The sequence below is a fragment of the Micropterus salmoides genome, unplaced genomic scaffold (genome assembly GCF_014851395.1).
Source record: "Micropterus salmoides isolate LMB-PRFRI ecotype aquatic unplaced genomic scaffold, ASM1485139v1 Ms_hic_scaffold_11, whole genome shotgun sequence".
Classification (NCBI taxonomy): domain Eukaryota; kingdom Metazoa; phylum Chordata; class Actinopteri; order Centrarchiformes; family Centrarchidae; genus Micropterus; species Micropterus salmoides.
Genome location: NW_024040152.1, coordinates 9546758 through 9690936, shown reverse-complemented (window position 1 = coordinate 9690936; position 144179 = coordinate 9546758). Strand labels below are relative to the sequence as shown.

Here is a 144179-nt window from a genome sequence, read left to right as displayed (position 1 = left end):
ACCTCGTACTCATGTGATACTCCGTTTGAAAGCTAAACTCCTCCCAATTTGACCAATGCAAACCATTTCAAGATACAATCGCCACAGCGGGTACAATCAGCGCTTCTGTCAGACCAACCAGTACAAGCAAAATTGACGCGACTCACTTATGAAGCCTCATAGTAATCCACCGATCCATTATATTAAAACAAAAACGGTCTTGTTACTTTATCAAAGGTCAGACAATCCAATCCATTAAAAATATTTAGTCCAAAACACATTATTCCATCAAAAAATCCCCAGGGACTGCTGCAGCATCGTTACATATTTGCCAGCAGACGTGGCTCGCATGTCATTAGGTCATTATACCCATAATAACGCTGATTTGAAAGTAAACCACTACGATAGCTTTATTCAAATTAGCCGCTGAACTCCGACCTTTCGAGTGACACCAAATCCGACCCAATAGGCGCTCACATGCCCCTTTAACAGCCTTCAGTAGCCAACGAGAGCCCGCGCTGTAAGAAAGGCCCAACCCCTATTATTTGGTGGGTAGGCTGAGCCAATTGCAAGCACTTGTGCCGATGACTGGCACTTTGTGTAGCCAATAAAATTTGGAAAATAACTAGATCCAGCTATAAGTAGGAAGTTCACGATCTACCAGCAAAAAAACGCACCTGCGTCTGTTTTAGAAAAAATACGCTAAGACGTACACTTAGAAAAACCTGTGTAAAATAGTCATTTTTCATGGTATTGGTATGAAATTTAAACAAGGACTAGGTAATTCTTTATACTGTACAAAAAAAACTACTCAATTACAGTAACTTGAGCAATTCATTATTTCCACCTCTTTTTTTCAGTTTCCCATTTGGTTTATGCTGCCTTAGATTTATTTCACTTTTATTATATTTGTCCCAATAAAACATCAGTGTAAAGCCCTGTGTAATGTAAAGTAATAATGAAGAGCCCCAGTAATTGATTACTATGTTCTTTTGTTAGTATGCAACATTCAGCTTTAGAAAGAGAAAACAAATTTTAAGGTTCAGTGATGTTGCAAATTGCAACCAATTTTCCAGTCTACCACAGCCCCTACCCTTTCAAAGAGTGTAGGATCACTATAGACAAAAGCTGCCACAGAACAAAAGGTGTCATCTTCTGAGACAGCAGAGAGAAAGAAATTAGGTTTCTTTAGGTAGATTAGTATTATTATAGTATTAGTATTAGTATTAAGAACTTAAATTTACTTAATTATTCAGTACCATATGTTACTGTGACTTGGCCACTGACAGATAACATGGAAAATATAAGCCAAGAGTGTGAAACATTGTTACTGTTTTTGCACCACAGCATTATAAACCACACATCAGATAAAGTTTATACAGACATTGAAAAGGGAAAAGGGAAAGGGGAGGAATGTGGATCAAAAAACAAACACAAACACTGCAGCACATGCTGTAATGTGAGAAACGCTGCATAATCCATTTTTTGAAGAGAGAAAAAAAATTGTCCCTATGTGGGATCAAACATGCAACATTCTAGGTTAGAGCCCTGCACTTTATCTGAGCTAACCACACACCATAGGACTGGGCTCTAATATTATTCCGTATATTCTCACCCACCATCTAAAATTAACAGTAGTAGTGCTGTTTGTCCGATTTCTACTGTACTTGCTACTGTAGAAACATGACGGCGTAACGTGGTAACGTCCATGAAAGGGAGGGCTCGCGGTCATGTAGATATAAATAGTTAATTCTAATGTAATAAAAACATAATGGTTTATTATGTAAGGTCTTTATACACTACTGAAAACATAGTTATAGATATTATATTGCATTTCTGTCACTAGATCTTTAGAAATATTATACACTGGATCTTTAAGTGTAGACATAAAGAAAAAGACTATACAAATTCTCCCGCTTTATTTTCATGTTTATACATCTAGAGCAGTTCAGTTTTAGCAAAAAGTAAATGTTAAAAATAAGAATTTAACAATTAAGTCACACTGCCAAATTAATGTAAAACAGCAGAAATAAACATGAAAATACAGTATATTATGCACTTATGCACAAAACAACATTCTTCAACAATAAATCTGTCAAGGTCTTAAAAATCCTGTGGCCTTGAAAACAAAAACGTGCTTCTGTTGATCTAAATATCTGTGATATAGCTGGATTAAAAGCAACAACAAAAAAGAAGATAAACAAACAAGAGAGCAAGATATTCTGAAAATAAATTCCCAAATAAAGCTGTGATCTAATTGTGCATAGCGCTCGTTTTAAAATATAACCAGGGTATATTCACATTCCACTTCCTTCTTCCCATTTCTAGGCTCCACTTTATCTATCGAAGGTGCCAACCAGCAGCTGGGTTCAGCATCTTGCTCAAAGACACTTCAACACTCTCTCAGGAGGAGCCGTTGATTGAAGCAGGAACCTTCAGATTACCAGACGACTGCTCTACTTCAAGATATCAGCAGTGTTGACATAAATGTCCTCCTCTGTTGCTTTTGGTACCTGCAATTAAAGGAAAAAACATCTGTAGTAAAGATACTCTGCTAAGCCGGTTTAATTACTTAAAGTAGAAAACTGCCTGGCTCTAAGTGAAAGTACCTCTTTTCCCTCTCCATTTGTTACGCCTAGGTTCATAGCAACTTTGCTCTTAAGGAGGCAATGGCGAGTCTTCTGAGCCCTGAAAAAAAAAACAATAGTACATTTAATGCACATGGGTATATATGAATCATCTTTGTTTTTCCTCTGCTCATTTATTAATCAATAGGATGAAACGCAAAGTAAGAAAAATAACACCATGGGACCTCATGGGAATGGACTCTGGATTCTCTTGTAACTTTCATAACAAAACATTTTAACAAATGTGAATCAGATTAATTGATTGTCAGTTAACATCAATAACAGAGATCTTTCAATCAGCATTTTTAAGTTACATAAAGCAACAGATAGAGCTTTCAAGAGGCCAAGTCATATTTGCTCTAGTTGCATGTGAATTGGTAAAATTTAAAAGACAATCCTCTAAATCTGATTGACATGAAACCACAATATTGCCCACCAGCGTTGGCAGTGGTGACTTACCTAATACAAAGGAAAAGTTCATTTTATACGACAGTGTCTATACACAACAAATTGTCAGTGTTAATAAAAGTAGATTTTTGCAGTAGCATTTTCATTAAAGATTTAAATTTAAAAAAGTTGCTTTTAGACAGGACCTGGTCCACTCATAGAACCAATATAGCTCAAAAATGTGAAGTGTAGCAGTTTTCCTGATGGACGAGGAGCCAAGCAAACACTGTATATTGTCAGTATTTGCACAGTAACGGTCATGTAGTGGGGATTTCGGCACATTTTTGTCTCAAGGTGTTGCCCTACCTGATAACTAACAGCAGCGCGCACACTACTACCAGTAGTGCAACAACAATTGTGATGAAGACTGCCAACGTCATTAAGTCTGAAACATACAAGGGACAATGGCAGATTAGGATAAAGAAGTTATTCAGACAAGAGATACTTATTCTGGTAGACGTTTTGACAGACTGTTTAAAAAATTCAGCTTGGTGAGTTGTTACTTCAGGTCATATTAACCACACTATAAAGTCGTAGTGGTCTTTTTTTTATCACTACTAACTCATTAATACCCCTTTCTTTTATCACGAAAAAATAAAATCTAAATAAAATCCCAGGTAGTTACACACACTCGAGCTAACACACAGTATAGAGTTTTCACAGATTTTGCAAATTTGTGTACGTATGTCCCTCTCCTGGCTTGTTTCCCAATTAAAAAGTACTTCTGTAGTGAATAAACTTTCCCCAAGTCTTTTATTTGATGTGGATGTGATTAGAATTATTTTAACCGATTGTCTTCATCAGGTAAAGGCAAAGAAGCAAACTTGTATTTATTTGTGATGAAATGACAAGTTATCATCTCCTGACTAGATAACCTGCCCCATATACACCAGGACAATATTCCCAGCTCTCAAGTAAGATCACAAAATACTACATTAATATTATTATAGTCTGTTAAGTATGTCAATAAGTAAAGATTGTTTAAAAATATACATTATTACATTATTGTCTTCAATAATAAATTATTATTTGACAAACAAATCAATTTAGGAGATAAGTCTGTGATGTTTCATAATTTATTGCCTATTAAATACTGATGTGTTCTCTTCTTCACTTTTACCTGAGGAAGATCATCTGTGGTTGAAACATTATATCAGGCACATCCACATGAAATAAAACTAGTCTGTCTTCTTTTGTGTGTGCATAATTTGGTAACTCTTCATCAGGCTACACCAATGAGCAGTTAAATGCACACTGCTCCTACAGTTAAGTTGACTGTTAACATTATGGCAGAAATCAGGATTAGTTTTGAAACATGATATACTGTGTGTAGCTATTTATCTTTAAACATTTTAGCATTAACACAGCTGCCAGCCTAGTGTCAGTATGCTTCTCTGATGTAATGTTTCTGACTTCTCAACTGAAATCTGCTGCACCAACATGGTTTAATCACAGGCCATCAAATCCAGACGCTTTGAGAAAGCCTGACAAAGTGCGGTATTGGACGCCCTGGGATGAAACCAGGCCGGCTGCACGGTGCGCAAAATTTTCTTCTGTAAATATTAGCTGGTAGCATTATTTGAAAGCTATACTACAGTGTTGTGGCTTAAGCTATTATTCTGCTCTTAAAGAAGTCATGTGTGCTGCGTGACTGCATTAGGAAAACAAAGCACCAGCAGACTTGGTACAATTTAAGTTACTTGAGTACCTGTAACAGAGTAAATGTAACTCACCTACCTCTTGGCAGTAGATAGATTTGTTTAAATAAATACACAATAAATATTTCATGTATTTTTCAAGAAGTCTTGATAGTTTCCAACTAGGGGTGTGACAAGATCTTGTGCCATGAGATGTCACCAGATTAAATTGTGACAATATTTCTATTCAGGTAAAAAGCTGTCTTGCGAGAAGCTGTCAAGTCACACATTAATTTCCACACGAAGTGAAATATAAATGTATAACTGATAAGATAGACTCGCGAGCGAATCAACCCCGCCCAGCTGATTGACACCGGCGTAACCACTCGCGCTGTGAGTGCGTTGTGACGAGTGGAAATGTAGCTGATAGAGTCTTGCAACACAAACATCTAAAAACTGAAGCCAGCCTTTCTCTGTTTGGGACTGTGAGCTGCACTTTATCTGAGCTGCTGAAGTTAACATGTGGATTTGTGGTGACATTTCTGCCTGATCAAAAATGTATTTTACTTTCGATTTCACATGCAACATGCAGTCCCAAACTGCGTTGGTCAAACGGTCTGAAGGAGATGTTACTACCTGTGAATAAATAATGTAATGTACAACAGAGTATAGGGCAGGTACACTTCTCATTAAATGATGACGTTAGTCTGTTAAAATTCATGGACATGTCAGAAAACACAATATGTGGGAGAGATTTTAAATGTGCAGAACTTTTTGAACATGTGCAGAAAAGATGCTGAAACACTGGAGCTATTAAAGTCCAGGAGTTTATAACTAAATTAAAATGTAATAATTTATCATTGAGGGGACTAAGCAGGGATGATATTACATGAGAAAAGTTGATCTACAGGAGACAGATCTGATAGCAGCACAGAATGACTGAGAACTGCATTGCATTATATTCTCTTGTAGTTAGGTTATAGAGTTTTAATTGCACCTGCCACCTGAATTTTGTGTTTTTCGTTATATAAATAAAACATTTTTCCATAAACTGGTGCAGGAAATTCATCATAATGCAGGAAATAAAGTGTTTAATTCTCAAAATTTTCATATAATTCAGCATTTAAGATTTCTTTTTAAACAGTGTTAAAATCTCCTCTTGTCTCGATCTCCTGAACCCAATCTCGAATCTCGTCTCGTGGGTTAAGTGTCTCGTCACACCCCATTCCCAACTAATCAATAAATATTGTGTTGAGCACAAAGACAAACCATATCTTTCTGCAGATGTTTGAGGCTGAAAAATGTAGGCATAAAATCGTGCAGATCCCAGAGAGTTGGAGCTCTGGCAGAGCAAGGGGGAAAAATCCCTCCACTGTGGTCGACTCCAAGTGATGAAGCTCTTCAGACCAGTGTCGTTTAGAGTCTCACTGCTGATTGCAAACTTGTCAGAGTTATTGACTGGAAACCCATCCAAATGCCACTGTAAAGTGGGAGAGGGGTTTCCCATACTCTCACAGGAACAGTTAAGATGGCCTGTAGTGTTGGTGCAATCAGTTGAGGGCAGGATCTGTGGAGCAACTGTAATGAATGTAGAGAGGACAGACAAGTTAAGAGTCAAGTGAAGTCATATTTGATTAAGTTTGCGAAAATGAAAGACGACATGTACTGATAAAAAGTGAAATGTTGTTTCCTCAGAGTCAATTATTTTCTATAACATGCTGGTGGGGGGGGTTATTGTGTTTACCACTACCACAGGAATAAGTGATTTGTTTGTAGCTATTTAACACAGGGTTAGGTTAGTTTTACCGTTACGGTAACTAAAATATTTATTTATCTGTCTGTGTATTTATATAATTGTGTCACATAATGTCTTCTATTAAGATGAGGACATGTGGTAACTAAGTACTAATGACAGATATAATCGTCGTGGATTTTCCCAGATGGAATACTCTAATGTGGGACAAACGTTTTCATGGCGGCGCCGAAGTTGCCTGTTTTCTGCTGGACAGGTAATTAAGGTAGTACAACTTTAGCTATGTAAATGAAAACTGTTGTTTGATAGCTTTAGCTAGAAACTGGCCATAATCACCTAGAGAAGTAACTTGTTCCCTTGTCAGTGTTTTGAAATATGTAACGTTAGTTGGAATGTAATTTCGTGTAACATTATTCTCCAGCGCTGTGTTCTGGTTTTGGTGGACAGAAATGTGTTGGTTACGTTGGTGAGACAATCAGCTGATTAATTGGAAATAAATCTGTACAGCATGGAAGTTCAGATCAGACTGCTTAACTTCACATTTTACTGCCCTGGTGGAAAAAACTTATTTATTAAAAGCAATAATGATAACTAGACCGCATGCCCCGTGTGCCTATCAAGTGACCAATAGGCCTAATGCTTATACTTTCAGAAGGGTATACATTCAGAAAGGTGTATTTTGATAATTCACATTGTAAATGCCCATTAAAAATGTTGTACTGTTGTATCTCAAGCTAAAATGATAGCTATTAGTACTAATTTGTGCTTCTATTGTATTTTAAACAATTTATAAATTGTCATGCTTGCACTAGATGTGATGTTTTTGAGATGTTCTTCATTGAGGTTAGTCCAGATGAGCCAACCCTCCCAAGCTGTAACAAAATGTATAATTACAGTACAGTAAAATAATGTATTACAGGAGTATATCCCCCATCATGTAGCACTTCATTTATTGATGTTATTTGTTTGATGAATAATTAACAATAATATTCGCAATACCGCTTGGTTTTACTGGGCAAGTGGGGCCAGTGCCCCGGGGACTCGGACTGCCAGGGGGCCTCCAAGCCTCAGACTTCCTAAGGAAGTTGAATGCCAGGGCCCTCAGTGCGCACAGCACAAGCCATTAATTATTTGACTTCCCGTTATTAGCTATTATTTTTGCTAGCTGCCCATCGGAGCCTGCCCTGACTTTGCTTGTGTCTTAGGTAAGATTTTTAATTGGCTGTGATGTATTAATGTGTGTCTGTATGTGTCACTATGCAGTACAGTTAAGTTCAAGAGGACACAGACTAGTACTAAAAAAGTACAAAAAAAAAAAGCTCAACTTTAGTCCACCAATGAGAAAAGAGAACCAAGTCCTTGATCTTTACTCAGCTAATAAACATTGCCTAGGTAATCAGCATTACAGCAATTTGAAAAACTGCTTTCTTCTTCTTCCAGGAGGCTCGAGGATAATTTATTATAGGAGCTTATATAACTCTGATTTTAGGAAATATGGTTCATCAATTGAACTGCCCATTGTTGTATGTAGAAAAGTATATAAAATGCCCATCAGTTTGCCAGAGGCTACGTCTTCAAATAGCCTGTTGTCCAACAAACAGTCTTAAAAACACAGACATTCAATTTACAATGGTCTTTAAGAGAAAAACAGCAAATCCTCGTATTTTGAGAACAGGACAATCATCGAAATAATTTTTCTGTTGATCAACTAATGAATGAGTAAAATAATGGTTTCAGCCATAATTCAAACTAAGTCAAGAAAACTAGGGAAGATGAATTTCAGTAGAGGACACGTTAACTCACATAAAATATCAGCTGTTAATCTTGTGGTAACAGATGACTCAGTGCTGCCATCTTGTTTGTTGTATACAGCGGTACAGGAGATTTCTTGTCTGTGATGGAGGTGAGAGGCAGTGAAGGTCAGAACAGAGGTCTTGAATTTAGTTTTGTCCTGATTCTCCTGCAGTGTCTCATGAATGTCACCAAGGCTGGGGGTCCATGTCAGAGCTGGAGGATGAGACAGACAGGGAGCTGGAGCAGAACACGTCAATTTCACTGAGGTTCCCTCCTTCACCTTCAGTGTGGACGGAGTCAGAGTCGGTCTGGGAGGACCATCTGGTGGGAAGGTACATTTCATCAATCCTCTCTGTTTTCATACTGTTTGCTAAATGCAAAACAAGGTCAAAGCAATTGTACAAGGGAAAGTGTGAGTATCTACCTTTGACAGAAATTTCCAATTTTTGGTCAGGAAAATTATGTTTCAGGGCGTTGTTGCATTGCACTCTGAAGAAATATTTCTTGCTGTGTTCAGGTTGCATGTTATTCAGAGTTGTGGTGCAGTCTTTTTTTGTCAAGTCTCCTGTCATTCTCCTTTTATTTTATTTTGTTGTGGAGTACTGCTATCAAACACAACAGTTTCTAGTGTAATTTTCCATAATGCTTTACATGTGTTATCCAAGTTTGATTCATAGTTGTTCTCTACATCAAAAGAGCAGGGGATGGTCACACAGGATCCTCTCAGAACCTCTATAGTCTGCGGCACAGTGACCTCAAACTGTCCACACAAGGCACCTGAAACACAAGACACACATCTTTGAATAAGAACAAGTGAATACTACTTTACAATGAGCTTTTTACTGTTTGGTTGCCTTGGTTGTAGATAGTTTTTATAGTCGTTGATCCAAATGTGACTGAAGATCAACTCACGTTGTAGCGGCCAGCCAATGAGAAGCAGAGTCAGAGCTGCAGTCATCTTTGTGTGTCAGTAGGAGTGAGAACTGTGGACACAATACAGAAGATGCAGATGGAAAAAGTTTTGCTGACCCCATATTTCTTTTTCGATCTTAAAAAAAGGTTTCAGGGATCTGCTGAACCTCAACCGAATACCAACACAATGACATTCTTTCAGATATGTTAGTATCTCATAAGGGCAGAGTGCACAAGTATTTACTCATTTAAGTAGTAAAGTGGACATATTATTGCTTTTAATCAATTCTTTAAAAAAAAACATAATAAACATGCTGCTTTTATTAGACAAGACATAGAAAATGAAATGATGATAAAATGGAAAAACATGAAGCAATGTGTTGAATAAAAGTGACAAATATATGGTGTCTTTAATATATCATTTTTTACTATAATATTATTTGTTTAGGAAACTAATATAGTAACAATGCCCCAAACCGCTATCGAATAAAAGATTAAAGTTTTAAATAGAAATGTTGCCACCTTTCACAAAGTTCCGGTGTCTTTTTTCTTCTTTGAAATTGTTCCATGATCTCAAGTTATTAAATGTTTAGGCCTATGTCTTAAGAACTTTGTATTATATTGTTGATGATTTAAGATGTTTCATAAAGAAGTTATGATGACTTACATTTTCTTCAAGTCTTTCGAGCAGATGATGTATAGAGAAGTGAAGTTCCTTTAAAGTTGTGCTGCTTTTTTAAACAGCCTGCAAGAACTGACTTGAAAATGAGGAAGTCACAAATGTGCACATGCATGTGACAATGTAATGTACCTTTTATCAAAAATGGTTTTAAACACTCACTCATCAGTCTCTCATCTGTCCATCTGTCCTGATCCTAGTTTTTCTTCATGCTTCATGTAAAAGTTGTAGCTGCCTGCTTTGTAACAGTGTACATAAATATTATAGTAAAAATACATACACACACACACACACACATATATATATATATATATATTATATTTAATTACGTGCACATGAAGAATTTTCACAACATGGTTATATATTCCGAGCTGCAGTTGCCCGTCGGCGTTGGCGTACTTGGTTGCAACCAAGTCCAGTTGCCTTTGATTTTAACCTTCGTTGGATAACTATGACCTGGATGACTGAGAATCTTCATAGACATCTAGGATCATGCCATTTAGGCGATATGGGGGTGCTCAATGTCTGATTTCACATAGAACTACCAGTTTTCGGATAATAAGTTAATATAGAGCCTATTACAATAAACATTTCAACATTTATTCTGTAAATAAACATAAAAACTTTCAATCCATCCATCTTCACTGGTGAAATTTTTTTTTGAAAAAATAAAACAAAACAATAATAAGCCTCAGTTTAGCTTCAGCTAGTAATCACCGTACATAAAAACACACATGATTCGAATATCAGTCGACTATAGGCAGGACTTGATGATTCTGATTCGACTATGTGAATCCTTAGTCAGAGCCAGCCTTATATATCAGGGGTGTAACGATTCAATTCATACCTCGCCCCCCTCCATTATGCATTATGGAGCGACAGTGAATGCACCACTGCAAATATCCCTCAGTAAAGTTGAGTTTATTAAACACGAGGACTTTATGAAACGTACTGCTGATGGAGAAAGTCAGCATACACACATATAGGGAAAGAGGCGGAACAAGACGGCATGTTTGCTGTGAGAGACCAGAGGTGTAGGCTAGGTGTGTGTCTGTGCCTGTGTGTGAGAGAGTGTGGGGAGAAGAGCAGGGGAGAGGAGCAGATTCAAGTAGTAAAGTAAAGCTGCAAGCAGCTTTGGGCGGGCCCTCACACTGAGCTCTACCGGTAAGGCTGTGAACTTGCCACGCGCTTTAGAAGCTGCACAAATGTGTTAATCATCACTTCCTGTGTCCCCTTAGGCGCTACATTGCACTTGGTGCTATGACCATAACTAAATATTGGCATGTAGATGTGTTCGGGGTGGGACTGTTATCAAGCACGTAAAGTTTGGTGCAGATGTGAGCATGTACACTGAAGTTACAACATCTTCCTCTTTCATGGTGAATCATTGATTTTTGGATGCCACGCCACGGGCGCGCCGTTCCACGAAAACTGTTTGTACAACTTTCAATCATCAATGGGTTTAGAGTAGACAGCGACAACCTGAAGTCAGTCAGACTAATTCTCTAGGAGGAGTTTTTAAAAGTGCAGAGCCTGTAAATCATCCAAAAATGACCATAAAATTCAAAATGGTCGACTTCCTGTTGGGTTTAGGGCATTGCTTCAAGAGGCTTTTTGGTACGTCTGGACATGATACATGTGCCACAGAAATTTAATACATGTTCGTGAAATGTGCCATGGGGGGCTGCTTCGTTAAACGTCATATCCTGTTGCCAGCAAGTGGCCCTATGACTGTGGGTGAATGTCGGCATGGACATGTGTTCAGGGCAGAACTCAATTTAAATGTGTAAAATTTGGTACAGATCTGAGCTTGTACAGTTAGGTTACAACAACTTCCTGTGTCATGGCGAAGCATGGGAATTCGTCGCCATGCCACTGCCACACCATTAACCGAAAACTCATGGCCAACAACATGGCCTCATCAATGTGTCAAGGTTTTTCTGGGACAGTTTGAAGTTGATACATCCAACTTGCTAGGAGTAGTACATTACAGCGTAAAGCGTGTCATTTCCTGTTGCCAGCAGGTGACGCTATGACATTGAGTGAATATTGTCATATGGATGTGTTCAGAGTAGGACTTTTGTTATACTATAAAATTTGGTGCAGATGTGAAGTAATGACATCTTCCTGTTTCATGGTGAATCAAAAAAAATCCCTTCAGTTTCAATAGGGACTTGCACAGTTCGGGCGCTAATAAACAATAAAATTAAGCTTAATGAGAGCTCAACTGTCCAATGAGCGCGTGTGACTTTTGTGTACACACACACACACAGATATAGTGTGTGTATATATATATATATAGCATTCCAGCAAGAAACATCCATGGGACCAGTCCAGACAGGATGCGGTGGCACTCCTCATACATAATTTTAAAACATGAGAGTGAAGTAAGTTATGGACTAATGCAAGATGGGAAGCACATTGAATATTAAAATGTTGATTAGCTGGACAGACTGGGCAATATGGATGCACATCTCAGTAAATAATAAGCATCACATATTCAGCCAAGTAATTTTATATTTGAAAATGTATTGAAGGAAACCTAGAGGACCATGTTTGAATGGGCCTGATAGTTTTGGTTTGTGCCTCCTTGTCTCATCTTAACATACCCAAAGTCCCAAATGGGGCTCTGTGTCTCTCAGATGGTCTGAGGGGGATACTACCATACCAGCAAAGCAATAACGCAGACTTATCCTCCCCACTTATAGGAAAGATCCATGTCCTCTTGTGATACAGTACACACACACATATATATATATATATATATATATATGGCATATGTATATACATATGTATATGTATATATATAGCGAGTTGGAAAGGAGAATATGTCTTTTAGTGAATCTAAAAACAGAATTGCCCTTTGTACCCTTCCATAGATGCAGGTAGTAATAATTATTCAGTGTCCTTCGCACCCAGACTGAAAACTTAAGTAGCATTCACAGACACCAGTCATAAAGTACTTAACAGTCAAATAAATAAATCAAATAAAGAAAACAAAGATAAAACACAAGACAAAATATTTGAAGGAAACAGACATAAGACACAAGTTAAAACTTAAAATACCACATTCTACCTAAATATCTGTTTGACAAATTTCATGTTTTTAAATGTATACTAAAATTAACGGGAAGCCAGTGCTGATACTTTAAAATAGATGTAATATGTGACCAGTTGTTGGATATTGTTAAGAGCCTAGCAGCAGCATTTTGTATGGTTTTAAATGGTCTAACGAAGATTTAAGGCAGGTAAAAAGAGAAATATAGTAGTCCAAATGTGATGACTAAGGCTACGTTCAGACTGCAGGCCTTAATGCTCAATTCCGATTTTTTCCCCCAGATCAGATATTTTTGTTTGACAGTTCACATCGCTTAAATGTGGCCCATATCAGACTTCAGTGTAAACTGTCCACGGCCTGAGAGTGACCCGCATACGCAGAACAATAACACGACGTCACGTATAGCATGCTGTTGTGAACAGGGCCACAGAGGTTAGCTGCGGTTAGCTCTGGTTAGCTCATACTTGCTAACCCTCCCAGTTTTCCCAGGAGACTCCCATATTTCTAGTGTAAGAAAGGGAATTTGTGAGCAGATGATAACAAGATACAGATGAAGAGGGCCACATGTTTATGATGGCTTTTGGTGGAGCTTTGTCGTTTGTAGCGGCTCCATCTACAGCAGAACTGTGAGCACAGCTCCTCTAGAGTAACAACAAAGTCGCAATTCCGACTGTCCTGACCAGGCCACTTTTAGAGAGATCCGATCTGTGTCAGATTTGGACCACATGTGGAAGTGGCCCAAATCCGAACTGGAAAAGATCAGATTTCATGTGACTTGGCCTGTTCACACTGTAAAAAGATCAGATCTGAGTCACATTTGAGCAAAAAAAATTGGATGTGGGCCCCATTGGCCTGCAGTCTGAACGCAGCCATAAACACATGAAAGAAACATGATCAAGTTAAGATTGGTCATAAATCACACATCAGTTCTTGAAGTGGGCTGCTATACATTTTACTCTTTGGCATACCGGGACTTTTTCCTTGTGCTGGGGTCATGTCAGAATGTCCCCATTACTTTATAAAGCAGTTGTTAAAAATAGCTTGCAAAGAGAAATGTTAAATAACAAATGAATATGGGTTTATTTGCACAAGAAAACATGAATGCAATTTAAATATAAAAGAAGAATTGTCCTAAACAATATAAATACATTTACAAAATACATTGGTGAAGAAAATGGATCCAGAATGCAGTAATTTAAGAGATTAATGCTCAAAATCTTCTGGGGGAGGACCTCCACACCCCCTGCTTGTATCTTTCACCATCAAACTTTTCTGACCCCGAGTGTATCGTCACACCCCTAAGGTTACCACCACTTTTCTACACAAAGTGACAACCTTGTTAACAGCAATCAGCAAACATTTGAATTTTTGTACTACTGGTAAGCTATACAGTCCCCTCCAAAAGTATTGGAACAGTAAGGCAAATTCCTTTGTTTTTTGGGTTTAAGATCAAAGATGAGTAGGAGACAAGAGTTCAGAATTTCAGCTTTTATTTCCTGGAAGTCACCTCTAGATGTATTAAACAACTTAGGACATATCACCGTTTGTATTAGACCACAGCATTCTTAGGTGAGCAAAAGTAATGGAACAAATAATCTTAAAGTAGATAACATTTAATATTTGGTGGCATAATCCTTGCTTGCAATAACTGCCTCAAGCCTGCGACCCATCGACATCACCAAACTGTTGCACTCTTCATTTGTGTTGTTATCCCAGGCTTTTACCGCAGCTTCTTTCAGTTCTCGTTTGTTTCAGGGGGTGTTTCTCCCTTCAGTCTCCCCTTAAGGTGATGCTCTATTGGGTTAAGGTCAGGTGATTGACTTGGGCAGTCTAAAATCTTCCACTTCTCCCCCTGATGAAGTCCTTTGTTTTGTTGGCAGTGTGCTTTGGGTCATTGTCCTGCTGCATGATAAACTTCCTCCAGATTAGTTTCAATGCATTTCTCCGTAAATTGGCAGACAAAATGTTTCTGTAGTTGTTGTATGTTATGTAGTTTCTTTCTTTTTCGGGACATTCCAAATTGTTGTGCTTGCTATGCCCAATGTTTGTCCAATAGCTCTGGTCGGTTTTCCTTCTCTTCTCAGCTTGACAATGGCTTGCTTTTCTGCCATAGACGGCTCTCTGGTCTCCATGTTGGTTTATCCTCTTTAACAGGAACTTAGACTTGTCATGCAGAGCAATTTAATGTTTGGACAATCAACCTAAAAGGCAACACCTGGGCAACAAGAAACATCTTTCAGTCACATGTTCCAATAGTTTTGCTCACTTGAAAAATAGGTGGGTTCAAACAAAGGTTGGTGTGTCCTGAGTTGTTTAACATATCTACATGTGAATACCAGGAAATGAGAGCTGAAATTCTGAACTCTTGTCTCATACTCATCTTTTGATCTTAAACCCAAATGTCTTCAGTGAACAACAAAAACAAAGGAATTTGCCTTACTGTTCCAATACTTTTGGAGGGGACAGCATAATAGACTAGTCTATACTATTATCTGAAATTACAATGAATACACTAACATTAGCCCTAATCAAACCGTAACCACAAGGGTGTAATATCAGAAAACACCCTGGACAGGTCGCCAGTCCATCGCAGGGCCACACATAGACAGACAACCACTCACGCTCACACTCACACCTAAGGACAATTTTAGGGTAACCAATCAACCTAGCCTGCATGTCTTTGGATGGTGGGAGGAAGGCGGAGCACCTGGAGAGAACCCACGCAGCAATAAAGTTTTTTTAGACAGTTTTCAACATGATATTTTAATGTATTTTGTTTTAATATCCTCAACATCAAGTTTGCTTGATAGTTTAACAAAGCAATGGGATAATAAATCAGTCATTATTTTCAATCAAGTATCCTTTAATTCTGAGTGATAAAGGTGTTTCTTGACAGCAGAAAGAAATTTAATTGGTTTAAAGTGTGGATGGTTTTCTTAGCCTATGTCTCTACAAATTGCCATATTTATCTTCAGCCCGCCATTAGGAACAGATCAGTAGATGTTCAGATTGGTGATTTTATTTATGCGCAGTGTACCTTGGGAGTAGTAGCTGCTACCTAATCATCTCTGTTATGCCGTTGGCACTGGACAAATCTAACTACACAGTAGCCTATGTACATGGACCCTCTGACATGATTGACAGGTCGCCAGAGTAGCGACTTTTCAATCACAAGATAGCCACGCCTATACCCCGCTTTCTTGTCTATTTTCCCCTGAATCGGACAATTACTTTGTAAATGAACATCATGCTGTATCAAAGAAGACTTTAAACTAACGATTGAGACCACAAACTTATGAGGAAAGTGTTAAATGAGGTAAGAAATATTATTTCTGAATGAAGTGGACTTTGCAACAAATAAACTCGCCCCCTGCTGGCCGCTGGAAAGAATGCAGGTAAAAGGCACCTCCTGAGTTTTCAGACATGGAGGTTCCTGCTTGATTTGTATGAGGGATCAAAAATGACTTAACAATAAATAAATAAATAAATGCAGAAATAAATAATTAAATACATAAATCAATTCAAATTAAATATATTTTTGTAATAAAAAAAAGGCTGTTTCTGTATTTATTTCTGTATTTATTTATGCATTTCTACATGTACATATTTTTGTATTTCTACATTTATTTATCTATACATTTATTTATGCCTGTATTTCCACATTTCCACATTTATTTTTCCTTGCTCCTGTATGCTAATTGAGTGGGTGGTGCCAACATCACTCTGAAGCAGGACTGGTTATAGCGATGTGATCAGATCTACTACTACTGCCTTGACTTCACTGGAGAGTGGGTTTTAGCGTCACACGGACGGTCGCTGCCACTAGGGGCGCTAAAGATAGTGGTCGGGCCAGGTCAGTCAACATGAGAAAGGTAAAACTACTTTAAACATGCAGTGGTGAACCTCTGTGATTGTGCATCTTTGGGAAAAATGTATTGGAATTGTAAGTAAAAGTCATTTGGCTAATTGGAAATCAGGCAAGATTGGATTCAACCATCAAGATGTCATCAATCAACACACTTTCCTTCACAGGCGATAACACTGGCTCTTGTATGCATTAACCAAAGATAGAGAGATTAATACTGTAGATGTAACCACACAAACTGCATTATAGTGCAACAATAAGAATATAGGTATAATCGTAATTGTAAAAAAATATATAGGTCATTTAATAGATGAAGGATTGTGATCTCTAACATGTGGGCACAGCCAGGAAACCTCAACAAACCCTCCACCTACGACTGACCTTTCTCGACTGCTATCTTTAGAGCCGCTAGTGGCAGCGACGAGTGACCTGTGTGGCAGCGACCAGACCACTGACTTGGCTACAACCCCTGCTGCTTCACTGAAGCTTAGCTTTTTCCTCCACCCCGGCAATTCTCACAAGCTGCAGGTCTTTCTGCCCTCGCCATATCAGGATCTCTGGGCGATTCATATGGCCCTAAATAATTTGCATTACCCACGAGGCACTATGTGACTCTCACTTGCTCCCGTTCTTGTCTTCCAACTAATCTCTATCAACAGATACAGAGAAGGGAGAAGATCAGATACCTTGTACTTACACATTCTTTTCATGAAGTCGTAAACTGACCAATCACACTGTGGACGGGGGGAGAGTAAGAAAAAGTTTCTGTTTGAATGGTTATGATTATTGACAGTATTTATTCGCAAATTAAGGATTAACCACCATGTAGACAATTTTTGGAGGTGAGCTAAAAAGTATATACATTATTTTGAACACCTAATCAAACTTTAGCCGCAGTAGTGTAATGTGATCATAAATGCTTTTATTTGTTAAAGTAGACAGAATTATTTAATCTCAACTAATAAGCTGTTGAAATGTTACAAATTCTATAAACTATCTGTAGGCAGACTATCCAAATAAAGTGTAACCTAAAATATATTACCAGTATACTTTAATGGTTTAATGGTATAACATTGTACTAATACACAAATTTATTCTAGTTACTCCTTCAGGTTGTGCCTCTGCAGTGTAGCGTCAGTATGCCACTGTGCTAATATGTGGTCCTTCAAGCTTCAGGCCAGCCTCTTCCTTGTGTATGCCTCCCTCTCGAGGCCACTGTGTGAATTAACTGTCTCTATCATACTACAAGGTTAAAGTCAGCAGTAAGTCTGAACATTTAGAGTGTACATTTAATATTTAACACTTATTTAACACTACACCACACTGAGAAGTGCTACACACTAGAAATAACACCACTGTTATTCATAATTTACTCTTCATTAGTGTTAAACCTTTTCATTGACTCCTGCAAGTGGTAAAATTTGTTAATATTTAAGTGTTATTCTTACCAAACACCTTGAAATAAAAATCTAAATAACTACTTTCTAGTGTTTGTCCAGCTTACACTTAAAACAAGTAAAACTTTTAATGTTTGCAGGGGGGGAAACAACAACCACCATAACAACCATGTAATCCATACAATTTATTAAAAATAAACACATTTACCCTCAATGCTTAGTTTATACACTGCTCAAAAAATAAAGGGAACAATTAAACAACACAATGTAACTCCAAGTCAATCACACTCCTGTGAAATCAAACTGTCCACTTAGGAAGCAACACTGATTGACAATCAATTTCACATGCTGTTGTGCAAATTGAACAGACAACAGGTGGAAATTATAGGCAATTAGCAAGACACCCCCAATAAAGGAGTGGTTCTGCAGGTGGTGACCACAGACCACTTCTCAGTTCCTATGCTTCCTGGCTGATGTTTTGGTCACTTTTGAATGCTGGCGGTGCTTCCACTCTAGTGGTAGCATGAGACGGAGTCTACAACCCACACAAGTGGCTCAGGTAGTGCAGCTCATCCAGGATGGCACATCAATGAGAGCTGTGGCAAGAAGGTTTGCTGTGTCTGTCAGCGAAGTGTCCAGAGCATGGAGGCGCTATCAGGAGACAGGCCAGTACATCAGGAGACGTGGAGGAGGCCGTAGGAGGGCAACAACCCAGCAGCAGGACCGCTACCTCCGACTTTGTGCAAGGAGGAGCAGGAGGAGCACTGCCAGAGCCCTGCAAAATGACCTCCAGCAGGCCACAAAAGTGCATGTGTCTGCTCAAACGGTCAGAAACAGACTCCATGAGGGTGGTACGAGGGCCGACGTGCACAGGTGGGGGTTGTGTTTACAGCCCAACACCGTGCAGGACGTTTGGCATTTGCCAGAGAACACCAAGATTGGCAAATTCACCACTGGCAGAAGATGAAAGCAGGTTCACACTGAGCACATGTGACAGACGTGACAGAGTCTGGAGACGCCGTGGAGAACGTTCTGCTGCCTGCAACATCCTCCAGCATGACCGGTTTGGCGGTGTGTCAGTAATGGTGTGGGGTGGCATTACTTTGGGGGGCCGCACAGCCCTCCATGTGTTTGCCAGAGGTAGCCTGACTGCCATTAGGTACCGAGATGAGATCCTCAGACCCCTTGTGAGACCATATGCTGGTGCGGTTGGCCCTGGGTTCCTCCTAATGCAAGACAATGCTAGACCTCATGTGGCTGGAGTGTGTCAGCAGTTCCTGCAAGAGGAAGGCATTGATGCTATGGACTGGCCCGCCCGTTCCCCAGACCTGAATCCAATTGAGCACGTCTGGGACATCATGTCTCGCTCCATCCGCCAACTCCTGGACAGTCTGTGGTGCAACGTGGCGTTGGTGGATGGAGCGAGACGTGATGTCCGGGATGCTTTAGTCCAGGTCTGGGAGGAGATCCCTCAGGAGACCATCCGCCACCTCATCAGGAGCATGCCCAGGCGTTGTAGGGAGGTCATACAGGCACGTGGAGGCCACACACACTACTGAGCCTCATTTTGACTTGTTTTAAGGACATTACATCAAAGTTGGATCGGCCTGTAGTGTGGTTTTCCACTTTGATTTTGAGTGACTCCAAATCCAGACCTCCATGGGTTGATAAATTTGATTTCCATTGATAATTTATGTGATTTTGTTGTCTGCACATTCAACTATGTAAAGAAAGGATCATTTAATGAGATTATTTCATTCATTCATATCTAGGATGTGTTATTTTAGTGTTCCCTTTATTTTTTTGAGCAGTGTAGTTCTGTTTAAGTGTGACAGCTCGCTATTAAACTGCACATTCATTTTAAAAGCTGAAAATATTGTTGTTAAAAGACATGGTCTCTCTAAACACAGAAAATGTGTGTTTAAAGTGCAATACAGGGGAGAATTGTAGCCCCGAACAAACATCAATATTGTGCTATCATTTTGAATCAACTATAACTAAAATCTACCAAATAAGCCCCTGAGAGAGTTGTGATGCCAGAGTGTGCCTGCTGTGTGTCTTTAGGGTGAGAATTTCAGTGAGACTTCAGTTTCCTGTTAAAAAACAAAGAGTGTCACCGGGAAGCCATCTACTGCACTGATTAAAAGTTTTCTGTACCTACAAGTCATTTCATCACCAACATATGTGTAAATGGGGTCCAGGTTTAAAAATACTGAGACCATCTGTTGTTGTGAGGATTCAACCAACAGTGAAAGGACAGAGTAGAAGACAATTAAGATTTTACTCATGGATAGGGACATTAGGCTATTGTATGAATGAGCACTTTAGAGATATAATGATAGTAATTATAAATACATAAATAGCTGGTCTGGTTGCATACTCAGAAAAGATTTTGAAAATGTACGGATTTAGTTGTGGCGATTGCGTATTGACAACATATTTCTCCGATTTTTACATGGTTTGAATTTGTTTATGGCCCCATGGGGCTTTATAGAACGATGATAGAGAAAGATCAAAAGGTGAATTTGTGTATTACACTTTGTCAAATAAAGCAAACCAGGTGTTTGAGAACTCTGCTGTGTTGTGCCGCAATAACCACCCTAGTTCAAATGAAGGAAATGACTCAAAAATAGATTAGTTCATTTTAATGAACGAGATTTGAAGATTCAAGTCTCTTTTACCATCACTAGGGTAGTTTAGAGCTCCCTTCACAACACTGTCTCCACCACGGCCTCGCCATCTGCTGGCCTCTGTGTTTGTGTGTGCAGGAGCCGACACAGAGCAGGCAGTTTTCATAATTCTGATTTAACAAGAGATTGGCCTACCAGTTAATTATATAATTATCACAGTTGTCAATATTTTTAATGTCATTAAGGGTTAGAAGGTTTGTTTTTCGGTTGCCAGACGGGCCAGAAAATACAGGTGGTTTGGGCTGCATAAACAGAGATGTTGCAATTATTTTGACATTTGGCTTTTCATGTTCAATGAAAAATTATATCTTTAGACTTTAGAGCTGTAATGTTTAAAACATGTCCAGTACCAGTTAAAGTCTTCTTGTCTCCATCAGCTCTGTACCCATCAAACAACCACAGTAGTCGGTGAGATGCGGTAAGTTACTTTCTGTGGATGTACTGCATGGCTAATGTTAAGGGTGATAAGCAGGTCTCTGTAAAGATGTGGAAACAACAGTCTCTGATTTGCCTTTCTTGTCCAGACCAGACCTTTAGGAGCAGCCTTAATGGTGTGTTCACAAAAACATGCAAATTTTTTGCCTCGCATTACTCACATGAGTTTGAATGATGGTAACGTAGACTAACCATGTTCCCTTCCAACGATATTCCGTACAGATGACCTTTTCCCGCCGATCGCTGAATAAATACTTCCAGGTTATACATAAACTATATATGTGTGTAATCATAATTTCCCCCTCTTTTGTTCCTGACCAAAAAAAAAGAGACCCCCCCCCGCTTGTTTCAGTGTGATTTCAGTAAGTTTGCTAGGTGCACCCACTGCGCTTGAAAATGGAAGGTGGGCAAGCTACTGTCCAAAAAGCAGCTTGGGTGGGGAGACTACTACAGCAGCAAAAATGTACATTTAGTTTGAATTAATGATTCTCACAGTACTACAGTCTTTATGAAATGATTATTATTTTATCACAAATCATTAAATATATTACATTTTGTTGAATAAATTCTTTGAAATAGGATTTTTTAAACGTCAATTCTGGGCAATGACCGCTTGGCGCCACTCTCACACTGAGACAGGCAGCAAAGACGCAGCACGTCTGTCCAATTAGTCCCATATTAGTGTGAACTGGCCATGACCTGCAGGTGACTCACATGCGCAGAAAATAATAAGATGTGACACGCTGTTGCACAGAAGTAAACACAGGAGGTCACTAAGGCTAGCTCCGGTTAGCTCATCCTTGCTAACCCTCCTGATTTTCAAGGGAGACTACTGTTTGTCATTGCCCTCTCCTGGTTTCCTTCCGGTATCACATTTCACCCGACCTGCGAAAAATGTTCACAACTTTCTGCCCTATTCATTGCATTCATTACTGATTCTGACACTGTACAATGCATATGCCCTACAACTTTTTCCCCCTTTTCTCTTATTTCTGCTCGAACAGGTAGCATGCACGGGACTCAGAAGGGAACTGGCAACCTGGTGGATTTCACGTGGGGAAAAAAAGGAATCTGTGAGCAAATGATAGCGAGGACGAAGAGTCAGAGAGCCACTGAGCAAAAGCCAATGGCTTTTGTGGAGCTTTTTCATTCACCACTGCTCTGTCTAGCGCAGAATTGCCGATATAGAGTGACGTCAAAGTCGCATAAATTCTGACAGTCCAGACTGAGGTTGCATTTCAAAAAATCCAACCCGTATCGTATTTGGACCACATATGGAAGTGGCCCACATCCGAACTGGAAAAGATCAGATTCCATGTGACTTGGGCTGTTCGCACTTTGGCCTGCAGCCTAAAAGACTGCACCGAGGAAGCACTCCCACCCCGTAAATTTATTTGTCAGCTGGCTGCTTTGGTTCCTGAACTGAACTACTTGTCCTTCATTGGAGATTTCTTCCTACAATGTAAAGGAACATTGATGGCTTCTACATTTACGCAGAATAAGCTAATTTATATGTTTTAAACAGTTATGTTTTTAACACTAACAGAAACCCCTTTCTTCATAAAGTCCTCAAATGGTTTAGATGTCTAGATGATATCTTTTGCATGACCATTTCCTGGTATTGCAGATAAAAACTATGCGAGTGGTTTTAGAAAGAAACAATAATAACCTACTTTTCTTTGTACCTTCATGTTTTATCTAATTGGGTAAACACTTACACTCAGGTAAATGGCTTTAATAAGAATTTTCAGGATGGCCTAGCATTTTGGCACAGTAGTGTACATCTGCTGTCAAGAAAGTAAAACCAAATTACTATCTGACTTAATTACAAGTTCTCATTCTAATCCTGAAAGTCTTTGGAAGGCTGTAAATTCTATCAAAATGTGCCTAATCTCTAAACGAAAGAGGTCTATTAAGGTTTTAACAAGCCCCATTATCAGTGATAATGTGCCACCTTGCTGGTCATAGCCGCAAATTAAATTAAAACTCTGAAAATAAAGTTCATGTTGTTTTCCAAAGACAGACGTTCATTATGTTACAGGCCCCAGGCACAGGGCATGTGGACAGATAATAAAACCTGTAACACAGGAGAAATGAACAACACTGGAAACTTGCTGCCGTTGGTCTTGAAGGTCTTATTTAATCAATACAGTCATTTAAGTCAATAAATAAAGTCTATTTTGGCATGACTCATTTTCAACTAAGTTACTAAATTACATAAAGTTAACAATGTATCTATCAAAAAAAACACAGATTCATACACAAATATGATAATCCACCCACTCATTATACCTCATTCGACTCTTTAGAAGGGAGTGTGAACCTATCACATATTAAGAGGGAAAATAAACCTTTCCTATATTATCAGGGAATGTAAACCTTTCACATACTGACAGGGAATGTAAACCATTTTTTATATTAACAGGTTAAATAAACCATTTATCACAATTTACCAATGGTTTAGAAGGTTCTAGGCAAACTAATGACATTTAATTGATATGGATGAATAGTGTTAAATTGAGAAAGTCCATTAGTGTGTTTTTTTACCAAAAGGAGACAATTTTATCTTGACAATAATTTATAATTTATCTTAAGTCATGAAACTGCAACCAAGATTTTTATAGGCAACAAAAATGGAAGAAAAGGACAAAGATATAAGAGGATCCTTACCATGTGAAATAGTGGTAGGAAAAACCATCAAGCTTACAGAAATGGTGAAACCCTACTGCTCACTCACCCGTTCAAACTGGATGTTCAGAGTGGCCAAATGGCTCAGAATCACATGAAATAAACGTGTTAATCTGTTAACATGTGAAAAATGAGCACGTTGACAACATGTAGACAACACTTTAACAACATGCAACATGTTGTCAACATGTTAGAAATGTGTATTTTAACCGGATGTCTTTCCATACAAGAAAGAGACATGCCTGATGTGTGTCTTCTCCTGCTTTATATTGTAGAAATGCTTGCTATATTAACGCTGTCGCTGGTCATGTTGACAATTAGCAGCAGGCCAAAAAAAAAATCCCTCAGGCCACTGGGAAATCTCCCGGTGCTGATGACAGACAGTCCACTAGTGTGGTCTCCACAACGTCTTCTTGTTTGTAGTTTTGTTGGTCACTAACGCACAATTCAATAGGCTTCATGAATGGACCAATGAGAAAACACGTTGTACACCCCAAACTAGTTCAGAATTGACCAATCAGTGATTAAATAAGTGGGCAACAACACTACAAGCTGTGCAAAATAAAACCTCCAATTTGTACAAAATAGACATAAAAAGGGATAAAACAAGGCTGAAGCTAAGAAAGTTAAAAGGTCAGTTCAAATGGGGGAAACTCAGGGTCAGTTCGTGGCTGGGTGTGCTCAACTTCGTTTTCCTGCATGGGGCGGAGCCAAACACGTCAGGAACGGGTCTGCTGTTGGTCACAGGCTAGTCGGTTGTAGCCTCCTCACTGCTTGGGGCCTATAATAACTCCACTAAGTAGTGGTGGCTCTGCGCTGCCGGCTCCCCAGACTACGACCCAGCCGTGTGCCACACTCTTTCAGATATCAGCAGCCTCAGCACACCCACACACTGCACCCAGGAGACAAGCAGAAGACTCTTTAGACAACAGCAATTTATAAAACATTCCACCTAACAGACACTGCCAAAAGCCCACATAATTATATATACACCCAGGGAAGAAGACATTCAAAATCACAACCTGCACCCAGGGGACCAGCAGAAGACTCACTGAGCATAGTGTGTGGCTGGTTAAATAGCTTGCAGATGGAGGTCACGCCCAAGCACACCTGTCTGCCATCAGCCCATCCCCATGCAATTAACCCATGTGAAAAACCACACCCACCAAATGCACACTCACTCTAGGTGCTCACCCATCACACTACCACTGCACTCAAAATAGGCTAATACAGGTCTACCCCGTTACGTACTCATGGGAGCTGTAATGTCGTAGTGACACATGGCAGTTTGTTTATTATTTCAGATGCCTTTTGACAAGAATACAATTTTTCAACTTGGCCAGCCTTTGGCGGGTTGACATGTGTTGATGTCAAGCCCTGCACCAAAGTATTTTCAGAAATCAAACTTGCTTAGCCAGTCAGCTAGCCGAGCTAGCAGTGAAGAAAATCAGCGTCAAGCATATGATGTGGGCCATCACCTCTACAGCGTTTTGCTCAGTCCCTCTCCGTGAGTTTTTACTCCAGCTGATGCTGGGATTAGGACAAAATGGGCATAGCTGACATTTTGGCTCATGCAGCCTAACTCACTTCTGTGGTTTATCGGTGAAGTGTGTGGATTTGCAGACTGAAGTTTCATAGATTGAAATTATGCTCTTCTCCTATGAAACGTCTGTCTCCTTACGACAATGCATTATTAGGGGTCCAAGCCCGAAGTGGGCTGGGAACCCGCAAATGCAAGGCATCGCGGTGCCCAGTACCGCGATGCGGCTGGGAACCCTATTGGAATCGTTCTTGTTTTTATTATTAGGGGTCCGAGCCCGAGTGGTTCCCAGTACCAGCGGAGTCAGTCAGTTGTCAGGAAAGAAAGCAAAAGGTATACACAAATAGTTATTTAAAAGCGGCAGGCGAGCTAATGCTGAATGTAGCTAAATGCAGTCAATGTAGAGTTATTATGCAACCATGCATGAATTAGTTCAACCTCAAGCTGATAAAAAATACTACTGTAACGTTGCAGTGGGAGTTTCCAGCACTTTTTTTGAAACTCATGAGCGGATTTTGCACACTCAAGAGCAGGCATACGAGCACATACCAGGTTGCTATTTAAAAATGTAATCTTTATTTTAAGCTTGATTATTTGATTTGCAGTAAATCAGTTTACCTTTGACCAAAATACTCACTAGCTCTTTGAAACTAAATTTCAAGTTCTTACATTCCAGTCTGAAGTAATATTCATTTCTGTCATTAGGGCCAATGTTATTCAGGGTTGTTGTGCAGTCTTTTGCAGTCAGATTTCCTGTCAATTCTCCATTTATACAAGTTTGTTCAGTACTATCAAACACAATGCCATTTTTATTTTTCCATGTTGCTTTACATGTGTTATCTAAACAGTCTATGTTCTCTATCTTAAAAGAGCAGGGGATTGACATACAGGATCCATTCAGAACCTCTACTGACTGAGGATTAATCACCTCAAACACCTGTCACAGGGTGCCTGCAACATGAAAAACACATCTTGAAGAAGATAGTTTACAGTAGCGTAGCCATTTTACTGCCTTTTACACAATAAAATACATTAATATATATATAAATAAATTTTAATTAACCAAAATGATGACTGGAAGAATAACGAGTCACTGGGTATTTAAATGATCATGTTTTCTTTTGTACTTTTTGTTATTTTTATGTTCATTGGCTTCATTTATAAATAAAGTCCAAACTCACCTTGCAGCAGACAGACAATGAAAACAAGATTCAGAGCTGCAGCCATCTTTGTTTGTCAGGAGAGGCAGAAACTCAAGTTTAAAACAATCCGGAGATTACAGATGGAAAAGTTGACATGTTTGTTATTGATGTTAAGTCGCTAAAAGGTTCAAGTAAATCTCCTACAAATAAAAATGTATTGGTACCATACCACGACAGCTCTTGAAGACTGACGTGATGCACATCTAACTTGAAGGAGGAGGAGTGTATATGTTTTTTATTAGATTACAATAGATTTGATTTAACATTATTGCCATTGTACAGAGTATAGGTAAAAGCCAATGAAATGAAGTTAGCATCTAACCAGAAATGCAAAAAGATAGTAGTATTTGCAGAAATTTGCTTGTAAAAGTTAGCATGACAGTATATCTTACAGTATGTACAGTGTTATTGACAGTATGTGTAGTACTTATATATGTATAATATATCAGATATATCATACATGGAGGTTATAATGACTTACGTTTTCATCAGGTCTGTTGTGCAAATAGAAGATGCAAAGAGAAGTCAAGAAGTGCAGTTGCATTTTCAGAGAGTTCTTGAAATTATTTTGATACTGAGGAACTTGCACAAGTACAAGTAAGTCATTAATCTTTGTAGTAGATTTTCCACTGCTGGGCCAAGAATTTTTATTTAACATTTAACATGTAAAAACTTGTATTCACCTAGCAAGTTATGAAAACAACATATCAAACAGTAACTTTGCAATTTAACATCAAATCTCTTAATTGAGAAAAGAGAGAACATTTAAAAACTTGTAGACTGACACAATTAGTTCTTCTCATTTTTGTGTTATTTTTATTCAGAACAAGCTATTCTTTCACAAACACCCAAATGGAAGTCAAAATTCAGAACAGTCTTGCTGTTGAATGACTGCTGATGACGGTCTCTCTTGGTGTATCATATCACAAAACAGGCTGGGCATCTTTAAATCAAGTGGTGGCAAAACTTACTTCATTTCAAGTAGTCCAGTTTGCATTTGGCTTTACTTGCTCATTGTTTGCTGTCTAACAGACCCCACTGCTGTATGTATAAAAAAGTCAACAACTTAATTTCCTTATTATTTAAACACATTTGGAGTGGTAAGCACTTTCATTGCCACAAACTGGGCTTGCATATTTGTAAAAAGTGACAAAATAATAGGCATTATTATATGGGCTGTATGTATATTGTTATATGGGCTTTGTATGAGCAAATATATATTACATTTGTTTGGGGTTAATTAAACACCAGGTGGATCTAAATCATTAATGAGAAGTCAGTACTAAAAAAGGTGTAGTGCTACTCAAAACCAATCACAGATATTGAGAATATAAAATCTATTATATTTACACATGTTTTACAGCTGAGGTCTCAGTGAGCAGAACTGATGTATCATTTTCTGTATGCGTCATTATCTTCAGTGTTCTGTAGCTCCAAATCCCTACTTCAGATGGAGCGCTAACCTTTCTTATCTTCCTCCAATCAGATCTGTAGACTTCAGCAACTTCACAATCTTTGTCTGGAGCTCCATGGCTTTCTCTGTTTTCTCTCCTTTCTCCACATGTTCTCCTGCCACCTGGAGCCCCTTCAGCACAGACTGCAGGGCGTCTACATTCTTCACAGAGTCCATCTGGTCTCTGTCTACCTGGATCTCATCCACCCAGTCCAGGTAGGCCTGAAGTAATCCAAGGTCATCTACAAAATTTGCAATAATCCGCAGTCCCGGTCGACGTTGCTCCAGCTCCCTCAGCCTCCTCCTCCCCACCTCTCCAATATCATTCCCGACAATACTGATGAAGGAAAAAATAGTTATTACTTTGTATTGTGACATTAACTCCCACTAGATGGCAGCACTTGTATTTAATATGACATTGTGAAGACAGACAGTGGGTTTAATTCTTACGTCAGTGTCTTCAGAGATGTGTTTTTGCTGAGGCAGTTGACAATGTTTTCTGTTCCTCGCTCTGTGATGCCAGTGATGTCCAAATAGAGTTCCTCCACAGTGGTGTTGTGCTCCAGAGCGTTCCAGAGCTCCAAAACCCCCTCTGGACCCAGGTTATTGCCACACATACTGTACGCATGAGTTGAACAATTGTGTTGCAGTAAAATACATATGGTATAGTATCTAATGACTCATATCAAGGGCTTGCAGCCAAAGGGGTCAGGGCATGAGAATGACTATTGAATATGTCCACTCAAGCACTTTTATTTGGTAATGTATGCATTTTATGACCGTCTCACCCTTTTAGCTCTAAACCCTTACAGTATGTTTTGAAAGTGGTGTTGTGAGAGTTGTAATAAACAATCTTGCATGACTTACAACAGCTTTTTCACTTGGCACTCATTTGATTTCAGAACTGCAGATTCTAAAATAGCTGCTTGCCTATCCAGGCAGTTGTATCTCAAACTGAAAAAGAACAGGAAAACATTGGGGTGATCATGCTCAGCTCGTATGGGGGCTATAGTCTATTTCAGCATGCATTAGGTGTGAGGTGGAGCACACCCTGGAGAGGTTGTCTATCACAGAGTTAACATTCAGACAGACAAGCATGCAGACACAGGGAGAAGATGCATACTCGACAAAGATAAGCATTGGCCAGACAGAAAATCCAACCCAGCTTGTTTTATTGCCTAGTGTTCAAATGCCAATTCTTATCTATGACAGGTTAATGTAAAATGTATTACTTACTAGAGAGTTTCACAGCGATGTAGGATTGGCCCCAGTCTATTTAGTCCTCTGTTTCCAATGTTGGAGTAGCCTAAGTTGAGCTCTTTCAGATTGTGTGGAGAGAACTGCAGAACATAATGCATGGCTGCACAGTCCACAACACTCAGCTTCATTTTAAACAGGTTGAGTTTCTTGATCTCTGGTGCTGCCATGCTGGTGGCTTCCATCATGTGGAACTCCATCAGGCAGTGGAGAAGATTGAGGGCTGCCTGGTTCTCGAGCTTCCTGCCCTTAAACTGGTCTTGGAACCACAAGCCCAGCCTGGTGGGGATGCCATCCCCTTGCTCTGTGGGGGAAAAAACAAGGCCATCCAACTGACCTGCCAGCCGAGCTCGGAGCATTCCCATGAAAAAGCGTGTGAACATCTGGAGGCTCTCCAGCTTGTCCGTGTTGAGGGCTGTGTTTTGCAGGGGTGCAGCTGTGGAGGATGGTGGACATAACCCAAAGCACCAGAGGTCCAGAGCTTGGATTATGTCCTCCTGGCTGAAGAGGTTGATTGCACAGTAGAGGGCAGCCATATGCTCTTGAACAGTCAAGTGGAAGAAGGAAAACATCTCCACTGTTTCCTCTTTGAGAGGCTGGAGGATGTGACTGAGAAAGGTGCTCTGAAGATCAGCAGGTGCAACGCCGTAGTTCTCCAAATCTGCCCTGTCGAACATGATCTTTTTCTGTAGAAGGTTTTCATAAGCCAGTTTTCCCAAGTTTGTCAGTTGTTGCTTTGCTAGCGAGAGAACCTTAGCTCTAGGGGTGCTTCTCTCTGCACTCCCCTTTAGCGCATGGTGCTTGACTGCTGTAAACAGGTAACAGAAGTAAACCTCGCTGACAGTTCTGGGCGGGTTGAGCTCCAGAGACTTTGAGTCACCAACATCTTGATTCCCTGTAGAGAAGAACTCAGCCATAGCGGTACAGATGATGTAGCAATAAAGAGGGATGAACGACAGCACAAAAAGGTTGTCATTGTTCAAGATGTAATCATAGACTTTTTCAGCAACTTTACAATCTTTGTAGAACTTGGTGGTGTATTCCTTCACCTGGGCCTCCTCAAAGCCCAGCACCACACAACATCTCTGGAAGAAACCCTTGGGAGCTTCAGTAGAGGGTCTTGTTGTGAGAATGACTGATGCCTCTGGGAGAAGGCTTCCCTTGATTAAAGCCACCATCAGCTCTGACACTGGCACCTCCGAACCAATGTCAAGGTTTTTGTCAGGACTGTTCCAGTCCAAAGGGAATTTGAACTCATCTAATCCATCTAAGATGAAGAGCAAGGAACTTGGTGAGGTGAAAATATCAGGTAGAGCTGCCTTCAGGTACCGGAACCGTTCTCCAAGCAGCTCCAATAAGCTCAGCGGTGCTTCAATCAGATTAAGCTCTCTGAATCGCAAGTCAAAAATGCAGGTGAATTCACGCATGTTCTTCCCAATCGCCCACTCATAGACTAGTCTCTGTACTGCCACGCTCTTTCCGATACCAGCAATACCCTTCACTTTTATCCTTTTGGGGGGCTGTCCTGATGCTCCTCTGGGGCTCAATAGATGGCACGGCTGGATGCGCTGGCAAGCCTGATGGACATAGATGCGAGCTCGTCTACTTGCCAGGTCAAAGTACTCATGTTGGCTGGTGTCAACTAAGTCATCGTCTTCTGTCACAAATAGGTCAGTGTAGCGGATCTCAATGTGAGAAGCTGAGTTTGAAGCCACTCCCTCGCCCTCTGAGTAACACTTTAACTGCTCTGTGCGTTTCAGTAGGGTTGTTTTATGGGCAGAAATTGGAACTGCAATGGAAGACGGTAAGATTTAAGATATAGTCAACAAATTTGACTTAAATTGCTCTTTTTACTTAGTTTTGAAGATGAATATTTTAACTTATATTGTTCAGTTCACCTAAAATGTTGCCATACCTCGGATGTTGGCCAGCTTAACACTCCTGCTGGGTTTCAGCTCTTGTGTAGCTGCCAAATGAAGATCACATGAATACATTTTCAAACCATGTGATCAAGTAATATGAACAATTCAAGGAATTTTTATATCAAGAATGAAAACAAATCAGGAATAATTTTTTATGCTATAATATTCTAAAATCTTGTTTTATTTTTGATAAAATGATGAATCCATACCGTTAATGTCAGCAGTCAGGGTAAATCCCTTACTCTTTCCTTTGAACAGTTTGGCAAAGGGGCTTTAGGCTTCTTCTCTGTGGTAATCAAAGATTTCTATAGTAAATAACACATTTTATATACTAAATAGGCCATTACATGGTGTAATTTCAAGTTTATACATGTGCTTGAACAAATTTAGTTTCATGTGTTTTTTCTAACATAAGTAAAAACAAGACTACAACCATGCTACAGTACAGTATAGTGTTTACATCAGCATGTTAACATGCTCACAATGACAATACCAACATGCTTAGGAAGTATAATGTTTGCCATGTTGACCATCGTATCATTGTAACATGCTAAAATATGTTAATTAGGCTCTTGTCGTTCATTTTGCAGACATTTGGTTTGGTTACATTTTAAACAAACATTTTAACATTTTGACCAGATGTTGGTGCTAGATGAAAAGTCAGGGGTTTCATCAAAGTTGTTACAACAGCATTACACAGGGATCTATCCAACAATTGTTGTGACATTTCACTCAAAACAACAAATGTCAACCTGCTGTTGAGGCCAGAGAAAAAGGGGCTGGGATTGGGATTGCCAAAGTCAGTAAGATTCATCCCCTGATCAGTGGGTAAACTATAAGTTAAGCTGTCTTATACTTGCTGAGATATTTCAGTCTGAACCAACATCACAGTTAATTGTACCTGTTAATAATCTTCTCATCCATTGTTATGCAGTAAAACCTTATGTCTATAGTTCCAGTCCTTCAAGGTTTTAATAAAGAATATTATGTACTTTTCCTTTAACTTTAAATGCACCTGTGTATATAAATATTTACAGTACACAGTCATCAACAGTTTATTAAAGCAATATCACCTTTCACAGGTGTAGGCACTGGCGTACTGACAGCATCGTTCTTGCAGTGTGTCTCCACCCAGACCTGCAAATCCTTGCAGTAATAATCCTGCACGTCTCTCAGCACCTGCAGGAATTTTTGGCTTCTCTCCTCAGTGGCACACACGGTCTCTAGAGCCTGGGCCACGGCATTGGAAGGGGACCTCTCCAGCAGAGACAGGTATTGGGCAGATGAAAGCACCTCAGTATCACGCAGCCAACGCAGCAACGGTGCTGGGTGCTCACGGGTCCAGTTCAGCAGCAAGTCTCTCTGAGACCGTAGTAATTGCTGAGCTGAGTTCATGGCTTTAGAAAATACTCTTGGGAGGAATGCTGTAAATTAATGATTATTACTTATGAGCACAAATAGGTGTACCTTTGAACTCTGTGGGTTTTACACTTACATTCAGAAAACTACAGTATGAAAAAATGACTGGAATTCTGCACAAATACTACTATGCTCATTAATTGAAATTCATACCTTAAAGAAGTATTATATTGTTATGTTCCGAGTCACCTTCCCTCTCATCTGGTGCCATTGCAGTCATGAGTGTTAGCAGGAAAGCTGTTTGTGTTCTGTTAAGGTGCAGCAATTCAAACAACTTTTCAAAGGGTCCATAGTTCAAAGAGTTTGACTCTTTGTCTCCGCCTCTGATTTATCGGTTTTGTTTAATCATGCATTCCAATCCCCTCCAATGACATTGAAGAAAAATATCAAACAGTTATGTTTGTTCATTACAAATCATGATTTCAAAATTCAGTGCAAAGCTGAAAAATGAAGCTGACAATGATAACAGTCTTATCTTTTTATATATGTATATAAAGAGATTGACTAGCTGTCTGAACAGTTTCCTGTTGAAGTACCAAAGTTGTAGCATTCGCTTTTGCTTCCAACCTTTTACATTACTGTGATGACCTACATACATTGATGGACATGTATTGTCAACAGAACAGCTATTAATCAGTGTCAGGCCGAAAAGTTAATCATTAATCTGTTTTATTCAACTTTCCTTGGAACTCTTACCGCTATCATTTATATTTTGTCACACTGTTAGAGATTTGGTGAGGATTGCTTGTGTAGACAAAGGGAATCAGAAATGAACACATGAGGTGTTGGAGCCTTTGAGGAAATGGCCAACAGCATGAGAGTGACTCACCCGTTGTCATGTGTTGTCTCACAAATACTTGCTGAGGTCTTTCTTTCCCTAGCAAACAATTCCTAGTTCCACCACGTGGATGAGTATTTGAGTCTTTTGACATGTTTAAATAATTGTATAGTGGTACCATCACTGATTGTTAAATTACACTTTGAGCCATTAGTTCAATAGTGTGTTATGAGTGAAGGCAATAAGCATAAGATAATATTGAAGATACTAGAAGAGTAAGAGGAGGCATCGGCATCAAAGTGAAGTCATAGTACCAGGAGAACAATGAAACTCTAACTTCCCCCTCTTTGCTCCTCTGTTCATCCTTCCTTCTGTCTGTGCCGGCAGAGCAGGGTTGCCATCATGCATGTGGACACTGTCTTTCTTGTCTGTCCTCTGTTTTTTGGTGAGTAATTTAATCATTTATCATTTGTGAAAAATGCTTGCATGGATTGCAAGGTAATAACCTTGAAATCCATGCAAGAATCTGAAACTAAAGCTTTTTTCATTATTCAGTCATGAAACCTCATTAAATTCATTAAAAAGACTTATCTGATATCACAAGTTATTACCATATGACATTAATGTAAATTGTGATTATTTATCTGTGAATGTCTCCTACACAATATACTGTACTGGTAGATTACACTCAGAAAAGGATGATTTCTATTGCTTTAACAATGATGTGCTTATTTATTTTCTTTATAGAATTGATGACAATGTGACATAAGGTTTCCTGCTATAATCAAGATAATTTTGATTTTGATATTTACAACATAATATCTGAGTAAAAAAACGAAGTGTAGTAGACTTTCCAGAGCCAAAAGTGCAGTTGCCCTCTTCCCTTTTCTAAATATACAACTGTTGCGAAATGTTTCTGGGTCAAATAATGTATTTGCAGACAGTTCAGTGGAATATAGCGGTCCTAACTAACCTCATATTAGTTCCAATGTATTCTTTATGATGAACTTTCTAGAAGATCTCAGGGAATTAACTCCGCTCCCTCTGTGATTGGATGTGAGAGCTTTGTGTATGGAACGGAAACTTTTTGATTGGCCATGGAAATTGTCTTTGACTTCATAGAGGTCAAGTTAAAAACTGAATAGATCAAGCAAATAAAACATGAACATCACAATTTATGTGGCTGGATAGGCTGATTAAAAAAATTAACAAAAGTGCTTTCTCCCATGACTTAAACCTGAAGCTAGAGTTACATCAGATCCGCTGTATTGGTTAATGATTTTCTGTTCCCTATCACAGCAGCAGCCTTGTGGAGGGGAGTCCAGACTGTCTCTCCTGTGCCCTCAGTCCCTGAGCGTGTCCAAGCACTCGTGGGCTCCTGTGTGGTGATTCCCTGCTCTTTCACTCCTCTATCTCCTCGTCCTCCCAAGGGGAGGAAGGAGAAGGTCGATGTCCGGCTGAGGTTCAGAGGTGGTGGCCGCTTCTTCCCTCTCCACAGCACCGCTTTTAACAGCGAGGACAGAGATCAAGTGAGCAGGGATTTCCAAGGCCGGACATCCCTCTTTGGGCGAATTGCAGATGGAGACTGCTCAGTGAAGATCGAAAGGATCAGCCAGGATGACTCACAGGTGTTTGAGATCGCTCTAAAGAGAGGTGATGACTTACTTTGGGGGAGGCCAAGGAGCTTCAATCTGGATGTTGTGGGTGAGTCACTGTACTGCCTCTTCCTTCTCATATAAAAGGATTTGTTATTTTGCTTATTTAACAACCAGATAATGTAAGTGTATCCAAAAAATCATTATTATGTAAAAATACATGATCATATATGCAGAAAATACAGTATATTTATGTAAACATACAGAGGAGAATCTCTGACACATGACAAATTGCAATCAAAAGCCTAAAACCCTAAAAGCTCAGATTCCTGTGAGTCATTTGTATTGCATAATGAAGTGCAAAGTGCAGAAATATATGATGTGTAGAATATTTCTGCCCTTTAAAGAATGAGAATAAAAAGAATAAAAAACTCATTTGAAGAAACAGTCAATAATCACTACGCAATGTGGAATCATCCACCTTAAATAAACCACTTTAAATACTATGACACATGGGCTAATCAATTAAATAGTTCCTATACTTGTTTAAGTATGGAAATCTGAGACACATAATCCACAGTATTGGCCTTTGTAGGAGATTCTGCACTGTGCATTTGCCTTAAACGAAATACACAGCAGTAATAAAACACACTGGTGATTGAGTTTCTCCTCACTGACAGACACTCCCGAGGCTCCTGTCATCAGCGGCATGTTGTCAGCCACAGAGGGACAGCTGGTCACCCTGAACTGCTCCGTCAGCTATCACTGTCCCTCCAGACCTCCTGACCTGCGGTGGAGCTGGGTTAGAGGACCCAAGCTGAACAGCACTGAGCCTGGGGAGGTTCAGACACTCCACCCAGGCTCCACAAGTGGATGTTACTGGCCCCTCTGTCCTTTACTGTGTCGCACAAGGTGAAACCTAGACTCAGGTGTGAAGTTAGCTACCCAGGAGCCAAAAAACTGGCCACTTCAAAGGATCTGCATGTGACATGTAAGCATAGTTTTGAATACTATATTTATGTTTCTTGGTTCGGTTTACACTATAGCCTTTTATCTTTTTTTCTTTTTCCATACTTTATAGTTCCACCAAAAGATGTAATGGTTCAGGTCCAGTCCTTGACAGTGCATGAGGGGGGCACTGCCTTGTTGGTCTGTTCATGTAAAGCTGACCCGCCGGCGTCTGAGTACCGCTGGTCCTACAGTCAACATGGCCGCACAGTGCACCTCCACCAGCGCACACACACAGTCCGGGTGTTCAACGTGACACGAGACATGAAGGTCCGCTGCTCAGCACATAACCTGATTGGTCGAGGAGAGTCCAGGCCCACGCTGCTGAACATACAATGTAATCCTACTTACTGTAGGACACAGATGTGACAACAAGCCATAACTGTAAATGTTTGGTTTTCAAGGATGTACAAGAGCAACAGTAACACCAGGCTAAAAAGCAGAGTTCCGCTGTTTTTTTTCTAGCTGGTCGGGTGTGCTCAGAAGTGTTCTCTGCTGCACCTGTAACCACACCCAACAGTGATGCCACAGTGTACTGGCCACACTCTGGAGTACACTTTGACATACCCGCTGCAAGGTGTGAGAGGTGAAATCATTAGAGGTTAGCTGGTGATGAGTTGTCTTTTAAGATGTTACAAGGGAGTAAAATGTTTCCAGATTTTCAATTTGAATGTAGCTAAAAGTCACTGGAGAAGGGCTTCAAAAGAAATGTTTGATTTGACAAAAATAATGGGCATTGTAAAGATTGGAAAAGATTAATGTGATTATAATATCAAAATGAAAGGTTTGACATTTTGGGAAATACACTTATTCACTTTCTTGCCGAGATTAGATGAGAAGATTGATACCACTCTCGTGTCTGTATGGTAACCTTTTGTTAATTTTGGACTGAGCCAAGCTAGCTGTTTTGCACTGTTTCAAGCCTTTGGCGTAATATTTAGCTGAAAGACATAAGAGTGGCATCGATCCTTTCATCCTACTCTCAGCAAGAAAGGGAATAAGCATTTTTCCCAAAATGTCAAACTTTTACACGTATCATATAAAAATAATCTTTTTTTGCACATTACTCTCTCAAAGGGCTTTACAATCTATATAATATTAAACACTTTTTATTGTTAGACTCTGAATTTTGTACATTTTAAATCTCCATATACAAAAAAACTAGTACTGAGTAAACACAATATTGTGGAATAAAGTAACAACATTACATAAATAAATGGAAATGTGAAAAGAACATGAAGAATATCAAGTAAACATTAAGTGCAATAAGTTCAATTAGCTTTTTCTGTCTTACAGATAAACCAGTCATCCTCCGGCTCTCCTCCACCTGTGTTACGGAGGATTTGGAGGTGTTGTGTCACTGTTCAGTCGACTCCAACCCCAAACCAGCAGTCACCTGGAGTGTGAATGGGACTGTTCCACCTCATGATTACAACGTGTCGGTAACAGCCGAGTCTGACAAGCTAACAGCTACTCTGAGCGGTCACATGGACAAACCACAGACTGTGATCTGCTTTGCTTTCAATGCACTGGGAAATGACTCCCTGATGTTGCTGCAAGGAGGAAAAGGTGTGTTCAAAGCACTGTTTTTCCACATTAAAAAAACAGTAGGGCTGGCGCTGAAACATCTGTGCAACACGCCTGCAGCTTGAAAACATAAGTAGAAGGGAATAAGCTGAAGAATGAATTAGGAAATGATGCAAATAAAACCTTATGTTGTTGTACCCTTACTATGAGTACATCTTTTTCATTGTTGCAGTCCAACCCAATTTCTTCATATTGCAATATGTTATATTTTAAAAAGCTTTTACAGAGCTTATTATGGAATATCTATGTGAAGCCTATACATCCAGCTTGAGTGACAAACAATGGAAGGCAAAGAGTTCAACTGTAATGCATATTATTCCACCTGTACCAGGGATTACATTATAGTTTTACATAATATTCTGATCCATTGCTGTTCTTTTTGTCCAAAATACAGAGACAGCACCTGTGTTGTGGTTGGTGATACCCACTGTGGCCATCTGCCTGGTGATATTCCTTATATCGCTTTTTTTCTACTGCTGCCGAAAGAGAGCTGGAAAGTATGTGAAACAAATCAGCCCTTTAAGCGTTCACTTATATCTGTCACACTTGCTTATTATGAGGTTCACGCACCTGTTCTGCTCTTCTCAGACATGTCCTGAGTAGACGCCCAGCTGTGTACCCTGAAGGATTGGGAATTTATCAGGACCAGATGCCCCTCTACATTAACTGCACAGAAGTGACACATATCTACACCAACGGCAGCTACCAACTTGTATACCAGAACTGCACACCTCTCTTTGTCCATACTAAGCAGGTATTTATGGTATATATTATGTCTTTGGCAACAGAGGGCATTGCATAGACAAAAATCTCTAAATGTCAAATGTCCCTAATTCCCAATTTTGAGAATTAGCTACATCTGTCTCTTTTTTTAGATCCGTCCAATGGGCAGAAGAGGTGGGGAGAGAAGAAGAGGAGGAGAAGGTGGCGGTAGAGACAGACGAGTGGGTTTGGGAGTCAGAGGCACAACAGAGGTGCAGGGTACTGCTGTAGCTGACGCAGAGACGGCCATCTACTTGGAGATCCTCTGAGCTCACTGTGGAGAAGTCACATGATTCTTCTGCTCCGTTAAACGCACATTAAACTTCAGATTGATTCTCATACCAATGTTAATGCACAGCTTATGTAGCTTTCAGTGATTGTATATATTGTAAATAAATATGTGTATGTGATCTCTTGAATAGTCACTGGTGCTCTGTCTCTCTCATAATCTGAACAATTTTAACAATTTATTTCTCTTTGAGTGTTGACCTGTGACCTACAACTGTGCTCTTTTTCTGAAAAAAAGATGAAAAGGTTTTATAAAAGAGGTTTTTCATCATTTAATCTTGTGTGTATTCCACAACGCACACAAGCGCAGACTCTCAGATTTGATTTGGTCGTACCAGTCAGCTGCTCCAATTGCATTTGTAAAAGCGGCTGCTGCATGCCTAATACAAGTGATCCTCAGGCAGTGTTTAAGGTTCCTCTGGAGGGAGAAAGATTTCAGCTCAAACCATGATGCAATTTGCAAAGTTTTACACAGTGCTCATGAGAGAATAAATCTTGTTATAGCGGGCAGGTCATTGCAGGAAGAGCACAGGTGTGATTGATAACATTAATTAATTGATAACATTCTGTTCCATTAAGCATTCCAGTACATTTTGTCAGTGTCAAGGTATCACAAAAGGGCTCTGAAACTGTAACACCATTAACACAGAATTAAAAAATAATAATGAGAACAAAAAAGAAAAGAAATACAGCGCATCCACCCAAAAATAGTTAAATAGTTGTCTTTTTAATGTTGAGGAAAGTAGACGTTTGGAAGAAGTCAGTTTTGTGTGCACATACAGTATCACATCAAAGCACATGGAGCACTTTTTATGTACACTGGCCGAGGGTTTCTATACAGCTTTCTTATTTGGCTTATTGCAATAATGCCTGAACCAAAACTGAAAACAAATAAGAGTAATGACTTTTTTATTTACAATTCTGGTAATCCATTTTAACCATGTCTTTAAACGCCTTGGTATTCCAATTGATTTTCTATTATAAAACAAATAGGTCTCACGTCCAGGATTGACAGTATACCTCCTGAAGGATTGGTGGCGATACAACTCTAGTGATGCGGTTATTTAATTGCAGAAGAAGACAAGAAAGCTTTCATTGGATGGAAACGTGCTTAGTCGGAAATTGCGTCATAGCACGACACACGTCAGGCTTTTGGTGGGAATATGAGTTCGCTTCTACGCACATTTAACTTAAAATTAAAAGCTTAATTATGTGTTATGTGATATTTCATGCAATATCAAATTAAGCGGCTATGTGTCAAGTATATAACAGTTTCAAAGATTCATGCGTAACAGCCGTTAAGGTGTATTAAAATTACCAGGCTAATCAGGAAAAGTTCATACTGCCTATTGTTTGCTAGCATGCTATCACGTTAGCCAGCAGTCTGTCTGACGCTGACTAACAACAAAGTAGATTTACTTTACTTTTCGAGGCTGAATTTACTGCTACCATAAGGACACTTTGTGTAGTTTATGTTTTATTAATCGGCTACGGTAGCGCATAGTGGCAAGGCAAGCGCCCGGATGGTTTATTTTCTTCACACTGGCTAATTAATCTGACTTTAACCTGTGAAAATCAACAACAACATGCCAGAAATCAAGCTCAAGCACGTCGTGTCTTGCAGCACCGAGGACACTGTAAGTTCATTTGTCACTTTGCATTTGTAAAATGTTTATAAAGTCATGTTCTCCTCTCCTTCATCTCTTGACAGCATGCAAGATGTCAGATGTAGATGTATATTTTTCAAGCATTTAGCCAAATGTGAACCTTCCTTCTAATCACTTGCTGTCGTAATGCAAACAGACTCACAAGGCAGACAACCTGCTGAGCTCTGACACCTACAGAAAATGGAAAGCAGCAAGACCCGGGGAGAAGCAGACATCAGTCATTCTGCAGGTAGGCAGGTGCCCCCCGCACCCCCGGTTTAATCTGTTGTTGTTATCCAAATGATTCAGTCATGCCTTCTTTTCCTTGAGAATTAATTTGCAAACATAACGTATTTTTGTGGTTTACCAACAATTTCAAATGTTGACTTCCACTCCCACTTCTCTTTGTTGATATATTTGTGTCCTTGTGGGAAACCCCTCAGTCTGCATACCTTCCTCATCTTACATAGAAATCTGGCTATGATTCCTTTTTTTGACCACAGATTATCTTGGAAACCGTTGCAGTTCTCTTTATTGTTTAGGGATTTGGCAGACGTCAGTTGCCCGTCTCCGGCTCATTCAAAATGGTATTACTGCAAGGCTTTTAATGAAGTCTGTGAGACAACAACATCTAAGATTTTACAGAATATGCTTAAGGCACTTTAGAATAGTTTGTTGGTTACATTTTAGATGTTAGACCTCTGTCTGATGGTCGTTTGTATAACCAACTCATTTCTGCTCTTCAGCTTTTAAAGAATACAAAAGCAATATCACTCTAAATCTTAATTTAAAAACTATTCTACACAGGATTTGCAACTTCACTACATTGTATTTTATCCTTTTATCCTAACTGTAAAGCAAGAGAGTTTATATTGCTAAGTATTGTATCAGTAAGGAGCAGTTATTCTGTGCCTATGTGTATTTCCTTGGCATAAACATGTTAAAACGAGACTTGTAAAATACTATTACTTATTTTGACTTTGGTGTTTCTTGTGAAAGCTCTGTTAACCTGTGCTGGTTTACTTTTCTCTCAGTTTGAGAAGGAGGAGCAGGTGCACAGCATTGATATTGGAAATGAAGGGTCAGCTTTCATTGAGGTGTTGGTGGGGAACTCTTCAGCTGTCAGAGACCAGGACTATGAGGTATTCTCACAAACCAAACCAAGTTTAAAGTATTTTAAGACCTAGTTATCGTAATTGGTAATTAAATCATAAATATTGGGGTTCATATTTTTTCACGTCAATCTTTCTCTCCCGGCTTTAGGTTCTTTTGGTTACGTCTTCCTTCATGTCCCCCACGGAGAGCCGTAACGGCACCAACATGAGCCGGGTGCGTTTCTTTGGGCCCCACCAGCTGCAGAAGAGCACAGCACAGGAGAAGTGGGACAGAGTGAAAATTGTGTGTAGCCAACCATACAGCAAGGTAAGGGTCCAGTCATGTAAAATAGAAAACACTGCACATGTTGTGCAATCTAATATATCCATCTCACTCTTCAGTCGACAGAATCCAAAAGTAAAACATGTGCGTGTAGAAATATTTTCACACACTGTCACCATATAGTAGCAGCAGGATTTGCTTTACACACATGGCACAATAAGGATCTACTTGTACTGAAGCTGCAACAGTAGATGCTGATGTTGTGTTTAGTAAATTAACAGACAGCATATATATTTATTGCCACTTGTGAAATAAAATGTAAGGTGATTTTGTGTGTTTACTTTGTAGAACATAGCATACGGACTGGCCTTTGTTAAGTTTCATTCCCCGCCTGACAAAAATGATCCTCCTTCAGCAACCCCTCCAGTAAGTGCCATGTCTTGTTCTCAGAACTGTACGGTGCCTATATATTTTGTTTGTCTTTAAATCTTTTCACTTGAGGCCATGAGAACCAGGTGTTTCTGGCTCTGGAGCTGAGGAGTTGGATCTGTGGTTGCGAGTCACCTGTTCCTGCTCGACACCCTCTGCTGCAATTATTGTTACTAGTCCTATCGTTATTATTGTTATTAGTATCATTAACATTACACTTATTGTCATAAACAGTACTATAAATATCTGTACTAGTATTAATTAAGTCTATAGCAACATTACCTTTACTGTCTGTACCTCTGTGTGTATATTGTGTAGGCTGCTTCCCTCCCCTCTCTCACCTCCCCCCTCCCTCTCTCTGTCCCCCAACCGGTCAAGGCAGATGGCCGCCCACCCTGAGCCATTAAGATAAAATGAACTTCACTCAGTCCCATCATGTTCTCATTTGGCATTAAACTTCTCTTTCTTCTCTCCTCTCAGAAACTGACAAAGCTGGGACAGTTCAAGGTGAAGGAGGAGTCTCCTTCATCCGGGCCCAGCCTTCAGCCCGGCAGTCTCTTCTTCAATCGGGACAATGCAACAAAGTCCAGTACTCACTCAAGGGTAGATTCATTAATTCAAATTTACCAGCTACTGAAGACCAATTATATTATTTCATGTTGTTGTAATATGTTTATGTACAGCTACTTTGTTCTCTCACCAGCCATCTGCACTTTTCTCTTTTTAGTGTCTCCTCAGAGTCAGAAGCTAAGTTATGCTGCTGCTGCCCTGCAGGCTGGTGGCAGCTCCCACTCGACAGGCCAAGCTTCCTCCGCCAGCTCTGCCTCACCTCAGGTATTAAACATCGTCATCATTTTCTTCTTTGAAGGATAGCCATCAAACCGCTTTTCCTCTATGAGCATTTGTTTTGGGCTTTGCTGAGACAACAGGAAAGCTGAGAGGTCCGTAGAGAAGAGGAAACTGAGGCAATAAAGCTTGTTGTAGTATGGGATCTATAAGGAGTTTTAACTACCACATCATGTCTGGGAAATTTATTTAATTTGATTTAGAACCAAATAGTATTTGACCTAATAAATGTAGTCAAATCAGATCAGAAAATAAACTTTAATAAAGTTGTTTGTTTTTGTCTTTACTCCCCTTTCTTCACATTAGCATCACAGTTTTTGACATCAGCTCAATTGAAACTTTCAAATAATAGTCTCACTATCAGTATTTACTTCTGTAATTGTTTCTAGAGTAATGGATTTCTTTTAGTAAACCAATTGTGTGACATATTGAACAGCTCTTTTGCCCAAAACAGTCAGTTGTTGCACACAGTGTTTTACACAGGTTGAAAATAGATTTGTTTATACATTTTCATGAAGGGTTTTCTGTACTCACTTCACCACAAACTAAAAATCCCAGGATCTATATGAAAAATGCATTTATACATGTCTGCATAAAAAAGGGTCATTGAATGGAAATGTTACATATGCAGTGGCTCAATTGGAGCTTTCATCAACTTGACAGCTTGAAATGTTACATTGCCTGGTTCAGATAAAAATGCGTCACTGCACTTCTGCTCACATGGGGGGAATAACAATATTAGCCGCGAGTCGCTTAGACTTTGGAAAGAAATACATTAACATGAAAATATCTGTTTGGGTGTGCTGCACAAATACATGTCGTCTAGTAGTTTAAAAAGATATCCCAATGATTGCAGTTCTAGTTCCAATTTTCTGCTGTAATTGTTTCTCAACCTTTTTCTAATGTCAATAACCTACATATTTGCAGAATCATAGTTTTTGCATTCTGAAAGGACATTTTAATCCAGGTGGCTCAACCCTAACAAATAGAAAATATTGCTTGTTACACTTGAGTAAGATTGATTATATGTGCAATTTGTTTTGTGAAATTACCTTCTGTCATTAAATGAAATGCGCCTGACATACAGGGGCACATTTTTTTTTTTTATTCTGAGAAGTTTTAATAATTACTTACATGAATTGTTTCCCATTAGCCACCAGCGAAAAGAAAATTTGAGTTTAGCAAAGAGCGACAGTCTGCCTCTGGCCCCCCACCCTCCAAGAAATTAAGCCCAGCCGTCTCACCTGAGAACAAAGCTGCCACTCCGAAACACAAGCCCAGCACAGCAAGTCCCAGCACTGCAAGAGGTAACACTTTGTCGGAAGCTTGGCATTCCAATTTTTTTTTTTAACATGGAAAACTTCCTTGACTTTATCAATTGTCTCCTCAGCTTCCCCAGCACAGAAGTCTGTTGACAAGAAGCGGGAGAGCCAGTCCAAACCCGAACCTAAACCCAAACATCAGAAAGCTAAATCCCAGAGCATGCAGCAGGTCCCATTGAACCGGATCATGGAGGGGGTGGTGTTTGTCCTCAGCGGCTTCCAAAACCCGTTCAGAGGGGAGCTTAGGGAAAAGGCTCTGGACATGGGAGCCAAATACCGACCAGACTGGACACCTGACTGCACACACCTCATGTAAGTATCAAGCAGGAGGCAGTGAGTAGTATAAGTATGTGAAAATAGTGCACTAAAGCTGTGTTTAGTGCGTGACAGCATAAATTGTATATTTTCAATTATAACATATATTTCAAATGAACAGTAGAGTTTGTTTAAAATACCTGTAGTAGTTAAGAAGTCCACACACCATAGTCTGATGGACTTGATTGTGTTTAGATGCATGTAAAAAATTTAATTTTATTGACAGTGTTGTTGATTCTGTGTACTTCATTCTTTATTTTGTTTTTTGACGTTTTTCCCAGAAAAACACATCAACTTCAGCAAAATGTGATTTTTATATGTCCCACCTAATAGAAATGTATTTGCTGTGAAGGACAATGCAGTTTACAATAAGTCATCTGGTGGCAAGGACAACTCAGAAATATGCCTCCATAAAGGGAAAGTGAAGAGATAAATGGGGAGCAAATGCAAAAGAGATGCAGATAAGCCAAAAGATCAAAACATGGAGAATTTGCAGAATGTTGGCAGACGATAAGATTAAAGACAGATTAACAGAATGTGAATGATATCATAGTAGATTAAACTGATTCCTTCTCAGTTGTACGTAACATAACATAAAACATAATCCCAAATTTCCTTGCTGAAATTTGCCCATTGTGGTAACATGGCTGAAGTATAATGGAGTTTAAGTTGTGGGACCTCTATATAATATAGATGATAATAGAAAATCATTTTTATAAATGGCTAAATCAGCTTTCTTTCATATAGTGCAAAATTGCTTTTCAAGTGATGCTCTCTTAATTGCATCACTTTTTTAAAAATCTGTGGTTAATTTTTCTAAACAGATTACAGGATTGTGTAACAGCCCTGTGCACTCTCAGTAATTCAGTTTGATTGCATCTTGTTTTCTCCTGTCAGAGCAGACTATTACCCTTGTCAGCTTCTCTTTAATGACCATATTTGTGTCTATTTGCGTCTCTTTTGGCCCATCAATCTCCAGCTGTGCCTTCGCTAATACCCCCAAGTACAGCCAGGTGAAATCAGCGGGGGGCATCATCGTACGTAAGGAATGGGTAATGGACTGTCATAAGAGGAAACAGAAGATCTCCTATAAACGGTAAGAGAGACTGAACTATAAAACAAGCAAGTAAAAACAGATGGTTTTATACTGATAATGGAAAGGTCAAACTGTAATGCTGTGTGTGGAAATTCAGGCCTGTAGAAAGGCCTGGGCTCAAGCTTGGCCTCAGGAACAGCTGGATGGGATTCAGTGTAAAGGACACTTACGCAGGGTAACAGCCTGGGTTTAGTGTGGAGCATGTGTCCAGTGTATTAATCCACATCTGATTAAATACTTTCTCTTAAGCCACATCTGTACCTCTATATAGTAAAGTACGGGACCAGCGCTCACCTTGAAGTATCCAGAAATACACCCCTCACAGCAGTGATGCCCACGCGCTACAAAGAACATTGCAACCTTGAGCAGCTGATCCCTGCTGTGATCACAAATTCAACCCAGCCAGTTTCGCAGCTCTCTAATTATATGCTTCATTACAGGGGGAGCTTTTGCAACATCAAGGTCTTCTGTCATCGCTCCACATGAATCTGTGCCTACTGAATAATGTAGAGCAGAATACTCATCTTGTGCAAAGGAAGGTCCAGATTTACTGGAATAGTACTAAACTTGTTTCCAAACAGGCTACCACACTGCTAGATTGTCCAAGGTTACTGCACTCGTAAGTCTCAGGCTTCTGCTGTGTTCAGACAATGTAAATGTAGGGTCAGCAATAGGTAGTAGAACTCACATTATCTGTCAAAATATGAAAGTTGCCCGTCGCGGTTTTGTAGTGCCCAAAGTGACATCATTAGATTTGCTATAATGCCAAGAAAAACAACATATTCTCACATTTGAGAAAATGGTTCCATCAAATGGCATTTTAGCTAGAAAAAACGACTTGCAGGATTAATCGATTAGCAAAATACATGCTGATTAATGCTCTTTCAGTTGACTAATCTATTAAGTGACTAGTCTTTGCAGCTCTAAGACGCATAGAGCGCCTTTTGACTAGTCAAATAGAGGTAGAGACAACGACAGGCCATAGCATACTATGCTAACAGGCAGAGAGGCGGTGCTGGAGGCTTCTAAGACCCAAATGTAAAAGAGATGCAGTCCATCACTATTTTGTTCTGTGCATTTAAAAATTATTTTAACTGTTTATACCCTAAAGAAATCATAATGCGTATGGAAAAAATTAATGAAGAGACAAAAGCAATATGCGGCATTCAAATAATTTCCAGTCAACTTTACTAATTGTCAACCCTCTTTTGTTTGTGTTTTCACTATTTGTTAGGTCTGATAAAATCCAAGGCAAGGTGTGAGGTAATTTAACTCTTTCAGCTTTAATAGAAAGTAGATAGATAATATAAGTACTTAAGGAAAGTTTGATGGATACTGTGATAATTCTGCCTTCATCTGTCTGATCAATGTAACTTTGTTTAAGCAGGACTGGGCCATTGAAGTTACAGTTGCAATACTCAATGCTGGGCATGTGATAGGGAGCTTTAAAGTTGTTTTTTCTTCTTACCGTGGCGATTGGAGAGTAATTACAGGCTGCTTATCTTGAAGATGAATGACTATGTATCTTCTGTGTATCTTCATTCAAATTTCTCATCAGCTTTATAATTTATTCGATATCACACAGCTGCTACCTATTATGTATGGCCCAAATGTGCCAATGCATAGTTTACCTGCTTGTAGCTGTCCTTTTAATTGCTACTAGCTCACATGCTGTATGTAAATCATTTTAATGGACTAGAACTGATTTTCTTGTTAATAAGAAGGCTTGGTTAAATTAAAAATACATGACAGCATTCAGTGACAGATTGACAGAATATTAATGGGCAACTTTTATAATGGATGCAATCTTTAATGATTTTTAGTGCAAAATACCAAACATTTGCTTATTCCACCTTCTGAAATGTGAGGATTTGCTGCTTAACTTTTTGGTCTCATTATCAGAATCAGAATCGGGTTTATTGCCAGGTACATTTTCACATACGAGGAATTTGCCTTGGTATGAATTGGTGCTTACAGTACACATAACATAAATAGTAATATAAATATAAAAAGTAAGGAGGTCAGAAAAAATTTACAAGTATACAAAAATATAAAAACATACAATACTACTATAATACAACGGCAACATGAGCATAAAGCACAGTTGAGCGTTGTTGTAAAGTGTGGGGTCAGGAGAGTGTATGAGTGTGTGTGAGTTTGGGGAGGGGGGCATGAGAGTCACTGACAGTGGGGACCCGAGCCTTGTTGAGGAAGCCCACTGCCATCAGAAAGAAACTGTTCTTGTGGCGAGAGGTTTTGGTCCTGATGGACCGCAGCCTCCTGCCAGAGGGGAGAGTCTGAAACAGTTTGTGTCCAGGGTGGGAGGGGTCAGCTGCAATCTTTCCTGCATGCCTCAGAGTCCTGGAGGCATACAGGTCCTGAAGAGAAGAAAGATTGCAGCCAATCACCTTCTCTGCAGAGCAAATGATGCGCTGCAGCTTGCCCTTATCACAGATTGGCTCCGCAGAGCCCTTGTCCCTGGCAGTGGCAGCAGCGTACCAGATGGTGATGGAGGAGGTGAGGATGGACTCAATGATGGCGGTGTAGAAGTGCACCATCATTGTCTTTGGCAGGCTGAACTTCTTCAGCTGCCGCAGGAAATACATCCTCTGCTGGGCCTTCTTGATGATGGAGGTGGTGTTCAGCTCCCACTTGAGGTCCTGGGAGATGATGGTGCCCAGGAAGTGGAAGGAGTCCACAGTGGTGACTGGAGAGTCACACAGGATGATGGGGGAGGGTGGGGCTGTGCTCTTTCTGAAGTCCATGACCATCTCCACTGTCTTCAGAGCGTTGAGCTCCAGACTGTTCTGGCTGCACCAGGTCACCAGATTGTCGATCTCCCACCTGTACGCAGACTCATCCCCGCCTGAGATGAGCCCAATGAGGGTGGTGTCATCCGCAAACTTCAGGAGCTTGACAGACTGGTGACTGGAGGTGCAGGTGTTGGTGTACAGGGAGAAGAGAAGGGGGGAAAGAACGCAGCCCTGAGGGGAACCGATGCTCAGGGTCCTGGAGTCAGAGACATGTTTTCCCAGCTTAACGTGCTGCTTCCTGTCCGTCAGGAAGTCAGTGATTAACTAACTATGGTGAGTTAATAGAATATATTTGCGTTTGGGACTGTTTGTTGGACAAAACAAGCAATTAAAATTTGTCACCAGGGAGGCCATCTTTTTTAAATTTTATTTCATAGACTAAATGAACGAGTAATCAAAAAAGTAATTAGCAACAATGGAAAAAAATTTCAAGCCACAGCCCTAGTTACAAGAACACAACAAGAACAGTCAGACCTGCTATTAGTATACCTTCTTTTGGTTTGAATTTGTTTTTTTTTATTTTGATGTGACTGGCATTTCAAAGAAATAATTGGCATTCAGTTAACTCCAGTAATTAAATCAATCCAGTTAATAAATCAGCTGATTATGGCGCACAGAAATACATTCTGCTCACGTAAGTCTTCAAATCCAGAAATTAAAGCGGTCAAGGTTACATTTTGATGCGTTTATTCTCAACAGCCACAGTGTGCATATGAGCCATACTAAGAGAGAGAGTAATGTGGACAGCTTTTTAAATTAATACTGCTGAAGGGCGATGGCACACAACCACACTGTGGGTTTAAAAATCAGATTCTCAAAAAAAAGTGCATTTAAATGAGTAGCTCACTGTGTCGTCATTCTCCCTCATGCTCGCTTTTCTCAGTCAGTTTCTGATTGTGCCAAAGATCCCCCTCCCTCTCTTGTCAGAATAATCCATTCCCCTGCCCAGCACCGCTATTGTGCAGCGCGTGGAGTGTGCAGCTTTGATGATGTATCCTTTATTTAAAAACTGCATCTGCTATGGGTAATTAAAGGGACCACTTACTTTGATGATGACAAGTACCCAAACAAATACGCACACTCACACTCTCAAACTGTTGCTCCAACATGCACACAAACACTTTGTCACTAAGCATCTGGGGGCAAATGCACACCTTCATTCAGCTCCTGCCAGGCATATGTACTGTGTAGTGTATATATTAGAGAAATTGTGACGTAAGCTAAGCACCCCAGAATAGCATATCCAACCAATCATTATCCAATCAGTGAGGATCCAGAGACGGAATGAAATCAGAAAACACTGAAGCAGTACACAATGGATCTGAATTAGTAACCACATTTCTTATTATTAAAATCGAGACTCCGTTGCATTATAACAGCAGAGTAGTTTGTGTGCCGGAGCCAAAATATCAGTACAATCACACCATGATTAACCTACGGCACATAGACATAATCACATACAAAAACACATCACCCAAAAGTTCTTGTCTGCCAATAATCACTGCATCCCGAAGTGTACAGCGTAAAGTGTACACTTAATGTTGCAATGTAAACAAAAAATATTTTTCCATTTAATCCATAAAATAGTGAGAAATGTCTTACCTGGTTTTCCAGAGCCCAGTGTTAATGTCTTGTTTTATCTGGCCAACAGTTGAAAACCAATTTACAATGATGTAAACAGAGAAAGCACCAAATCCCCCCCATTGGAGAAGTTGGCACCAACAGATGTTTGACATTTTTGCTCAAGAACTGATTTAAAAACCAAACAAATGTGAGGGGTGTACTCCCTTTTGTGGGATACTGTATGTGTCTAGACAGACATGTTTGTAAGTGGTAATGCAGCATTCAGTTTGACTACATGATTTCAATATGATTTTGGCTTCTTATGAGCACTCTCAAGTGGGAGTGACTGAAACAAGAAAAGGCTGTTGGGAGAGTACTTGGAACAAGCCTAATTTATGACTTCTCCTGGAGATTGTTTGAAATACAAGTTTTTGTGTTTTGTTTTTTTTTGTTCTTCCCCCCTGCAGAAAATTAGACTTGTCTCCCAACCTATAAACGTCAACGTCAAAGTATTTCATATACAGGCAGTGGTAATGTTTTAAACATCAGGACATTGAATGTCTGGTGTAAAATATTACCTTCATTCTGAAGCTGCTTTCAATACACTATTGCCTGACAAAGGCCCGCAGTGGTTTGAAACATTGTACAAGTAAACCTGATGGGAAGCAAGATATATTGTGCAGGCGTTCTTCCCTCTGGCCTTTAATCATCCTGACACATTTTGTTCACCAGTTCTTTTTTTTGTCTTCCTCTAGGTATTTGATGGATGGAGCGGAGTCGAGCTCTGAGAGCGAAATGGAAGTGGACGACCAGAGTGAAGAGGAAATGAACACAAAGGTAAATTAGTTTTTTAAGTGAGCCCATAAAATATGATCCTCTCCAGTTTGTAACAGTCAGTCAGTTTCAACACTCTGTCCATGCTGTTCTTGCAGACTCCACAGAAGCAGGAGAGACAGGTGACCCCCAAAAAGACCCAGGAAAAGGGGAGTGAAGACGTAGAGTATGCTGGCTCCACTGATGCAGATGAACCAGGTTTGGATCAAACTACTTTGATAGAAAGTCTTGGTGTGGAACAGTGTAACTGAAAACTTATGTTTTGTTAAAGATTCCGTCAACATCAGCATTGCCATTTCCTTGAATGACTCTACACTTCTTTCTTTTTTGTGTGTGTGTACTGCAGAAACTGTTGTTAGGATAAGAGAAAGAGTGATTGTAAAAGTGATAAATTTAATTTTCTTATTTAATTTAATATCCATCCATCCATCGTCAACCGCTTATCCTGCGTACAGGGTCGTGGGGGGTCGCCATGGCCACACATAGACAGAAAACCACTCACATCCACACCTAAGGACAATTAAGGGTCACCAATTAGCCTAGCCTTGGGAGGAAGCCGGAGCACCCGGAGAGAACCCACGCAGACACGGGGAGAACATGCAAACTCCACACAGAAAGGACGGGGCAACCGGGGTTTAAACCCACGATCTTCTTGTTGTGAGGCGACAGTGCTGACCACTGCACCACCGTGCCGCCCCTGAATTTAATATACAGTATACAAATAATAGCCAGTATACAGATAATAGCCAAAGGTACAGTCTGTACCAACACATGAAGTCCAAACCCCAGAAATTGAAAGTGTCTGAGCTATAGTGAATCACATCAAACTTTCATACATAATTTATACATGTAATGTATTTCCACAGAGTGATCTCCGTTAGTAGAATCGTCTTGTCATACTCACTACACTGTGTGAGACATTGTTCTCTTTCAGTATTTAAATCTTACTGGATGGATTTCTATAACATTTTGTGTAGAAGTTTGTGATCTCCAGACAAGGAATCCTGATGAGTTTGATCATATTGACTTTCTGACTTCTTGACTTTTTTTACTGTTTAGTGCTAATTAGCTAATCTAAGATGTAGGGCTAAAACGATTCATCAATTAAATCAATTAATTCGATTACAAAAATGCATCGACACAAATCGTGATTATGATGGCGCTGTTTGCAAGGTGGAGGAAGAGAGAGAAAATAGGGAGGGACGAAGAAGAAAGTGTCCAAAGTATGGGATTATTTCAAGCTAAAAGCTAACAACTCCACCCACCGTAAAACAAAACTTATGTGGGCTACCGCAACAGCACAACAGCATCTGATCAGAAAGCACCCGGTGTTCTGCCAGCAGACCACAGACAAGGTAACAGTAACAGCAACTTTAGCATTTAGCTGTAATCATGATCGGTTGATTGTTGAGTTGAAGGCTAGCCAAAGTAAGCCGAAATCCTCAGCTATAACTGTACACGTGCGTTTGTTGTTCTACTGGTTAAGCCGTGAGTTTGGTTTGTAATGTCGCAGTCATGAGTTAACTGGGTGTCGGGGAACTGCACCTTAGTATAACTTGTATAGCACTTGGTTGTGCTGGTAAAGCAGTTGTTGCTCTGATGATGTTGTTGGTCTGATGTTTGATGTATGACGCACTGAATTTCCAAAAGGACTAATAAATATCTATCAACGTACACAGCTGATCCCCTTACCGGGGTGGGGGGGGTGACGCCGCCACGAGGGGGGTGTTACAAACGGTAGCTCCGCTTTAATCTTGAGAAGCTGCACAGCTGCAGTCTCGATTCATTATTTATATAGATAGATAGATAGATAGATATATTCACTGTGTCTTAGTATGACCCAGCCAAGCTGCTAGCATAGCTGTAGTCTTTATAATGAAAGTTTGCTTTGTTTGTGCAACAGATTTTATACACAATCTGATCATATTAAGTAACAGAAACTTAACCCAGCCTGCAGCAGATCAGAAAACAGAAATACTACACTAAAATTTCATCTTCTAATTCTATTCTTCTAATAACGGATAACACTTTACCCCTATATGCTTAAATAGAAGCAGTATTATGGATAATTTTATCTGCTCCAATGCTTAACATTTATATTTAACAATTATATCACTATGATACTGGTGTGTTTTCAGTATTTGGCACCTTTTTTATAATGCATTTTTAATGTTAGAGTGGAATCTAGAGTAACACCTAAGTGTGTAAATTCATCAACATTTTTCATCCTTTGTCCATTTAGATAAATAATTTGAAAATCTTTTGTTTGAGTTTATTCAAAAATTCATGGTCAATAGACAAAAGGAACCTCTATGAAGAACCTGAAACAACGGATGTGTTGACAAAGCCACTGTGAAAAGGACAAGACTGTAGATGTAATCACTATGAAGGGACTTGTGCATGATTCTCATTTCTATGTTAATTTGAGGCCAACAGTAAAGTGCATCAGTGAGGAGACACAATAAACACATACAGGGAAACCGCATTTTAATTTTATCTTCTTTTCTTTCCCCACAACAGCACAGGATTGTGTGGTTATGGAAATTGTGTTACATTTTTGAGCTGCTGATATGTTTAATAGAAACATAGATTCACCGGGATTCTGCCTATGCATAATGAACATTTAAAGCAATAGTGAGATTTAATTCCTTTCACAGTGACCAAAAATAAATTCTTTGAAATTTGTGAAATTCAGTGATTTTGTAAACTAGGAGGTCAAGAAACTGTTCATAGCACACATTTTACCTGCAATGCCTTTTCTAGCATTATAGGTACAATGTTTAAAATGTGGCCCGAATTTGAGTTTAAAACAAAAAAAATCAACAGAATGTAAAGAAGTAACAGTTCTGTTGTCACGTCAGAGAAATGTACAGCGGCAGTGTAAGATGCGTCTTTCTTTTTTTTTTAAGTTTACATGTTCTATAGATAACGTGCATTTGTCTACTGCAACAAGAGAAAGATACTGAATCCGTGTATGGTTCGTTCTTTGATTATTTAGTTTCAAATCTAAATCAGAAAAACCAAGTCGTTTTAAAACCAAAACAGAACAATTTTGATATTTAGGCCTAATGAGTCCAATTTGTGTAGCACTGTGTGTTACACTTGATAAACCTGCAGCAGATACACTTATTTTACATTTATTGATTAAATGTAATTAAGATGAGCTTGAACATCAACATAAGTGGGTTTTTAGTTTGAAAAACAGTATAATATAATATAGCTGCAGTACCGGAGGCTTCTATTGGCTCAACGTTCAGTTTGTAACTCACTAGCAACTGGAGCAGGAACGCTTTCTTGAGAATCCTCCGGTTTTTAAGGTTTCTTCAGTTTAAAATTAATTCACTGATAGTGGTCAGTACATCCAATGGTACACAGCAAACATGAGCTATTATTAGTTAATTCGGCGAGCTTGTATATTAACCAATCATACATGGATTAAAAGGTTCGGGTAATTTTCTTTTCGTTCAGCCTCTCTAGGCTACACTGTTTCAACCTGACCTTTATTTTCTGAGATGGAAGAATTTCGAAAGTTGTGCGGAGTTGCGGAGAGCCTCCAGCTACAGGAACACACAGTCTGTGAGCACTCTGGCTGGACGAAGCCTGGCGCTACTGATTTACGCATGATCCATGATTATAGGCTACAGAAAATGAATGGCAAAAACAGCATATTGTCGATATTTTAGAGACCCCCCAAAATATTACAAATCATGTTTTCAGGGGAGCTCATGTCTTAATAAGAGGAGTAAAGCTCCCCGTAGTTCACACCCTGGCTGTAGCCTCGAGAAAAAGCCTTGATAAGCATATTCGGGCAGGGTTCAAATTATAATCTGAGCTTCGTCGGGGTTTTCCAATGAAAATTACATTGTTTGTGATTCCAAATAATGGTTGTTGATAAATGAATTGGAGACCCCCACAGATGACTCCCACGTAAATCGAACCCTGTAATTGGGTATTTTCTTAGATCGCTCAGGTAACCAGCTGCTTCAGATCAGCCCAAAACAAAATGCTTCTTTGATGCTGATGTTCTTAATCTAGAAATTTGAGAATTTTGCTTGAGTGGCTCCTCCAGCTTGACGCAATCTTGCAAAACAAGTAGCCTACATTCTCATGTTTCTTTTTTCTTATGTGGCTATAATGGGCCTATAGTGCTCACTGCTACAATCATATTCGCCATAGTTGATATGCAATGTGACTTGAAAAGAAATGGCATGTAATGCAGTGGGGGATCCCTGTAGCATCATAGGTCAACGCAGTAGGGGTAGCCCTGTAGCGTCAGTTTGTGACGGCAAAGGCAGGTATTATATTTAACAGAAAATAAAATAAATAATAATATAAAATAAAATAGCTTAAATATGTAATATCGACTTTTTGTTTCACACTGTACACAAACATCGGTCTCCTGGTTCAAAGTCCAGGTTCTGAACCTCCATTCACACCAACCACGTTCTTACGCAGTCTTTTCTGTTAAATATCATACCAGCCTTTACCGTCACAAACTGACGCTACAGGGCTTCCCCCACTGTGTTGACCTATGACGCTACAGGGATCCCCAGTGCATTACAGACAGACATGATAAGCCTTGACGATGCCATAAGTCACGAGTCGGGGAGTGAGAAGGAGTTGTAGGGATACAACAACGGTCAAAGATCAAACAAAACGCAGCTCCTTTGTTTTCAGTCATGGGTTAAAAACTGAAACAAAAACAGATGTCTGTTTTTTTGTTTACCGTTTTTCAATTTTTCCGTTTTGGTTTTCAAACAAAATACTGAAAGAAAAACCATACACGGATTATACCAACATGCAAGGGCGTCACTTTGTGTCGAAAAGTAGTGGGGACATAAAGGGCTCAGATTAGGGATGTGACGATACACTTAGCTTACGAGATGTGGCAATGCACTATACTGGTGTCAAAAGAACGAGATGTGATAAATTAACAGTATTTTATAAAAATAATCAAAGCTGAAATATATGAGTTGGGGGTGTGGGGATCCTCACACAGATAATTTTGAGCATTAAAAACTTAATTTCCTGCATTCTGGTGACATTTCCTGTTCTGCCTTTCCTACATCAATTTAGGATGGCAATGTTTATATTTATGTAAAGGGAAACACAAAATTCAGGTGGCAGGTGACAATTCAAAGTATTACAGAATATAATGCAGTGCAGCTCTCAGGCATTCTATGATGCTTTCACATATGTTTCTCCTGTAGATCAAATTTTCTCGTGTACTATCATCCCTACTGAATTAGCCACACATGCAGGCATGATTTAGTCTTCTCTCCTCTTTTGTCACAGGGAGAGAACGGAAAATTTGGCCAAATAGAAACTGTGACAAGAAGTTGTTAAAGTTACTGACTGGTACTGTATGTTTTGGGGTCATTTTATAATCAGTAGCTTGTTTATTCTTACTTAAAAATGCAAATAAACCTTTCTCAAAGCACTTTCATTGGTTCTGTACCATTTCATGTTGCAACCTATTTTTAAAGCATTTTTAACAAACGCTTTTAAAAAGTGATCATCGGCTATCGTGTCTTTCTTTTTAAGGAAACTCAATATTTCTGGAAGCTTTGGTTTTCCTTGCCCAGCTGCTTCATTTAATTTTCCATGTCTGAAAGCTGATTTTTCAAAATCTTATTTAGGGGTTGTACCAGGACAGGTTTACATGGTTTAATTTTCAAAAAACATACTGCACATTGCTGCAGCACCTCTTTTCACCCTGTGTTGAAGACTTTTAGCTACGGGATGATACATCTTGTCTCTACAAGATCTTTTTTGGGAGTTGCACATGCGCAGTTCCTAGTTAAGGACTACTAGCTGATCAGAAGCAGAGTAGGGCGGGCCGTGAGGTTCAGCTGTATATCCCCTTACCAGCTTAGCAACATGGATGGAAATAGCCAATCATAGTTTAGGAAAATGCAGGGGCGCCTTTGGTGGCCTATTAGATTTCACAGGTAGCGCGTGCCACCCAATGCCCACCCCCCTTAAATATGTAATATCGACTTTTTGTATCACACTGTACACCTGAAATTAAACATTGTACCTTTTTAGTCAGTAGTAGTAGTTTTTGGTAATTTTTACCAGATTGACAAATGCTTCATTTCACAGGAGGTGATGATGGTGACTCTGCTGTAGACACAGAGGACGAGCTGCAGAGGTAAACAAAGCAAAAAATGTTAATGATACTGTTTGGAATATCAGTGTCTGTTGGTCCATGTCTTTAATGGTTGTTGACTATATCTCTGCTCTTTTGTTACTCCACTAATAAACTGTCAATCAGTAATTCCGCTTTTACTTTAGTTAATAATGTAAGTTTGTTCTGAACCTGTTTTTGTTCATTAAGTGATCTCTGAGAAAGCCCTTTGGTAGTAAATAAATTTAAAAAAAGAAGAAAAGATCACTTTGAAAGTCACCACTGAATTGCAGAGGGATTGGAGAGGTTAGAGGGTTTTACTCATAATGAAGTAATGTCACTAATGAACTGCTTACTCACGGAAGTCTTTAAAAAGGTTATACTTATAGCTGCAATATCAACAAATGACTGCATGCAATGTCGTTGTGAACTCTAGAAGCTAAAAATCCAGGGATTAGTTGAGACTGAGATAAAGCTAAAAGAAGAGTGAATATTGGCCTTTGTCAGGTGGTTTACAAACATGTCCTAAATGAAAGCTAGTTCTTCTTTTGAGAGGCAGGCATGGAAACATGTAGATATAAACATAAAAGATATATCGAGTCCGTCTTTTGCCCTTGCAATAGGGTGGAGAACGAGAGCAGACAGAAGAACACAGCAGCAGAAGGGAAGGCGGTGAAAGAGGAGGATCCATATGGGGGTTCGACAGATGAAAACACAGACGCTGAGGCTGAAGAGGATCATCCCATTCCTGAGCTACCCGGTATGTCTCTTTGTTCCGTGTCCTCCTGTCTTTGTTTTTTTTTGTTTGTTTTTTTTATCTGTTCCTGTCACAGGAAAAGTCCTATCATCCTCATCGGACATTGCAAACACTGACAGAAAGTAATTGGATGGCTTTCTGCCTTTCAGAGACACCACACACAATCCTCAAAAGTGTGTGTAGTTTTTCTCTGTTTTTTTTTGGAACTTTGTTCCTTTGTCCACTTTGTCATAGAGCACCTATATTTACTCCTCCCACATGTTGTGTAGTCATCAACTTCACTCTTCTGCTCCTTTCTCTTCCCATGTTCTCATTTATTTTAGACTTCCTGAAAGGAAAGCACTTTTTCCTCTATGGTAAATTCCCTAACAACGAGAGGCGCCTCCTGTTACGATACATTGTTGCCTTTAACGGGTAAGAAAGACTTCTAGAACTAAACCTTTACAAATTTCTTTGGTCATGGGAATTCAGTGATAAAAAGAGCACGAAAAGCAAATCTGAAGTTAAATGTTTGTATAAAAACACAATACCGTCTATGCTCCAGCGTGATCGAGGAATACATGACAGAGAAGGTGCAGTTTGTGGTGACCAGTGAAGGGTGGCACGACTCCTTTGAAGACGTGAGTTGAATCCTCTTTTTTTTTTCTCCCTTTGGTTTTACATTCCTCTGGCAGCCATGGGCAAATAATGACGTCTAACACAAGCTTGAAAACATTGTACTACACATGCCTGCTTTTCGCTCTCACAGGCATGACAATTGTGTGAAGCTAGTTGCTTCAGGAAACATAATGCTCATTTATACAAAGTGCACAGCTGAAAATCTCAATCTCTAAAGCCAAAGAGGGGGAAAAAATATCCTTTGAACATGTCACACCAAAATATTAACTGCACAGAGACATCTTGCATTTTCTTTTAAGAAGTAACCGCTTATCATTTTGCAAGGTATAATCAAATAAAAGCAATGAAGCAAATTGGGGATCTGAGTATTATGGCCTTCACAGTGAAAATGCAGTGGTGTTGAGACCAAGTGCCTTTTGAGACTGTTTTAAATTTTTTCAGCCATTTGAGGGCCTTGTTAGAATCTGAATTAGCAGTTTTAGTTATATAATCCAAGCTTTCAGTTTTTCAAAGGCTTTATACCTCTTCTATCTGTCCATTTGTAATGCACTTTCACTCTCACTCTTATTACAGGCGCTGATGGAGAACAGCAATCTGAACTTCGTAAAACCCACATGGATTTACGCAATCAATGAGCGACAAAAGATGTTGCCCTATCAACCCCACTCTGTCGTCCCCTGAATAACAGAGTTTATGCACAGATGCACTCATTTCATATCCTGACCAACAAGAAATGGGGAAAGCCATAGACACACGTTGACTTTTTTTTATCTTCCCTCCCCTTCACTCACATAAAAGCTATGAACCACTTATAGTCCTTTAATGCCTTTAAATTGACTTTATACTTTCTATTCATGAAATGTCTACGACCCTCAGATGTTTTCACCACAGATGTTCTTACCTTTTTGCCTAGCTGGAAAAAAATTTAATGGACACTGTTGAGGTTAATGTTAGTATTAGGTTTTGATTTATTATTAGCTTTTTATTTGTTGGTTCGACCTTGGTCAGAAAGTCATCTTCATCGCCTTTGTGCTGCTCAGTGACATTGGCTTTATGAGCAAAGCACATGCTCTCTGATTCAGGACTTTGAATATCTCAGTTCCTGTGCTGCAGTTTGCTGCTGCTCTCCTTGGCTACCTCAGGCTCTGTCTAGAAATGAGTTATCACCCTGTCCTGACGGCCAGCGGCACTGATAAGACTCTTAAGTTGCGTAAGCGGGAAGACCATGATGAGACCAGCCCAAAGTCAGGTGAAAGGTGTCAGCTATTGAAGACTGCAGCCAACAAATGCAAAAAAAATCAGGACAGCTCAGTTTTAGAAATGAAAATGAATCCTGGGGGACTGTTTGTTTTTCTCCTTTTTATTTTATTAAATGTCATGAGTGGTAAAGTGATGGATTCCTGTGTGTTGTTAAATTTGGATAAATCTGAGTTTGTGTTGTATTCATGTCTGGGTTTTAATATTACAAGAGATGGACTGTCTCAAAAGATGTGAGGATGTGAAACAGACGTCAGTCTTTTGAGTCACTCAAGATTTTCAAAATGCTTCTTAAGATGTGAGGACATGTCGGGCTTACTGTCTTTGGCTGCTTGCTTGCTTGTCTAAAGCAGCTTGTTGAAGATATTAAAGTTTTTTTGTTATAGAAGTTAATTATTATGTATAAATAAAAATAGGTTTTGAATTAAAGGTATTATTCTCATTTTTATTCATCAAACTGTCTTTGCCCTTAGCTGCTCTCATCCCTTCCTATGCTCTCTGTTTGCAGCTAGAGAGGCACTCCTATTCCTTTTCATTCTCTCATCTCGAGCCCCCTCTCCTCTCTAATTTACTCTCCTCCTGCTTTGTGCCCGGAGCCACTGGGTCTTCTGCTCTTCAGTCAAGGGGATTAGAAAGATGGAATGTGGACGAGAGACGGGGATGGAGGGGTGGTTAACAGGGGAGAGAGGATAGAAGAAAGATGGAAAGGTTTAGATGCATTTTTTAAGAAGCAATTGATCCGGCTGTTTTATTGTACTACTAAAGAAAAGTAAATTCACATACTACCAAGTTTGAGGCCCACTATTGCCACTTCCTGCAAACCTTGTATTAGGCACTGATTTGCTTTTCATAAAGGAGAGAGCCAGGTCAAATCTATTTACTTCTCGAAGCAGGGACACTTACAGGAGCTTAACAGCATCATCCTGATACAATGTCATATTTCATTTAAAAGCATATCAGTCTTGAAGATGGCAGGGAGAATGGGCGGCTGTCAAATTGTTCTATTTGACAGGTCAGTTATGTTCACACAGCAGAGCTTCCACCTCATTCTTGTCACCTTGATCTCTTAAAGTCAGATTTATTCTTTGCTCTTTGCAATTTTATGTCTCCCTTGAATATTTGCAATGTCCTTGCCTGACTGCTTTGATAGAAAACATTGTTTGAGTGTAATTTTAATCCTCACTAATATTTAGAAGTGGGTGTTCAACTTATAAATGTTTTTATTCCCTGTGATAGTTTATTATTTTGTTCTTCCTACAGAACTGGCTCAGGGTGAAAATGGAGATGTGTTTTCACCTTGACCTAATAGTCTACTATTATTATTATATTACTATCTACTTTGATTCTGTGTTGTAAGACAATAAAACAGGAACAGGTAAAGAGGTTGAATACTTCTTATAGGCACTGTACATAAGGCAAAGGACTAAAACTATATACTTATAGTTTCTTCATGATATCTGTCAGTTACAAGTAAGCTAAAAAAAGATCTCAGTCCATCACCCAACATTATCTTGCAGGTACCATATGATGTTAAAAAAAAACTGATGTTATGCATAACCTGGATTACTAGATCGTTTTATTGTGGCCCTGAGAGCTGAAATATTTTTCCTCGCTGCGTTCGGATACTCCTGAAAATGGCTGGACATTTTACAGTGGTGTGCAAGGTCAAACGCTGCAAACCTGCCTGAATGGAAGGACTTATAAGTCCAGTTTGTGATAAGTTGGCTGGAGTGGAAAATGGAGTGTTTAAAGTGATGGGTTTTTGAAAATGAAAAAAAGTTACTTTAAACAAAAGCATGCAATCCGCTCTAAATATCTTTGATATATTTAAATTCCCATTTTGATGCAGAGTAGTAGTTTCTGTTGTTGTTTTTTTTAAAAGGAAGATTGCTTTTCTCAAGATCAACACAATTGTAACTATATAACTATATACTGTTGGTAGTTTAATTTGTAGGCCTGAACAACTTCCCTTAACTGTGATAATATATAATAATTCATAATTTATTTGTTATACTTTTACTATAGGTTGTATTAAACTGAACCCTTAAGTAACTAATGCGCACACACTGGTGGGTGCACAACCCCAACGCCAGATTGACGTCAGTCAAGGTGACTTGATATGGTTTTCATCATTGAATTTATTGATATGTAGTCTGACATTCTCTGCTCAATCTTGCCAGATTGATTGCCAGAAGACACGTTAATGGCTCCTTTGGTGGGAAATACGCCTCACCACATCCAAAACTCTATTGACTTTGTAAACAAAGTTCAAGGACTAAAACTGGATCCAGATGAAACCATCCTATGACGTGACTTCTTTGTTCACCTGCATACCCGCCATAGAAGCAGTAGAAACCGTTAGGAAACGGCTAACACAAGACAACACCCTGGACAACAGAACTAGCCTCAGCTCTGATCAGATCTGTAAATTATTCGACCTCTGTCTAAACACCACCTATTTCCAGTACAACGGAGGATTCTACAGACAGAAGCATGGCTGTGCCATGGGCTCACCGGTATCCCCGATTGTGGTGAACATCTACATGGAAGAAGTGGAGAACAAAGCCCTCAACTCCTTCAGAGGAACAGCACCGAGCCACTGGTACAGATATGTGGACGACACCTGGGTCAAAATTAAAAGCCAGGAAGTGCAAGCTTTCACAGAACACATCAACCCTGTGGACAGTAACATCAAGTTCACACGAGAAGATGTTCACAACAACTGTTTGGCCTTCCTGGACTGCGCTGTACACATTGAAGAGGACAGGAGCCTGCAGATTGGGGTTTACAGAAAACCCACACACACAGACCAAAACCTACTCTTCGATTCACACCACCCATTGGAGCACAAGCTAGGGGTCATGAGAACACTGCACCACAGAGCGGAAAACATACCAACAAGCGCCCAAGCCAGAGAGAAGGAACAGAACCACCTGAAGGGGGCACTTACAGCCTGTGGATACCCTAAATGGGCTTTTGTGATAACAGCCACAAGATCCAAGAAGAACAAAACTACAGGGGAGGAGGAAAAGAAGGTCAAACGCAACAACATTGTGATTCCATACGTGTCTGGAGTATCAGAGAAACTCAGGAGGATTTTAACAAACATAACATCCCTGTGTTTTTTAAACCCAAGAACACACTAAGACAGATGCTGGTACACCCCAAAGACCGCACACCCAAACACAAGAAAAGCAATCTAGTGTATGCGGTCCAATGCAGTGAGGAATGCACAGACCTGTATATTGGGGAGACTAAACAACCACTACACAAACGCATGGCTCAACACAGAAGGGCCAACTCCTCAGGTCAAGACTCTGCTGTCTACTTACATCTGAAGGACAGAGGACACTCGTTTGAGGACCACCAGGTGCACATTTTAGACAGAGAAGATGGATGGTTTGAAAGAGGTGTCAAGGAAGCCATCTACACCAGGGTTGAGAAGCCGTCATTGAACAGGGGAGGGGGTCTACGCCACCACTTATCCCCCACTTACAATGCTGTCCTTTCATCACTTCCCAGGAAACTCAACAAACGTAACCCATTGGCCTCAGGTGAAGATACCAACGATGGTCGTTCAGTCTTGGCCACAGGTAGTCTCAACGACTGTAACGACTGTCGTCACAGCAACAAGGAACACTAATGAACCAGCAGTATCGATGACCCGGGCCAACGACCCCACTGAGGTTAAATAGGTGAGTTTCCCTGCCAGTCAGTCAGAACTGAAGAAGTCCTTTGGATGAGGGACGAAACGTCTTCCAGTATCTTCAACCAAGTCCAGTTGCCCTTGACTTTAACCTTTGTTGGATTTTTTTATTATTTATTGTTAATAAGACAGCTGTGACGGTTTTGCTGCATGATGTCTTTAAATCTCTGGAGCTTTTTTGTTGCTTTTAATTTTGCCATTAAAGGTGATCCATCACAGGAAATGGGAAAAAAAATGAAAAAATTACGTCAGAGCATTAATGTCAGGCAGGAATTTTACATTTTGAAAAAGTTGTGCTCATTGCTTCATATTAAAGTTCACTTGTAAAAGAAAATAAATCAAGCTTTTGTCATAAAACTGCTCTTCAAAGAGAGTTTTGAATAAGCTTTGATTCATTTTGAGGTATAGACAGTGATGTTGGCTCCAGCACAGAGCCCAGTAGATTTAAATTTTGGAGTTTGCACTACTAAATGACTTGTCATTTCCTCAAAGCATGAGCTTTAAGTTCTGACCTTCTCTCCTCTTCCTCCTGTCTTTGCCCTTCTCACTCTTATAATTGATCACCAGTGGAGGTAGGAGTACTTAGTACTTAAGTGCCACACTTGTGTAACTAAAAGTTTTGCAACCAACATCCAGACGAAATGTACTTTGTAGTACAGTACTTGAAATATTCATTATGCAGCAGAATGGCCCTTCTCAGCATTATATATATATATATATATATATATATACCAGCACTGACTACAACATTTGCATGTTACAGCTGGGGGGGGGGGGTAATCTTTTCATGTATGTACTGCTAAGGAGGGTAATTATCTACAATGCATAATCATTAATAATGATCATGTGTTGTGTAAGTGCCTCAAAATATTTCTTAGACCTATAACTGTACAGAGGTTACATTACACAACACTGTAAACCCAAATAAGTTCAGAATACTGAAAATATTTGTGGAAACTGATTACCTCAAACTTTTATAGTAGTGACAATATTTGAGTAAAGCTTAAATATAACATGCTTTTAAAAAAACCTTTAATTTCCTTATACTAAATTACATTGATTCACTGATTATTAAAATTAAATTCCACTAATTCTTTACTCAATAAATGTAATTATGCAGACCTTGCACACACACACACACACACACACACACTTAGCACTAGGGATGGGGATCGTAAATTTTTATTGATACCCTTATTGAGACTGCTTAATGATCAGATTCTTTAACGATACCACTATCGATACTTCTTATTATGGAAGACCAGACCCAACGGGCATGAGGTAGGCTTGCACGGTATGAGGAAAATATTATAATAATATTATATATAAATGTGCGCTAACATTGTTATATATTGAGATGACATAGGACTTAAATAAAAATAATATATAAACATATATTGAACTGCCTGGTTGTTTTAAAATTTATAGGTTTAGAATTTAATTTAACATTTTAAATACAACTAAATGCTGTTTCTAGAGCAGCAACATTAACATACATCATAATACTGAGTGACGTTTAGAAAGAAAACTCTGTATCATTCCTCCTCTTCCACCTCCCCTCTGCCGTTATTCACTGCCTACAGCTTTCTATTTAGATGGTTTTTAACATTTGGGTAATTGCCAAGTTAACATTAGCAGTGCTAGTAAATAACATAGCCTACAGGATGACAGACTGAGGACAGAGATGATTTACCTTACAGACAGGTGTCTTGATAAAGTATTGTCTTTTTACTCGGGAAGGTTTTATTGCACATATTTATAGTAGGCCTTACCAGCATAGGTGTCGACAACTCGGGGATTAAAACATGCTTTCGCAGGGTGTAAAATGTTAAAATTTTCAAATAAAGAAATATGCAATTCCACATAATTTTGGAACATTGTTATTACCACATCTGTGAACAACAAGTAGAGTAAGATACTGAATAAACTACACCCAAAAGCTAAACTTGCTAAATAAGTCTACATACAGTAATGAGCATACTTATTGGTTGTGGAGCAGTGGATAAGACACATGCCTTGGTGTGAGAGACCCGTGTTCGATTTCAACGGTGACACATCCATCCATGTGTCCCTGAGCAAGACACTCCTAGTTGTTCCAGAGGCGTGCCACCTTTAACATATATAGCTATTATAAGTCGCTTTGGATAAAAGCATGAGTTAAATGACTAAATGTATTTATTATATAAGTGGAATAAACTCCACCTGGTTCCCTTTACTGGACCCACTGCCCTTTCCACGCTAAGGTCTGCTGACTTTGCTTGGTGTGCATGAGGCAGATGCTGCAGCATTGCATTAAACTAACTTACACCAAATCCTTAGAAGCAGAGATAAAAGAGCCAGTAACGTTGCAGCTTATCAATACCAACATTACAATCTTTAATAATTTAGCCCTGGGCTCATTTAATACCCATCCATAAAAGAAACAACAGTTTTTCAAGACCACCACCTATAGCAATGTTTCTTTAACTTGACATTAGTGAGACCAGACTGTCAATTTTACATTTACTCTTTGGTAGCAAGGTTATTATAGTTTAGTAGTTTTAGTTTTTTCATCTCTCTCCCACTCTCTCTCTCCCATATTCACTAGTAAGTTAATGTTACATTACTTAGCTTCTCAATTTAATGCCACATTTAAGCTAGCTATCAATTCGGTCACATTAGCCCTTCGGAATTCTGTTTAAAGATAAAACCAGCCAGCTCGACTTTAACATCAATATCATAAGTTATTCTACAACCCTGCTTCTGTTAAAATACAAAACCATGGTTTAATAAGTAGGAGAGACTTACCACATACCAATGATGGGACGTTTGCTACTGGAGGTCGACGCTCGTTTTACTTTCACAAAGTGCGTGTTGCCGCTTATACAGGTGCTGGTCATATAATTAGAAAACTGATATATTTCAAATGTTTATTTAATTTAATTGTGATGATTAAAACTGACAACTAATGAAAATCCAAAATTCAGTATCTCTGAAAATTAGAATATTACTTAAGACCAATACAAAAAAGGATTTTTAGAAATGTTGGCCAACTGAAAATTATGAACATGTAAAGTATGAGCATGTACAGCACTCAATACTTAGTTGGGGCTCCTTTTGCCTGAATTACTGCAACAATGCAGCGTGGCATGGAGTCGATCAGTCTGTGGCACTGCTCAGGTGTTATGAGAGCCCAGGTTGCTCTGATAGTGGCCTTTAGCTCTTCTTCATTGTGAGGTCTGGCGTATCGCATCTTCCTCTTCACAATACCCCATAGATTTTCTATAGGGTTAAGGTCAGGCGAGTTTGCTGGCCAATTAAGAACAGGGATCATGGTCCTTAAACTGGAATTGGTAGCTTTGGCACTGTGTGCAGGTGCCAAGTCCTGTTGGAAAATGAAATCTGCATCTCCATAAAGTTGATCAGCAGCAGGAAGCATGAAGTGCTCTAAAACTTCCTGGTAGATGGCTGCGTTGACCTTGGACCTCAGAAAACACAGTGGACCAACACCAGCAGATGACATGGCACCCCAAACCATCACTGACTGTGGAAACTTTACACTGGACTTCATGCAACGTGGATTCTGTGCCTCTCCTCTCTTCCTCCAGACTCTGGGACCTTGATTTCCAAAGGAAATGCAAAATTTACTTTCATCAGAGAACATAACTTTGGACCACTCAGCAGCAGTCCAGTCCTTTTTGTCTTTAGCCCAGGCGAGACGCTTCTGACGCTGTGTCTTGTTCAAGAGTGGCTTGACACAAGGAATGCGACAGCTGAAACCCGTGTCTTGCATACGTCTGTGCGTGGTGGTTCTTGAAGCACTGACTCCAGCTGCAGTCCACTCTTTGTGAATCTCCCCCACATTTTTGAATGGGTTTTGTTTCACAATCCTCTCCAGGGTGCGGTTATCCCTATTGCTTGTACACTTTTTTCTACCACATCTTTTCCTTCCCTTCGCCTCTCTATTAATGTGCTTGGACACAGAGCTCTGTGAACAGCCAGCCTCTTTAGCAATGACTTTTTGTGTCTTGCCCTCCTTGTGCAAGGTGTCAATGGTCATCTTTTGGACAGCTGTCAAGTCAGTAGTCTTCCCCATGACTGTGTAGCCTACAGAACTAGAACGAGAGACCATTTTAAGGCCTTTGCAGGTGTTTTGAGTTAATTAGCTTAGAGTGTGGCACCAGGTGTCTTCAATATTGGACCTTTTCACAATATTCTAATTTCTGAGATTCTGATTTTGGGGTTTTCATTAGTTGTCAGTTATAATCATCAAAATTAAAAGGAATGAACACTTGAAATATATCAGTCTGTGTGGAATGAATGTACACATTATACAAGTTTCACTTTTTGAATGGAATTACTAAAATAAATCAACTTTTTGATAATATTTTAATTATATGACCAGCACCTGTATATATCATAGACTGTATATTACGTGACCGATGACGTCCAAGCTTTGTATATCATGAAATTTTGGCGCCAAATGATGCTGAAACATGAAGGGGGCGTAAACTGTGGTGCTGTGAACACACAATTATGTATGCAAGCATACTGGGCCGTATTCATAAAGATTCGAATAATCCTCTCAGAAAACACTTAATTTACCTTAAAAACTTTTACGTAGGAGTCTTAGCTTAAGAGCGATCAGGGACTGATCTGAGAGCAACTCTGAGCAAGGAAAAGACAAAAACTTTCATCTTAGTGAGGAGGCGGTGTTGACCCCGTTGCTATGTATGACACAATCTTTTGAAGACTGCGATTGGTTGGTTGTCCAAGAAGGAAAAAAGGAGTGATTTTAAGTATAGGTTCTATTCTAAGCCTTCACTTTGGAAATTACATGCATAATATTTCCTATTTGACAGTTCTCTCTCTCACACACACACACACACACACACACACACACACACATTATATATGTGTATAATAATCCTGTTTTTTATTTACCATGCTGTTAATTTCCTATAAGGTATTTGAATGACTTAGAATGATAAAAATTGTTCCACTCTTTCCAATTACACTGATTGCTGGCATGTCTATTTAAGTGGTGGTTTGAATGTTGGTTTTAATGTATCAAACATAGAATCAAAACCAAGAAGGGCCAGAAAGCCCAACTGGACAGAGGAACAGTGTTTACTGTTAGCCCAGTTAGTGGACGAACACAAGGCCATTCTAAAAGGAAAATTCGGGCCGGGTGTCACAGCACGGGGCAAGATGCAGATGTGGGAGCGTATAGCACAAACTATTAACGGTTCATTCTCCCTGCTTGTGCGGTACCAGGGAACGTCTATCTGCCATTTTCTCCTCTACTAAAGAAACTCTTAAGCCTCTTAAAAGTCCTCGTCCGTGCTCCTAACAATTTTGACCTTAAGACCTCTTTTAAGGGTTAAGATGCTTTCTGAATGACTTTTTTCTTTACTAGGATTTTTCCGCCCACATTTCTAAGAATTTCCTTAGAATTTTGTCACTAGGAGCTACTCTTTGCATTAAGATTTTTTATGAATAGGGCCCTGATTTTTACTGCATCTACTCCAGCTGTATTTACAAATATGTTGCAGCTGATTGACACCTCTGACACGCCCACCAAACGCAAAGGCCGTTGCCCAATGTTGCACAATGTTGATTGAAAAACTGTTAATTAATAAGTCATTTACAAAGTTCGAGAGATCCCAGCTTTCTGTGCAGCGCTTTTTTCTGTTCTGTGACTTTATTTTATAACCATACACTGGGATGACCAGAGGCAGTATGTGGAGTTAGTTTGTCGCATTCCTGTTATGCTAACGTTAGCGTTACTAAGCTAACATAACATATCACCAGTGGCTGAAACTTTCTTTTTTTTTTCTTTTTTTTTTTTCTTTATCCTTATTTGTAGAGCACTTTTCAAAAACAAGTTACAAAGTGCTTTAACAAGTGTAAAGAATAATACAAAAAAAAAGATAAGAGCATGAAAATTTAATATAAAATTAGTCAAATACAATAAAATAAAAGGGATAAAATAGAGTCAAATAAGATCGGGAAAAGCTCTCCTATAAAAGTATGTTTTAAGAAGGGACTTAAAAGAGTTCACTGACTCAGCCGACCTGATTTCCTCGGGCAGGCTGTTCCAGAGCCTCGGGGCCCTGACAGCAAACGCTCTGTCCCCTTTAGTTTTCAGTCGAGACTCTGGAACAGACAACAGACCTCTGCCCGAGGATCTCAAGGTACGTGCTGGTGCGTATGGGACTAAAAGGTCAGAAATATAACAAGGCGAGAGGCCATGAAGAGCTTTAAAAGTGATCAATAGAATTTTAAAGTCAATTCTAAAACATACTGGGAGCCAGTGTAATGAAGCTAAAATAGGAGTAATGTGGTCATATTTCTTTGTTCTGGTTAAAAGCCTGGCAGCTGAGTTCTGGACAGTCTGGAGTCGATCAATAGATTTTTGGGTTAAACAGGTGAAAAGGCTGTTGCAATAATCCAGGCGTGATGAGATGAAGGCGTGTAAAATGGTCTCGGTGTCCTTAAAAGTTAACATAGATCGAATTTTAGCTATATTTCTAAGTTGATAAAAACATGATTGAACAAGCTTTGTGGTGTGCTGCTCGAAATTTAAATTACTATCAAACCAAACACCAAGGTTCTTTGCCACAGGCTTAATGTGATTTACTAGGGAACCAGCAGATGGCAGTATTTTATTTGCCATCTGCTGGGACCCGATGACCAGGATTTCTGTTTTGTCTGAGTTCAGCTGGAGGAAATTATTTGACATCCATTTTTTAACTTCACAAAGGCAGTTGTTAAGTGAACTCAGCTTTTCAGCAAACTTTTCCACTGGGGCTGCACATTGTTACCTGCGCTCTGGTCTGTTAAGGGAAAAAGTTCTTTTTTCAGGCACAGTAATGTTAACAGAAAGGCTAACGTTACTTGAAGTTAGCTGGCTAACACAATGAGGTAACTTTAATGTTTAGAGTTACTTTAGTCCTATAACGTTACTGTGGAGACAGTCAGGCTCTGCCTTCATACAAGTTAACACGCGGTTTCTGAACGCAGTGTTTGTAGTAAGATGTATGGTTCCTCAAAAAGTAAAAACAACATTTAATTATATAGCACTTTACAGCAACCAACAGGTGTCCAAAATGCTTTACATCAACCAAGAATAAACAACACAGCATTCAATAAAAGACAAGAAAAAACATGACGCATGGAAACAGTAAGCCAGATAAGGTTACCTAAAATCATCTGAAGAAGAGGGAAGTTGTTGTACCACTACTGCTATTAAAAGCCATTCTAAATAAATAAGTTTTTAGTTTTGATTTGACATGAACAACATCCGTTATAGTGTGAATGTCAGGGGGGATAAAAGTTAAATATGATATGAAAACCCCTCCAGTTGTGAGATTTTCAAGTCAGATCAGTTAGAACTGTGTAATTATTATGTTTGTGATAAGTATTTAAAATGTTTATATTTATACTTATATCTGTTGTAATCTGTTTAAATAGATCTGTCCTCTCAAGTGTACCTGAGCGCTGAGTTTCCTCGAGCTTGAAAGACATATTAGTAAGATGTATCCTGAAATTGTTGAAACTATTGATGGATGGCTAAATCTTTCATTTTATCAGCTGTGAACCTAATAAACCCCTCAGCCCTTCAATTGCAGACACAAGTTGCCTCATCTGAAGTGACTGTAATATGTATTTGTAAAGGAATATTTTTCCATTGTGGTAATGAAAGTTGGTGAGGAATGTTCAGTTTTTATTTAAATTTAATATTATTATTTGTTCATTTTGGCAGATGTAGTTTGTGGTCTGGTGAACTGTATTATTTAGCGTGGCCTCACTGATATTTATTATTATTTATTTAAAAAATATCAGAAACACCGGTCCATGTGATCCAAAACGATCATACAGTTGCAACAAAAACTGAACATTATCATTTTTATGAAGAGAGGATTTATTGCAGAAATGTTGGATTAGACTGCATTAAATTTAGCTAAATTTACCAAATAAACTGGTAACTAAGTGTTAAAAGACTATATACATTTATCACAACAATAAACTCTGCCCATATCACACGTTTGTGAGAAGTGTGTACATGGCCTTTGTTTTGAAAACTAATCAAAAGTGATGAGATGATGTTCTTGTTGACTGGGCTAATGGGAAATCTTTATATTTTTTTGTTTTTTTGTTATATTTGCTCTCGCAGGATCAGAATATTGAGTGGCACTACAGCTGTCCAAGGTATGTTATCAATTTGCATATTTCTGTGTCAATTGCTGGCTTGCTAATCAGACATGGATACAAAAAATACTACATTGCTAGAACTGGAGCCAGCAACATTTCACAGTGGATGACATTTTGACATGAAAGCACATATTTTAGCCCTGACTTGAGACATAGGGGAGATATTGTACTATTTTAGAAAAGTGCATTAGTCTAGCTGCAACTGTGAAATTTTATAATGAATATGTATATTTGATGTAAAATTCTCATAAATTTCTTTCAGAAATGATTGGCAGTGATCAAAAGCAAAGAAAACTGTAGATCTATTACAGTATTAAGTGTAAACATCTTTCACTGTAGGCTCTGTTAAAGGCTGTTATATACTTATGATGAGATGGTTGAATGACTCCTTTATGGTTCTTAAATTATTTAGTACCTGACTGAAATTCTGTCTCAACCCTGTTCAGAGCAAAAATGGCACTGTTGAGAAAAAACACAAGGGTCTGTGTTGGTGTGGGAATGTTGTAGAATAGATAGCTATAATGGAATTAGTCGAATTTAAAATATATTTGATTGGCTAACTCAATTCTTAGCCACATAATCTTTCATTTTGATGCAGCAAAACCTAAGTTAGGTTAAAGAAATTCGCAGGATGACTTGATTCTCTTTGCCATAAAGCCAGCCATCCTGCTTAAAACAAGTAAGTGATGCATAATGCAGGTGTTTGCTCAGTTCATCGCTTTACAAATGTTGAACCTATGCAACCAATTCTACTGCAAGCTTGAGAGATACACACGACAGCTGATTGCCCTGTACAGGGAGAAGGCCAAGAGAGCAGAGGCCTTGCAGAGATCCTCAGGATTTATTTATTCACATAATGGTCAGTCAATACAGATTGGGACCTCTACTATAATAGTGAAATTTGATTATGATATTGTCTTGTGATGACTAGCAGTAGTGCTGAAACTATTCTTTGATTAAATCAATTACTAACAAATTCTTTGCTTCGAGGCTTCGTTTTATCCATATAGCACACTGTTTTGCACGGACATTTATTACTGTTGTACACTGCGCTTATGTTGTGTGAACACGACGTGATTAGGATGGCGCTGTTTGCAAAGTGGACGAATAATAGAGAGAAAATAGCGAGGGACAAAGAAGAAAGTGTTCAAAGTATGGGATTATTTCAAGCTAAAAGAAAACAACAACTCTGTAATGTTACAGTCCGTCCACCGTAAAAAGAAAGTTATGTCGCCTCTGCAACAGCACGACGGCACCTGATCAGAAAGCACCCGGTGTTCTGCCAGCGGATCACAGACAAGGTAACAGTAACAACAACTTTAGCATTTAACCGAAACCATGATTGATTGTTGAGTTGAAGGATAGCCAAAGGAAGCCGCAATCCTCAGCTGAAAATGTACACATGTGCGTTTGTTGTTCTCCTGGTTAAGCCGTGAGTTTGGTTTGTAACGTCGCAGTCATGAGTTAACTGGGTGTCGGGGAGCTGCACATTAAGGCTCATGCAGACTACACGACTTTCAGCGTCGGCCGATGGCCGTGCTGTTCAGACTACCCAACTTGCCGTCTTGTGACGGGAGTCTTGATGTCGTTGTGGCGTTCACACTACGTGACTGATCAGTGACAGGTGGTCACACACTATGCGAGCTGACAGCGCTGTGTCAAGAAAAAAGAAAACCGATCCTGCACACGAAACAGCTGTTGTGTGTTATTATAAAGATAGCAGTTATAGAGACAAAGAATCTGGGTGAAAGAATGGATTAGCACACGCAGGTAGCAGGGATTCTCTGCACTACAGAGAGAGCTGGAGGTGAGCTGCAGCCCTAACTAGGAGGATAGAGCCATCTACTTTCAATTGTCATTTCTCATTTGCATTTATTTTTGTAAGTATTCGGTACATGATCACTTTAAAAGCCATTTACAAGCTTATTTTTAAATTCTTGGGCTGCCCTGAACACATGACCCAAGACAAAATCCTAAATTTTGCACAGATTTTATGTGCTGAGCATGACTTTATTTTTTTATCCATCCAAGAGACCAACTCCGTGATCGGTCGCCATACGGTCTACTGACAGTTGCAGAGACACAAACAGAGAGAGATGTACTATAGGCCCTCTCCACAAGCAGCTTACCTGCTGTTGTTACCACAGAATCGTGGGTGGAAAAAGTTCAAAACACGAGCTGTGTTTTTTTGAAAGCGGACAGATAGCAGCCTGTATGTGTCTGTCGCTGTATGATACAGCAAGAGAGAAACTGAAAAGGGCGGTGCAAGCTGGTGTGTGTGCAGCATTGTACAGGACAGAACTGCAGGTGCTTGTGCGAATCTCCACATCCGAAAATTTGAAACTGAATACCAACCCAATGAAGGAATAGTCAAATATTTGGGTCCAGCCCTACTGCACTGGCTTCCAAATCTCTTCTATTGTCATGTTTAAGGTTTTAGTTAGCTTCTATTTCCCACCCACTGTTTGAGTCATTGTGTTTGTTTAAATTTGACTTGTCTTTTAGCAGTTGCAGCTGGATGGATTTGTTGTTATTGCAATCAATATTATTATTATATTCGTAGAACTGTTACACTTTATGGCTTGATGTGCTGTAAAAATATTTGTACAATAATAATTATTTTGATTGTCAATCTAGGAACAACACGAGGTACACATGAGATGCCATCCGACCCTTCGTGGCCTCCCAGTGAACCTGCTAGCGGATGACTGACGTCTTCAAAACCTGCAATGTAAGTACTCAGTGTACTCACAGAAATGTCAATATCAACAACAAGTAATCCATCCATTCATCGTCAACCGCTTATTCTGTGTGACCCTGGTGTGACCCAAATATGGTACCCCATGGATGTTCAGTCTGTGTTCAGGACAGAGCTGAACACCTCTTTTCTCTCAGCTGGACAGGAAGGCTGGAATAAAATACAGCTGCTCGTTACTTTCTATAAATTGAACTAAAAGATGTTCTGTTAGCTTCCTGCTCAGCTTCCAGTCTGAAGGGGAGATGTTTGTTAACCTGCTTCACTTCTCCAGCCGTTTGGGAACAGACTTTTCTTGGTCTGGAGAAGCTGAAGCATTTATTACCTGCCACAGCAATACAGTACTTTTACTGCCAGAATATTTTCCCCCTCTGAGATTCACCGTCACTTTCTGTCACTCGGACAATCAAACACTCTGAGACCTCCAGATTAAAGGAGCTGCTCTGATAACAGCACCTGTCAGGTAGATGTCCTGCAGGGTTTTGGCGGGGTCTTCAAAAGTCTAAAATTTCAAAATCAAAATTTTGTTTTTTCAAATGACAAGCGAATGTGAGGGAGAGTGGCAGAAAGTGATGGTGAAAGTTAGTGGAGGATAAGATCAGTTGTCGGGTTACAGTCCTCTACTGTACATCTTGATAGTTAAATTAAAAAGAAAGGACGGTGTTGACCACGAAAGAGCTGAGGTTAGTAACATTAAAGCAAATTAGGGATGCAAACTAACGTAAGTGCTTTTAAGCTAATGGGAGATTATTCTTTTGGATTTTGATGTACAAATGAAATGCTTATCATAATACAGAAGGGAGGGGCTTCTCATGTTGCCTATTATTTACGTTAATTTCTACAGATGTATAAAGCAGTAAATTAAGACACAAAAGGCAAACATGAATAATCCTATCTGTAATGATTCTGAGGTCATGTGTTTTCCTGTCATAAGGTGGTGAGGCTCAAAACAGCTTGGTGCTGCGCAACAAATGTAAAATTATTGTGGAGAGCATCACAACTAACCAAATTAATTTTCCCAGATCTAATGGTTATAATTCAAACCCAGTAGACTTATTTAGCAAGTTTAGCTTTTGGGGTGTAGTTTATTCCAAATCTGGTCTACATTTTACTATTTATTCACAGATGTGGTAATAACAATGTTCAAAAAGTATGTGGAATTGCATATTTCTTTATTGGGAAAACATAATTTTTTATTATACCGCCTGTGAAAGCAGGTTTTAATCCCCATGGACATTATTTCTATTATTTGTAAATGTACCTGCTTTGCGCCTGCCTCGACTTCTCCCTGCATTCACTTACACACACACCTTTACCTCTGGTCTCTGACTGCAAACATGCCGGCTTTCCCTGCTCCCCTTAGTTTATCCTTCAGCAGCAGGTTAGGTTTTATAAAGTCACCGAAAAGACACAGAACTCTTTTTTTTTTTTTCACCGGTGATCCATTTCTCACGTCAGCAGGTGCACTGCTGCCAGCTTGTTAACTATGTAACTTATCGTCATCGTCCATTCCGGTGTTTCATTGTTGACATCGTCCGATGCCAATTTTGTAGACATCACTCAACCCTAATTTGAATACATTGATTTACTCTGAAAGTAATTTTGTGACTGCATTTCCTTTGTGCGTTTGTTTTTTTAAGTCTTGATAAAGGTCTTAAATTTCATTCATAATGGTCTTAAAAAGGTCTTAAAAAGTCTTAAATTTGACCAGGTGAAATCTGCAGAAACCCTGATGTTGTTCCATTACCTCGCTTACCTGACTAAACAGTTTGCAGTGTGGGACTTCTTCTTTTAAACAATCTTTTATTAGCTATCTTTATTTGCTTAAAGCTCCCTTTATATTATTTAAATAAAAGTGCTGCTGATGGAATAAAATTAAGCATGGTCACTTTTTCCACAAAACACATACAAGTAAGCAGTAAAAGTAAATTTTATTTAGCTCAAGATTCAAAAAATCTCATTAAGAATCTGGAAGTTCAACATTATTGCAAAAAAAGAATGAAAACAAATTGATTATCCAAATTGTTGCTGGTTAATTATCTGATTAAGCAGTCAATTACTTAGTCTATTCAGCTTTATGTGCCTTATGTTGTGTCTGTGCTAAATTAAATGGTTCTTTTCTGGAAATGTTTCTGTAATATAAAGTGTTACACAGTGTATTTTGTTGTGGTTTTGTTTATTTATTTTTTATTTTTTTGGAAGTGACAGAATTTCAAGGACACAGATAAATTGATGCCGATTAAAGGACGAATTCGACAATTTAGGAAACACTCTAATTTGCTTTCTGGCAGAGGTTTGATTGCTGCTATTCTCACATCTGTCTGTGTAATACAACCGGCTAGCTTAGCTTAGCAAAAAGCCTGGAAGTGGAGGAAATAGCAAGTCTGGTTTGGTTCTGTCCTATGGTAACAATATCCACTTACTGGCACCTCTAAAGCTCACTAATTAAAAAGTAGGCCACTATGTTTTTTTGTTTCCATAGAAATCCGTTCAAAAACATTAGTGTTAAATTATCCGGGTGTCATTTTACAGGGATACCTGCAGGAAGCTATGCTATTTCTTGGCTCTGAGACTCCCGGAAACAGCTTCCATGCTACCTGTTTCCAGGGTTTGTGCTAAGCTAACCTGTTGTTGCATAAAGCCTTAGGCTATATTTGACAGACAGTTGTTACTCTCCACAGAAAGCAAATAAGTGCATTTCCCAAAATGTTTAAAGTATTCCTGTAAACTTTAAAGAATTTTGTTTTTGTCTCTTTACTCCATATTAATCTCAGTCAGTAGCCTACAAGCCTAGTTCTGCCGCGAGGTCAACACTTCCTCAGCGAAAACTGAAACTGTGAAAATCAGTTTGAAACCCCCTCACTCCCTCCCTCCCTCCCTCCTCTTCTATTTACATCCTCCTCCTCCGCGGTCACTCCCGTCGCGCCGACCCCGGCTCTATACTTACTGCGGACCACCGACACAAGAGAGGAGGGGAACTATATTACTGAAAAGCCGGGACTCCGTTAGTGTCTCTGTGTGTTTATGTGTGAGCGGACCGTGTAAGCTACTGACTCACTGAGGTCAAGGTGGGAGGTTCGGCCGTAAATTGCTGGATGTGATTGTGCAGCCAGACAGCCAATTTGTGCCCGGTGTTGTTCCTGATAGGAGAGCGACCTGAATGTGCGCAGCTCCGCTGGCAGACGGTAAGAAACGCTTTACAAGGGGTTGGGGGGAAAAAAGACTTTTTCGATTAGGTAGAACTCATAGTAGGCAACTAGGTTATATTGCCTGTAGGGGAACTTTTTTAACCTTTTAATGAGGAATTTATACCTTGTCCTGCTGGTAGACTATTGTGGAAGGATTGACAAGTTTCTGTTGGGAGTAAAACAAAAACTGGGAACCACATTGATTTTGTGTGTGTGGAATTTTGTTTTTGGGTGGATGATTTTTGACACTCAAATCATTTATATATATATATATATATATATATATATACACAAAAAAATATACAACACAGTGTTTATCATCCAGTCCTTTCATCCTAACCAAATTACACTACCAACACATTGAAAATAAGTAGCCTACACCTATAAAATGAAACCACAAATTAAAAAAAAAAAATGTTAAAAGGAAACAAAACAGTAGACTGCTATGGCCCGTGAATTAAAAAAAAATCAAATACCATATATTAGTCTATATAAAACAATATCACAGATAAGAAGATATGAACAAAAGACTTTTTATTAGACCTATAAAAGAAAAGTTTTTCACCTCCTCTCCCTAAGGTTTCTTGAAAGCTTGAATTTCAGTATTTGTCTCAGTCTGGTTATGTGATTTTGATGATAATCCTTGAAGAGTTGCTCCACATGCTCCCTTTTGTACAAGCATTACTCTTGTACAGACTTTCCATATTATATTTCTATTGGAGGATCATTTAGATTACATTGTCATCCCCAGAGGCTCTAACATAATGATGCTTTAATGAAACAAAATCATCTTGCCTCCATTTGTGTTGAAGCAACACATAATATAATACATTTTATGAAGTTCACATTTGTGATACCCTCTAGTGGGCAAAAGGCTGCAAAATGCTATTGTGTTTGGCTTGGAGGCATTCTCTCAAGATAATAAAGCTCAGTTGAAAGAAATGTGCTGCAAATCCCTGAGTAGACTGAAATGTGTGCATTTAATTTCAAGTCTGCTCACATCAGGCACACATCACTTGGAGCTGACTTCCAGAAGCTGCAGTCTCTCATTTTAAATAAAAGATGGAGACGATGCAAAATTACTTCTTGAATAAAAGATGTTTGTGGTTGGTTCGGAGCATCGCTACCGGGTGGAGGTCCCCTCATGTGACTGTGCATTGCAGGATTCTCTCTCAACTCTCTAGTCTGTTAATCGATCAGGAACTCCAGTCGCAACAGATATTCTGGTGCTTTTTTCAGGTGATTGCAAGACAATCACTCCCTCTTAGTATTCCTTTGTGGCTAGTTTCATCTCTGTGATCATTTCTTTTGCAGATTACGTTTTGCAAGAAAGATCTATAGCTAATGGTTTATTGATTGTGTGTCTTAACATTAATAGATAAAGCACAAAGTCTCCCCTTCCCTCAGTTTTAACCTATTTGACATAATACCCGATGTCTAACAGTGTGGAGGTGTGACCTGAGGTGTCACAAATCACAGCACAAGTCATTTCATCATAATTATTGCAATGTCTCTGCGCTGGCTGCTCATTAAGTGTATATTGCCATATGGAGAATTTTCAGTTAAGCAGCTGTAGGTCTGAATGGCTGCTCTTGAGCCAAATTCCTGTTGGTTGATGATCTTGCTGTCTTTCATAGCTTGATTGACTGCCCTTCAAAACAGGTGCAGGCTGTGTTATTTTATTTGTTTGTAGAAGTCACTGGCTGCTTGTTAAAAACAGGTGAAAAGTAGAAAATGAGGAGTTCTGGGAGTGGTTGAGAAGGGAAACAACAGCGAGTATTTTCTACCCCGAACTCAGCAGAGAGCTGATTATACTGCAAGTGAACATCCACATCATTCCCAGTGGCCACGACTCAGTCCTGCCTCTCACTGAAAGAAATGAAAGATTTCTTGCAGGCCAGCTCATAGCCTTAGTGGAGCTGGGGCAAAATTTGAAGTAATCCTATTTTTCTGTGTGTTTGTTTTTTCAGTGGTGTTGGGGGCAGACAAGGCCACTGATGTAATAGACCTGTCAAGTGTCTCCAGAGAGGAGTTACAGAGGAGGAGAAACAGGAGATTACACATGGAGAGAAGGAGATAAGACGAAAAGATGGAAAGACAAGGAAGTGTGTAGTTGAAGGGAGATTTAGGAAAGAAAGGACATTAGACAACGCAGGATTGAAAGAGTGAAATGTCATTTAATAATAAAAAGAAATAAGACCGGAAGCTGTAATGTATTGCACAGCACAAAAAGAAATTACAAGCTTCTCCCTTGCAAGCTTATTTTTAATATTAAAAATATTTAAAACAAGATATTAATATCAAACTCAGCAGCGTAGTTTTGGTGTTTTCTTTTCATTAGAGCCAGTGTGCACAGATTTTTCCTATTTACAAACATTTTGCTTTAAGAGTGGACAATATGGCAAGATTATTTTCTTACAAAGACCATTGTTGTTTGATTATGCATTTTACCCCATACATTTTTAAATATGTGGGCCAGACGCAAAGCCTGAGGCAGCAGTGGGGGCAGATGAATTGAAACGGTAAATAGACTGTTGAATGAGTTCTTTGTTTAAAGGCTAAGGTCGTAATGTCGAGCTCAAAACGGCTTATTAAAACACAAGTAGTTGGCCTATATTCCCCACATATGTTCAAGTGCCACAGTAACACCAAATATTGGGTTAAACACAGAGAACATCACTTTTAGAGATGTATTTAATTAAAAGTTAGTAGAAAAGTATTTGTATCATTAAATGGCTTTACCCTGTGTCATTATCCTCACATATTTATTTCTCCAAATACATCATCCCTGCTGGCTCATTCTGAAAATACTGCTTTTGTGTGCAACCCTGTTTTCTCCCTCCATCAATTCTTGAGTGATGCTATTGCTCACTGTAGCTCAAAGTCAAATTAGACTTTGCTTTTCACTTAACGAATGTGAATCTGTACAAAGTAAATTGAGTAATGAGTTGCATCAGAATAGCTGCTTTAATCACGGTGTAACATTTTGTAGCTCGGAAAACATCTGAGCTGTGAGTTCCAACTCTGAAGATGTAGATACATTTTGTGGAAACACTCCTATAACAAAAACTGGATATTTCATTACAGTCCAGTAAAACAATCTTTCATTCTCTCGACACTAATAACAAATGCAATGTTTCCAGCACAGCCCCATCCTCCGGCTTTCCACCACACTACCTCACTGAGTACATTTACATTTTAACACATTAGAATCATTCCACAAAAGTTTGGGAGATTTGGCTCAACTTTTCTTTTACTTGATAATTTGTGGGAACAAGTGACATTTATGGTGATTGAAAGTGTGACAGGCATTACATTTACATTAACTCATTTAGCAGACGCTTTTATCCAAACATACATACTAGTAAGAGCTAATAGCACGTATGGCATCAATGGGGTAAATACCTAGGGAAGGAAGTAAGGGTTAACAAAAATAGTGCAACCAATACAAGAGAATTGGAAGGGGAAAATCATGAAACACTCTACAGCACAGGGAGAAAATAAGAGTGTTTCAAAGTAATAAAAGTTATTACATTCTCAGGCCAAGCGTATCTTTACTACGATGTGACCTCATAAAATATGACCTTAAGAATTACATCTTAGAAAATCAAATAACCTTTGTAGCCCTGACCTCAGGAAACCATCTGCACTTGTGTATGACATGTATACACAGCTTGCACTGTTTAAAAAAACAAAGTTACAAGGCAATCACTTGTCCTAAGCCTAGCCATGATTTTGCTATGAAATAAACTGTCCGCACAATGGGGGAAAAAATGCAAATTACTTCATTACATTCAGAACTCTCCTGCAACAAACAAGACACCCAGGGCGCACAAAGCGCCTACTGACTATAGAAAACAACTGGAAAAGATGCTTCTCTCCTCAACAACCGCGGCTTGTCTGATCAGGGCTTTATAGAGCTTTACAATTTTTAAATATTTGGTGGAAGATTGGTTTGCTCATAGTACCAGCTGTTGGAATGCTGAGTCAACATGAACAAATACTTTTATTGAGTCTGATCTCTAATTAAGATGCTGTGAAATAGACCAACAAGTGCTCATACAAAAAGACTTACTATTCATATTTTTGGAAAAAAAGATTTTATCATAATTGATGCAAGCTGCAGTCTTCTGTGTCAGTTACAGTGTACATGTAATGCGTCTTCAGTGATCTGGTCTTATTAAGTAAATTCAGTTTAAAGAACAATACTGCTAAATTTGAGCCTTGGCGTTCGCTAGAGTGTGTTATGTGTTAAAATTATGTATGTATTTTAGAGGATGTGATACATTCATATGAATAGATTTGACAAACAATTATATATCAGTGTTTTTATACTGCAATTGGCATGGCAGCAGTGATGATAGATGGATTAAAAAGAAAATGAGCACAACATTATATATGCTGTTAAATGATCGCACATGAGACACACGCGAACGTTTGCATAATTTTCACCACCTGTGTGTTTCTTATTGTTTATGTTCTTAGATTATTATTGTTGCAATGTGACGGTTTTAGCCTGTGCATCAATCCAACCTTTAAAACTATGGTCTTGGTTATTATCACTTAGTTTTTCTTGACTCTTTCGAGTTTTCAGATTGCTTACCGTGTTTGTTCCAGTTATAATGCAAGAAAGACATTACTTTGTGAGCAAAACCACACCACAAGGTCTATTCAGTAGCTGGAGATTAATGTGTTGATTTTGCCTAAAGAAAGAGAATGTTTGTGGTGTGATCACATTACTAAAATATTTGATCTGAATTAGATGTTTTTTCTCAGTTTTATTTTAAAAACAATTTCATTTTAACATTAGTTTTAGCTCAGTTGAGGAAAAAAAAACCCATGAACTGCTCTGGGTGAAACACGCCCCAGTACTGTTTGAAGACTTTATAGTCTGCTCTGCTGATTACTTTAAGCGCAGCAGCTTTATTGAAGCACAACGTTGCAGTGTGCTTTTGTCTAACAGCTTTTTCCTCATCTGGCACTCTGTCTTTGGGGCATCTCTCTCTCTGTTTGAGGTCTCTGAACTCATTTATAAAGGAAACTGAGGTGAGACCAGCTGAGTTTAGTAGTTTAGTAACTCCACAAACATGGCTGGAAGAAAATGGCTACCAGAAAATTCTCGTCCCAAATGTCTTATGTCCGACCAACAGTCCAAAACCCAAAGATCACAGAAAAGCTGCTTGAAAAATTGCTCAAACAATTAATCAAATTGTTGCAGATTTATATTCTGTCAATCAACTGATGGATTAAATGACCAATCATTTCAGCTCTTTTTCAGTTTTGGTGCTGATTTGCTGTAATGCATTTTTTGACATTGCAACATACGGCACATTTGAACATTTCTGCTATGTTCTCTGCTTAATTGTGATTGTTAATTGAGTTTTAAGCAGCCAACATTAACGATCATAGCTGCCTAAACATTTAGTGAAGGACACTTAGCAGACGCTTGAAATGAGATTCTCCAGTTAAACGCTGGCCCTGCCTTCACTCCTGCACACTGCTACCCCCTGTAGCGATTGGACAGACCTCTACGATAGAGATGATGTCTGTTTATGGTTTCCCATCAAGTCCTCCACTGAGTCAAATTAATAGCCCATCTAACCATGTGAAATTGATTCTTGTCCCACAGAGGATTTTAATGCCTTCTGTAGACTGAATAGCTTATTGATTCGAGACTCGACTCATCTTGGATATGTGTTGATTAGCAATGTAGGTCGGAGCCAGAGCAAGGCAGGCGATATGGACTGTAACAATGTGAGAAACATGATAGTGAATAGATGGGTGGGTGGTGTTAAGTTGCCGAAATACTCATTAGATTCATTCATGACCTTGGGACTGACAGGAAACTTCATATAGGAGAGATACTGCAAGTGAGTTGTCCGTTTCAACTTCCTGTCGCTGATAAATATTTTACGCAGCCTTCTGCTGGTTGTTGGAGTCAGAACAGAGGGATGGAGAGATAAGAGAGGGGAAGAAAAGCTTTAATATATGGTCATCATGTCTCCTCTCGGCAGAAACACATAAACCAAGAATCCCAGTCCCAGAGGGACAATTTCGCATTCAGTCAATGAACAATTAAGAACAAAAAGCACAGCAATACAGAGAGACAAAGGTTAAACGTTCACTTTGGAGTTTGTGACTACTATGGCATTATAGAGCAATGTTTTCAAGAGTGGGTCCCTATTTTGTTTGTATTGTGCATGCGGGTTGCACAATTCACATCACGCAATTCCACTGCAATGCAAATGTTTTATGTGGATGGACATTTGTTAACATCAAAGATACAGACAGTGTGTTTCTGGGGAACTTTTGTTTGAGATAACTCCACAGGGCACCTTTAATGCCAACGTCACTGTTTTCGTCATCACATGTCACCAAAACCATCCAGCGAAAGCAGCGAGAAGACAACAGGTGACAACATGAGAGGAAAATAGCTTTCTTTGTGAAACCAGTCAGTTAGGTCTGTTGACTGTTTAAAGAACTTGTGAAACTTAATGTGCAGTTAAGTTTTACCAGTTGTGCTGATTGTATTTGTACAATGACTGTGACAGTAGTTTCCCCTCCATGAATTTGAGTTACTTCCTTTCAGTCGACCTGTCAGAGCACCAGAGGCCAAACAGACCTGGTTGATCCGGTACATCTTTCATCTACAGTTTCAGTCAGTGGTTTAGACAAACTCAGGTGACCTTGTCTGTGTGTGCTTGTGTGTGCGTATAAGCAAGGTGTGGTATATTTTCTATGCATGTCCTGTGTCTGGTGTCCTGCTAAGTTGTCTCTTTGAGGTGAGACCAAAGACACATTTCCTGTCCTGCTGCCACAATAACATTTTCTTCTATATTCCTTTGTTGTCAGGCTCAGAAGACAATCTTTGTTCAATCTACTGTGAAATGCTGAATCAGGTTCACAGTGGGCCATGAAGGGCCCCAGGGTCATGATTTTTCTCTTCCTATCTTCATGTCATTATTTTCAGCTTGACCATGCCCACTGGAGCAGGATCATGACTTTACTCAACAAGTCAAACGAGACCTCCCATCCCCCCTTCCCCTTCTCCTCCCTTGACCAGAATTCTTCCATCTTTGTCACCCATGATCCTTCATACTCCCCTATACCCTTCCCCACCTCCTCGCTGACATCCTCCAACTGCACCAGCTCGTCCTCAACCCCTTCTCCTCCATACAACTTCTACGCGGTGCTGCTGGTGCTCCTGATCTTCTGTGTGGTGTTTGGTAACGTGCTGGTGTGTGTGGCAGTGTCGCGAGAGCGAGCTCTGCAGACAACAACCAACTACCTTATTGTCTCGCTGGCTGTGTCCGATCTGCTACTGGCCACGCTTGTCATGCCCTGGGGCGTCTACCTGGAGGTGAGTGCACTTCTTTTAATTTTTTCAACTTGATGCTTGTTTTTTTTGTTTTGTTGTTTTTTTTTTTAAGAAAAAAATGTCAGTCTGTGGTTTTAACTTCTCAAATATGAGTTTGCTTCTTTTCTTTGTCACATATGGTAGTAAACTGAATATCTTTGGGTATTAGATTATTGGATGACTAAAACAAGCCCTTTGAATAACACACGTTTTTCACTCTTGTTTTGAGATAATGAAGATAACCATTAGCTGTAGATGGATCTATAAAATGTGAGAAAATAGTGGAAAATGACATTTTCCATAAGTTCAAGATGATGCCCGACCAACAGTCAAAAATCCACAGATGTTCAGTTTACCATTTGTGACAAAGAAAAGCAGCAAATTTTTGCTGGGACACATGAATGTTTTGTATTTGTGCTTTGTACAATTATTAAAATAGTTGCAGATTAATTTAGTGCAAAATACAAAGATAAATTGTTTAATTTCATATTAGACAAAGGAAACGAGTAAATTATTTTAGAAGATGGAATCAGCAAATGTTCTGCACAAGAAATGACTCAAATATCAGTTATCAAAAATGTTGCAGATTAATTTCCTGTTGATTAATTATACAAATTAGTTTTAATTAGTACTACTAATTGTTTCAGCTCTGGGCTAGACTATTAATGCCAATAATCACTGGAGCTCTTTCAGCACAGGTCCAAGAAACTGAATAAAATGAAAAAACTTGAATGATCAGTGCAGTCTATAGATGTCTCACAGACTTTGAACAATTAATTATGGAGGGGGAAAAATGAATAAATAATTACTACGTTCAATACTTTGTGGGTAAATTGAGTCATTCCAGAAGCAAATCATGTCTACAGTAAAGAAATAAATGTTATTAAATATTAAGTATACTGCGTAATCCACCCTTGTTAATATTAATGCTGCCTCACCAGTGTTCCAAGTGTTACATTGACCAACATGTGCAAAATGAGCAACAGTATTAAGGTCCTTGCAGTTAAAAATTTAAGTTACTGAAAAGGGTATTAACAGTAATGTCCGTTTGTGTTTGTTTTGTTGAAGGTGGTGGGAGAGTGGCGCTTCAGTCTCATCCACTGTGACATCCTGCTCACCCTGGATGTCATGATGTGCACCGCCAGTATCCTCAACCTCTGTGCCATCAGCATCGACAGGTGCATTCTTCCTTTAACGTTTACTGTTTTTACTCTTTCTCCTTTTTGTTGATGCTTCTCTTATTTATTGGACATTATCTTTCTCCCCTTTCTTACAATGTATCTCTCTCCCTAAAATTTGCTTTTACCAAGAGAAGTATAACAACTTCAAAAACCAAGGACAGAGGACTCAAATGCACATTTCAGGAACAGGCCTTTGAAAGGAGAAACAATCTGTCCTTGCCAAAACTGGTTTGGTACACAGGCAATGTGTCAGAGACAGGCAAACAAATCCGACAGGGAATAGGCAACAGACGAGGTCAGAAGAAGCCGGCCAAAACAACCAAGGCAATGCAAGCAATGCAATGCATGTTGGTTGTACTTGAAGAGGTCTGTGTACCTCAGTCAATTTGAAATTTAGTTAGAAACCAAAGCCACGTGGGTCAATTTGTTTATTGTTTCCAAATGACAAAATTGATGGTGGACAGGTGGGAAGCGGAAAAGAATTGTAAAAAAAACTAATTAAACTAATAAAAGTAGGCTAATGTAATGGGTTGTTGGTATGGTTATTATACACATTACATGGACCTACTTTTAGGACCCACATGGCTTCTGTTTTTCAAACTAAATTAAAAACTGATATACAGACATCTTTGTTCCGTAATTCAATTGTCTTCTTCTTCTTTTTTTTTCCAGATTACAGATCATACCCAAACAAATCACTATAGCAATTCTTTACTTAGTACTCTCCCCTAATCTTGATCATGATTGGTGCAGGTTGGGCTAAACAAAGAGCTAAAAACTTTAAAGATACATCCATCATCCAGCTGTCACAGAGCAGCAGGACAGAAGCCCCAGATACTGTAATCATTTGTTTGACTTTCAGCAGGTAATAATAACAGGTTTCCACTGCGTCTTTTACAGTGTCCTCTTCAATCATTAGTGCTTGATCTTCATAAATCAAGGAGACTATGATTTGTTGTTTCACATCATGCCCTCTTCATTGGTCCACAAAGATGTGACCAGACACCCAGTGGGCAGGCCGTCTACAGCTGTGTCCTAATTACGCTGACAAAGTGACACATTGAGGCTGCACCTGTTTAGACTTGTGAAATTTGGTGCAATAACTAATGACAAAGTCTAACTGCTTTCTCGAAGCTGTAGACAACAAAATATACGCCGGAATAAAAAATAAAACGGAAACCACAAGGGTCTACATTAGGTAAACAGTGCAGGAGTTGCAACCTTTTCATTCACACTCCTGAAATTGTGGGTGAAAGTAATTGGATAAATTAGAATAAACTCAAATAAAGTCATCATATTTCGTGTTTCTACCGAATAATTACTACTGCTAGTTACTAAGTTAACAACATGGCTATAGGATTAGTGTTGCAAACTAAGCATCTTTCTCACCAGATTTGGTGACTAGCGACAAATCTAGTGACTCTTAACCCCTCTCCCTTGAAAAGAGGCTCTAATATTTCACAGAGAGTGTGGCTGTGGCTCTCTGGACAGTCTGTGTTCAGTAAGTGGAGGAGAGCAGCAACACATTCAATCAACCAATCATCAGCCAGACAAGAACAGGAATTGGCTGTGAATACATCCGTAGATGCCATGTTGCAGATTTTCACACCTGAAACAACAAGATTTCCTGAGAAGCGAGTCTGTTGAAAGCTGAGTTTCATCTGTAGAGTCTTGGCTAACTCTGTTTGTGTCCGTGACCCTCTGCCCACAGTTGAGATAACAGCACTTCACTGATGTAGGCTGCTTACACCTGCGCTTATAGTAGACTTCTGTAAGTGGTTTTGACATACTGGCAGGTGTGTGTTTTGCGTCCTTGTAGCTGTGAAAGTGATATCTTCTGTCTGTTTGAGAGGAAATTGGGAATGTGTTTGTATGAAGTGCCTGAGTTTACTTTAAAATATGTGCGAACATGACTATGGGATAATGAAGTCTGAAGATGCATTAATATGTGTTTACACTGTATTGACACTGGTGTTCTAATGCAGGCACCATGAGTGAGTGTGTGAGCAGCATTTTAATATATTTTCTGCGTGTGTTATGCATCTTTGTGTAAATGTACTATTGCAGATACACAGCAGTGGCCATGCCGATGCTCTACAACACCAGATATAGTTCCAGGAGGAGGGTGGCAGTGATGATTGCTGTGGTGTGGTTCCTCTCTTTTGCCATCTCCTGCCCTTTACTGTTTGGACTGAACAACACTGGTAACCGCTACATCTGATCCTTCCTCTCAAGTTTCTCACCACTTACTAGTGTAGGTTGTGTTAACCCAACCCAGGCTATAGAGTCTTAGTGCTCAGTCACTCCACAAAGTGACACAGCAGAAATTTATCCACATGTCCTCACGTGTCTATGTCTATACTAGTGGATACGTTCAATAGGCCTCTAAAAGTCTTTCAAATGAAAATATCCAAAATGAAAAATCACTCCTCAATGGGTCACAAGTCAAAAAGCATGGTCTGGTTGTTCGGAGCACCTGGAGGAAACCCACACAAACACGAGGAGAACATGAAAAGGCCCTGCCCCAGGACCATATTGCTGTGAGGCGAAAGTGCTAATCACTGAGCCACTTTACTAGTGGTTATTTGGTCAATGGCTGAATCATGTCTATGATAATTGATAATCCATCCACTGATGAAGGCCACAAGATGTTGCTGAAAGCTCCAGAAAGTTCCCAGTAAGAGGACCTGGTGCTGAATTTTATTCTCCTATGGGAATCTACCTAGGATCTACCTACCTTATACTTAAATACCCATATAGACATTTTCATATGTTGTTCTCTTTAAGGGAGTGACAAGTGACGTCTCCCCCACAAGCAAGTGGGCACACATAGTCCTTGATTCGTTTTTTTGTCTCACAAAAGGAGCAGGAGTGAAGATGCTCGGCTGCTAACCTCTGCCTGAATGAAGACAGCCGTGAGGAGGGATTTAAGCTTTGAATGTGCTTGCATCGAACTGAAAGGAAACCACTTGAGAATAAGTGGGAAAGAAAAAGTGATGTGAGAGTTGACACCTAGCAGCCTCAGTTGTGGGTCTAAACAGTGCAAGAGTGACAGAAGATAAAAGTAAAAATGCCCCTCTCTCCTCAGTCATGGGTTGCTCATAGATTACAACATACTGTTTGATACTGTTAGTTTTTCATTCAGTTCGTGTGAGAGTGTTTGTGTTTCAAATTGCATGGGCATGCAAATATGTGTTTACAGCACAAACAACTTCACCACAGGGGACATTTTGTAGCTGTTCTAGAGCATTTGAATGTATTACAACACACTTTTTAAATTTAAAGGATTTCTCACCCATGTTGGCGTAAAGGCTGAAGTTTATTCTTGAAATCAACAGTTGAAAAATCTCACTACATTGTTAACTTTTAAGCCAAAAGTTAGAAAAGTAATTTCAACAACTGGGAACAGGGCAAACTTTATTATTTTATCAAGAAAATCTACCTTGTAGCACCTCTAATTACACAATGTATCTAGTCTGTTTAATATTTACAAAATCCAAAGTGTAAAAATGATGTTTTGGTTTCATGAGGAGGTGTGTGCTGGACTATTTTAAGGGCACATTTTTTACCTTTGGACAAAGCCAGGCTTGCCTTTGTTTCCTGCTTTCAACGTACGTTTTGATCTCATCTAACTGTCAGCCAGAGAAAAAATTCCCCAACTACTGAACTATTGTTTTAACATATTTTTGATTAAAACACCATGTTCAGACAGAAGGCATACATTGGCAATAGTAAAATCAAGTTATGGCCTCTGAAAGTTTCTGTACCAAATTAATTCTTGCATTTTCCTCTTTATCTTCCCTTCATTAGCCAGCCGGGAAGGCACCACATGCAGCTTTGCTGACCCAGCGTTCGTCGTCTATTCATCTGTGGCCTCCTTCTATGTTCCCTTCATCGTAACTTTACTGGTGTACGCGCAGATCTGCATAGTGCTGCGCAAACGTGGCAGACGCACAGCCCCACCTCGCAGACACGGTCTGCACACACTAGGAGGAGCTGAGGCAGGAGAAGGTCATCGACACAGGAAGGTAGAATCACAAATGTGGATGTCAATTGGAAACGGCTGTTTTGATGATTCTTAAGCCAATCAATTTACAGAAAGTTTCATACCATATTTTAAAAGTCGTTGTTGAACTTCCTCTACCTCTGACACTGGCACCATCATATTATGTATCAGCTTGTTCCAGTAGGTAGCAGTAGTTGCTACGTAGGTAGCGGCTAATGGGGATCCAATCATATAAATGTCTTGTGTATGATTTCATACACATTTCCCCACATTTCAGCCCAACATATTTGGAGTTTCTGGAAACTTAACTTAAACAAACGTCTATGGTTTTCAATGATGTGTGGCTGCAACAAATGAGATTGTAATGACTGGTTGTAGTTATTTCCACAGTAAAGTCAATCACCAACTCGATATTACAAGCAGTTGAATCAAAAGAACAAAAGCCAACTAGAAATTGTTGTTAAGTTACTAGGAAGCTACTGAGGCCTCTGTTTATTTAGGCCAGTAAGTGAAGGAACAGTACTTCACTGGAATATCTTGGATTGGGCTTTCCTTTCCCTTCCCTTTCAGAATAAGTGTACACAACCAGAGGATGTGAAGTTGTGCACCCTGATCTTGAGGCCCACCACTGCTGGCCCACAGCGCAAGAAAGTGGTGAGTCTCTTGATTCAGTGCAATGATACAACACAAATGGCCTCATTCTCATCACTGTCACTTTCCTCTTTTTGTTGTAGAACCTTCTGCCTCTGCAGTGATTCTCTGCTTTCTTCCTGTTATCCTTTCTCCTTTATCTTTACAATAAAGCATCCGCACCTTTGTTTTTCCCTCAATGCTTACCTCCCTCACCACCCTCCTTCCTCCCTCTCTGTGTGTCAGACCCTCGTAAAGGAGGCGGTGGTTCACCCACTTGAAGTGGAGACAGGTCAGTTCTTGCCGCAGACTGAGCACAGCCTGGCTCCTCCTCCTGTTGTCCAAGCATCCTCCCACTCGGAACGGGCCAGGATCTCCCTGGCCGTCTCAGTTGGACCTGCCCCCGGTTCTTCCCTCAACCGTGGCACGATCGGCCCTGATGCCCCGCCCCCCCCACCCTTGAGGACGGAATGAGGGGCCGCGAGGGATGGAGGGAGCGCAGTGGAGGCAGAGAGAAGTGGGGGATCGTGAAAGATAGAGTGAGAGGGAGGCTGTCACAGCAGAAGGAGCGGAAGGCGACACAGATGCTCGCTATTGTGCTTGGTGAGCGGAAGGAAGTACAGACTAATGGATGAGGTGTTCATCTTTTGACCATGTAGACATATTAAGGACGAGCCGGTCTCACTGTGTGTGTGTGTTTGTGTGCGTGTGTGTGTGTGTGTGTGCGCGCGCGCACAAACCTGCCAACTTATATGTACACAAACAAACTAGTCTACATGAATATATAGGTATACTACATAATTTAGTGTTCCTATCACCTTTTTTATATTCACACATGTCTAGTATTCTCTCAGGATATTGCATAAAGTCTAAAGTAATTATTTGCAAAAATAATGAAAGCATAATTTGTTAAATTCCACCCTATTTGAGATGTGATTTCTCTTACATCGTTATCTAAATGTAGAATTTATTATTTTAATTTTTTTTTGTTTTGTTTTTTTAAAGAAACTAAAAACAATCTACCCAAATCTACTCTACCTGTGGATATATGTAAGCTGTGCCCACAACATGACATAAGAGCATATTCTTTACTGTAAACTGCAGTTTTCAGTGTCTTCTTGAAGCAAGAACTGCAATAACCTTTGACTGAATGACTTAGAATCTAGGTGAAAATGTGTTTTAAATAATCTCAACGCTTTTTCTGTTAAAATTGGTAAGCACTGAATACAATGAGCCTATTCTAGGTTAAAGGTTTTGAAAGTTTTACTTATTTCAGCAAGAGACACATTATCAAATCTTGACATCCATGGCACAATTTTCTATGGCCTCCATAATATATGACTTTTTACTCGATTGCATTTTGTTCCTCACCTTCCTCATTTGTTTTCTGATTTATTTGTCTAGGCTGCTGTGAAACTACAATTGTGATTGGTGACGCTCTCTATGTATTGTTTCAGCAGTTTCAAGATTTTGTGCAAATTACAAATGCTGAAGTTGGAGTGATATTTCATTAATTATATCCCTGCCCAATTTGTGCCACATGTTACATGTTGTGCTAATAACATACAAAATACACTCATCCTCTAATCCATTTAATGTCTGTTTCCAAGGTGTGTTCATCATCTGCTGGCTGCCTTTCTTCCTGACCCACGTGCTGAAGGCCCACTGCAGGAGCTGCTGCATCTCGCCCTCACTGTACAGCGCCGTCACCTGGCTGGGATACCTCAACAGTGCTGTCAACCCTGTCATCTACACCACTTTCAACATCGAGTTTCGCAAAGCCTTCATCAAGATCCTGCACTGCTAGGAGCTGGAGAGATGAGAAGCGTCAGGAGTAAAAAGCCTCTGCTCATAGAAGACTATAGAAGGACAGAAAACCCGGCATACGGAATGTGATTTGACAATCACAAAAGAAAGTGTGTGACAAGTAAAAGATGAACACCTGCATTGTGTACATACGGTCTGAAAAGGGAATATTTGATGGCTGTCCAACTGAAACACATGTGAGACTCCTTGAGATGCGACTGTTTTTTCTAATGCTTGATTTGTGTCAAACTTTCGCTGTTATGTATTCTCTTGCTATCTTGATGAACAGCAACGTGTTATCTGTCCGCATGCGTGTCTTTCTCAGATGACTGGAAGACTCAAAGGCAAGGCAAAGAAAAAAAAAAACTTCCAGCACAAATCTTTTTTTGTTTCCAAGGCTCAATCATTTTTCACACTTTTTGAAAACCCACTGAAGTTACATCAAGGTAGAATTATTAATTTGGTGATTGAGCTCAAACATAAAATCTGACAGTGAAGAGGGCTTTCATATAATTTAATTTGTACATCTGTTTCTTTACATAAGTGTGCAGACATGTAAAATTTGGTGTTGTAAATAACAATTTTACTGCCAGTATTGTACAGACCACTGATAATAATTAAAATATTCTATCATTTCTTATTTTGTGATGAAGTTGTCGTGGAGATTGTATCTTGCTGGTGAGGGATTAAGCAAATAATTGAGTAACAACCAACCGTTGTCTTTGAAGAATTTACGTATTGAAGAGAATAAACAGAAGTATTAAAACATATACAGCTGGTCCAGAGACCTGGCGTCTGGCCCTCAGCAAAGGGATGTATAACATTTACAAAGTGAATGAACATTCAAGGAGAGGAGAGGAACAACAAGAGGGGGAAAACACCAAAACAATCTCACAGCTCTGACCTAAACCCTAGTAAATGTGGACGGACTAACATAAGGAGTATAGAAGAAGGAAAGGTTAAAGATTAAAAACAATACATATATATCTATAAGACATAACAATAATAGTAGTAGTAGTAGTAATAATAATATTAAAAGATCATACATAAAAGATTAAATGTAAGAGGACACAATTTTCTGCCATAACAGAATTAATCACCATTATAATGAAATTAAATGAAAACCATCTTTATTTGTCCCAGAGGAGATTTATTTTCCCTAAGATGCTCAGTATGCATTATATTTAAAAGTTAAAAAAAAGAATTAGAATAAATAAACATATCTGCAAAGTAAAAATTACAATTAGATGCAATGCATGGATGAAAGTGCAACTGGTTACAAAAATACAAACAATTAACAAATCCTTTATTCATTTTAAAGTGAATTTTACTCACCCTCTGCTGTGGCACAGACGTAGTGAAAAGCATTGAAAGCCCCAGTGACTGTGTAAAGTTACGTAGGCATAATGCACATTTGAGCAGTTAGTATTCAGACAGGACCCCACGTGCACACTGAGATTTTCAAAATGCGCCTTCTTTTATTTAAAACCTCCATCCTTCTATCAATATGGTGTAAAATCTTGGCTTTTTTTTTTTAATTGAACTGGATGATGGGGTATATGGGTGTGTTTGTGTATTGTGTTGTGTTGAATATTTAAAACATTCTTTGGCCCTTAAAATATCTTTATGATTACCTTAAAACTCTTACCTAAAAACACATTCTGCCACTGAACACTTGTTGAAAGTTGGTTTAATTACTTTGACATTTATGTTTATGACTGTGTATCAGTTAATACTATTAATAATGTGTAATTTAACTCTTTTTGGAGTGTTGGTACCTTAACACTTCTTAACCTCGACCAGTTTTTCTTAACACTTTTATGTAATGTTAGACTTTAAGTCTCTACAGAAGCCTTAATCGGCCATCAATTCAAATATTTTCGTGATCTTGAGATAACAAAACAGTAGTTTAACATAGTGCTTTAATAGTAATTTCAGTATTGATGTTAGTGTCATGGGTTAACTCATTTGGTAAATCTCAGGGCTTATTCTCTTGGAGTAGTGGGTTCAATCCTCACTTAACACCAACTTGTTTTCTTTTTTTCAAAATCCTCTTCAACAAACTTCTTATGAAGAGACTGTTTCACATGCTCACAATAAAGCAAGTGCTGGACTGGGTGCATCCCGGTGATTGGTCCACATCCATCAAACTATGGACTTTTCATTTCCCCATCATTCCCAGGTAGAGGAAATTCCTGTGCTTCTCATTCAGGGGAATCCATGATTCCCTGTGATTGGATGATGACAGGTGTCAGTGACCATTACCAAGTATTGTGATCAGCATTGCTGCTGTTGCAGTTGTTTCTGTCAGTGGTTAGATCAGCGTACTTCTGGGACAAATCAATTAGGCCTAATATAAGAGACATCCCGGCTAATCTGGGACAGTTGGCAACCCTATGAGTGTTATCATTTGTCTCTTCTGACTCTTGGCAAGAAAGTAAATAAGCATATTTAAAATATTGAGATATTTTTAGGTATGTGTAAAGTTATGAAGACAGCCTGTATCATTGCTCTTTACCTTTACCTTTTAGCCAAATCATACAGTAAGATTAAGATTAAGATTCAAGTGCAAGACAGTTTGAATGTCACAGGAATGGATATAAGTTTAGTTCACTATCTGTGACTGGCAGCTCCCTGCTGTCCTATCAGAAAGGTGCCTCTCTGCACAGGATAAAACAAATGCTATTAAGTTGCAAATGCTGCTGCACTCGAGAGCTGCTGTTGAGAAGCTGAACTAGAGGTCCTTCTCTCCTCGCCTGACTGATACCACAGAAAGGAGAGGCTTGCAGAGCTGCGTGTGTCTGAGGTGTTCAGAACGGTGCAAGTTGCCAGTCAGCCTGATTGGAGTAAACAAGGATTCTGACACCAAGCAAAGCCTGCACGCATTCTTCATTCATTTATTCATGCAGTCAGTGTCATGTGCAGGTGGGGAGGATGCAACTCCAAGCTTATGATATAAACAACAAGCAAGCAATACTCAGATGTTCGGCATAGGAATGTTTGTGTAGTAGAATTATAAAACAGGAGCTCAGGAAATGGTTTAGCAAGAGTGAAAACATAGTGACATCTCACAACAGAACAGTAGTTTGTACATTCTTTTTGCCAGCAATATATATATATAAACACAAGGGAGTCCTGTATAGCAAAGTAAAACACAATTTTTCAACCATGACTTGAACAACAATACATTATGTAGTACAAAAGTTAAAATACAATACAATACAAATTTACACAAATTGTATAAAATATTTACATAGACAAAAATGCAATGAGTTAAATATATAAACAAAAGTAAATGAAAAGACCAAATGAAGAGGTCTAACTACCACTTATCAAAAAAGCAATAAAAACAAGTGCATATGTCTGTTAGAATGTCTGATATTCTTTTTTTGAAAGCAGCTAAAGCATGCCAATCTTAAGCTAAGACTGGAGTTGATTCCAGGATGATGTGCTATAGTGAGACAGACTCCTCTTTCCTGCTTATGCCCTACCTTGCAGAGTAGTCCAGCACCAGATCTTAAGTGATATGTTCTCACATGCAAAGTACTTTACATTTTAAACAATATAAGAAAACAAAAGACCTAAAATTGCTTTATAAATGAAAATGTACCAGTGTAGCATCCTACGTGATTTAAGTGATGGCCACTTTACCATATACTATATAAGATGCAGTGATGTGTCTGATAGCCAGCATTTGTGATAAACCTGAGAGCCGCATGATAAAGAGGGTCAAGCTTTGACAATGTAGATGGACATGCAAATTGATAGATGATATCGCCATAATCTGGCTGAGACAGTTTTTTACATGTAGATTTTAAAAAGCAAGATTTTAATCTACATAAAAATGCAGGGTAAATTGTTTTGTAGCAAGAGCTTTAATGTGTTTTTTAAAGGTAAAACTTTGGTCCAGCCAGATACCCAAGAATTTATTAGTATCAGCAAGTGAAATGGTTTCATCTTACAATATTTAATAGCAAGAGCTGGGACCTTTTTATTACTAGGTGCAATGAAACATCTCAACAACTTTTGTATGGACATGTATGGTCCTCCGAGGATGAATCATACTGACTTTGATAATCCTGACTTCTCTGCGCTACCATGAGGTTGGCCTTTTTTGGTTTTGAGTGAAATGTTTCAACAATTATTGGATGGATTATCATGAAATTTGGTACATTCATGTTCCCTGACTTGTCACCTAGTGCCTTCCTTGGATCTACATTTTAATTTGTTCACTTCTTTGGTTTAGAACCATATACTTGCAAAACTATACTATTCAATCAGCCTCAGTTGTACTTTGTACTTTGTTTAGTGCTTATTAGCAAATAGTAGCATGCTAACACTATAAACTAAGATGGGGAACATGGTACCAACACTATACATCTATCTGTTTTGTTGTTTTAGCAAAGGATGAGTGTTGTTTTTTTTTTACCTATTCATTTAAAAAAAACCTCTTCAGTTCTTTTTTACTTTTTTTTTTTTTTTTAAATGTTGATTTCTCAGCTTGTCTGGTAAAATGTTTTTTGCACTTCAGGTGCACCATGTTTACAATGCTGCAGACACAGTGATATACCTGTCCACAGATGATGTCATCGTCACACCACGACCGGGGATTCTTTGTCAGTGCCAGCACCTCGCGCTGTCTGATGCAGTAATGTGATAGGAAGAACAAAATACCATTGAGAAGACTGGACACACAAACAGAGACTCATACACACAATACACCTATTCAGATTCATAATATGACGATGAATATTAAATACATAACTTTCAACTATGAGAAATTTAACTCCTTGACTGTGTGTATGTGTGGTGTACATTACCCTCTGTTGTTAAACTCTGACCCAAGCTCCCAATTATCCCCATGCATATTTCATAGACTCCAGATGACAAGAGTGCACATATCCATTACTGACCTGACTGCCACAGCCTCACTTGTTCTTACCGGAGGAGAAAGATTATGTTGGGAGACGGAAGAACTGGAAGGAGAAGAAGGATGGTGATGAAGGGGGTGAAACAATGAAAGGATTATGTAGTAACTGAGGAGAGTGGTCAAATCGCAAGAGAAGAGGTGACAAACTACAAGCTGAGGATGACGGGAGTCTCGGTAATGGAGCTGATATCTTTGGATTAAAAATGATCCACTGTGGTAAAAGCTGGTTTAATAAGTGGAGCCACACTCGGAAGAATATTTCCATGCATACAAATGAAGCTGCCACATACAAATCTGTACCGCTGACATTCAGGTGAGCACTGTGTGGGCACTTGAGAGAAATGTTTAGCGTTGGGAAGAGTACGTTGATGTGATGTGAAGATAAGTTAAAGTTATGGAGTGTGTAGCAGTGAACAAACACTGTGTTTAATCACCGATGTCCTTTCTTGATAACTGTAATAAATGGAAGTTAAAACCACTTTTGTAATATAACTCATAATTCTTAAGAGAGTACTATTTGTGGCCATTTCCTCATTTATTAAAAATGTTCTTAGATTTATTAGTATTTGCCCCAGAGCATGCTTGTATTTGGATGTTATTCAAGCAATCACACTAATTTATTTTTTGAAAATGAATTCCATCTCATTAACCAGGTTTTATTTAATAATATCCAATTGACATTTGCTTAAAAAGAGCTAATTCACAAAACCCTTTTTTGACTCATGTGAGTGCATGCATGCATATAAATCACTTTAAAAAGCCATATTAAACTTGTGTTATGTGAGAATATCAGCACTCTGTATATTAAAGTTACTCACAGAAGTATTATTCCAAGCTCATGTTTTGTTGTCATCTTTGTTTCTTTTGCAGGACTCAGCTGAGGTTTCAGGGTCTCCGTCCATTTCTGTTTACCCTATCTCTCAGCACAGCCATGTCTGAAATCCAGCAGATCCTATCCAGACCTATACTTGTAGGCTGCTAATCAGAACCCAGAAGCTATCCACTATTACTGAAAATAACTTTAAAGATACTCTGCATTTCATGACAGCTTCCAGCAACTTTACAAGTATGGATTTGCCGGTCCAAACAGGCAGCAACAGCACTTCTGATGCACAGCAGCCAGTTGTTCAGTCAGTCTATCCGTCCCTTGATACTGGTCATCAGCATCATTTCAAAGTCCAATCAGTCGTGAAGTACTGAGTATATCATCTCTGGTTCCTTCTACAGTGCTCCCACTTGTGCCTCACTATAAACCTGCAGCCAATGGAAAAATATACCCAGAGTTTCCATTCTTTTTTGAAGTAACATCAGAGCCTCAAAATCTAGGAACTTCATATTCTCCCTCTGGGTCCTCAGAGGCCCAAGATCAAAAAAACCTGTCTTCACCACTTCCTTGTAGTAATAATCTCCAGGACATTCAGCAAAGGAAATTTTCAGATGGAGGCCCACTGGAGGAGGGATCAGTTAGTCTCATGTTACCCAAAGATCTCCCCAATGAAGAGCAAGGTATGGTAATAACTAAGGGACTTGGTTCAATGTGGAGTTTTGATGAAACCCAAAAAGTCAGGTCTGATGTGGATACTTCTTTCCACATACATTTATGCACTTTGCTGGGAAATATGCTTATTTCGATAGTTCGATGAGAAGCTTGGTCGCATTTTCATGGGTTGAGGTCAGAGTTCTGTGCGGGGAAGTTACACCAAACTAAGAGATGAGCATGCTGAAACAAACTGCTGCCTCAATGTTGGAAACACACTGTTGTCAAAAATATCAGTGTATGCTGTAGTATTGAAGGAATAGTCTGATATTTGGAGAAATATGCTTATTTACTTTGATGAGAAGATTGATTCCACTCTCATATTTGCTGGATCCAGCAGCTAGATAGGAAACATGGTGACACAGCTAGTCTAGCTCTTTTCGAGGGGTAACAAAATCTGTCTACCAGCACCTCTAAAGCTCACTAAGACGTTATGTCTCGTTTGTGTAATTTGTGGTTTATAGAGCCAGACTAACTGTTTTTGCCTCCTTCCATACTTTATGCTAATGTAAGCAAACCAGTTGCTGGCTCCAGCCTCCTGCTATAGAGAGACATGAGTAGTACACAGTGAGCAGTTCACATCTAACTCTTGAAAAAAGGGTATCTCGCAAACATACAACTATTCCTTTAAGAATTCCCTTTATTAGAACTAATGGGCCTAGCCCAAACTATGACAGACAGCCCCAAACCAAAACTGCACAAAAGTACACAGAAAGGTGTCCACATACTCTTACAGAGTCAAACTCCTACAGACATTCACGGTACGCTGGAGATAACGCCAAATGACTTTGGTGATTTGTTGTTTCTCTGACTTTTCATGTCCCCCGCAGGATGAATGTGATAAATTATGATCTCTTGACTTTTACTCTAGCATCATTAGGTAAAAAAGAAGAATTTCCAATATTTTGGTTTATGTCCAAATACCTTCAAAACCTATAAAAGGCTAGTCCCAATATCCTTTTCTGTGGTACTTTTATAGGCCTATAGCTAATTTAGCAAATCTTTGCATGCTAAGGCGCCAAAGATGTGTTAACATTTAGCTAAGAGCTCCGCTCTGTCAAAGTGCAACCTCACAAAGGCATGGCTGTAGACTCTTGGTGTTATTATTGTAAATGAACATTTTATTCATACATTCAGTTAGCTGCTAAATCCTTTAGTTGTATAGTTGACTGAAAGTGGCCACATTAATGATCTCCGCTTTGCACCACTGAAAATGTGACATCTGCATACAGATAATGAATCCCTGTAAATAAATTATTCATTGTGTATCTTAAAAAATACTTAGGCAAGAGCTTATTAAAAGATAAGAAAGTTAAAGATGTGAGGTGACTATATAGCCCTAAACACACTCACAGGTTCTTGAACTGCACACGGAGCAGGGGTATATACACACACACACACACACAAACACACAAACACACACACACAAACAAACACACAGACATTCTGCTTCACTGGCTGGTCTTTCTATCCAGGTGATGTCAAGATTTGGCCCAAGCTTTTACCACCTATTATATAATCCAGTGATTATCTGCCTTATCAGTTCTTCAAAGGTTTTAGAGACACTTCTGCTCCCTGTCTTTTCAAGATCCTATTGATAAAGTGGCCCATATACCGTTATATATATATATATATATATGTTTTGCACACTGCTGTAGATGTCTTGTCATAATTTTTCCTTAAAGATAAATCATAGCTCCTATCCTTATAGGACTGTCTCCATTGTGCACTGTTTGCTCACTTCTGGAAATGTCTGATTTCTACACGCATACTATTTTTCATCCTCTCCTTAAAAGCCTTGATTCATTGCTTTAAGTCCCAGATACAGTGGTTTCTTATCATCTCATAGATACAATGACATTTGTCAGAGTTTTTCCAAGCTTAAGTAATAACACTACAATATGGGATAGTGCTGGTGTGCAATCTTTTTTATTGCTATTCGACCTCACAGTGGCCTTTGATACTGTTTGTCATGATATCTTTTAAAGGGCTCTTCACGACAGCACCACACTAGATTGGATTGCATCACATCTAACAAAGAAAATGAATATCTACTGGTGAAAATGTTTAATCATTCCCAAGTGGTTTATTCTCGAACCCAAGGTATTAATTATTCCCCCCGGGCGTATTATTTTAATGGTCTAGACAGATAAGCTTTTGGCAAGGTAGTAGATAGATGGTACAGCATTTTCTTTGCAATTTTTCTTCTAAAATGGAAATTGGTCCATATTGTTTACAACATCAAAGTACCTTACAGCATGTTAAACAGTTCCTACCTCTTTTTTTCTTCATGTTCAGAATACCTGCCTAATCCACTCTGTTATTCTCTGTATCATTTAGAAAGTATTTAATGCTTTAATTTCATTGTCTCTTATTTGCTAATAGCCAATCCAGTATACACTTGTTTAGTCTGGTATATATTGTTAAAGCACACATTCATACTACACTGTATGTCACAGTAGCATAAACAATTAATATTTTAGAGCTACAAGGAAAAGGGTATTTTAGGTGAAAAAGCATAAATTACCTCCCAGAGTTCACGATTGACTCATCTTAACATTTACCACCGTCTGTTCCCCTGTTGTTGAAAAATGCTATGTTTCACCAGCAACCATCTGCCTCAGGTGGCTATCAATCAAGCCTGAAATTGATTTCAATTTTTTTACCTGCAAGGCACGCATCTCATGCTTTACCACATTTTATGGATGTGTTCTGTCCTCAATTCAGAGGTTCTCTGAATGCAGCCCTTTAATGATCAAGCTTTTAACAGTGTTGGCCCAAAGACCTCGGCCAGCTTGCCTTTGAACACTAGACTGACCAGCTCAGTCTCCTGTTCTAAGAAATGACTGAACACACCTTTTCTGTCAGGAGTTCTCTTCCTCTGTGATGGGTGTATGAATACATCGTTTTGCTGTATATTTGCATACTTTGGTAAAGTAATTTGTTGTTTTTGGTTAGTTAGGTTACAGCTTGTGAAGCTGCAGTGAATTGTTTACATAACATTGTTGATGTGATGGCATCCTGAAAAACAATTTATTCATTGCTACAGTGAGGTCTTTTATTACATATTAACAGTGCCACCCGATTAAAAATCAGATCACTGGTTTGAAAGTAGTCAAAGATTTATGAATAGCAGAAAGACGATGAAGCCATGTTGTCTTGAAGCTTAAGGCCTTCTATATGTTTTAAACATGAATTTATTTGTTTATTTGTAGGTTCAGCGTCTCAAGGCTGTTCATCGCGTAACATAATACTGATTGTGAGTTTAGTAATCATCGCCAAACTGGTCATCGCCGCTGCTCTCTTAGGTAACTTTTTTTGTGTGTGTAGACTATAGAACATATACGCAAAATACAAAAGTCATAAAGTTGCCATTTCTGATGTTGTACATTGTAATACACCACTTCAGTATAATAATCTGGACAATATTCTAATCTAGAAATCTAAATTTAATTATTTCAGTTCATGTTAATTTGGTGCTGACTGGCTTTTAAATAACACCACAGGAGCGTTTTGTCTGTTTATGAGAGAGTCTGCAGTTTCCCATATGCCAGTATGTTGTAGAGTAGTAGAGTTGGGGTTTCCATGATTTGTAGTATAATGTGGATAAAATGCCAATTAATTGAGTATAACATCAAGACAACAACAAGAAGTTAATGGGTTTTACACATTCAGTGTGCCAGTTAAGATGTTCTATCTGAGGCTTTCTCCTTAATTTTGAATTCATTTAAATGATTTGTCAAGAAAACTGAGCCAAAATAGATTATTTGACAGTCTTTGGAATATGTTGTAGAGTCAAAATAATTTGAGGTTCACATTTGAACAGTGGTGCCACGGACAGGGAATCTGTGTAGCCTATTGGTAGTTCTGAGCATTTTAATTCTGATGATTCTGTGATTTAATTACTTACCATTCAGGCAAATTAACTCATGGTGTCATGTCACTGCTTTTCTTCTCTCTTGAAATTAGTCAAGTTCCTGGTGTTCCCCTCTGAGTTAGGTGAATCAGCCCCTCTCTGTCATGTGAAGGGGAACTGCAGTGTCCCAACTCAGCTGCCTTTTCTGTCTAAGAATCCAGTGAACCAGACAGGTAACATCACGGCAGGTAAAAAAAAAATAGAAAGAAGAAGAATTACACTAATAAAGGCTGTGGGTATGGTAATATTAATGCCATTCTAATTTTATGCTATCTTTGACAGAACATGTTTATTACAAATCCATCAGCCACCTGGCAGTTATGGCCACACGTTTAACAGCATTATCATGGAAGGGAAATATCACTATATTAAACTGCTAATGTACTCTTTAATATACTCTTTATAGACTGTTATGAAGGTCATACCTTATCTCATCATGTGTTATTGCACGTGTCTGTATCTTATGTCTTTCACTCTTTTCACTTAGCACACATCGCTTCTTATTCATCTTCTCACACCCAGACTGCCCAGTTCTGGTCAGTGATGGCCGGCGTATTGTTGGTGGAACATTGGCGCCCAAGAACAAGTGGGGCTGGCAGGTCAGCATGCACTGGAAAGGGAACCATATCTGTGGAGGTGCCATCATCTCCCCTCGCTGGGTCATCACTGCAGCTCACTGCTTTGCTGAGTAAGAGGACGTGGGAAATGAAAGAAAGAAAGATGGGTCATCAGTTAAGGGAGAAAAAATGTGGCTCAGGAAGCTCAAAGTTTGACCCAACAAGTGTTTCATCCTCTTTGCATAGCCATAGTCCTCTGAGTGCTTTTATTAGACCAAATAAATCAAGTCCAAGTTAGATATCAAGTCCAATTATTTAAGTAATTTTCTCCCTGCTAAGAACTACAATTGATAGTGTTGTTTCACGTAATGTATGCCAAGAACACATACAGTGTAAAAAAGTTGATCACTGTTGTGGTCATAGACATCATGAGAGTAAAACAACATCTGCACAGTCGACAATCTCTAACAGTAAGATAAAGACAGGCACTGATCAGTGCACACTGGGGCTGCTTCACTTCAACTCCACAAACGTCTGTGTCACACCACTGTTTCTGCAGGAATAACGAGCTTGAAGTGGCTGACTGGCTGGTGGTGGTGGGCACGCTCAGCATCGCAGACAAGTCTCTGGGGAAACATTACAGAGCACTGCAGATCCTCTACCACCCTCGCTTCAACAAATACAACAATGACTATGACGTGGGCCTGCTGCGCACTATCACTGACATGGACATGAAAAGTAAGAGGAGGTAGCTAAATCTGTGAGCAGGGCAAAAACACATCATGTGCCTTGTTACACTCCACCTTTGCTGGCAAAAAATGTTTCTGTTTAAATGATAGGCTATTGACATGTTGTTAATGGCTACCCTAAAATGGCCATTACTATTAGTGCTATAATTCATAATTCAGTTTACAAAGCTTATACAGTCCAACTAGCAACACATATCTGTTTGTATCGCGCTTTCAAAGCCCAATTGTAAAAACGTTTAAACACGTTTTAATGTGTATGTAGAGGTACTTGGTTGGGGAAAGTTTGAGAATATAACCTTTATTTCTTTATTGCTTTTCTCATAAATGCAAGATTATATGTCAATCTGATTACTGTGTACTATCTGTAGGTGGGGTCCAACCAATCTGTTTACCCAGTCCGACTGAGTTCTTTCCTCCAGGAGCGGCATGTTGGATCACAGGCTGGGGATATATTCATGAAGGAGGTTACCCTGGCATTGTGCTTTTTATATCTGTTAGCCCCCGTTCTTCCACCTTCTTAGTCCATTTCTAATATAATAATTTACTCCAAAGATCAAATTAGGTGCAAGTAAGTTCTCAACTGATCCTACATCTTGTGGTTCTCAAGGCTGACCCAAAACATTTGGGGATATAAAAATAATTAATAATTAATAATTAATAATAAAGACCCCACCAGCCACCCTTGAAGATTTGAGCTTTCTCATTAACCTTGAAGTTATTGTCATTGCTTTTTTCCAAGAAACTATAAAGAAAAAATATACAGATAGCAAACATTCTAAGCAACATTCAAGTCAATGAAGGGAACACAAAGAAATGCACTTTGCATTACATACAAATGCATTTAAAATGATGTATTTTTAATGCAATGTCTTTCTTGCATGTGAGATGTTCTGATAAAAAAAATACTTGAGAAGAGGCATCATTTGAAAATTTTAATGATGACACAAAGTGCAAAGCAGACTTCATCCCTGTAATTTGCTCCTCTGGGCCCCCCCTGGCAACTATAGTGCCTGGAGCAGCTGCTTAGTTTGTGAGGGCTCCATTAGGCTTGCAGCCTACAGTCTGTCTGAATGATTTTAGACAAATTAACAGGCATTTCTTAACCGACTTTTGATTCAAACTCTAACATCACAGTTTCTGCCGAGACTTTATATTTACCTCTTTGTCTTTCTGTTCTCTGTCAGGCTTTGTGTCAAATGAGCTCAGGCAGGCTCAGGTCAAGGTAATAGCTCAATCTATCTGCTCCCAACCGAGTGTCTATGGCATGAACCTAACTCCACGAATGATTTGTGCTGGCACCATGGATGGGGGAGTGGACTCCTGCCAGGTATACATCCAATGATATAAAACCTCCATATAAATCTACCTGATAGAGGTTTATGAAGAATACTTTTTAACTTTAGGTCAAACTTTCATGAGTTTCACTTCAGTTGCCATTAAATGTGCAAACTTTGTTCAAAACTTTGCCTTAAATGTTTGCTAAAGGTTTTGGTCCTGTTTTAAGGGAGATAGTGGTGGACCCCTGGTGTGTCAGACATTCAGTGGGGCCTGGAGGCTGGCAGGGGTGGTGAGCTGGGGAGAGGGCTGTGGACGGCTCAATAAACCAGGCGTCTACAGCAGAGTAACCCAACTGATCAACTGGGTTAACGAATATGTTGAGGTACTGTAAATGTGATGTCCCCCTCTTTTCCTGTCTGTCTTTCACTGTATGAATTATGATCACAATCAGTCATTTAAATAAAATGTCTGTTTTATTAAAATAGAAAGTAGCCTACTATCTTTGATGTGCTCATCCGTGCCAATACAATACAATTTTTTTTCCTTAGTAAGAAATAATGGGGATACAAATCAATACACAGTAAATATACATATTGGCTCAGTAGGCTTGCTGGATGAAAGCATTGAATGGCATGTGTTATTCAGACAGAGGGCCTAATGTATTTTTTTTACCTTGCTGGATTTTTTATTGGCACTCTAACTATCAAATGCATTTACATTTAATACATTTCCTTCATGGAAATATATAAAATTACATTTTATGTTGATGCTGGCATTTTCACTTTTCTGTTGTTGTTTTTTTACTGCAGGACAAACCAATGCAATTGGAAGGCACCATGACAGCCATGAACAGCAACTCACTAATATCTGATTTTCAATGAACTAGAAGGGCACTTGGATAGCGCAGACGTCCACCAATGCCAATTACCCAGTCTTCTCTGTTATTTGACTAAAAGACAATTATAAATTAAAATAATTGAAAAAAATCCACCCAGGTTTTAATTTTTCACATTACACTCAAAATTAGCAGGAAAAAATGTAAAGCAAATATGCTCAACAATAGGCCTAAGTGCAATGTCCTGAAGTAATAATACACTTAATACTACGCATAAATAACAATCACAAATTAACATTGGTTAAACTCCTAATGTTTCAATACGATACCCATATTGTTAGGATTATATCTTCCATATTCTCATTGGCCTGTTTCTTATTGGATCTTTTTCATTACTAAAGCATTGGGATTTAATTATCATAATCACTCTTTAAAAATTAGAATAACTTAAAAACAGGAATAAATTGACTTATGTTTTAAATATTGATTATAGATTAGCAACATCAAAGTTCAGAAAATAAATAATAAAATAAATATTCCTAACATCAAAATACTGAGTAATAGTAGAGTTTTAGAAAGAATGAAGAACACAGGCATCAGTCAGTGTCAGTCCTTCCTCCTGCCCTCTGTCCTCCTCCCTCTGCTGCTGATGTGATTCACTACCCGCAGGTACCGCTGGTTGAGAGTTAGAGGCAGGGCTGGACTGGTAATCTGGCATACTGGGCAAATGCCTGCGACCCATTAGGTAATTTATTGACATTGGGCTGGCCAAATCACATCTCTTAATAGCCCCCACCTCTCTGCTCTTTCTTACGTTGCGGGCCTTTAAAAAAAATATTCTTCAGACAGAGGCCGCCAAATGCGCAAAAATTACCGATCTGTTTGCTACCGGGTCTGCAGTAGTTTTAACATCAGCTGTAGTACCCTGCGTAGAGCAGGCACAGGCACCTGAAGAAGTAAAAGAGCTGTGGTGGCCACCAGGCAGAGGAGGACGTGTGTGTTCGCGAAACAGAGTGACAAAGTGACAGAGCCGAGTGAGAGAGAGAGAGCAGGAGGAGAGTGGAGGTGAAGCGGTAAACATGGAGTATCTCAACCTGTATGGGAGGGAGCAGGGAGGGAGGGTCATTTACATTGGGGACGCTGGGGACATGTAGCCACCACTGTTTGAAAGCATTTGTTAAAAATGTTCTGAAAAATGGCTTGCACCAAGAAATGTTAATTAAAAAACGTAAGAAACGTTTATTTGCACTTAATAAAACCTGCAATGCAATGTAAATACGGAAGAAACCTCTGTTTCCTTAAGCAAAAAATAATAATAAGCTACTGATTACTGCATTATATTTTATTATATTTTTATATTGTGAATTGTCACCTGCCACCTGAATTTTGTGCTTCCCTTCATAAGAATAAAGACATTTCCACCATAAATGAGTGCAGAAAATGTCTCCAGAATGCAGGAAATTAAGTGTTTAATGCTAGAAATCTTCTGGGGGAGGACCCCCAGACCAACCTATCAAATACTTAATCTATCAATATTTTTTATAAATAGTAGGTCTATTAAAATATATTCTTGTCTTGTAATCATGGACACCAATCTCGTGCAATGTCATGTCTCCGTGTTTGATCACACCCCTAATCTGAAACGATGGTGTATTGGTGAGAGGTGTCCAACCGATTTTGGTGGGCCGCCTCGGCCAAAAATGCCAAGGCTGATTTTTTGTTCCAGTCCAGCCCTGGTTAGAGGACATGGTTTGGAGAGAGGGCTGCCGTCTCAGCCTGCAGCTAAGTTTACAAGAATTTGCCAAATTTTAAGATTTGTGACAAACTAAGATAAACAGTTACTTACAGCTTTCTTTTTAGCTTGTTCATAACAGTTTGCTATTAGCTCAACAGGTGTGCCGTGGTTGGAACAACAACTGCGGATATAGAAGGTGCTTTTCTTGTCGTCGAGCCTCAAGTAAACTGTTAGCTTCACTTCACCTGGTTCACCACAGCCTGTGCTCTGCTGTTGGCTTTGTGTGTGTGTGTGTGTGTGTGTGTGTGTGTGCATCCTTGCGTAGAAGCTGAGCCCTGCCCTCAGTCAAGGAGAGGACAGAGAAGATAGCGTGACCATAAAATCTTTTAGATATTTTTTTGCCAGGAATATGCTACAAAATGTATTGGGTTCTTCCTTGGTTCACGCTTCACCCTTCCACCAAGTTTCATGAAAATCAGGTCTGTTTTTCTGTAGTCCTGCTAACAGATAAACAAATGGCACTGAAAACATAAGCTCCTTGGCAGAGGTACTGTTAAAAGTAAAGATGCATTTCACCTGTATCTGCTTGTTTGTGTTGTTTGTTATAACATTAACAAATAATGATCATAACATCATGGTATTATGCCTATAAAATGCCTCTCTTAGTATATCTTTGTCACAATTGAAACAACAAATGAACAAATTAAACCCTGAAAGTCCCTTACTGCAAAAGTGAGGCTCACGCATGAATCTGTCTATTTCCCCATTAATCAGGGGCATAGGACTGGAGGGAAAGAGGGCACTGAGTATACGGGGTCCTCAAATGAGGTGTGTCAAATATACTAGAATGAATAGCCATGGATGCAGGAAGAGGGACATAATTGTGTGCTACACCCCTGCTGTCATTCAACATATCAAAAACCCCAATCCCCAATCCGCATGATTTTGGTTGAAAGAAAGGTTAGTGACTTTGTTTGATTTAAGTACAACTTACTCAGAACAAATCATTGTTGTTGCTCCTCATCAGTTTTCACCTGTTATTTATTAATTGTGAGGCTGTTGTATGCTCATAGTTGCTGTCAGATTCATCAAAAACCTCACAGAGTTTGTGTTACTTGCAAAGCAAACCTAAATAATACATATATATAAGCAGTTATAGATCATGACTGCAACTATTCACTTCAAATAAATCTTAATTTTCAAATAGTCCTGGTTATTCTGAAAAGGAAAATGAGCAAGTCATCCATATTTTAAGCTAATAAGACACGAGAGGCATTGTCACAAAATGGCTCAGGGAATGTGACTAAGAGGGAGTCCCTGCAAGGAAGAGACTGGACTGAATACATGGGCCAGCTTTTACAGCCCAAGGGCCCTGGTGAGCTCAATCAGCTGTTGATCCTCCGAAGTCAGCCAATAGCCTTGAGGTTGGCCAGGACTACATCCAAGACAGTGGGAGGGGCGTCACAGTACTTATCTGGAAGTACAAGGTAGATTTATATTACACCAGGGTTGTAAAATGAAATGCAGTTTATAGTTCCTTCTGCTACAAAGCAGACAATATAGGTCTACACTTATTATAAAATGGTAAACTATAATTTGAATTTGATAGTCTCATATCTTGGGGGGAATTAAGCTGCTCTGCAGTCTGGTGGTGTGACAGCAGATACTTCTATATCTCTTTACAGATGGCTGCAGGGTGAACAGGCCGTGGCTGGGGTGCCTTTGGGCTCTGCGCAAGTACCTCATATCACTGATGCTCGGGAAATGGGTACCAATGATTTTCTGAGCAATTTTAATCACCTGCTTTTGACATGGGACTGAAAGGGAGAAGGGATCTTTACCAAACATGTTTGCCTATGTTATGTGTTTATGACAAAACAAACAAACAAAACAATAGTAACCAAAATATGGTTACGAATTTCAGTCATCACCTCTCAAATATCAATATTGGCTTTGGTCACACAAACTCAGTAAGAGTTGGGAAGTAACATAGTAGCAGCCCTTGGTGATAAGACATACCAAAAGATTGCTTTATATGTTCATTTTAAACAAATGTATTTACTCACATATACAGTATAGTAGTATGTTATAATATACACACACATTATAACTATGGCATTTTTGTGTGCCAGGGTCAGGTGACTCTTTTAATATGGCATTTGTAACCAGCTCTAGTTTGGACCGCCTGAAAAGTGTGTCAATAGTCACGTAGGCCACTGCTGCAGTCGATGGCGCTACTGTTGTGTATGTGGTGTGTGCGTGCGCGTGCGTCAGGAGCGCGCTTGTTGTAATGATCTACTACACTTACAACAGACATACCTTTTATATGGTAATGACTGATGTCTGTGCTGTAACTGATCTAACGCGCTTATGACAGTACAGTACAGAAAGATGACCTGCACGATTGTATCGTTAGTGGACCAACCCACATTTTGTTGCTCGATAAGAAACACTTGGCAGCGGTGGTTTACCGGCCATGAGTGACGCTGTAACACTACGATTGTCTTTCATTCAATCCAGTGTGAGAGTTTAGGTTTAAAACAACTCTGAGCGCTGAGTTATCTTGAACGCAATTTTATGATCTGGCGTAAGCTGAAGGCAAACAAAGGTCCATGAGGAAGCGCGATCTTAACCGCAGCCACTGACGCGTCTGATTGCGTCGTAACTGTTGTTGTCAAGGCATATTTCTTACTTGAGATAATAATCGGGTTGTGTAGTCGGGACATACACGACGAACGACAATGTGCTCGGTAATAACGAGGGTAAAACCAGTTCACCGGGCTCTGGCTCTCACGCTTCGCATCAGAGCAAACACCGAAGGCTCGAGTTACGCAGCAGCCGAGAGCAGGCGCTTCTATCACGGCGTAAGTACTGGCAACAGCCCGCTACGAGCTATCGGCAGATCGTATTGCTCCAGGATGGCGATGACCGAAGGACTGCTCTTCAGACAGGTTGGTTCATATGTTGTTTTACTTCAGTTTAGGTTATTTTGTCAGGTCCAACGCGTGAACAACAATGTTTTACGATATATTTGCTTCTACCAGCTTTAACGTTAGTAACGTTACTTAGAAGTGAGCAGGGCAGAGTTAGCTGATAGCTAACGTTAATTATTAACTTAATGTCAAGTTACATTCAAAGTTGTCATTTAAATTGAGCCAGACTTTGTTAACATTTTCATCTTTGTGGAGTGCATATAGCCAAACCGACGCTTTGCTTGGCACAATCTTCTCCATGTTTTTGCAAAAACGATCTAACCGGATGACTGTAAGCTACTGTACATGTGACTGTAATGTTATGGCTGAAACACGATGACACTGCAATATACCTGACAGAGGTATGTTAGCGTTACAACAGAGGAGAGATATGTTTTGAGTTGACGGTGTATTACTGGCATTGGAAACAGCAATTCAGTCTCAACTCAAGGTGCACTTACTGGCTTTTTCTGCAGCTTGATCACTTGGTCCTTATCATGTAAAGTTTTAATATCTGCATTTCTGTGGCAACAGTGCAAACTAAATCTGCTGATCATTACTGTGTGATATGTTCAAAACCTCCAGAACAAAGGAGTATTAAGACCTTGAGTTGAGATTGTGTTGTCAAATAGATATTCGAACAGCCTATTTGAACAATGCATTGAGCTTGCATTGATAGAAGTAGCTCCACATTATCTGTTCTTTCTTCTTTATTTCTTACTTCATATCTCTCTATCTCACAAGCATATTCAATGACACACCCTCAGAGGACGATGGAGAGGGTGTGCATTATTACCATCCATTTTTGTGATTTATTGCTGAGTGCACTCGTTTTTTCTATTCAGCTATTTGAGTCTGAGAGTAGCACATACACCTACCTGCTGGCAGACACAGAGACCAAGGAGGCGATCCTCATCGATCCTGTACTGGAGACCATTGACAGGGACCTGAAGCTCATACATGAACTGGGCTCGATCTAAAAATGGCAGGTATAACTTGCTTTGGCTGAGCAAAGAGACGTGGTGCTATTTCATACATTCAGACAACTTTTAAATATCGGTGTCCCCACACTTTTGTTTATTTACATACATGTCCAATGGACATTATCCTAATAACTTTAAGGTGTAGTTTGATTAAAGGATCATTTTGTCCCCTATACTGGAAGAGTTTGGGGAAAACTCATCGGTTTCTGATGCTAATTCTGAAAAGTAATGAGTAACTCTGCTCAGGAGCAACATTATTATAGTACTGGAATAAAGTCACATCTATATTCTGTGTGCTTATATGAAACCTCACTTTCCCCAAGACTCAGCTAGGTCAATTGTACACTAGATTGTGTAGCCTTAAGTTAGTTTTTTATTAGAATTAGCTTGGGATCATTCATTTAGACAGCAGAAGTTGTAGAATGAGACGCATGTCAACAACAAAACTATTCCACCAACTTTTTAATATATATTAACGACAATATTGAATTACTGCCAAACCCTATGGTGAACCATACTATTTTCTTTTTCTGATAGTGAACACCCATTGCCATGCGGACCACATCACAAGCACTGGGCTGATGAAGAAAAGACTGGCTGGCCTGAAGAGTGCAATCTCCAAATTAAGCGGTGCCTCAGCAGATATCCACCTGTCAGAGGGAGACAAGATCACATTTGGAAAACATGTAAGAAGAACATATTACTTATTTCATTGCATATAATCAATCTATACAACACTCACATTAGAGAGAATGGCTGTTTTTAGATTTATGTCAATGTTAATTGCAATATAGTATCTTAAATCTTTTCATCAACTGGTATCTTGATTTGACTCTCTTTTAGCTTGGTAAAGTCTACGGACATACCCGTGTATACTTTTAATTTTGGATATGTATCATCTGTTGCTTTGTAAAGAACTGAAATATTTTAGTTAAAAGTGATTGTCTCTTCTCTCCTTCAGTTTCTGACCGTGAGAGAGACACCGGGACATACTGATGGGTGTGTGACGCTGGTGTCAGGGGATCAGAGCATGGCTTTTACTGGAGACGCGCTGCTCATCAGAGGCTGTGGCAGGACAGACTTCCAGCAAGGTAAACATTTACTTGCATTTACCTTATAATCTCATATGAAATACCTGTTGTTGTGGAATTTCATTCATTCCTGACACACTGGCCGAAAGTTTTCATTTTTGTAATGCTGCTAGAGGAACACAAGAGGGCAGTATTGCATCTGTTTTCATTTGGACTTGTCCAACCTTTGCAAAATGTTTTCTGTCCAATTTAGGCAGTGCTAAGAAGCTGTACCAGTCAATCCATGGGAAGATCTTTACTCTGCCAGACCATTGCCTCATCTACCCAGCACATGACTACTTAGGTTGGCTGAAAACCCACACATCAGAATGTTTATATCATATCTGGAGTCACTGGTGTAAAAACTGCTTGCGCACTTTAAGTACCAGCATAGTATCATAAAGCCATTGCCAGTATTTTATCATGTTGTTTCAAGAGTTTACAAACATAAGTGTAACTAGGTAAGCTTTTCAGACATGCCTCTTGTAATAATAATTTAACAGTTGTATTCGAATTATATTTGATGCACACTGATTTTTAAACTGATATCATCTAAAACAAGTGAGTGTGCTGATATATTGGTTAATATTGTATCACTTTTTACATGTCTGCCAGCACAGTTTGATTTCTCTGCACTTAACAAATATTATATTCCTTTGATCAGTGACGTTAAGCATCTGGTAAACATTAGGTCTGCAGTAACTATAGATGACATATCAGGCCGTGTCTGTCTTTGTGTATCAGGTCAGACGGTGTCTACGGTCGGCGAGGAGCGCAAGTTTAACCCGCGCTTGACCAAGCGCTTGGAGGAGTTTGTGAAAATCATGGATAACCTGAATCTCCCCAAGCCTGCAAAAATAGGTATCAACTCTTGCTCTGTTAGTAAAAATAACTACAATTCCTGGGGCAAAAAATTATATTTTCAAGGTTGGTACACGTCAGTGCACAAGTATCATGCTTATGACCATACTTAGTAAAGTCAGCAAGTAAAGTTTATTTAGTATAGCACCTTTCACAGAGAAAGCTTGGCCACAAGGGGCTTTACAAGAGTAAAATTATTAGAAATAACACTATAAAGACAGTAAAGGAACAACGATTAAACATAGGCAACAACAGGCACTAAAACACAAAAGATTACAAGCACTAAACTGCACGAGGCAAAGGCCAGTTTGAATAAAATAGTCTTCAGATGCTTTTTAAACGTGTCAACAGTGACTGTAAAAAGTTTCACCACTTTAAAGGCCGGCGAGGAAAGACCAGTAAGACCTAAGTGATCAACTTTTGATATAAAGGGGGAGCAGGTCAGATATGTACACCAAGCAGGGCTCTATATGTGAAAACAAAACCCTTATAATGAACCGGAACCAGATGGGAAGTCAATGTAAAGATGACAGGATGGGTGTGACTTCTATTTCTATAAACAGTTTACATTTCTTCTTTTTTTGCAGATATTTCAGTGCCTGCTAATCTGGTTTGTGGAGTACACCAAGTCTGAATGTCCTGCAGAAGGAAGACTTTTATTCAAATCAACTAAATCAAAGCAAAGTGATTAACATTTAAGCAGGATTAACTGAAAACTGATTACCATAAAGTGCTTTATTATGTGCAATTGTGTAAATGTAAAGACGTAATTAGCTGAATAGCTGTTGTCAATTGGAGAATGGCTACTGATATCATTGTGATCACAGTGAAAATAAATATGAAATCAGTTATTTTTTTAACTGTTAGAAATGAGTGCTAAAGATCTGTACATGAGGAAAAAACACTATTACAAAAGTTTTTCTGGATTTTGAATAAATTTAAATGTGTGTATTTTTTTTTACTCTATTTAGCTGTGTTATTATGAATTGGGCTGAGGGTGGGGGGTATTTATGAGAAGGAAAGCTCAGATAGGAATGTTCCATTCAAGGTTTGGTTTAGTATTCATGAATGCTTAACTGGGACAATTGAGTTCTTCCACATGGCCTTTCCAGTGATTCCGGACTCCTTTAGCCAAGATCTCACACACACACATTCACTCAGACACACAGCGTTGAGACTGCTGCCAGCCACTGGCTTTTTTGCATAGCAGGAAGATGAAACTACAAGATTTGCATTCAGAACCTCTGAGGGACAAGTTTCCATTGACAGCATGTCATTGCCATGCAGCTGCATTTGTGCTCTCAGGTGTCATTTGTTCCTTTAGATGTCTAATAGGGTTAGGGTTGTCTGTTGAAATGTGTGTCATTATCTCAGTAAAGAAGATGCCAGGTATCAGCAGAGTCTGCTTCTGGATTTCCAGATGTTCTGTACTCAGCTTGCATTTAACAGCTCACCAGCCAGTAAGACAAGTTTGTTTGGGAGTGTTGGCCTCTGACTCAGCCACATGCCTCTGCCAGAGAAACTAGTTTTATGATAGTGTTGGACGAATCATGAGCTTTTAAGGGCCAGTATGAAAATGTTTCTAACGAGCTGTTTTCAACTAGTATTCTCTCCTCAGATTTCTACTCTTGCCAGGATTTAAAGAATCACTCCTCTGATTGTACACAGTTCAGTTTTCTGGTTTCGGGCAATACCTCATGAACTGTATAATTTGCACTGTAGGTATGGAGGGGGCTTTCTAAAGTCCAATGCTTGGGTTTGGAGGCTACACTTTGTAACAGAAAGCTTATGGTATATGATATGGTAGATATGGTAGGCTATCCCCATTTTTGTTGTTGCTGAGTTACATTCAGGGCTAAGCTCCGGAAAGATGACCTGGACATGCCGATGGTCCAGACTGTACTCTTTGTAATATTTACCGAGACCTAACAATTCCCACCATGAGCAAGCACTTGGTGACAGTGGCAAGGGAAAACTCCCTTTATGAGAAAACTTAATTGTCCGAACATTTATTTAAGGTCTTTTTTTGTAGTAATGGTTAGGGAGGATCCAACATCATATCAATGGATTGCTTACTTCTAAACAGGGAAGCACCAATCTGATGAATGCTGAATTGCACTGATACTGACCTTATGCCATAATGAAGCAGATCCGCCATGATGTGACCAAGCCACGTTAAAATTACTTTGTCAGTATCGTTTGAAAATCAATGCTTCCTGTATCTGTTACATTCAGTCAATCGCAGTTTTTAGAGCAGCCATACTAACCTCATGTTACCTCATATGAAAATTATTCTAATGAGTTTTACACATTGAGGAATACAGACTTAATTTGGGAAAAAGAGCACACTGTTGGTATCTGCAGAAACCCTTTTTAATAAAGATTTGTTTAAGAATAAAATAAATTGAAGGTTAGAGAAATGTGGGTGTTGGCCGGTCACATGCAAGTTAATACTGTTAGCACACACACCATCTACCAGCTGTCTCTGTCAGCACTTGAGACAAACAACATTATTGGAAAGCCTCCGCTTCACCTAGTGTCCTCACTGACAGACACCTGCATTGTTTTTTTTTTAAATTAATAAAAACAGGGGTGTGTGTGACCGTTGTCACCAACAAGCTGAAGATATGTTGCCCTAGAGGCACAGTTGTTTCCATGTAAAACGGTACTATTCTCTTGATCCTGTTTTGCTACTGGGAAGCGAAGGTGCCAGCTGTCCTTTCACCCAGTCTGTGTCACCCATCTGCCAGCCCTCTTTCAGTCTCTCCTCCAGCCCACTTCCACTGTGCCACCATGAACCTGCTGCCCATTCTCTCTCACACAGACCACATGTCACTGGAAAGAATCTATTACACTATCAGCTCATTCAGAAAGAGCTATAAAGAGGCCGGTCAGGTCGATAAAGCCCTCAGAGTGAAGAGTAGATTTTTCCCAACCCCAAAGAAACTATTCCTATAGGGATTCAAGTGCATCTGTGGTGCTAAGTATTGAGTTCAGATGGTCTTATCTCCTACAATGTCACTAACAAGTGTCGAGTGTTTAATATTGTTAAATCTCTCAAATATCATCAACATTTACAACAGGAATTCAATTTCTGTTGTACTCAGTGGTAAGTTAACAGTAATTGTCTAATAATTTATGGTATTTTAATCCCTACTTGGGATCAATATAAGACTGCTGTAGGGACTTACTGTACTGTGGATGTGTTACTCATGGTTAAGTGTTCATATGGCACTTTGTGTGTGTACATACTCTCAGTCCTCCGGGTCATTGGATTTCTATCAGTACAGTAGTAAGTCCCACAGCCTTGATGGTTATGGAGTGTCTAATAATACTGTATATCTTATGGTATATATGCTACCAATTTAATATCCTGCTAGGGACTTTTGGTGCATTTGTTATAACAACAATGTAGCACTTAATAATACCTTTCTTATTTCTGTCATCATGATCTTATTGACCATGCATGGCACTGTGGGGAGAGGACTGGGGGACAAATGGACCTGATTATGCAGGGCCTCATGTGAGGAGATACTGGAATGAATAGATGGATGTAGGGAGGGGCCCTTGAATGCCTTGGACACCGTTTGCTGCACATACACTAAATTGTATCTGTGTTAGGGGAGAATGGGTTCAGGTGTAACACCAATGTCCCTCCATTTGGAAACACATTAGTGACATCTGTCAGCCCTGCACACTTGTGGTTATCACACAGCTGAATCCAAAATCACTCGCTATTTTTTTTATATACTATATACACTCTCCACCATTTAATTTAAAGGTTCAGTGCATTTCTGCTGATAGATCCTCAGAAATATTACACACTGAACCTTTAACTGTCCGAGTTCTGAGTGTGTAAAAGGATCCAGCAGCATATATGGTGCCCTCAAAAATAATAAAATGCCTGCTAACAATCCCACAATGCAATTCACCATGTTTAAGCAATGTGAAAATTACCTTTGTACAACTCTACAGCTGATGATGGCACAAAATGGCAATGATTCATAAGTGTCCAAAATATCTGTTTACTGCTCACTGTAGAGTAAACTACTGAGTGTATTACATAAGGAGTAAGAAGTAGTCAACAAGTGAATGAGGGACTGATTTCAGACAGAGCCTTCTTCTCAGGACTGTGTGGGCGTGTAGAGACTGTTTGGCTGACATCTCTGATGCTCCTCTTAACTTTGTTGCACCTGTTAAGGTGGGACAAATTCCAGTTCTCCAAAACCCAGGAGGCACGGTTTGAGCTGGTTGGGCGTGGTTTCCATTTTATTTCAATAAGGCACACAAAAGGGCACATGGCACTTGAGTCAACTTGGATCAACAGCTCTGCCACATGTACCAACAGCATCATGTAGTGGCTGAATATAAATCGATAATAAAAATGGAAAATGTGCTGTAGTTTCTTTGCCAACACTGATAAAGATAGATTAAAGATAAAGTTAAGATTAAATTAAAGTTAAAGACAGCACGTCTACTACCATTTGTGTCTATTTGTCACCTGTTAAGAGATTCAGTGACATTCCCACTGATTCTACAATACATAAAAACATAAATTTTGCTATGTATTCCAGTGGGGTAGTGATGGAGCAGTGGATAAGACACATGCCTTTTGTGTGAGAGTCCTGGGTTCAACTCCCCACTGTGACACCCACTGATATATCCCTGAGCAAGACACTTAACCCTTAGTTTCTAAAATAGCATGTTGCTTTGGATAAAGGCGTCAGCTAAATGTAATGTACTGAAAGTTCCTATCCGGCTCAGACCAAAGGGCCCAAGGCGTCCAAGGGATCCTGAAAAACTGGAAGAATATTCTAAACATTGACTTTGAGGTTGCCACAGGAAAAGAAACCCTCAGGACACCCTCAAAGGGATGTTATACTCTTAGGTTTTCAGTACACCAATCAGCCATAACATTATGACCACCTGCTGGTGGTAAGTCTTCCTTTTTGCGGCTGAAACAGCCCTGACCTGTGAGGCAGGGACTCCACCACCATTAATGTGATGTACACATTAATGCATCAATAATCAATTGAAATAGGCTATCTATTTATTTTTCTGAAATGGGACATTCTGCACAATGAGTATTTTAAGTTCTGGAGCTTTTTAATGCTTATACTTTTGTAGCCTACTTATATAAAATTTTGAACGGAGGACTTTTACTTGTAACAGAGTATTTCTACACTGTGGTAGGCCTACCACCAATCGTACTATGTATATTAAAACCATGTAATATGGGCAATAGCCTACTCTGCTGAAAGAATTCACACAACAACTAGCTACATCTGAGCGTCAATATGAAACATGTTGCAACTGACCCCGAGTTCCCCTGCTCTGTTTTAATAAGTTCAGTCTTCTACTGAATCATCATAATATTAAAATATTCCCATGGGAGCTTGTCATGAAAAGTATTTAAGTGGCCTTTTACTTCACAGTGTACTGGCAATATGCCTGGATGTCTCTTTAGTTGAGCCACTCCACAATGAGAAAGCCCGTCAGTTCCCAGAATAGAAAATAGCAGGGCTTGAACGGGACTCTGGCTGCGGTCTGAACAGCACAGAAACCGACAGCGAAGTTAGTTCGGGAGCAAGAGGATATGGGCTTTTCGTTTATACCTCCAACACAAAACACACTTTGTTTATGAGTCGGCACCCGCCTCTGTCGTCGCCCTCCTCCGCGTGCTTTCACTTCAGTCTCACCTGTTGACGCCGACAGCAGCTCACACTGAGCTGTCATGTTTCCTGGGAGGGATTGAATTAAACCAGGTGAAGATTTAAAAAAAAAAAAACTGTAGAAAAAGAGAGATAACGAGGCGGTCTGCCTCACAACAGGTCGAGGAAACTTCACGCGAGCCTGACTTGTGTGGCTGAAGTAAAAGCGCTTTTAAAAGTTCGCTGAAGTTTCGATACAGTTTTTTTTCCCGTTTGTTTTCCCTCTTTGCCACTATGTAATAAATTGGAGGACCCACAGCGGTTGTCACTTAGGTTGGAGCACGTTTTCCAGGTAAGAATTTCGTTTGCTTTACTTCGCCTTTCTTGTTATTTTGTACGAAGTCAACAGAAAATCTTTCACCTCCAAATAGGCTAACTTAACCTACACAAAGCTTGTGCAGTTCCTGTTCTAAATATCAGGCAAGAAAAACTCCCACGTGAAAGTATGCGAAACGATATCTCTGACATTAAGGTGGGAAATTAAGAGTCCCTCTGTTAGAGTAGGCTACATCACATAGCCTGCTTTTTAGTACCTCTGCTTCAATAACAAAAGAGAAATTAGCCTAATAAATCTTCCTGCCGTTGAATGTGTTTACTAAGCAAAACTACCTTCTTGCTTGAAACCAAGTGAATTCTTTGGCTGTGGTTGTAAAATAGACCTGGTTCATTGATTCGTAATGATTCCTCTTGTCCTTTGGCCTAAATGCAGAACTGAATAAAGATTATTCATTTCTTATCTGTGATTATACTCACGTAACTTTCACTGAACTAAACTACTGTTTCTCTGTTGAACCTTGTCCCATGACAATATTATCAGTTTATATAAATCCCCCTTTTGTTTACAATGACCCTGGGACATCTTGCCCTTTATCCCTCCTTTAACAAGTACATAGTAAACAGAGTGGGTGGGATTGTATGGTTGAGGATTGGTGGATGGTGGTGGATAGAGAGAGAAGAGATCACAAACACATACACACACACACACACACACACACACCCCTACACTTTGTTTTGACCTGCTTTGAACAAATCTATGTCTGAGCCCTGCATCCTAGGCTGTTATTAATGAATCACTCTTTTCTTGCATCACACTTCCCAGAGATTTACTCAGGGCAAAGGAATCCCTGTCAGTGCAGGTGAACCTGTACTGATGCCAGGAGTTACACAGAATAGCATGATGGGAAATGATAAGAGATGTATTCATAATGTGCCTTTAATTTCTTTATTAGATTCCCAGAGCCCATGGATAAGTGTTTTATTTTTTATTTTTTAGTCCCGCCAATAGCCCAACACAATTTACAAATAGCCTATATGAAGAGAGCAAATCCGTCAATTGTAGAAGATAAAACCAACACGTTTGGTATTTTCCGCTTTACATCGTAGGAGTTACTTTGTGACAAACCATTGACATTTTCTGTTTATTTTATTTTTATTTACTTAGCTGGTTTCCTACATTTCCTGGAGTGATGACCTAAACTTGTTGCATATATATGTTATGCTTTAATGATGATAATAATGTTGACCGCTGAAGTGGGACAAAATGCACTGTGGCAGCATTGCATTCTGGGCAGTTGAGACCCCTCATAGGACTGGAAATCAAATCTCAGTGCTTTTTTGGTGTTTTTGTTGGGTTTTTTTCGACAGAAATTTGATTTGTCCATAGCCTAGAGTATCGAAAATTGGATTGAAAGCTGCCATCAGATGTCTGGTCTTAATCTTAATCTTGTATCCTGATTTTGAAAAATTTAAACTACTTTAAATTATATCCAAGCAAAGTTCTTGTACTGCTGCTAGCGTTCAGACAGCTTTCAACATTTAGGAAAGTCGGTTTCTTCTGTTGAATTATAAAAAGAGTTGTATTTCCTAAAACCTGGTATTGAAAAAAGTATTGTTTTGGTATTGGTAACGAAACTCTAACGTTTTCAGACAATCCACAGGCCTTGCTCTAGTGGTGCTGGAACCGGTATATCTGCTTCCTCTACATTAGATCCTAGATAGTCTACTCTGCTATTAGATTCTGTGGGACTGATGCCAGAATCTGACATGTACAGCTGATGATTGAAATTGCTGAGAAATCTTCCATGCATAAAGCTGCTATTGTAGTCACTGCACAGCATTTCAAACTGACAACAGCTTGTCAGCCAATTTTCCACAGGAATGTAGAAAAATACAGCAGAATGAGCCCAGAAACGCAATGTCCAAAACTACAAGTCTTTTAAGTGCTGAAGTGTTTTAGGTTGTTTGGATTCCTTTAATTTCCTTAATTTTCAGTAAGTGAATTTCTTTATTCAAAATGCATAGGAGTCTGTCAGTATTTTCTTACAGCTATATGCATCAGTGTTTTGTGTCATATGTGTTGCCACCTAGGTGTCAGGCAAGACCTGTCACTTTTTCTCACAGTCCACCAATGACAGCTGGGTGACCGCCAAAACACCCTACTCTCACCTGTTTTTTTTGCTCACAAACTTATACTGTGATGACAGCTTCCTGGTTCCCCCGGCGCTGAGCCAGCAGGAGCCACATGCAGCAGGTACAGAGGTCACTGCTGGTTAATCCACAGCATTGAATCTATCCTACAGCATGGTCTTTGCCTGAATGTAAGGATACGTCCAAAAATGTCAGTTTTTATCTGTTTTAATAAGCAGAAACCAGTTAGTGTGCTGTAACACAAGACAAAGCCAATTTCCAGTTTTCCAACCAAACCTCATCTGCTAAAATGAGAGCAAGACTTTGTGTTTTTTCTTCAGTTAAAGCCAAAGGTGTTGCAGGGCCAGAGCAAGGAAGTGGCAAAAAAAGGGACTCCAGTGTCTCCATTTTGACAATAGAAATAGGAAAAATGCTTACACGTCTGGAAAAATTGTGCGCATAAAGATGCTAATGTGATGATGTCAGGCCTGCTATTGAAAAGAGCGTTTTCAAAGACTAGAGAGTTGGTCTGTTTGATTGAAGCCACAGCCTGTAATTGTGGCCAATAAAAAGAATATGTGACTTGTCCTACTAATTCACAGGGCTTAATGGCTGGTTTTGGTCTCATGCCTTCTGCAGATGAGACGACACCATTTACTGAAGCATTTTGTTATTGTAGATGCCCCCTGCACTGTGCCATGCCACTGTGTTTAAGGCGATGCAGCACTTGCACAGTACAATGCAGTTCAAGGTCACAGTATATTACTAGCATGATTTCACAAATTACTTCAGTTTATTTTTCAGTCTTTTCAAGGTCTGCGACCAGGAGAGGATTTTTTTTTTTTGGTCATTGGAAGATATGTTAAACTGCATTACTTACCACAAAGTTCTTGCACTCTAGAAAATCTTATAAACAGGTGTCTCAGATCATAAATTCTGACTGATCACTTTATCTGCAAAGTTTCTGTCCTCAGACCTTCATCAGGTAAATCCATATATACTGTGTGTATGTAGTTGAAATGTAAATTATTAAGTACAAGTGATTGACAGTTGCTTCAGCCAACAGAGCTAACACACATCACCTGTCTACTGTTCACATTGCAGTGTAACCCAGAGATTACTCCCTGTCTCTTCACCTTCTTTTCAAATGTTCCTTTTTTTTGACTTTCTCCAGTCATTCATTGAGAGATGAAAAAGTTGTAATAGACCTTTTATATATATTTTACAGTTCAGTGTGTGAAATATTATACTCATTGTAATTGAATTGAGTGAACTGAGAGTGCCTTGACCTCCAAGTCCGGCCTCTGTGGATTAATTATACACTGTGCATTCGCTCTGCCCTGCTCGTTACAGGGCAGTTTTGAGTCACATGCTCCATGTGTGACATGTTTTCCCTATAGTGCCCTGACATTGAACGCATAGTAACTGGTTGTAATCAGCATTCACACCCACACAGAGCATGCCACCGTCAGAGCTCTTTTGTCCTGTGTGTTGCTGGTGGAATATAGCTGTTGTCATTGTAGACTTTATGGTTTTGTGTACACAATGCTCAGCCCAACCTTTCCGTTTAGCCATGAACGAGGGGTCCTGACAGGGAAGAGGTCATTTCAGAGTGCTACTGTTATTTTCATTGTTTGGGAGTTATAGTATGCTGTTTTCAGATTCAGGAACAGGTTAGTCAAACTTTAAAAATGCTCAGACCCAGTGCCAGTGTGGCAAATACCTACTGACAACATACTAACATGTTGCAAAGACAGTTGTACAGAGGGACACTACTAAAAACTCGTCACAATGAGTCCTAAAAACTGTTGTGAAACCAGTTGAATAATGTCTTCTGACAACATCATCAGGGTTTTCTCAGTTTGAGCTTGAAACTTAATATGGAACTCCACCAATTTTACACATCAAATTCTTTTTAAGGGACTTAGGGACTACAAATGCATATGTGGAAAAAAGCATTTTGTGGCTCCAGAGGGAGCTGCGTGAAGTCTTATCTGAATTGCCTCATGTGATAACTTGATTTAGCGTCTATTGGGGCTGAAGACTAGTTTAAAAATAAGAAGGGGTTTCAGGGGATCCACAACTAAAAGGGGATTCATTTATTTTCACTATAATTCCATCCATAATTAACACAGTGGCATAATTTATCACTATTTGGTCATAGGTTTCATACATTTTCTATAATAAAAAATCGAAATCTAATCTATCATAACAATTCTTTAACTATGTAAATATTGTACATATCCACATTTATTTTATTTTATATTTTTACTCTGATATTTATATACTTCTCTATATACAACTATCTTTATTATATTCCTTTGCCCTTGTGCAATGTGTGCAACTGTAACACAGAATTCCTCTTCGGGGATCAATAAAGTATTTCTGATTCTGATAAAAGCCAAAATCTTATCAGATTGGGGTCTATGGTCAGTTTAGGGATCCTTGGCATAAAAATGCAAATGGTGAGACAATATGACACGAGTAGCATTCTGTTGCGTTGTTGAACATCCTGCTCTGACTGTGTGCGTGTGTGTTTCTGTTATGGTGAATCAGCTGTTTCTGATTATTGCTGATCAGTGGCTAATAATTAGCATTGCATGCTGATACATAGTCCTGAAATCTTCTAGGATCGGTTTGAGAGTTGAGGGCGGTCTGCTTATCTGTGATTATACTCACGTAACTTCACTGAACTAAACTACTGTTTCTCTGTTGAACCTTGTCCCATGACAATATTATCAGTTTATATAAATCCCCCTTTTGTTTACAGTGACCCTGGGACATCTTGCCTTTTATCCCTCCTTTAACAAAGTAAACAGAGTGGGTGGGATTGTATGGTTGAGGATTGGTGGATGGTGGTGGATAGAGAGAAGAGATCCCCCACACACACCCACACACACACACACACACACTATGCACACTTGATGTTGAACTGTGTCTCTGTTCGCTCCCTCTCTTCTATCTTTTTCTCGCTCCCCTCCCAGCAATCAAGTCCAATTATTTTGGGCACAAAACTGTGTTTTGTTCTTTGATCTGGCTCTCAGGCTGAACTTTTTCCATTTGTATTATCTTTTTTTTTGCACGTCCTTATTTTTTATCTATAGTTGGTGCTCCTCTTACTCTCTGCTACTGTCTCACTCTCTTGTTTTGTCAGTGTATTGTGTTTGTTTAGCCTTTTGTTTGTTGTATTTGACAAGCCACTGTGTTAACATGAAAGCATGGACTTTACTCCTGAATGTCTGTCTCTCTCCCTCTGCTGTGTTGATACTGTATCAGTGGACTTTAGCTAGGTTTAGCAAGGCCAGACAGCAAATGCTTGCACTGATATTTGTTTGGACAATAATGTAACGCAGTGTTAAGCTCTCTCTGCCTTGTTTTCACTACAATTTGACTGCTATTATTGGACATCAGAAGGTTGGAGAACAAAGTGATACAATGATCAACAAATGATCAATACTGTAGTAATGTTCCCCTGAGATACTGGAGATGGGGTGCATATGTTTTTTACTCTAGGCACTTGACCTCTGAACTTTACTGCTTTGTGCCAGTTCAACATTTTACACATGAACATGTTGCTGTTTGTAAATGTTGTTGCAGACCATTTTATCTCAGTCTTGTATAACTTTCAGTGAAACTTTAGCTAACTTTTGCTTTTTGTGCTGTTTTTGCCAATGTAGGGTTGTGTTTTCTTCTACAGCAACACTGGTTTATTATTGATGACTGTCTTAGAATAATTTATCTTATGATGCCATTTTCACCATATAATTTGACTTTGAACTTGAGAACCTGCTTCATAAGCATTTTAGAAGCATTTTCAGAGCTGTTAAATGACCCGATTTACTGTAAACTGCAGTGGTCAGTGTCTTCTTGTCACAGAAAATGGGTCTGTGTGGACATAAAATAAATTATTCAGTTTAAACTGTACTTCTCCTTATGTAAATCTGGGTGTTGTTTTTTTTTCAGTGAAACCACGTGGAAAAGTTTTCTTGTCCATGCCTCCCCCTCTCTACTCCTCTCCCCACTCCCTCGATGTCAGTGTGCCAGTCTTGTTTGGAAGCCCTCACTCATATCTCGGCTGTATATTTATCTCTGTTCTTCCACTCTGCCTGCATTCCACGCAGCCTAATAAGGTCTGGATACAAGGAGAGAGGGACTGCACAGAGGGTGAAGGAAGGCAGTGGGAAAAGGGCGGACAATAGGAAATAAAAGTATTTTCCCACCAATTGGTTTTGGACCGTGCAAACTTGCGTGTTTCTGCTAGCATGCATGTTTTTGTTAAAGAGAGACCACACAGTGGCGGACTAAAGGGCAAAATAGAATAAAGAGACGAGGATAATATAGGCCTTTAGGTTGACATGTTCCCAAATGTTGGGAAGCACTTTGATGTACAACAGTGTAAACACTATATAATGATTTATGCTCAGGTAAATGCACTTGAATGTGACAGGCAGACAAAAAAGGACAACATAAGAGTACTTTAAAGTCTATTCTGATGTGGTCCAACATTTTTGTGGGCTATTTCTCCTTGTAGTCTTTCACTGATTGTTCTAGTTCCATTCATATACTGTCTCGCTGCTGATGCACATCAAAAGCCTCCAATGAAAAAGACACTTGTTTATCACACTTGTGTCCACACACAGTGGAGTCCTCCAAAAGGAAAGAGACCCTGAAACACAACCACAAACCATTGGCCACATCCTGACTTTTCCCCTCTTTTGCTATTGCTTCCTTTTCACTGCTGAGTGTTTTCTCCATCACAGACTGGTTTCTGGAAGCCGGGGGGATTTCTGTGTGTTAAAGTGCTTATGCAGTACTACTGTGATATCCCCTTTGTGAACTGTCACCTGATCCCTGATACGCCTTCAACTGAGCAGCAGATTAGATTACCACAATGTTCAGCAAAGTCAGCCAGACCCCCCTTCTGTGTAGCGCTCATTAACTGCCTCCCCTGTCCCTTTTTAGAAATGCCCCAACATAACATGGAGAGCACCAGGAGCCAGTGGCAGCAGGGGCTGCGGTCTCCATGGATCACCAGAGTGGCTACAAGTCAAAGCCCCGCCTCCTCGGGGGCAGACTCGGATACAGAGAGTAGCAGCACAGAGAGTGAGAAGGTAAGTGAGTGAAATGAAGCTGTTGATGGTTGTGATGCAGTGATATGCTTCTGTCATGTCAAATGATTTGGTGGTGGCACATGAAATTATCCTGGACTTCCTAGCTCCTGCATGTAAGAAGAAAGAAGCATTTTGCTCCTTGCACTTTTAACCAATGAATCATCCCACATTTCTACACTAAACAGTTTATTGTTTTAAAACTGGTAAGTGGTTACTTTGTCTACTTTTTTTCCTTTTCTACAAGTCCTGCATTAGAAAGCTGGAGGCTGGCTCAATGAGGATCCTGTCGTCGCCCTCGATGCTCCAACAGCGAATCACAGAGATCGACCAACAGAAGGAGGAACTAAAGATTGAGGTGAGCAAGTTAGACGATTGTGGCCCAAACACAGACAGGCGTCTCTGCTGAGGTCTGCACATTTAAATCTCCAAGGCATCATCACAGTCACGGTAAAGGAATGCATATCTGTGACTTGCTCAACCTCTGGTCAATATGATTCAACTTAGCGGCATCTCCTGTCCTTTCAGCTGCAGCTGGAGATCGCCCTGCTGCAGGGCGAGCTGCAGACTGAGAAAAGCAGCTGCACAGACACACACAGAAGCTGCAGGCTCTACAGCAGGAGGCCAGACAGTTGGAGAAGCCCAGACAGAGCGACCGACAAAAGGTATCATGTAAAGAAAGTTACTGTCAAACTATTGTTTTTCAGTTGTGATTTATGACTAACTTTCTTCTTTCTCTGAGACAATGTTTGACTAATAGTGTTGATGTAACATTTAAATGGCTTGACATGAGTAGCACAATCACAAAAATTGGCTTAAGGAATTTCACATGTAGAAGTGTGTGGGCTCTGTAACATCATGTCAACGATAAGTGAAAAATAGCTTGTCTGCGACCTTTCAGGACAAACTCCTGTAAACATGGTTGTAAAAGTGACTTGTTGTGTTATATTTTTTATCTTTTGAATTGGTTTTGTTCTTTTAAAAGTTAGGTTATGACTGTATTCTAGATTCACTTCCTTCTTGCCTTGCCATGTAACCGCAGGAGCGAGAGAGTCTGGAGGAGGAAAGGCGCAGGCTGGAGGAACTGAAGAGGAGGTGTCAGGAAAAGGAGAAACTGATTCCCAGTCAGCCAGAGAGCCAGAGAGAACAGTTGATACTGCAGCTGCAGCAGGTGAGTCCCTGAGATGCACACAGCCTCTTCAGAACAAAAAGAAATGTAAAAAGAGATATTTGAGATAAACTGATGTCTTCAACATATTCATATGTTTCAAAATGTTCAGCTCTTTATTTTCTGTTTGTCAAAACATCCACAAAACTAGTTGAGACCAACCTCTTTCAGATGTACACCCCTTTCTTTAATGTGTTAGCAATTTAACATATTTGCCTCAGGTCTGAATAAGCACGCTAGTCGTTTTACATGACAATTAATGGCGGAAATCTTACTAGATTGGACACGGTGACATTTCTGTCTCACTTGCAATGCGACACAAGTCTGAACTGAATGCTGTCAGATTAACTTAAAGGCTGCAGCAGCATAAGGGGAAACATGCACAGAAAGAGAGAAAGAAAGAAATGCACGAAAGAAGCGAAAGAAGAATCTCCTCAACAACTATTTGGACCAGGGTTTAAATAAAACCCTTCGTACAACAACTGCCGAATGTTTTTCAACTATGTAGCTGTGTCCATATATTTGCAGTTTCCATTAACATAGAAGACACTTGTGTCTGAGTGAACAAGCCATTAGTCAGCCAGCAACATTATGTATTCCATGTCTGACATATCCTCATTCCCTGTACAACAGTGGAAACTCTTTATTGAAAATATATAAAAAAAACAATTATTTTATTTTTCCTAATACCCATCTTATTTAAAATTGTAATGTCTTTTATGATGACCCTGATATTACCTAGTTTTGACTTCAGACTTTTTCCTTTCTGAATTCAACTTGGATGTAGGTGCAGTCTGCTTCTGCAACACAACAGTCATATCAGTGCAGCTGAAGTCTGACTGATCAGCTTTGTGGTAATGAAACAAGCAAGGGGGTGTTATCTAAATGCAAAATCTATTAGATTAGAAGTGATTCCAGTCCAGTTATCTGTCAAAACCAGCACAAAAAAGGCAGTTTTAGGAGTTTGGGCTTTATTTATTTAAAACACAACCAGCTGTCCACAGCTTTCACTGCAGTGGTGAACATTTCAAATAATGCTCACAAATGTATTGAGTTCTGCAACTTTAAATATCAGTTTTAGATCACTGCGCTTGTGGAGTATCTAATCTTGCTCAACTTGTTTGTTAAGGAACATACTGAAAATCAAATAAAATATATTAGGTTGCGTTGGCGTTATCCAAAGAAAATAACACTGCAACTGATACTGATGTTTTGGCTCATGACCGTGTGTCCGAGACACAGGGTGTGTTGGCATCTGTGCTGGCTCCTAGACATGATGTTGGTTTTGTTTTGGTTCCACAAAGTGTGATTGTTCAGTACCTGCTCAACCTGATATGTCATTGTCACACAATGTACAAAAACACACACACACACACACACACACACACACACACACACACACACACACACACACACACACACACACACACACACACACAGCAAGGTTGTGTATTGTTCCTTGTGAATGTGAAAAAACAAGTGTTTAATGACTGGTTTGGTGCAGTCCTGCAGCAGGTTGTTACTTTATCTTTTGATATCTCAGATTTATTTGGAAAGTTTTTTTTTTTTAGAAACTGGTTTGACACAAATTGTGCCACAGAGAAAACCGCACACATGCACACAAACAGAGGACTTAAGTATTGCACAAGAACAAGAGTGCAAGAGCTGAGGTATTTGGAGACAGTAAGGCTGTACAAGGTTTTACTTTCATCTGCTAGTTAATATACTGTGTCTTGACTCTTTTTGAAAATGTTATTCAGGTTAATTTTGGCATTGAAACATTAAAACCAGTGTTTGTACTGAAAAAGTACCAAGAAAAATTCAGGGATAAAAGTCAAATTTGATGTCTTTGTACTGGAGCCTTTAATTGGGCACTGAGATAGCTACTACTTGATGCAACATCTGCATGCTGTTACAGGCAAAGTCATCTGGCATGAAAATAAGAAAATCTGGATGTTTTCTTTAATCTAGGATCTGTGAACATAATATCATTTTGTGGAAGAACTTGTGTTGAATACTTAGTCAGCAGCTGTTGTAGCTAACAACACAATACCACTGTATATCCAAAATGCCTACACATACTTTAATTCACTGTATGTACTACATACTGTATGTCATGTAATTTCTTAATCAGGTAATGCTGAAAATAAAAACAAAGATCATACACAACTGCAAATGAAGTGGTAACTGTATTTTTTTTATTTGTTATCTAGCATTTTTTAAATGAACCTACAGTATCAAATGAAAACAAGGGATGTTAACTGGTTACATTATTAATTGCTCTGTCTTCAATGCAGGAGAAAGACGCGATGGAAGCAGCAGTTCGGGCCTTTGAGGACTGGGAGTTTCGTGTTCTGGAGCAAGAGAGCGGCATTGATGAGGAGGACGAGAGCGAGAAGGAGGGGGCGAGTAAAGGGGAGATGGAGAAGGAAATCTCATGTCAACAGCATGTTGTCAACACTGCACAGGTAAACAACGTGGCTTAGAATGAAGTTGTCTGAGAATTTCCCCACTGCTCCTGCAAAGATATTTATCTACATTAATGTGTTTTGACAAAAGTCCAACTTACGTGAATGAACTGTCAATGCCAGAGACATGTGGTGGCTAAAGCACAGTCAAAATCATTATTATTATTATTATTATTATTATTATTATTGGCCCTGAAGGACTCTACCACATTAGAAGGCTTATTTGGAATTGAAGTACCCACATGCACATGTACACACTCTCCTTGCCCAGTCTCACAGTCAATGGTCCATACATGCCAGTGCAGGTTAAGACTTGCCCCACCCACCCACACCCCCCACACACACACTCACGCACACACACACACACACGCGTGAGCATGAACTCTTTACCTTACTCTCACCAGCATCACCCTGACACTGTCACATGACCCTGTACAGTAAGCTTAAATTACATCAGAGGCCACCATGAGAGAAAAATCAACAGAGCGAAACCGAGGGAAAGCAGAAACGGTGGAGAAAATGGAAAGATAAAACACATGAGGGGATTTTGAAAATTTTGGGGCAAGGCTACGTTGTCATGGCTAAAATGATAATTATTCATGTTACTCATTAATGTTTGGGTGCGGAGTGCAATAGCTGTATTGAACTTGACCATTTAGCTATACTGAATTTGAGCGTTCTGCAGTGGAAAATGTGTGCAAATGAAACGCAAATGGCAATAACAACATTAACATTGACATATCGTGCAGCCAACGAAAAGGATTTGTCCAAGGCTTCACCTTAATCTTAAAACCTGTTGTGGGGAAGCAGCGTGCATGAAAAAGGCCAGTAATTGGCTGTTTAGTTTTGAATAGAGCGGGTTTGATTGGGCACACCCGTGCAGGCAGTTTAAATGCAGAGAATATATGGCACCCACTCAGTCTGATTTATTGTAGGAGCCAAGATAATAATCATTTTATAACAACGAATTCCTCAGCTTTGTGATGAACACATTTGGAGACCGTAAAACTCTTCAGATTAGGATTCACACAATAATTTGAAGAGGCCTTGACATGTTGGCACTTGCGTGATAAATCCAAATCCGCGCCTATGTCTCAACTGCTATTGAGACATAGGCGCCCTAATGTGTGTACTGTCTTTAGATAGTGAGTAGCCCAGAACATGTTTTTTCAATATCTTATTCAGTAACTTCAGAAACAAGTGGATGTAATCACCAAACATGACATTGACGTGTATTTGACTCTCACTTCACATGCTTATCCTAACAGCGTCTCGCTGTCCGCTCATATTTACAAAGACACCACAATCAGATATTCTAATTGTGAAATGTAGAGGAGGAGAGAAAGATTAAGTTGTTTGACTTCTTTTGCAGCATAAAAAGAGTCTATGGCCATGCTTGCCAAGATAATAATCATTTTATAACAATTAATTCCTCAGGTTTGTGATGGTCAGAGTCAAGAAATGGAATACATTTGGAGGCAGTAAAACTCTTCAGATTAGGGTTCAAACAATATAAAAAGAGGCTGTACTTAAACACAGTGGTAACATCTATCCAACATGCTCACAATGACAATGCTGGTGATGTTTAGCAGGTATATTGTTAAAAGTGCCATCTCAGAGTATTTGCAAACTAACATGTGCTAATTAGCACTGTATCTAAAGCTGCTGAGGCTGAAGGAGGAATGTCATTAGTAATGCAGGTATTTGGCCATAAACCAGTTTTTTTTTTTTTTTTAAAGAAATTAATATCTTTTCACAATATTATCGAAATCACAATATACAGTGGGTACGGAAAGTATTCAGACCCCTTTAAATTTTTCACTCTTTGTTTCATTGCAGCCATTTTCCAAAAATCAAAAAAGTTCATTTTATTTCTCAGTAATGTACACTCAGCACCCCATCTTGACAGAAAAAAACAGAAATGTAGAAATTTTTGCAAATTTATTAAAAAAGAAAAACTGAAATATCACATGGTCATAAGTATTCAGACCCTTTGCCGTGACACTCATATTTAACTCAGGTGCTGTCTATTTCTTCTGATCATCCTTGAGATGGTTCTACACCTTCATTTGAGTCCAGCTGTGTTTGATTATACTGATTGGACTTGATTAGGAAAGCCACACACCTGTCTATATAAGACCTTACAGCTCACAGTGCATGTCAGAGCAAATGAGAATCATGAGGTCAAAGGAACTGCCTGAAGAGCTCAGAGACAGAATTGTGGCAAGGCACAGATCTGGCCAAGGTTACAAAAAATTTCTGCTGCACTTAAGGTTCCTAAGAGCACAGTGGCCTCCATAATCCTCAAATGGAAGACGTTGGGACGACCAGAACCCTTCCTAGAGCTGGCCGTCCGGCCAAACTGAGCTATCGGGGGAGAAGAGCCTTGGTGAGAGAGGTAAAGAAGAACCCAAAGGTCACTGTGGAGATGCAGTCGGGAGATGGGAGAAAGTTGTAGTAAGTCAACCATCACTGCAGCAATCCACCAGTTGGGGCTTTATGGCAGAGTGGCCCGACGGAAGCCTCTCCTCAGTGCAAGACACATGAAAGCCCGCATGGAGTTTGCTAAAAAACACCTGAAGGACTCCAAGATGGTGATAAATAAGATCCTCTGGTCTGATGAGACCAAGATAGAACTTTTTGGCCTTAATTCTAAGCGGTATGTGTGGAGAAAACCAGGCACTGCTCATCACCTGTCCAATACAGTCTCAACAGTGAAGCACGGTGGTGGCAGCATCATGCTGTGGGGGTGTTTTTCAGCTGCAGGGACAGGACGACTGGTTGCAATCGAGGGAAAGATGAATGCGGCCAAGTACAGGGATATCCTGGACGAAAACCTTTTCCAGAGTGCTCTGGACCTCAGACTGGGCCGAAGGTTTATCTTCCAACAAGACAATGACCCTAAGCACACCGCTAAAATAACGAAGGAGTGGCTTCACAACAACTCCGTGGCTGTTCTTGAATGGCCCAGCCAGAGCCCTGACTTAAACCCAATTGAGCATCTCTGGAGAGACCTGAAAATGGCTGTCCACCAACGTTTACCATCCAACCTGACAGAACTGGAGAGGATCTGCAAGGAGGAATGGCAAATCCAGATGTGAAAAACTTGTTGCATCTTTCCCAAAACGACTCATGGCTGTATTAGATCAAAAGGGTGCTTCTACTAAATACTGAGCAAAGGGTCTGAATACTTATGACCATGTGATATTTCAGTTTTTCTTTTTTAATAAATTTGCAAAAATTTCTACATTTCTGTTTTTTTTTCTGTCAAGATGGGGTGCTGAGTGTACATTACTGAGATATAAAATGAACTTTTTTGATTTTTGGAAAATGGCTGCAATGAAACAAAGAGTGAAATATTGAAAGGGGTCTGAATACTTTCCGTACCCACTGTATATAAGTGCAATTTCCAAATCGCAGAAGCTGCAGTTTTTTGATGAAGGTAAAATGTGTGACAAAACAGTTTTATAATGAAGTGCTGCAGAGATGCCGCTGCCTACAAATCCTGTTCTCCAGATGTAGGAAAACATGTTTGTTTGGTACAGACCCCAACAAATGTCTCATTGTCATGACTGTAATAGTTTTTTTTTTTGTGTTGTGAAAATTAAACTTAAACTCAAAATAATCGCCTCAAGGTAATGCTAGAATGAAAGTCAGGGCACCACCAAAGAAAGAGGGAATCATCCTGTGAGGACCATGAATGTCTGTACAAAATTTAATGGCAATAGAGAGATTTCAGTCTGGACCAACTGACTGACAGACTAACATTGCCATATAGAGCCATGTGGCGCTAGCATGGCTAAAAACAGTTGTTAATGAATGTTAACTGAAGCCTCCACTATTTCCAAGTTTTTCTAATAGCAAGCGAGAACAACTGTAGTATCTTTTGACATGTGATCTTTGTTTACATTCTGACATAAGTTTCAAAAGGCTGTTTTTCTATTCACATATCGGATTCCACAAGAACATATCGTGAAATAATATAGAATTGTTCCTCAATTAGCTGGGTTATGTAAGAGGAGGAGTGCGGAGTGAGAGAAGAAGAGAGGGTTTGTGTGAGAGGGATGGTAGTTGACTCAGCTGCAGTTTGGCCTCTGCAGATAACAGCTCCTCTGTCTGTCTGTCACATTTTCCTGAGGTACTGAGTTTATATGAGTGGGTCATTTCTAAAATCAAAATTTTTACTTTTACAAAGCAATAGAAAGCACCCTGACTAGAAACGTTGCTAATTGGCATGGGAAGTGCACAGCCCAGGACCAGAGGGCTCGGCAGCAGGTGATTAAAACTGCTCAGAAGATCATTGGTACCCATCTCCCGAGCATCAGTGATATCGGTGAGTTGAACCCACCACAGCCAGAGCCTGTTCACCTTGCTGCCATCTGGAAGGGGATACAGGAGTGTCTATTGTCACACCACCGGACTGCAGAGCAGCTTTTTCCCCCAGGCTCTTTTTATTTATGTTGACCTTTTTATTTTTATTTTGTATATTGATTAGCAGAAGGGAGTTGCAAACAGATTTCTTTTACAACCCTGTTGTAAAACAACTAGTAAATTACCTTGAATCCTTAAATTTGTTGAGTTACACTCTTAGCCCCGCTGAGTCCTGTGTGTCTCTTGTACCTCAACTTGCAAAGTGGTTGTTTGATTTGCATAGTGTCTCAGCCGAGGAGATCAAATTGGCTCGATGCTCCGCATTTGCTCACACAACCCACATGCCGTCACATCAGAGATATTTACACACAACATAATGAAAGGTTACATAAACTTGGGCTAGCCAGACGAATCAGATGCAGCACGTGGCCTTTCTTTTGAGGAGGAGAAACCATATGGGAGTCCACGCTAAAGGGAATAATGTTCTGAACTTTCAGGAGCGAGTCCAGCAGTTAGAGAGACAGCTGAAGGAGATGGAAAGGGAGAAGGAGAGGGAGCTGAACACCTTGAGGAAAGCGAAGAGGGAACTCACCCACACATCTCAAATGGTAAGAGGGATTTACAATATTGTGGCTATTGTGGTCATTTTCTGATGGTTAATTTATTAAATATATAGCGCCTTTCTAGTTCTCTGACACTTTTTACACTACATTCACACACTGAGCCTAACTGCTCAGAACAGAAACTAACATTCAGAAACAGACATTCACACACTGATGGAACAGCCATCGGGGGCAATTTGGGGTTCAATATCTTGCTCATGGACACTTCGACATGCAGACTGGGATTGAACTTCCGATTAACGGGCAACCCACTTACCTCCTGAGCCACAGCTGTGACAACATAGTCTTGTCTATGTTGGAAATAGTACAGAAGGTGGCTGTGTAAGAAATCAACCCCTATGTAGCAGGTAACTGCTTAATGATGCCCCAGCACAAACGCTGACACGGAGAAATTGTTTCACACTTGCTGCTGCCAGCACGATTCTTGGAAGTCCTTCCGGCCCGACCCGCTCCTGCTGGTCGCTCTGATCCAGCTGACGAGGCTCAACTCAAACTGACAAAATCTCCAAACGCGGCCATCTACGCTGTGTCTCTGTGTGTGTTGTGTAGGTTGGCAGCAGACAACTGAGGTACTATTTGCATTTAGAGGGAGAGCCACTGCAGCTGTGACAATTTGCTCTCTCTGGCTCTGCTCACCTGAGCCACCCCTCCCCACTGCAGCTGAATGCAAACCATGTCCACCTCCACACCCTATTTCCTACTTAGTGCTCTTTTTCTTTTTTCTTTCTGGCATTTTACATCTGGCATGCACATATTCTGCCCTCAAAAATGGCCACAATGCAACAAATGTAGTGTTGATACTTAGATAAAGTCAGTGTATAAATGTACTGCTAAATGACACTATACCTGTCAGTGATTCTGAAGAAGAAGATTTACTTTATTAATCCTTCTTGTTAGAAATTCATCTTTACACTCTGACTAGGACTTTTTTACACACGTACCGGAGAAACCCATGATGTGGAGAGATGTCAGAGTGACAGGTGGCCATAGCACAGGGTGCCTTACTCAAGGGCACCTTAACAGTCCCCGGAGGTGAACTGCCACCTCTTCAGCTACAAGTTCACCTTATTGATTGGTCCATACTTTACTCAAACTTTCTGGACTGAGCTACCGCACGCGATGCCACATGCTGCAAAACGTGTCAAAACGGTTTGATGCGCACTCTAAAGTAAACTAGTATCTGTTATGTAGGGAGTAGTGAATGAGTGAAATTTGGGACACAACTAAATATTTCTAAAGGTTTAAATAATCTCACAGGTTGAATTACAGGTGAAGTTTAAGGACCCAATTTTAGGGGTGCAGATTTATCAACGGAGATAAAAGAAAGTGAATATTAGACTTACATTCATCAAGTTGCCAGAAACAAATGAATGGTAATGTTGCTCTGTGTCTGCTGGATCTGCAAATAGGCAATTATTTGTGTTTACTGTGTGGCTCAGGTCCATCAGCCTACATGTCACCTGTTGTCCTCGGGCAAGAAACTGAATCCTATCTTGTTCCCGATGTCTGTGCTCTTGGTGTGTATATGTAGTTTTCTGTTTCTGATGAGCAATTGACCAGTGTGAAGCACTTTGAGTGGTTAGAAGTCTAGAAAGTTGCTTTATACAGTAAGTACATGCCATTTATCATATGAACTTTATAAGGGGATATTGTTAATGTTGAGTTGACCGCTTTTTGCGCTGGCCCCAAGTGGACAACAAATCAGCAAATGATGTATGTTAACTGAGCCTGTGGGTGAAATTGTTCTGTTTTTTCATTTTGTAAAGTTGTCCAAATTATACACCATACTGTATAACACGTTTCATAAAAATAGTGTACAATCAATGGCCACTACTCAGCATATATTTACCATGATGCACTATATAGTCATCTACATCTAAATTCCCTGTGTGGTGAATAGTGATTGATTTCTGACTCAAAATTCTTGAAACATAATGTAACTTTGATTTTACATCTTTGGTTTTTCACTGGGCTTCAATTTCATCACAAACTTAGCTAAACTTTTCAAGACACCCCACACTGCCATGTATTATGATGAATATTTGCTGTTCCAAAGTATGTGATTTACTTAGTCATTAATTAAACTGCGCTGTGACTTTATCACACAGCCAGTGATTTGCCTTTGATCAGACCCGTTAAAATGAGAAGAAGACAAAATCTTGATGAGAACAAGCAAATCAGACATGGGGAGAGAGAGAGTGAGTGAGAGACCTTAACTTGAGCTGGAGGGAGGGAAGGAGAGGATAGAGGGAGGAGTAAGCAATGTGAGGGAGGGTGCTGCGTTTGTGAATGTGTGTGTACATGTGTGAGAGGGAGAGAAGGAACGCTGGGGGAAGTTTCACATCCTTGAAGCAAACGGTAAGCTACAAAAATGCACTTAAATCGATTTGCATGGCTGTTGGGCATTAAGATTATGTTTGCCAGAAATGTGCTTTAATGTTTAGTTCATGAGCGCTTCTCAATGAACTGGAGGGAGGCCAGAAGGGAGTGGCAGTACAGAGAGAGGGACAAGACAGTGTCAGACAATATGACCAAGTGTGTTTGGCTACAATGTGACTGGACGCAGGATGTGGTTTACTTCTGACAGAGAAGGGAGAGATAGTTATAAGACATGACTGAGAAAATGACTTGTATAGCAGGTAGTTTAGGAAAAATGAATCTGGTTGGATCTCATTTATTGTACCAATGAACATAGGAATCATTTGTAACAGATTTTACTCTTGGATATTTACTAAATGTAGAAGAAAACAAAACCCAATGATCAGTAACTGAAACCTTTTAAATCTTCACTGTCCACACATTCCCTGCGGGCATGTGCTAACGTAGAGTGAAAGAGGCAGATAAGGGTTAAACAGTGGACTGCATGTGGCGGCTGAATTGCTCATGTGTTTGTGAGTCAAGCAGGGAGGGAGGGTTAGAGGGAAAGATAGTGAGGCAATGATAATTTTTTAACTCATTACAATCCTTCTTGGAAGTGGAGTCTTCATTCTCAGCCACATGTGGTATGTCTAACGCAGCAGCTTTCATCATAGTCACTGTATTTTTCATCTTCCCTGCCGCTCTATTTCGTTTAAACCGTCATTACATTTATTGTTTAAACTGTATTCCTGCCTTGTAGCCAGTTTTCAATACAGATCTGTTACTTAATTTTAAATGATATTAAATCTCATCCTACAGGTTCTCAAAGAGAAGAAGCCGCTCACTGATTGGTTGAACATCACTGGCTCAGCCCCCTGCATGATGTCACTTTCTCCTCTGACAGTTCACAAGCCTCCTCAGGTAGGAGCTGCGTGTCACCATGGATACAGCGTGTGCTTGTAGGGCTCTCACTAACATTAATATTCATTCAAATGTCAGAAAATGTTAAAAACAAATGTCCATCACAATTTCCTAGAGTCCAAGGTGACCTTTTAAAATATCTTGTTTTGTCCGATCAGCAGTCTAAAACTCAAAGATACTCTGTTTAATGTCGTAAACTGACAAATATTCACATTTTAGAGACTGGAAGAGGTGAATTTTTGGTATTTTTGTTTTAAAAAAGACTTCCGATTACCAAAATAGTTTCTGACAATAGGCTAATTGTTTCAGCTCTAATTTTACAAGATTCAAGATGAAGCTTTTAACACAGCTCATACTCGCACTGTTTTCTTTTATTTATAGGAACCATGCAACGAATCTATCAGTTTGCCCAAACGACGGAGCTCGCATCGCAACAACAAACTCAACGACAGACCACTCTCAGTACAGGGTAAGCTATTACCAGCCCTCTTTTTCTATTTCCTATTGTGCTCTTGATTGCTTAAGCAGAGTGCACGGTGATATAGAACAATAAACACACTCTCTCTTTGCACTCATGTCCTGTTTGTCCCTGAGTGTTTGTTCAGTTCGCTCCCTTTTAGTCAAATTAAAGGTGTGTCAGTAGAAAGCGTAGGTTGTTATTACGTAGGTAGAAAGTAGGATTTACCTGAACAGACCGGATGAGCCAGAGAAGTGCATATACTGTATACCTAAGCCCTAAATCTTCTCAGAAGTATCTTTTTTTCATTCACACCTCTATCTGTCATCAAATATCCATGTAGACTGATCTACAAGGTCATGTCAAGTCTTGTCAAGTGTTTGTCTGCCTTACTTTAACTTGATCTGTTCCTGAATGCTGCAACTGAAAATTCTTTATCTAATGTAATTCGTCTTGATACACAAATTCTCTCATGTCACATTGTATGTGAAGCTATTCGCGCTGATCGATGCATGTTGTTCTTGTGTGTCTTCCTCTATCTCCTTCCCCTCTCAGGGTTGGTGAGAACACTTCCAGACAGCCAGACCCCAGAGGCTTTCACTTCCCCACTCCCCTCCCACAGGCTCAGCAATGGGCACAGCAGTGGGCACAGACCTGGGACCAGTGACGGTGGCGGGCTCCTCACACCGTGCAACAGTACAACAAGCTCTCGCGCTGCCAGGTCAGTTAGTTCACTTCACTTGTTTGATGAACTGTGAAATTGCTTTTAGGGGGTTTCTTTACTTCCTTAGAATTAGCATGCGACAGTAGGGGCAGATCATTTTAGAGTTCACTTTCATTTTCTCTTCCACATAAGTTTGGAGTTTAAAAAAAGAAATGTATGATCATGTGACTGGTCATGCTCCTCGGACAATCAGGTGTCTTTTCAGCATGGCTGACACATTCTCAGAACTGATCTTGGTAAGTACAATGTCATCATGGATAGGAATGATGGCTAAAACTACAAAATTATAAAATAACAAATTATACCTATTATATTATAACGCATCAAGACTCTACAAACCAAAAAAACCCAACGGTGTTTTTTGAATAATTTATCATCTATCCAGAGATAATGAATGAAGTATTGGCTCACACAGCTGTAGAAGATGAAGTAAAGTATAGATAAATATCAGTACAAACAATGTAACAAATAAAATAAGTGATCATATGTAGAGCTGTTGCACAGTACATGTCAAAATACAAAGATACATGTAATGCGCTATGAATGAGAATGTTAGTTTGTACATGCTCTACAGTTAACATTACAGTGTCATGTAGCAGTGTATACATAAAGTGAGTTTTGCAAATCCATTTAATGTGCTAAAGGTCTAATTTTGGACAGATTCTTAGTGCATGTTGGTATCTCAGGAGCAGGACAGCTTTTTGCTTTTGGGGAACACCCTTTCACACATATCGGGGTTGTTTGTAGGCCCATTTGCAGTTACTCTGATTTATTGATGAAACTTTTCTTCCTCTCACAGCCCATCTCTGTTGGATCTTGTGGAGATCGAGAAAAAACTGAGGGAAGCCAAGGCAGAGAGAGAGAGGCTGCTCAGAGAGAGGGTGAGTCACCTGCCATGGGAAATGCTCGCTGACACCTCTAATATCCAGCGACACACTGCATTAGACATGGCTGTCTGATCCCTGACACCCACTCAGCTCACACATGATGGTCCAAGAAAACAGCCGGCAGATGTGTGGATTCTTGTAATGCATGTTTGCAGCATGGGCAAATTCCTGAAAAATGTGTTGCCATGTAATACGGAGTTTGTGTGGAGCTTGAAACTAGAAAGGGGAACGCTCAGTGGTACATATTGATATCAGGCTTCTTTTTTTGGATGTGAATATCAAGGAATCCATTAAAAATACACCTGTGTTGTAAATGTGTCATCACACAGTTTTGGAATATTTTGGTTAATCATTTTCAGTGATACATGTGTGCACCCAGGAAGAGCGACAGCTGTTGTTGTTGGAGGAGAGAAGTGAGAGAGAGCCAGACTCACCCAGAACAAAACCACTGGAGCCAGAGACTCCAAAAAAAACAGAGCCAGAACTAAAGGAGCAACCAAAGGCCAGTTCTCTCCCAAACTCCCCAGTGGTATGTATGGAATGACAACCATAAAGAAGTGTTAATGCCTACATAACCTACAATGCAACACGACTGCTTACAGTTCAATTAGAGGTCCTGATGTGTTACGTTAGTAGCGGTTAATGTAGCCTTGAGCTGCTAGCCTCAAGCAGAGATAAGGAGTGTGCTACAGAGATCTGTTAACTCCACCCCCCAGAATTTTTTCAATTTCAAATTTGTATACAAGGCTTTGTATGTAAGGCTGTATACAATTTTTTTTGTACTCCCCAAGACCTGTAAACAGACTTTGATGGGTAAAGATGGTTAAGTTTACCTTCAAGATTCGTCTTTCAAATCTGCTGCTTTTTAGATGTAAATTTAAATGAAAAAAGCCTTGTGATTCAGTCATAATTGGGTTGCTTTTTGGGTATAACAATAAGTGGAGTAAATGAAAATACACTATGTCCACTTCAACAGTTCAGAAGAATTAAAATTTAGAAAAATTAGAATATAAAAAATAATGCCACTGTGTAAGTGAAGATTACATTAGCAATACTCAAAGTGAACATTAGTGACTTAGTGTTACAGTTGCAGGAGATGGATTAAAAATAATATTTAATGTATAATAACAATAAGGCAATTCAAAGTGCTTTACATATGATGTGACATGATGTAGCAGAGGCTGAGGTATCCTGATTTTTAGCCCCTAATAAAGGTTGAGATCGAAAACTACTGGATCCTATGTTTCTCTTTTCAGCCACATCTAAACTCCATTTGTCTCTCCAGCAGCGCAGCTTGCCCCTCTTCTTGTCTCCCAACTTTGACCTCCGGGCCCACTTGGAGTCTCTGGGTCACGGAGTGGCCGGCTGCACTGACCTGCGGCTGACACCTCGACGTTGTGCAGGCTTCCTTACCAAACGAGGGGGGAGGGTCAAGACCTGGAAGAAGAGATGGTTCCTGTTTGACATGGACCACAGACGTCTAGCCTACTATACAGGTTAGACTGGCTGGAGGAGTGGTGTGTGTGTGTGTGTGTGTGTGTGTGTGTGTGTGTGTGCGCGCACACTGACTACGTGTTTGCATGAATGGAAGCCATGTACGTGTCACGCTAGCTCACTAAAACTTAGTCGGGCATGTTAATACATAATATTACATCAATAACATTCCAGCCTCCATCCTCCACTTATTTTGCTGTATACTCTATTGCTCAAAACCATGGTTTATGCTATTTACTCCTATTTAAAAACAATTTTAAATAGCAGTTAAAACATGTTTATGTACAGGCAACTACTTTATACAGTCAAACAAAGAGGACTTTATATAAATATAAATATTTTTTAAATGAATGAAGTTCCTCAGTTGTAATAACAGGGTGTCCGCGGGGTCTTAAAAAGTCTTAATAAATCAATTTTGCGAAAATTAAGGCCATTAAAAAGTATTAAAAAGTCTTAATCGTCATTTAACAAGGTATTACATTTTGAAGATATTTTTTTCAATGTGAAAATCCTGTTTGTCCAAAAGTTTGTTTGCTAAAAGTGTAGGTGAAAGTATTTATTTATAATGCGTAGCCAAAAATACTAAACAGGCAGTGAGCGACTGTGTGATTCGTTTCTGTAACGTTAGGTGCAGCGATCTACCGAGCGCCTATTTCACTCTTAAAAGCTCCAAAAAATAGATCCATGCGAACCGGAAAAAGATTTACGCATACAACCGACCGTAATTTCCCACCCCGCCGGACCCGCAGTGTTAATCCTCCAAAACATAGTCGGAGTGGCGATCAGGAGTAACGGGATTAACCCGGTTGGCCGGTCGCTCTGTGGCCGCCTGAACAGCCCAGTTCCTGAAAAACAAGAGCGAGATGCGCCGCCGGCAGCGGAATCGGCAAGACGGAAGACAACAGGGAAAATTCAAGGAGCGTGTGGGTTTGGCTAACGTTAGCCGGCTATTTAGCTAAATCAGTGCCTTTTATTAAAACACATTCAACTTTTCATAAAGCCGATGCTTTCGTCAGGGTCACTTTTTGTGAACAGATCAATCACAGCCAGGATAGAGCGTGCTGCAACAAACTTTATAAATGTTGAACTCATTATTATGCATAAACGGTTATGATTATTGACGAGTTAGTAGCCTGCCTGAAATCAAGGCTGGTCATGTAGCCTAGAGCATTTTTCTGGCACAAAGTTAATGAATAAAAAACAACCCCAAACTGAAACAGCCGTAATTTGAATTAATATTATACTAGTGTAAGTTATATACTATTATATGAAATTATATTGAATATAGGAACATCATGAATATATTAATATCAAACTTAAAGTTTACTATTACATTAACAATATACTTTTAATTTAATGTTATAATATTAGGCTATACTAATACAGTCATTTAGACTAGTTCCTCCAGGTTGTGCCTGTGCTGCACCGCCTACACTACTTACGTTATTCATTACTCAGTT

General features: G+C 39.5%; 7 protein-coding genes and 2 long non-coding RNA genes across 10 annotated transcripts in view; 6 read left to right on the top strand and 3 right to left on the bottom strand.

Annotated features, from left to right (window-relative positions):
* Positions 1-1897: 1897 nt before the first annotated feature.
* LOC119897224 (sialic acid-binding Ig-like lectin 13) lies at positions 1898-9908 on the bottom strand. Its single transcript, XM_038710812.1, is given in 9 exon segments — positions 1898-2492; positions 2589-2667; positions 3360-3438; positions 5960-6268; positions 8247-8558; positions 8662-8810; positions 8813-9014; positions 9150-9220; positions 9817-9908. Coding segments are annotated over 8 exon segments (1233 nt in total). The 5' UTR covers positions 9196-9220; positions 9817-9908; the 3' UTR covers positions 1898-2435.
* A 17588-nt stretch (positions 9909-27496) lies between these two features.
* On the bottom strand, positions 27497-31608 carry LOC119897222 (NLR family CARD domain-containing protein 3-like; the record flags this gene model as incomplete). Its single annotated transcript, XM_038710811.1, has 6 exons — positions 27497-28493; positions 28607-28774; positions 29024-29110; positions 29393-31202; positions 31329-31379; positions 31545-31608. Coding segments are annotated over 6 exons (2502 nt in total), but the record flags the coding sequence as incomplete, so codon positions are not given.
* A 766-nt stretch (positions 31609-32374) lies between these two features.
* On the bottom strand, positions 32375-33064 carry LOC119897223. Its single transcript, XR_005443378.1, has 2 exons — positions 32908-33064; positions 32375-32759 (listed from the first exon to the last, which is right to left on the bottom strand). It is a non-coding gene; the product is annotated as an uncharacterized LOC119897223 (long non-coding RNA).
* A 795-nt stretch (positions 33065-33859) lies between these two features.
* Positions 33860-38903, top strand: LOC119897221. Of its 2 annotated transcripts, none has more exons than XM_038710809.1 (8): positions 33860-33977; positions 34832-35236; positions 35808-36118; positions 36209-36472; positions 37432-37704; positions 38117-38219; positions 38311-38476; positions 38598-38903. In XM_038710809.1, exons 3-8 carry the CDS (start codon positions 36001-36003, stop codon positions 38751-38753), a joined length of 1080 nt encoding a protein of 359 aa, XP_038566737.1. In that variant the 5' UTR covers positions 33860-33977; positions 34832-35236; positions 35808-36000; the 3' UTR covers positions 38754-38903. The 2 variants fall into 2 exon arrangements, with proteins under 2 accessions (XP_038566737.1, XP_038566738.1); XM_038710810.1 differs by having other exon boundaries at positions 33865-33977; positions 34835-35236.
* Positions 38904-39897: 994 nt separating this feature from the next.
* On the top strand, positions 39898-60204 carry xrcc1 (X-ray repair complementing defective repair in Chinese hamster cells 1). The gene is given in 18 exon segments (XM_038710808.1): positions 39898-40409; positions 40576-40668; positions 41453-41560; positions 41682-41840; positions 42144-42221; positions 42705-42813; positions 42816-42827; positions 42952-43058; positions 44224-44377; positions 44461-44704; positions 45687-45803; positions 50935-51016; positions 51112-51211; positions 57119-57167; positions 57767-57903; positions 58224-58314; positions 58445-58520; positions 59092-60204. Coding segments are annotated over 18 exon segments (1875 nt in total). The 5' UTR covers positions 39898-40358; the 3' UTR covers positions 59200-60204.
* Positions 60205-72817: 12613 nt separating this feature from the next.
* drd2l (dopamine receptor D2 like) lies at positions 72818-93240 on the top strand. The gene is given in 10 exon segments (XM_038710807.1): positions 72818-72978; positions 74315-74408; positions 84591-84980; positions 86046-86155; positions 88226-88362; positions 89969-90186; positions 90735-90818; positions 91041-91253; positions 91256-91397; positions 92405-93240. Coding segments are annotated over 9 exon segments (1518 nt in total). The 5' UTR covers positions 72818-72978; positions 74315-74381; the 3' UTR covers positions 92602-93240.
* LOC119897219 lies at positions 76405-80375 on the top strand. Its single transcript, XR_005443376.1, has 2 exons — positions 76405-77617; positions 79591-80375. It is a non-coding gene; the product is annotated as an uncharacterized LOC119897219 (long non-coding RNA).
* Positions 93241-110447: 17207 nt separating the features above from the next.
* ethe1 (ETHE1 persulfide dioxygenase) lies at positions 110448-114989 on the top strand. The gene is given in 8 exon segments (XM_038710806.1): positions 110448-111088; positions 111955-112078; positions 112081-112098; positions 112630-112778; positions 113054-113183; positions 113377-113466; positions 113907-114023; positions 114611-114989. Coding segments are annotated over 8 exon segments (885 nt in total). The 5' UTR covers positions 110448-110878; the 3' UTR covers positions 114658-114989.
* Positions 114990-119529: 4540 nt separating this feature from the next.
* The window catches only part of LOC119897214 (pleckstrin homology-like domain family B member 3), a 27674-nt gene continuing 3024 nt past the window's right edge, over positions 119530-144179 (top strand). Inside the window, 14 exon segments of the mRNA XM_038710804.1 lie at positions 119530-120026; positions 127103-127251; positions 127496-127606; positions 127777-127822; positions 127825-127913; positions 128291-128419; positions 130714-130884; positions 135753-135863; positions 139056-139157; positions 139539-139626; positions 140170-140335; positions 141138-141219; positions 141605-141754; positions 142511-142721. Coding sequence (XP_038566732.1) covers positions 127105-127251; positions 127496-127606; positions 127777-127822; positions 127825-127913; positions 128291-128419; positions 130714-130884; positions 135753-135863; positions 139056-139157; positions 139539-139626; positions 140170-140335; positions 141138-141219; positions 141605-141754; positions 142511-142721 — 1603 coding nt within the window. The 5' untranslated portion in view covers positions 119530-120026; positions 127103-127104.

Bases quoted from the DNA above. Each gene is read 5' to 3' on its own strand.
- LOC119897221 (XM_038710809.1), top strand. From the start codon at position 36,001: ATGTTACTGGCCCCTCTGTCCTTTACTGTGTCGCACAAGGTGAAACCT. The intron at 38,220-38,310 runs GTATGTGAAACA...TGCTCTTCTCAG, and splicing joins TGCCGAAAGAGAGCTGGAAA to ACATGTCCTGAGTAGACGCC. The intron at 38,477-38,597 runs GTATTTATGGTA...CTCTTTTTTTAG, and splicing joins TCTTTGTCCATACTAAGCAG to ATCCGTCCAATGGGCAGAAG.